This window comes from Micropterus salmoides, unplaced genomic scaffold (assembly GCF_014851395.1).
Source record: "Micropterus salmoides isolate LMB-PRFRI ecotype aquatic unplaced genomic scaffold, ASM1485139v1 Ms_hic_scaffold_4, whole genome shotgun sequence".
Taxonomy (NCBI): domain Eukaryota; kingdom Metazoa; phylum Chordata; class Actinopteri; order Centrarchiformes; family Centrarchidae; genus Micropterus; species Micropterus salmoides.
The window spans coordinates 31,443,044-31,586,727 of record NW_024043372.1 but is presented as its reverse complement, the minus strand read 5'-3'; the positions used below and the strand labels follow the sequence as shown (position 1 = coordinate 31,586,727).

General features: G+C 42.3%; 7 protein-coding genes and 1 long non-coding RNA gene across 18 annotated transcripts in view; 4 read left to right on the top strand and 4 right to left on the bottom strand.

The window, feature by feature from the left end:
- The window catches only part of sulf2a (sulfatase 2a), a 43,116-nt gene extending 42,836 nt beyond the window's left edge, over window positions 1-280 (bottom strand). The window contains exon 1 of the mRNA XM_038697953.1: window positions 1-280. This exon is cut by the window's left edge and continues 426 nt beyond it. The gene's annotated coding sequence lies outside the window, so the exon portion shown is untranslated.
- Window positions 281-25,832: 25,552 nt separating this feature from the next.
- On the bottom strand, window positions 25,833-26,990 carry LOC119886564. Its single transcript, XR_005441511.1, has 2 exons — window positions 26,799-26,990; window positions 25,833-26,235 (listed from the first exon to the last, which is right to left on the bottom strand). It is a non-coding gene; the product is annotated as an uncharacterized LOC119886564 (long non-coding RNA).
- Window positions 26,991-27,102: 112 nt separating this feature from the next.
- On the top strand, window positions 27,103-28,379 carry id1 (inhibitor of DNA binding 1, HLH protein). Its single transcript, XM_038697381.1, has 2 exons — window positions 27,103-27,594; window positions 27,791-28,379. The coding sequence occupies exons 1-2, from the start codon at window positions 27,232-27,234 to the stop codon at window positions 27,824-27,826; spliced, it is 399 nt and encodes a 132-aa protein (XP_038553309.1). The 5' UTR covers window positions 27,103-27,231; the 3' UTR covers window positions 27,827-28,379.
- Window positions 28,380-30,638: 2,259 nt separating this feature from the next.
- Window positions 30,639-72,910, bottom strand: LOC119885757 (nuclear receptor coactivator 3-like). 4 transcript variants are annotated; one of them, XM_038695976.1, is made up of 24 exons: window positions 72,768-72,909; window positions 51,015-51,082; window positions 50,361-50,454; window positions 48,698-48,802; window positions 48,320-48,480; window positions 46,379-46,479; window positions 45,956-46,130; window positions 45,595-45,774; window positions 45,269-45,355; window positions 44,661-44,804; window positions 40,101-40,248; window positions 39,410-39,999; window positions 38,311-39,281; window positions 38,093-38,216; window positions 37,678-37,917; window positions 37,240-37,452; window positions 36,978-37,095; window positions 36,649-36,820; window positions 34,078-34,422; window positions 33,567-33,917; window positions 33,220-33,460; window positions 32,935-33,127; window positions 32,535-32,757; window positions 30,639-32,394 (listed from the first exon to the last, which is right to left on the bottom strand). In XM_038695976.1, the coding sequence occupies exons 4-24, from the start codon at window positions 48,781-48,783 to the stop codon at window positions 32,383-32,385; spliced, it is 4,875 nt and encodes a 1,624-aa protein (XP_038551904.1). In that variant the 5' UTR covers window positions 48,784-48,802; window positions 50,361-50,454; window positions 51,015-51,082; window positions 72,768-72,909; the 3' UTR covers window positions 30,639-32,382. The 4 variants fall into 4 exon arrangements, with proteins under 4 accessions (XP_038551904.1, XP_038551905.1, XP_038551906.1 ...); XM_038695977.1 differs by lacking the exon at window positions 50,361-50,454 and having other exon boundaries at window positions 33,229-33,460; window positions 72,768-72,910; XM_038695978.1 differs by lacking the exon at window positions 50,361-50,454 and having other exon boundaries at window positions 37,708-37,917; window positions 72,768-72,910.
- A 4,482-nt stretch (window positions 72,911-77,392) lies between these two features.
- zmynd8 (zinc finger, MYND-type containing 8) lies at window positions 77,393-93,313 on the top strand. Of its 7 annotated transcripts, XM_038696726.1 has the most exons (22): window positions 77,433-77,528; window positions 77,834-77,967; window positions 82,468-82,535; window positions 82,791-82,942; window positions 85,962-86,183; window positions 86,405-86,518; window positions 86,947-87,012; window positions 87,197-87,289; window positions 87,383-87,470; window positions 87,818-87,873; window positions 88,001-88,078; window positions 88,198-88,313; window positions 88,396-88,895; window positions 88,985-89,119; window positions 89,284-89,439; window positions 89,703-90,236; window positions 90,379-90,894; window positions 91,395-91,585; window positions 91,780-91,860; window positions 91,973-92,051; window positions 92,163-92,402; window positions 92,584-93,313. In XM_038696726.1, the coding sequence occupies exons 3-22, from the start codon at window positions 82,511-82,513 to the stop codon at window positions 92,754-92,756; spliced, it is 3,615 nt and encodes a 1,204-aa protein (XP_038552654.1). In that variant the 5' UTR covers window positions 77,433-77,528; window positions 77,834-77,967; window positions 82,468-82,510; the 3' UTR covers window positions 92,757-93,313. The 7 variants fall into 7 exon arrangements, with proteins under 7 accessions (XP_038552656.1, XP_038552652.1, XP_038552657.1 ...); XM_038696728.1 differs by lacking the exon at window positions 77,834-77,967 and having other exon boundaries at window positions 77,393-77,528; window positions 86,040-86,183; XM_038696724.1 differs by lacking the exon at window positions 77,834-77,967 and having other exon boundaries at window positions 77,393-77,528.
- A 376-nt stretch (window positions 93,314-93,689) lies between these two features.
- On the top strand, window positions 93,690-117,327 carry LOC119886170 (death-inducer obliterator 1-like). Its single transcript, XM_038696723.1, is given in 20 exon segments — window positions 93,690-93,821; window positions 95,322-95,416; window positions 97,758-97,875; window positions 98,161-99,241; window positions 99,497-99,917; window positions 100,485-100,850; window positions 105,338-105,557; window positions 108,492-109,047; window positions 109,160-109,319; window positions 109,481-109,597; window positions 109,738-109,899; window positions 110,242-110,404; window positions 110,516-110,975; window positions 111,242-111,389; window positions 111,511-111,600; window positions 111,705-111,900; window positions 113,269-114,653; window positions 114,655-114,858; window positions 114,860-115,888; window positions 115,890-117,327. Coding segments are annotated over 18 exon segments (7,695 nt in total). The 5' UTR covers window positions 93,690-93,821; window positions 95,322-95,416; window positions 97,758-97,793; the 3' UTR covers window positions 116,745-117,327.
- Window positions 117,328-117,603: 276 nt separating this feature from the next.
- Window positions 117,604-120,748, bottom strand: LOC119886173 (opioid growth factor receptor-like). Of its 2 annotated transcripts, none has more exons than XM_038696733.1 (8): window positions 120,338-120,748; window positions 120,016-120,078; window positions 119,857-119,895; window positions 119,694-119,748; window positions 119,392-119,470; window positions 119,243-119,309; window positions 119,012-119,160; window positions 117,604-118,909 (listed from the first exon to the last, which is right to left on the bottom strand). In XM_038696733.1, exons 1-8 carry the CDS (start codon window positions 120,677-120,679, stop codon window positions 118,609-118,611), a joined length of 1,095 nt encoding a protein of 364 aa, XP_038552661.1. In that variant the 5' UTR covers window positions 120,680-120,748; the 3' UTR covers window positions 117,604-118,608. The 2 variants fall into 2 exon arrangements, with proteins under 2 accessions (XP_038552661.1, XP_038552659.1); XM_038696731.1 differs by having other exon boundaries at window positions 120,016-120,081; window positions 120,338-120,747.
- A 3,308-nt stretch (window positions 120,749-124,056) lies between these two features.
- Window positions 124,057-131,269, top strand: LOC119886999 (potassium channel subfamily K member 15-like). Its single transcript, XM_038698022.1, has 2 exons — window positions 124,057-124,605; window positions 129,708-131,269. The coding sequence occupies exons 1-2, from the start codon at window positions 124,323-124,325 to the stop codon at window positions 130,658-130,660; spliced, it is 1,236 nt and encodes a 411-aa protein (XP_038553950.1). The 5' UTR covers window positions 124,057-124,322; the 3' UTR covers window positions 130,661-131,269.
- The last annotated feature ends 12,415 nt before the right edge of the window (window positions 131,270-143,684 follow it).

Here is a 143,684-nt window from a genome sequence, read left to right as displayed (position 1 = left end):
AAGGAACTATAACAGCAACCCTCTAAATAGCTGCAATAATTAACGTTTATGACACCTGGGCTTTTCCTGCTATGACTCAATTCAGTCCATATTTGTTGCAAGATATCTGACAGAAATGTTGAATAATACACTGATAAATCTATTAGGTTTAATTGCCAATTTGAAACACAAGAGGGCGCCATCAGCTTTCTGTCATTTTCACAAGCAGTGCAAGTCCAAGAAGAGATGTTTGGGCTCTAGTTTCAGGTGGTAGGTCAGAGAAAATATGTCAATGTATTTGTCGTGGGAAAAAGCATTTGTGAATAATAAAAGCTTATTTGTGCATAGTTTACTCTGCGGTTCATTTATGTGCTTGAGGTGTGTGGGCTAATCTATCAGAATAACGTTCAACGAACAATATATCCCCTATTATGTTATATGGTGTTTTGTATATATATTTATATTTTTTTATTAAAACATATATACAAAACACCATATAACAACATTTTCAAAAAGGAATATATATATATATATATATATATATATATATATATATATATATATATATGGTAGAGGAAACGAGCTTGAGGATGACACATAGGCTACCACCCCGCAAGGGTTGAGATTTAAAATAAAATATATATATACACATACACACATACTACATACGTATTAGTTATAGACTGGCTTTAAACAGAATTACTGGATGTTGCATCAATGGAGAGTGAATTGGCGGGTCCCTTTATAATATGTATTGATCAGATATAACTGAATTGACCCTAAGAGTGGGTGAGAAATCCCAGCTCAAGAAGATTAGTATCATAAACACCCTCCATCTATCCATTACAGCTGTGGTAGGTGTAAATGAGACATGACAGCAGCATCTGACATCCATTGCTCTAGAGGCCAGTGTGTGTGTGTGTGTGTGTGTGTGTGTGTGTGTGTCGAGGGGGTTGGGGATTGGGGGGTTTGCTTGGATTACATAAACTCATCCAAGAGCTACGGGAGAGCAGGGGAGAGTGGAGTGCAGTAATAACATGTGGATCACTTCTCTCTGAGTCAACATCAAGGTTCTGTGTTTATTTTTTCATTATTTCCCAAAGGCACTCAGCTCCTGGAAGAGAGGCCTCATACACATGAACTGTGCGACTCATCCAACCTACAAGCTCGACCTTAACAGTACTATTTTTAGTCTTGAAAACGACAGTCACCATGAAGATCTAATGATGGCTTCACTCTTTGTGTTTGCGTGTTTTCTCGCGGTGATGGCAGAGTCTTTGCAGATGAAAGCCTACACCCAGGGAGAGGAGCCCATAATCTCTTTAAATATGGCTTTGAGAATTGTTGTTGTGATTACCAATAGAGCTGTTATTACAGGCATTACTGTGAGCTTGACAAGTATCACCTGGCGATGGTTTGGTTCACTGTCAAGGTGAGATAAGAGACAGCAAAAATAGCTGGCTGATAGATGATACATAAATAGATAGATGTATCATTTCAGTTCAGCTGTTGAACTGAGGGAACCAAAAGGAAGAAGAGACAAATCAAGAGAGAAAGAGAAAGATACAGTTGGAGAGAGAGGAAGTTGAGTGAAAGGTTAGGTGCCACCTGCAGACAGCGGACCATTCAGGACGTCATAACACAGCCATAAAAAAACCCTCTTACGGCAGTTTGTTACAAACCAGGTTAACACACTGGAGCAGTTTACAACAGGAGCTGATGCACAGTAAAGCACTTTACACAGTCTGTGACTGACTGCTTTGGCAGATACCCCCCCCAAACACACACACGTGGACAGAGACTCACGCAGATTTTGGAACAATGATCTTTATTGTCATATGATGCTGTTTTGTGAGTGCTATAATAACATGTCTTCACTGTCACAAAGACTGTTCTGGTCTGGTTATACCTGACAGGGTGTGACTGCTGAACCGACTCTTTGATTTTCAACTAACTCCCACATTCAATCCCAAGACAGCCTTTGATAAATGGTATTCAGTTATTTCTTTCTAACCCCACTTTGTGGTAAATCCATCTGTCAAAACAGAATTTAGTACAACTTTTCCATCGGATGTAGAACTGTGGCCATAAAAATACTGTAACTTGGATTTGAATTGTTTATATTTCAGTATATTTCTGGAACTTAAAGATACAGAATATAATGGGATGTAACATCAAAGCAACGCTATGTATTTTTTGCTGAATAGCAGTCATTGCTGCAGAGAGTAGTTAGGATAATGGAAAATTGAATTTCTTTAGTTGAATTTTTCAGTTGATTTTAAGATCAAGAGCAAATTGAATGGGACCATAAACAGGAAATGGCATTCTTAATCATTAGTTTAGTATACAGTACGAAGTATATACTGATTGAGAATGTAGTATGCAGTACATTAGAATGCGATTCCAAACACAGACTTCTGGGGGCTCAGGGAAAGAGAAATTGACGTGCCTGTGCAGCGGGCGGCAATATTCAGAGGCAAACCACAGAGTAAATTGTTTTTTAAATGGTGAGCAACTTTGATTGGAATGATTTGATGCCATCTCTGAGTCCAGCACCCAGTTCTCTTAATGCATCTATTGAAATAACAAACATGTCTCCTGCTGAGATATGGAGTGTTTTAATCTTGTTTAGCTTTTATGATAATGAGCTATTTAAATTTGTGATGTGATGCAATTTAGTGTGAGAATTAAGTCGTAAAGTGAGTGAGCGAGCTCATTCATGACAAATGTAAACAAATGTACGTGAAGTTTGCTAACATCAGCTAACATTGGCCACCATAAGCTCCTGGTCATACGAGAACAAGTGAGGCCGTAGCAGTAAAACCCACCCATGTATTAAAATTAGCAAGGAAAATAATTGCTTATGAATTTAACTTTGTATTTCATCAAGTTTCTCACTTTAAGGGTGGCCTTCAGGGGAGTGATGGGAACATTAGGATTCATCACTATTTGTTGATTTTATGAAACTAAGGCTGTGTGATTGCTTTTCCTCGCACCTTGCGCCACACTTTACAACTTTAGCACCACGTTATCAGCAGTCAGATCATATACACAACACTTCTCACCTACTGCAGCAGTCTGATTGTTTTTCTACATACCTGACGCCATCGCTAGGCACAATTTATTTTAAGCCTGAATAACACGTTAAGCCTGTGTTTGCTTGACTCTCTGAGCACGGCTAATACCAATCTGGGTGCACCACTGCTGCTGCAGCCTCTCCCAGTGGGGCGTTGGACAAGCCTGTGTTGACAGTGGTGTTGCCCTAGTAAGCCTGATGATTCACACACAATGTTGTGCCAATCTGCGGGTCTCAACACTCACCCGTGGTGCACATGCCTAGCCAGCCAGCCGCTGGCCTATTGTGCAATACCATTTTTTTAAACTCTGGAGACTCAATAACACTCTCTCTCTTAGAAGCACACACATTTATTGTGCAATATATGGGTCTCGCTAGGACAATATGATTCAGCTCTTAGTCTTGAAATAACAAAATCCATTTAGCCGCCTCTCAGTGAGATTTACAGTAAATCGCTTGGCATGAAGGTCTATTTGTGGCTGTCAATGGAGAAAAAATAGGTATGTCAACAGTGTGTTGACCATTGCTGTATTGTTTCGAAAGGTCAAAAAATGCATTTATGATTTTCCACTGAATAAAGTTTTTATAGCTTTTGTCAGTGACCAAAGGGAGGTATTTTAAGACGTCGCTGGAGACCACTTTTTGTTCTCACGTCAGCCAGGCACTTTTGCTGGCGCTTGAGGAGAACTTTTGAGCTGTGGGGAAGACCTGTTGCCTTCGACCTTTGAGCATATGTGACACTCCAGCCCTGCGGCCTCAGCCACAGGTGAGAGCCGTGCCGACGGTTTGCACCTGTAATCTGAAGAGTTGAGATCACTTGGGACTACTTGTTCTCTTTGACTTTCACAAAAAAAAACTCCCTCTCTCTGTTGTATCTAGTGTCTTTCTCCCTTTTCCCACCCCCAGTATCTGTCCTGTGACAGAAAACAAGGGTGGGAACCGGAGCTGTTCCAGGTGGTGAGAGGATGTGCAAGGTTCAACTACAGAATGAAACGTGAGAGTGAGAGAAGCCCGTTCAGATACACCAGGAACACTGTTTGTTCTAATTGCTTCCAGAGAAGGCAAACAGCAACCAGTACGATCCAGATGTCTTTCTATACTTCTTCCTTTCTTTCTAAAATGAATATTACCTTGTTTTACCCAAGTAGCTGGATAATTTGTTCCATTTGAGTGGAAGCAGGCAGGCGACAGTCAGGCGCACAGCCTCACAAGTTCAGGCCTTGTTGGAAGGGTATCATGTAGCTGCCTTTTATGACCTGTTTAACACCAGAGAGTTGAACACAGCCATTTATTCCGCAGTGTATGAGACGGTGTAAACGTGATAGGGTGAACACGGCAGTAAAAAAAAAGAAAAAAAGCTCATGTTCATTTTTGCTAGAGGAAATCAGGCAACATGGAAAGAAAGAGAGGTCCCTGTTTGTCTGTAGTAAATTACACTGACGCCGGCCTCTCTGGATCCACAGACTGAAGTTATTTCTGAAACAACTTTCCACTGTTTAAAAGGGAGACACTATTGTGATTGTGCTCCTATGCCAAGGGGAAACCCTGATGCATACTGTTTACTGGAGGAGCAGTTATACAATTTGAAACAGCCACTGGCAGCACAATATATCATTTGCATAACAGTTCAAGTCTCAGCTAGAAAGTAGAAGTTCTGCCTCCCAAGACCCGCCGGCCTACCAAAACACATTTTTCTTATGAAATCGGGAGCTTCATCCATCATGTCGATGCAATGAGAGATAACACATGTGTCTATGTTTACACATTATGGGCTGCCATGCAAAGCTAATGGGTGCTCCCATATGTGATGTATAGGTTGGAGGAAAGCTAAGAAAAAGAAAAGCGAGAGAGGAGCCATAAGTGGTAGAAATGAATGGCAAGAGAAGATGTGTGTGTGGAGGTAAGGGAAGGAGGATAAAGAGCAAGAATGTCAGATCGGACAGAAGTCTTCATCTTTTACAAGGTCTTCAGCAGAACAAGGAACATTTGTCCTGACAGCACCTAACAGGAGCCACCATTAACACAAGGCTGTGTGTGAGAGAGCGAGCAGGTATCATGTTTATCACACTGCTGTTTATTATATGTATGTCAGAGCCAATATGTTTATATGACCGTTCTTTGGCTCCAGAGCATGATCCTCTATTCAATCCTTGAATGATCACTGCAGTGTCCCCCAGTGAACACTTAGGCTCCAGTTTTCAGAGGGAGAGGAATAACAATCCCCTCTATGATGTCTTCCACATGCGCTCCATGATGCGTACATGTTTTTTCTATTTCTACTATTCTGTCCTTCATCGGATGTGTTGGAGGTCGGGCAAGAAGGAGAGAGAAGAGAAAAAGAGACAAGGGCGGAGAAAAGTGAGTGGGAGAGAGGAAAAAGTGAGTGCTGAAGCTTAAATTTCAATTGAGCCCCGGCAGCTACACAAACAGTGGATGATGGTGGGGGGGACACAGCAGCTGAGGCAGAGGGATGGATAGATGGATGTGGAGAGGGAAGAAGGGAGGGAGTGAGGCGCTCGGCAGAGCCACTCAGTCTAGACTCCAGATGTGCAGGCAGCAGCAGTGTGGCTGTTTTGGCCCCCACCAGGCTGCTCTGGGAGTATCCCCAGCACATGTCCCCACACCGCCTGTAAATCAGCCCAGCCAGGCCTCAGGCAACACCGCAGCCACAAAACCCCTCCGCCTGGACCCCCAAAACGGGCCGGCCAGCGACAGACGGACGCCGATGAGCCCACTGTGCCGCGTTAAGCCTGTAATAGTCCCCCTCACTGCTTATATGAGATAGAATGGGCTCCAGGTTTTAAGAGTTACCACCCATTTCCATGTACACCTTTTTTTGACTCTTGTTTTTTTTGTTTGTGTTTGCATGCATGTATAGGTGTTCCTCCAAATGCAGAGGATGCCCACGAGGCTACAGCTGCCTACAGATCAGAGCGGAATTCAGCTTGGTGTCATAAACACTGCCGTCTCTCCTCATTTAGCTCCACCACAGCTCGTCTGCTGCTCTGCTCCCTAGTCTCACTGGCACCAGGGCATTCCTTCAATAGCATGCTGCTTCCCATACTTCTCTTCCATTCCAACATCCACAGAGCACATTCACACAATTACAGATTCCTGCTGGATGTGTGTGTGTGTGTGTGTGTGTGTGTGTGTGTGTGTGTGTGTGTGTGTGTCCTTTCCCATCAGTGCTCAACGCATAATTAGATGTTGGACTGGGAGGCCTGGCCCATATATAGTAAGCAATGCAGACCACAAACATGCACTTAAAACCAGATTTCTTATTGTACTCCATCAGACCAGAGTAAGCTATTTTAAGGGGGGGGGGGAGTCTTTCAGTTGGTCACTGGGCGGCGTTTAACACATCCAAGTCCACGCGAGCAGAAAGAGCACTGGAGGAGGAGGCCTGTGTGTGTTTCCAAACAAATCCTGTGCTATTGTGCAGAGTGTTAAAGTCAACGCTTCACTCAGCTGTTCAAACAGGTAGCGTGGAAACATTGGAGCTGTGTTTAAGTTGATCAGCCTGCAGACACACTCTGAACAAACAGGTGAGCACAGAGGGGAAAATGTGGAGGCCAGTGTGTGTGTGTATGTGTGTCTGTTTGTTTGTGTGTGTGTGTGTGTGTGTGTGTGTACACTGGGCCATGACTGCGGCCCTGGTGAAAAGCGGCTGCTTCCTCTTCTGTCACACGTTGTGTGAACAGGTGAGCAAGCCACCATTTTTAGTCCAACCAGGAGACACAAACACAGCAAATGAAACACACAAATACACCTATTCACACACACTCACTCACGCACACAAATCCCAGATGATCTCCTGAGCAGCCTGCTCATTGTGAGATTCCAGTAGCAGCAGCACTCACGCAGCCTCCTTCTACGTCCATATGTGAGTGTGTGTCTGTGTGTGCACAATATGGTTGTTCAAACACCCTGAAAGTGTTGTTCCTTGTTGTAGGGATTCAGAGGGGACCTTTCCCAGCATCAGGGCCACAGACCCTGCATGGGACACTGCAGGAAAAAACAGCTGACAGCCTCTGGAATGCCCCTGGACATATGAGGTTAACTGGGCTTTAACCTCTGCACCGTGGGAGGGGAGCGCTGCTAAAACACAGCGCAGACCTGACTAGACTGTCATCAGAAGCTTACATTAGACAATGAAGTGTATAAGACTATAGACAATATGAGTGCTGTGATGTTTAATGGTCAGTTTAGTTATAACCTACAATGTGCCTTGACCTGAAGAAACAGACAGAGATGAACGAGGGTGGGGTGTTTATGAATTACTAGGAGTGTTGTGTGATTAATTGACAAAAAATAATGTCATTTTAAGTAATCAAGAAGATTGTTCACAGATTGCAGCTTGTATAATAAGAGAATGCTGCTTTTCCCTGTTTACATAACTTTAAACTCAATATCTTTGGTGTCTGGACTCTTAGTCAGACTAAGGAAGTAAAGACGTCATAGGCTCGGGGAAAGTATGACAACCAATGGTTTCCAACCTTTTTTGTCTTCATTTGCATTGAATTGAAGGTCAATATTATTTGGCCTTTGGGTCATTTTTTCCAAGTTTGCATTGAGAAGCTGAATGTTTCAAAAATGCCTCTTACTTTTAGTTATTTCAACCATTTAGTCGATAAATGGTTCAAGTGGCTTAGAGTAAAACAGATGAAACATTTATTTTTCATTTATCCACTTTTAACTAACAATTTAAACTTTTTATCGTTACCTCTATTTATTACTTTTATTTATTAAGTTACTTACTAAATTACTAATTATTTTAACCATTTATCTAATACGTTTAACTATTCAAATGCTTTTAGCATTTTAACCATTTATTCATAACTTTAAGCTAACTATTTAATCATTTATCCAACGTTTTAAGCTATCTGGTTTAACTGTTTATCCATTACTTCTAGCTAACAGTTTAGACTGCTCTGCTCACTTGCTAACTGATGCACTGACACACTCTCAATTGCAGCACATGGTGTTTAGGTGTAATAGGTGGCTCATTATGTGGATTTCTTTTTTTTATGAAACGAGCAATTTCAACATTTGTTGACCTATACTCCAAATTCCATACCTTGGCAACTACAGAAATAATTAATAATAACTGACAGATTAATTGATAATGAAAGTTTAGCATGTAGCAACACCCATATTTCAGCTAAAATGTGATTTTGTTTTTGGAATTTACTTTTTACGTTTTGGGAAACCTTTGGAGAGAAACCAAAAGGCACAGACAGCAACTGAGAGGATTACACAGGACTCGCTTAACATCCTCAACACTCTTTTGTACCACAAGAGGGCCACCTTCACCATCTAAGATCCTCCTGGGGTCCACAACAGATAGGAGCTTGTGTGTCTATGTGTGGATTTGCGTGAGTGTCTGTTAGCATGCATGCATGAGCAATCCTGGGGGGGGCTTACAGGAGACAAGGCAGTCAGTCAGAAGGCCCTGGGTTCTCCCAGTTAATTAGTAACAGGGCTAGGCCACAAACAGGCCAGCCGCAACCGCCTGGCCAGCAGTCATCATGTGAAACGGCTGGAGGGGAGAACGTCTCCCTGACGTTGCAGATAGAGCCGTTCAAAGAGCTTATCTGAGGCTGTCTGGCCTTGCCTTATCTGATCTGACCCCAGCTCATACGCCTCCTGTTACACTATGTTTCATCTGGTGCAGAGTGTGGAATTGGTTCCTGTGTGTGTGGGTTTGTGCATTCGAAGGCCTTTGTGTGTGTGTGTGTGTGTGTGTGTGTGTGTGTGTGTGTGTGTGTATTGGAATCTGGTCATACTGTTAAATGCTTGGATTGGATGTCAACCAGGCCAGTGTGAGGTCAACATCAGTTGTAACACAGTAAAGAAAAGTGGGGGTAGGGAAGGCGATTGCATATCAAATCAGCCACAGGTAATGTTACTGTTGTATGAAGCAATCTGAAATCATTTAAGCATACATTTGTGCTGTGATTTATGAAGTGCTTTATGGGAAAGTTACTCAGCGAGCTCTGTGGCCTGACCTGGATACGTTCAGGAGTGTGTTTTTGTTTAAGAGTGTTAAAGCCACAGCTCAACCAGAACAACTTCCATAAACCAAGAGTTAACAGAAATAAGTCAGTTATTGTTATATGCAGAGAATAATCAGTAATCTGTACAGAATTACATTCTTGAAACAGCCCTCTGAGCTTTGCATGAGTGTGTAGTCATCGTGCAGGTGATCATTTATTTTCCATTATATGCTAATAAGCAGTGTTGCGTCTTTCAAATGAGCCACTGCACAGTAATTACATACCCACTCTAAGCTTTTCTCTCCTGGCACCGGCTGGCTGTGGGCAGGGACGAACAATTCAGACACAATTTAGCTACAATGCTGCAGTAATTGTTGTTGCCCACTGTCTCCCCGAGGGGTGACCCCTCACTTCCCGAAACACAAACACATGCAGATACAGATGCACATACTCACACACATTAACACACGATGTTGACACAGCTTCAGCAGGGACACCCCCTTTTACACCATGACACCCCCCTCTCCCCCTCCTCCTCCTCCCTTTTGCCTTCTTGATCCCTCATCCCACCATCCCTCCCTGCGCACACACACACACACACACACACACACACACACACACACACACACACACACACACACACACACTGCTGTTTGGTGGAGATCAGAAGCCCAGCTCAGAGGCCCCACACCTGGGCATGTTTGCGGAGGAAGCGGGCCCTGGGCGGGCTGCGCTCCATGCGCCTGTCGACTGGCTCCACCAAGTCTGGCCAGCTGTGCTCCTGGCCTGGCCTCGCGCTGTGGGGGCTGTGCAGCTGGGAAAGGCATGTTTCCCAAAAGAGGAGAAAAAAAAGACAGGGAGGGGAGGAGGGAAGGAGGACACAGAGAAGAGAAAAAGAGAGAAAAGGGGCTTTAGGTTATTTCGAGCTCATTACACATTCATCCCTGAGCTCTCCTAAAGCATCTCCTTTCATATGAAAAAAACATTCTGGGCTAAGCTGGTTAATACCTTGGAAAGGCTTGAATTCTTTATTAATTTTTTTCATGAATTTATCAAGCACGTTTTGAAGCATAAAATAAAAGTCTTGCATAGTAGATAATTCAATTGTAGCTCTTTTGTTGTGACAACAGTATTAGCACATTTGTTGACACATTTGTTGTTCCAGCTTGAAATATGGCCTATATTTGGAATTCTTTGCTCTTTTGGGCCAGTTTATATTCAATCAGAAAATGCCCATATTTTCTCATATGCAGTGTCAAAGTAACTATAAACAAATGAACTATTCACTGAAGTGGGATTAAATAACATAAAATGTTTGATTCGTGTTGAATTTGAACATTGGATATTGTTATTTGGCAGATGCTCTATTGTGATGAAATGGTCCATGGATACAATGCACAGATGCAAAACTTTCACCGGTTTAAAGAGGCTACAACCAAACTGTTGCAGCATTTGCAGTAGCTCAGGAAGTGGAGGACGTGTGGAGAGGCCCCAGTGTTCTCCTGTCACTCAGCACCCAAGGGAACAGCCAGCCAGGCCGAGCCAGGCGGACCAGGGCCAGAGCACGGCAGAGCTGGGGATCCCGTCGGAACATGCCCACAGCATGAGGACTGGGCAGGAGCCACTGCTCAGCCTTCCCTCCCTCAAAATCTCAATCCGTGAGGATGAGTACCAAAAACTATTGCCTTCATTATGATGGGTTGAGAATGAGATCACCACTGCTGTTATTGTTGTTTTCTAAGGAAAGTGACACTGGCAGAGGTTGCAACGAAACACTGCTATCTCTCCAAGGCACCTACGTCGCTCGTCTGTTTTTTGCTCTGTCTGCATAGCTCAGATTCTGGACACCTTGATACTATCTGTGTAGTTGTTCATTGAGGTAATATAAACCTTAAGCAGCCGTACACTTCAATAGCTATCCCTTAGGCTTGTTTGACTACAGATTGAGTGTTCAGGTGAAACAACACTAGTTATCCAGTCCAACTATTTATTGCCCCTGCCAGTTCGTTCCCCTCAGAGAACCTCAAACATATGAGAGTAGCCGTGCAAACAGAGGAGCAATACACTAAACCCATTTGTCCATCGCACTAAGCATAGAGCCTGCTGACACACAACGTGTTCTCTCTGTGAGGAGCCCATGTGTTAGCCACATCCCTCAAAGAAGGCTCACACAGTTTGGCCTCTGTGCTGGGGTACACTGAGGTGGCATACTGGCTCTCAGTGGCCTGTCGCCTGTCTTTGGATTAGATTGGCCGGCACCCCAGGATCTTAACCCTCTATCCCCAGGCCTGACCCTGGACCTGCCACCCTGCTGTCACCAGTGGCCCAGGTGGCCAGATGGACACACAGAGAGGAAGTGGAATGAGGTGAACATATGCTGCTGAAAAAGAGGTGGGTGTGTTTGCAATTGTTGGAAATTCATTTGTTCCTATTTTGGCAACAAACACTATGTGAGAGATAACAATGTCCCAGCATAAAATAACATTTATGGGTGATGTGTTGCAGGATTGGATACACCAGGAGCTTAGACAGAAAGGCGTCTAAAATCAAATTATATTCTCTCTTACACCTCCTACACACTCTTTCAGCCTATTTCCTCTCTATGGCTGCCTCTTTCTCTCTGTATGCCTGTGCTTGCTCACCCACTAAGGCCTCCTCCTTGTAGGCTGTCTATGGTCTGTCCTGCCTGAACCATCACAGGATCCCATTCTCAGGGTTGGCGTACCGACTCGAGCCAGTCTCTGCTCGCTACCAGGGCCCACACACCCACACCCACTACATTCCTTCACTCGCAGCCAGAGGGGAGGGTGGATGAGGTGAACATCAGTCCTAATGGATGGGACAGCCTGGCACGATATTGTAGGATATTTTCTCCAGCTCAGCAGGTATAAACTGCTGCTTGTGCTTCGGTCTGATATCATTAGGTTGTATGATATCTGTTAGACTCATTTTCCTGTGATGCTGTCCATCATAAGTCTGCCTTTTCAGAAGATGATCCGTCTCTGGGGGGACGAGATTCGCTTTGCTTCATATCAAAATAAACCTGCAGCTTAACAGAATAAATGGAAAAACAGTACAGAGGAGAAAGAAGACCTCTGGAGACACAGAAAGAGAGAAAAATCCTGACAAAAGCAGAAAGAGAGGATTATCTCCCCAGCTGTCTGTGCATCAGGAAGTCTCTCCCAGAGAGTCAGCTCTGACCGGCCTGATCACAGAGGCAGCACAGGAAGTCCCACAAAAAGAAAAGGAAGTGAGCACCAGCTCCAGGAAGTGAATTTTTGCAGCTTCGGCTCCACGAAGTCTGGACCCTAAAGGGAGGGAGAGGGGAGGAGGAAGGGAGGTAGCCCAGCTGAGCACCAGAGTGTGAGAGTGGAGGAAAAGAGAGGGAAAGAAGCAGAGAGAGAGGGAGAGACCAATTTGGGCGTAGTGACGGCAGTGACAGCTGTCTCCGTGCCGCCAGCTGTGTGTCATTTAGTGAGCGCTTATAAAAATGAGCCTGGCACAAGGGAGTGATGTTGCTGATGCTGTGGCGCCAGGCGCTCCGCTTCAAATGACATTGGGTGCCACCACCGACTTCCTCTCAACCTACACACAGACACACACACGTACGCACCCAAATGAAAGAGCACAAAAAGCTCAATTCAGCACAAGTAAATGCAGGCCTGTGTTTGTGAGAGGCATATTTATCTTCAATCCGTCTTCTGCAATCTCCTACAATAGAAAACTGAAATGTGTTTCCATAGAGCATCTAATTACACAATACTGTGATTCAACAGTATCAGAGCAAACACAGAGTGCGTCAGGACAAACAGATTAGTGGCTCCGGTGGCAACATCCCCACCACGTCCCACTCACACACACCTGTGCTCACACATTTTCTGACTAAGCCCAGCGTTTTGCATGTAAATAGAGTGTGTTGCTGTGCTGAGGAGGTGCTAACGTCCTCTGTGTTGCACCTGGGCCGACTGCTCATCTGCATAAAGAGAGGGGGAGTGCAGGAGAGCTGCAAGGACAGAGAGAGAAAGAGGGGGAACATCAGAGGTGTTAATGGGTTAAAAACTGGTAATTGGTGGGTGCTTAGTCGACTATTGTCATCATGAAGCCCGAGGGACAACAGATGAAGGCTCATTTGGATTTCTTAGAGTTCACATGTCACTTTAAGCGGTGATGCATATTGTCTCATATCAGTTTCTGTCCTCTAGACATTTGTTCCAGTATGTTTTGTCTTCATGCCAACTCTGTCTTTTTTTGTATCACTAACTACACGTTTTTGTTACTACTTGTGTATTGTGCATGTAGTACATGTTTTGTGCTTTGCAATGCCTGTATGGTTTTCTAGTTTTTAGGTTTCTTCTCTTCTTCTATGTATACTATACAATCTGTTTTTGAACTACCATTTGCTGCTCTGATACTTTATTTTTCCTGCACAGAATGAATTAAGTTTATCTTCTCTTATCTCACAACTCATTTCCACTGTAGCATTAAATTGTTTAAAAGGTTGCAGACTGCTCCTTTAAAATCGTGAATTCCCTCTGGGTACCATGTACATATATTTTCAGCATACCATATTTTTACATCCATGTCATAAACACACAGTCATAAAATGCCAGCCATCCTTGAAACCACATCTCAAAATGTGCCCTATGAGGTCTCTCCAAAGTTCTACGAACCACTTTCGCACAGAAAATTGAATCACTGTAATAAGAAGGAACAGTTTGACATTGCACAAACACGGATAAGTTGAAGTCATCATGTCTTGACACAGCCAGTGGCACATTTACAGTGTCTTTGTGTCCTTTGTCGCCTTTACCTCCCATCCCGTTCATTCTTCCTTGATGAATGATAAAGCAGAAAACCATATGTTCTTCTTTTGCTATCAAAGGCTATCAGGGCCTTACTACAGTATCTACCAGGGCCCCTTCAAGGTCAGACTGCAGTTCATCCAAAAACCCTTCAGGCTCACAACCGCTTTTCAGATGGGGCTCTGGCGTCTTGGAGTCCACACAGGACACACAGTCATAACATTTGGACTGGAGTCTTCCAACAGACATAATTCATCACAGCTTTAAAAGCAAAAGCTGATAATATTCAAAATGACTGCTGTCATCATACTCAAGAGAGTGAGTACTCTGGCGCAGGGCCAGCCAACTCACTGCTCTATATTTGGTCATTCCACTGGCTTACAATGACTTCACCAATGCAATTTCAGCCCGGGCCCATGTGTTGTTTCAGTCTCATTTTCAGTAAACCCTGTGATCACCTTGCCTTTGCGTTCTGCAGGCCTTTCACTGGGAGCACAAAGAGAGAGAGGGGCATTAGTCCACAAGAAAAGCCCAGCTTTGGCTTCTTAAAGAAAGCAGAGGTTTAGCTCTTTCACTTCCACTGCATTGTTATGCTAAGGTCCAGCTTGGGAATAAGAGTGAACCATTAGCATCTGAAGAAGAGCCAACATCTGAGGGAAACATGTCTTTAAGGCCCTAAAGAAAGGAATCCATGCTGTCTCTCCCTCTCATTTTCTCATTCTCTAACTCATTCATTTGTTCCTCAACTCAACGCTCATTCTTCACCATTCGAAGGCCCATTCTCTTTTCTTTCAGGTTCTTCTGCTGGCTCTTTGGCGCGAAGAGGGATACGAGTTTTATATGTGTGTGTAGGTGGTTGAATTAGGAACTGAAATGCTCCATGACACAATAAATATAGCTCTTAACTGATATATATATCAAACAGGTTGTTTTCATCAAATTACATTAAAGTCACCATCCACCTAACTGATGTAACCAAGAGAATGTGAGTTTACCCAAAGATGTTACTTAAGGTTTACAGAAAGTAATCTTATATGACATCATATATCTAGGGCTGGGTATTATTTGAAATTTTCAGTATATAAGTTTTGATACAGACACCAACACCATACAGACACCTTAATATCAGGAATCCAAACATGTGTTGCTATAGAATCCATGCAGTCCAAGCAATGCCAAAAAAGTATTGAGGTTCAGTACCCAGACATTATTCCCAGTGAGCAATCAATTCAATTCAAATTCAATTCAGATTAGCTTTATTGGCATGAATGTGTAATAACAATACTGCCAAAGCATCATACAAACTACATAAGAACAATCAACCCCTTTTTCACACTTGGAAGCCACAATGATGCCATGTTGAATTATTCAGGTAACGTGATTGTTCAAGATGGATTAGATTGAGGTAATGCGAGACTTGGCATCTGCAAGGCTCGATTTTGTCAAAGCTTTGTGTCATTTTATGGTAATATATCAGTATTTGCTACAATTATTGTTTGCCTGCAACATTGGTAAACATTTTACTATCTTTCCTGTAAATCAGTGGTGGTTGGTGTCCAAAAAGTTTTGTGTCATTTTTTGCCTTTTTATTATTTCTTATTTCACTAAGACTGGTCACAGAGAATGTATAAGGATAACAAGGTGAGATTAATCATATTATAGGCTTCACCATCACCACTATTACCTTACTAATAACATGATAATGTCACACAGTTCAGTGTTTATAAACCACCCCAATTAATCTTCTCTTGCTTTAATCAAATGTGGGGGGAATATGGGGTCTGTAACCCAGTTGTTTGACATGATCGTTTTGAGTTTAAGCTGTGTTGCCAGGAGTACAGCTTAACCTTAATTACGGCAGTTTTGAGTGTTGGAAGGGAGGTGGTCACAGGAACCACAGTTGATTCTATGTTAAATATTTTTCAAACCAAAAGCAGCAGTGTTCTTTTTTCAATGTTCTCCTAAGTACTCAAAAGGTCATAATGTTCTTTGATACAATGTTTTTTTTCTGAGGAATACATTCAGAGTCACCAGAAGAACAGCACTGCGTTCCAGGGATGAACACATCCAACCTTTCCTCTTCCAATACCGATACCAATACCAATATCTAATGTTTCAACTCAAGATAAGGCCAATACAGAGTACTGACCCGATACCTTATGCTCTCTTTTTCTACATAACCTCAGTGCAAGGAACTGATTTCTCCTTAAGGTAACACGAGTCCAGAGATTGCTATGGCAACACAAAACTGAGTTAAAGGCCGGCTGTGACTGAATGAACGTAATTGATAGTAGAAACACAGAGATCTATAATGATATATTTATATTTATTTATTTTATTTTAATTTTTAATATATTTTAATTTTTCTAACACAAACACACACACACACTTTAATTACTTTACGCTTTAATTACTTGTTTAATGAAATGTATGGTGTTGATTGTTCTTATGTAGTTTGTATGATGCTTTGGCAATATTGTTGTTACACATTCATGCCAATAAAGCTAATTTGAATTGAAATTGAATTGAATTGAATAAATGACACTGACAAAGAAACTGTGTTTAATTTGGAACGGTCATGTCATACTCAGTACTAGATCAGTTGAATATAGTTGGTGTGTCGTGGCCGATAACAAACTGGTGCATCGGATCGATACCTCCCTATTGCAATCAGATGTGTTCAAACAACAATTTATTAGCCTCTTGCCTCTTGAATAAAAAATGTTGGAGAGTTGCTTATCCCATATTACACTTATTTTCTGCATTGATGTGCATTACCATAAAATGACACAAAGCTTTGACAAAATCGAGCCTTGCAGATGCCAAGTCTTGCGTTACCTCAATCTAATCCATCCTGCACAATCACGTTACCTGGATAATTCAACATGGCATCATTGTGGCTTCCAAGTGTGAAAGCGGCTTTAGTTTCCTCACTGCTGTGAGCTTGGGCTTGTTGTAAACAGAGCAGTCTGAACGTTGGCTGCGTTGCTCCTACAGAGCTGGAGCCGGTCAGAGGGGCAGCTGTGCGATAAATCACAGCCCCAACACACACACACGTCATCCTGGGTGTGATCCCACCCTAGGGTCACAACTGCACAAGGAGTGGATCAATCCTAGAAAGAGAGAGAGAAAGTTATACTGTAAAGCTAAACACACACTGTAGGGCAAATAGCATGTACCGAAACATAGAAATGCTGAGTCACTTGAGTCCTGTGGACTGTTACGCTCCCAGCTGGCTGTTGACAGCGAAGGGAGAAGTGATTAGCTGAGTGATAATAATAACACCATCACCAGCAGCACTGTGAAGCCTACTGTCTGATAAACACATGACTCGGATAGGGCTTTTTGGTCACTAAATACAACTAAATACTCAGTGAAGCACAGAGCCTTTCGGGGAAGAGAAGAATGACTAAGTCGTACACCTGCCTCTCTGTCAGGGCAACACCGTCAGCACACTGACAGGAGGGTAGGGAGTGAGAGGGTTGCATGAAAAAAAGGAATTTCCAAGGACAGGGAAGATGTTGTGAAATCATTTTGCGCATGTGGCCTGCACAGCTGCAGAGGGAGTGAATCGCTCCATGTGTAAGAGCATGAATCACCAGTAAAGTTCCTCAGAAGTCAGATCACACTTTTCATCTCTCTCTCTCTAATTCCTTCTCTACCTCTCTCTCCCTCTCACACACTCCTCCCCCCCCCCCCCCCCCCCCCCTGTTTTGCTCTCTTCTGTTTTCCATACCTCGCCTTCTTTATCACAGGTGCAAGCAGTGAACTAAACTGACTAGATTATCCACATATGCTGTATATGATCACACCCCAATCGCACGCACACACACACACACACACACACACACACACACACACACACACACACACACACACACACACAAACTCCTGTAATGACAATGAACAATGCCGGAGCCATCCAAAGTCTCTTCATCAGCATGAGATCATGTGGCACATATAACACACATCGCTCATACACTTCCTCCTCCTCCTTCAACCCCCGCTGCACTATAACGCAGGTGGCTGGCTGCAGCAGCCGGAGCAGCATTCTTGCTCTGTTGTTAAGTGACATCTCCTCTGTAGAAGTGTCCTCATCCTCATCCAGGAAAATCAGATGACTCACAAGGTTATTTCAGATGGAGCTCATTGGCATTTTAATCTCACTGTTAATCGATCTGGAATGCTCATGGGGGGCTGCTTGGGACCACCTACAGCATATTGTTGCAGATTTATCATAGAAAGTAATGAAAGGAAATTTTAGTGTGAACTGTTTGGCTGCTACAGCTCACAAAAGGCATAGTGACAACGTCATTTAAAATGGAAATATTAATTCCATTAGTGGATTTGCTATCGGGGACAAAATAAATCAGTATTAATCTTTCTCTTGAATTTGCACCATTGACTAATAACAAGCCATATGGCCTCTAAGGGAATGGAGTGCCAGAGAGTCCAAAGTAGAAGAAGATTTCATAGATAATAGCTGTGTTGCACCATCAACTTTTACTTAGCTGTCCTCTGTCAGAGTATAAGCTGCTTCACAAAAAAATGAATGGTTTGCAAACAGTTAGTACAAAAACATCTTCTGAATAACATTTGTCAACTTATTGTTCCATTATTAGCAACCAAGCAAACTTCCCCCCCCCAGTAACCCTTACTGCATAAAATGATTTACAAGCCTTAGATCAAAATGTGAGCAGTGAATAGCACAATACAGGGGGGAAATGGTTAGTCTCTAAAATCCTCAGTGAGAAACGGTATGGTGGAAGCTGATTAGACGCATCCTCATGAAATGGCGAGGCAGCCGACATCTTTATCTGTCAAAGCTTTGGCTCTGATGCTAAATTGACAGCTTTAGAATGTGGCTTTAATGCTAATTCGATGGTTAAATCCACCCAGAATCGGGCTAGCTGTAGTGCCCTGTAGGGCAACGGTGTTATCCAGGGTCCCTAAGGGCTGTCCAGTGTTGTTCTGTGTGGTCCAGCCCCCCCTAGGAGAAGGCTGGGGCTGGGGGGCTCTGGGCCTCTGCCTCCCTCTCCTCCTTGTCCTCCTTTGATATCAGGAGTGCTGGAATGGAGGAGTAGCACTAGAAGGGGGGCGGGGAAGGGTGCTGGGTCTCCCTAGTTGCCAAGTGAACGCCATATGGGCAGCTCACTGGTGTTACAAGGGGCCCGAGGCAGTTCCCAGAATTCACATGATAATGAAGCCCGGGGCCATTCAGAGTGCTGGCCTAAAGCTGGGCCTAAGAGCTTTTGATAGCCCCCAGCAGCCTGTAGTCCTGCCCACCCCGGGCCCAGCCAGCTTTCCTGCCAGGCCCAAACCACCTGTTTGATTTTCCCAGGGCCCTGCCACAGTGGAGGGAGAGGAGAGAAAGAGGGAGCAGGGAGGAGGAGGGGAGGGGCAGCAAAGGAATGTCTCCCTCTTATTTTGTCACTGAGTGTGTACTTCCCATTCACTTCCTCTTTATAATCCTACAGCCCTCCCCTCACGTGCACGCACACATACACGAACACAGGCGTGCACGCGAACACGTGCACCCGAGTATAACCTAGATGCACATACCCACACACCCCTGCTGACCCGCACACAGGCTCTTTCCCCTTTTGTTAGACCCCCTGAAACAATCCCAGGGAGAAGAATGAAGTTTAAAAGTAGGGCACCTTCTGCTGCATCGAAGTTTCACACAAGCAGATTCCTGGAAGTGGGCCCTGGGTGAAAAGCAGGGCGCTTGTCTTAGCTGCGTGTCTGTCAATTCTACATGGGAACCAGGGGAGGATCTTCTCTGGGCAGCAGAGGGGACTGGGGCATTGCCAGTAGAAGGACCTGGGGGGCTGGATGAGAGGGTGATGGAGACTGGGGTGGATGAGGGGACACCCGGGCGTAAGAGGAGGGAAGGGAGGGGACAGGGGATGGGAATGGCGTTTGTGGCACTTCAAGGGGGTCAATGTATGTTTACAAAAAGGGCACATTCCTTTATCGTGAGAATGGCTGGTCGATGCATAGCAATAACACTGGGAAAGGCAGGGCAGATGGCCACAGGCCTCCCTGACTGCAGCCATAGCACATGAAAACAAATGTTCAAGCTTGTTGTTTGTCAAACAGTCTGAGTGGTAAGGTAAAATAAATTTTAGGTCGGTTTGATTTAGCTATGGGGCTTCTTTGCATATAAAATGCAGAATGAATGAGTTCTCTGACAAGATTCTGTGGCAGAATATTTCCTGTTGAGAAATCATGTGATGTGAACACAGTAGCAAAACACACACAGGATGAACAGGTGTGCAGGTGTGACGCTGTGTATTCTGCGGCCACTTCTAGTTCCCAGTGTAAAGGCGGGGCAGCGTTCCTACAGTTTAACCTGAAATGCTACCTTGCTGGGGGCTAAACACCTGTGCCGCACTCACTGGGTTCCAGAAAAAAGGCATGTGTGTGTGTGTGTGTATGTGTGTGTGTGTGTGTGTGTGTGTGTGTGTGTGTGTGTGTGTGTTTGGGGGGGTGGGGGGTACATCCGAGCTGCCTGTGTTTACCCACAACCCTTACCTAACAGGGGTCTCTGGTTACTGTAGTTCCCTGGCAGAGCTGTTCTTTTAACATTACTCAGGTCAGGTGTACAGGGGACATCTGTATAGAAAACATAACAATAACTCTACTGTATCCCTATTGACTGTGACGAGAATACAAACACCTACACCTGTTGCACCTGCCCTGCCTTCTGTAGCGCATTATGAATAGATAGCCAGATTCCCACACCCAAGTAAATGAACTTCCTCTTGCTGTTGGGCCCTTTATACAGCGCTGATAAATAGAAACAACAAACAGAAGGGGGAACTTGAGCAGGCTCAGATCACAGCTGAGCCAGCAGACTGTTAAGGTAGGACTTTAGTGTCAAGAGCATCAGGAGAGAGAAACAAAAACTCCCCGAGGCCCAAATAACTTGATTATACCCGCTCCACAATCAAAACAAAAGTGGCAGGCCCAATCTGTTCACTGTCAATGGCGGCTCTCATTTGTCAAGCTCATCCAAGAGGTTGGTTCTCAGGCGACTCGCACAATGCCCAGTGACAAACAGGAGGGCTCTCCTTTTAGCCCTGCCTGCCACCGGGAAGCCCATCTGAAGTATTAATCTTTGGGTGGAAGAGTGGAGGAGAGGGCTCAGCCTGGCCCAGCCATTGTCCCCAGGCCTGGGCCCTCTGAATGGGGCTTTGTCAGCTCCCCAGCTGCCACTGTCCATGCTCCATCTTTGGGCTTTGGCTCCCATGTCCCCTGGCCGTGCTGACTGGACGCCTCTGTGCAGCTGTGGGGATGTGCGGGTTTGTGTGTGTGTGTGTGTGTGTGTGTGTGTGTGTGTGTGTGTGGGTGGATGGAGAGAGAGGTTAGATGACAGACCATTTGTTTCATACACACACACAGACACACACAAAAATGTGGCTTTACATAGGGTCTTGCTCGTCATTTCAAAGTGGTACATTCATTTGCAATTGAATCTTGAAAACTGTCTTAAATATGTTAGTTCAGTTTCTTAGAACTTTATTGGAGAAATATATTTGTAATGTATGTAATGTATTGTAAAAACATGTCTTGTATGTTTTGGTTTTATTATATTTGATTTGATAAAATCACAGCGATACTGTTGTTGATGATGCTTCACCTTCTTCTGTTGATGATTTAATTTCCCATTCTAGATTAGTCACCTAAAAATCTTAAAGAATTTGTACAGTATATATTGACGGTGGACATAGAGTAAAGACAACACTGGAGCTAATCTGATTGTTTCCCAGAAACAGTTATTTGTTTGTTCTCCATCTGCCTCCTACAGCAGGGGGCAGCTGGCCAGCAGCAATCAGGCCTGTCCCCCATAGGCATCTTCTGGCTACCAGCTGGGAACAGCTGGTCCCCCCTTCTGCTACCAGTGGATCTGGGCCCTGCTGGAAATCCTGGAAAGGAGAAGGCCTCATAGGATCTGAGAAATAGGCCGCATTCACACACAGACAGGTTCTGCTAATGAAGAGGCCTCATTAGGCTACATTTACAGTTTCTATAGAGGTGAATCTATTGTTCGGTCCAAGAGGGGAGCAATAGCCATGGGGCTCCTCAGAACAATGGCACACCTCATCAGGTTGTATTGCCAGTTTCACTGTGGCCTCAGCGGATAGTCAGATTTAACTCACCTGACCCCGTTTGAGATGTCAGCAGCAAACTGTTGCTAAAGTGAAATTAATAGAGGGAGGGGAGAGGTGGGATTGTGAAATTGTTGCTGCTGATGGTGGGGGGTGATGACCAGTGGACGGAAAAGGGTCTCGGGCATTATTAGATTTGCAACAAGCCGTAACACTGTCACCCATTGTGTATCCCTCCACCCCTGCCCTCCCCCAAGCCCCTAACTGTAGAAACCATTAGCCCCCCCCCCCCGTCCTTCGTCCTCCTCACCCAGCCCCACCCCAGCACCCCCTACACCCCCAACTAAAGCTCTCTCTCCAGGCAATTGCCACTGGAGTGGAAAGTATTCCAGAGCACAATGCCTATGCTCTCAATGGGTGCTTTAGCATGCCACCAGTGCGCTGTCACCAGCAGATGGGGAGCTAATTAGAAGCCATTAAAGGGCTTTGATAGTGTGTGTGGGAACCAGGCGGAGGGAGATGGCCACAGGGGTGTAAAGGAGGGTGAGCTTCAGCACACACATACACATGTACACAAGAGATAGAAAGAGATAGAGAGAGACCAAGCTGTCCCTGCGAGTCCTAATGGGCCAAGGACGTAGAGCAGAAGACATCTGTGGGGCTTCAAGGATCTCTGCGAGGCTTCTCCGCACACCAACTATCAGATGGAGATAGTGCTCCTGTAACCCGCCCCTGGCTCTCAGGGGAGGGCATCCATCCACCCACCCAGTCTGCTGCATGCACACAGGAAAAACACCCAACAGGCGGCGAGGCTCCAGCCGGTCTGCACTGCTGATGACACATCTCTGAACCAGGACTCCCACAGGAAGTGACTCCCAACCACGGGTCCTCAGTCATTACAGAGGCTGGGCTGCCCAGGGAGGTGCCAGGCCACGCCGGGACACACCAGGAATCCAGGCAGAAACATACACAACACACACCCACAGATCTCTCACATTCATCACAAACGTCCTCCACTTGTACCTGTCACCGATGAACCCTGAGTGCCACCTGTCAATCATCACTCAACTGATTTGACGTGGTGTGGTAAAAGTTGAAAAATCTGACACCACACTCACCCCTCCCAGTCCCATATGAGCCTCTCCACACACCTGCACACAGGTGTGATCATTATCAAGCAAACAGGAAGAGCGAGACTGGGAACTGGAAACTAATCCCACAGCTGCGAGGAGATGGCCTGTGTGTGTGTGTGTGTGTGTGTGTGTGAGACTAGCTAATAAATGTTGAAAACTTGCATGTGGGGCTCTCCTTTCATAATCAAATTCCTGCACATTTCTTTTCAACAGCGTATCTCAATAATCATGCTGAAGTCAAATCCTCTGTCCAAGAAACCATTTCTTCTCCTCTGCCATAATTGTGGTTTGGTCACTTTCATGTTTCAGGAAGTAGTACACACACTACTTATTGTCCCTGTAGCAATAATAACAGCAGCACCAGTGCAAAAGCATTGCTGGAATGTCCTATTTCCTCTAAATGAATTCCCGCACCAACCTTTCCCCTTGTGGCTTCCTGTAGTGTGCTTTTGTTGTAGCGATAAAGAGGGCGTATTAGCTAATATGTTTCCCCTGCACCAAATGGAACAATTTATCCTGAAAAACGGTACTTGGAAACGGTTTGTGTGACGGCACCAATATAGCCAAGATACACAATGTCCTGGGGGGGGGGGGGGGGGGGGGGGAGCAAGAGTTGCCTTTCTGCTGTTTGATGGATGTAGGATGTTGCAACAGCACTGACACAAACAGTAGCCTGTCGTAGAACTAAAATACAAAGTGATAATCGGCTCACATGTAAAGAGTCCACTGGGAAATGAATTCTGTGTCAGCGATGGAGGAGGGAAGGGAAGCTGGGAGAGGGCACTGCCATTCTGTCAGTTAAAATCAGGAGCTAATATGTTTCACTTTTCTTTCCCTCTGTCTCCTCTCTCTCCTCTCGCCTTGATGTGCTGTAAACAGGCTAAAAAGGGCCCAGCTGTGTGGAGTTATTGTTGGTGTCAGTAGGAAGTGCTGATAGCTTTTGCAGCTGAACAAAAGCTGGATGAGGGGAGTGGAGGGGCGCTCCAGACACTGTGGCTCCAGCCTAGATTCTCTCCCACAATCCCTGCACCGCACTCCCATTGTTCTGCCCACCCGGCCCTCCCTCCGCCCTGTCAGCTGCGACCTAGGACAGAGGGCAAAAAAAAGAAAAGGAAAAAAAGAAAGTTTTAAAAAAGTTTTTACAGGCTACTGCAACAGCTAGAAGAAACAGTCCTGGTGGTAGTTAACTTTGTTACAAGACAGCAAAGCGATACTGACGTTATCTTTGGTCTGGTATAACATCTGTGCAGATATAAGCAGTGGTTCTTTAAATAGCATTTATAATAAAATCTGAACAGAACAAGCTGGTTTTAATTCCTTCAAGACGGTGCAAATGTATTTAAAACATGATGGAAAAACTGGGCATTGCACAGCTAAAGTGCACTTGTTAGCTTACATATTCAGATTTTCCATCGAGAATACATTATCTGCTTACAAAATGCATTGTAATAGACCGAACTACTCCTCAGTATACAAGATAGGACCAGTTAATTTTACATTGGCTAGCTACAATATTAAAATACATTGTATGAATCATGTGCCTCTTACTATCCACGACTCCGATGCACAGATGAGAAATGTGAATTTTTGGGTGTGACTCTTTTGCATGATTTGAACTGGAGCTCTAATACGACTAAATTGCTAAGAAAGCGAGACAGCGGCTCTTCTTTTTACGTAGGCTTCGAGAGTTTACTCAAAACACTAAGATTCTTTTGAACTTTTATTATTGTGTAATTGAGAGTGTCCTAACTAGCTGTATTACTGTATGGTTTGGTAATCTCACCTTGAAAGAGAAGAAGTCTTTGAACAAAGTGGTTCGCTCAGCCAGCAGGATCATTGGCTGTACTTTGCCGCTCCTGGAGGTTACATATAAAGCTAGACTTTTGAATCGAGCTTTAAAACTGCTAATGATGCTTTAGGCCATCCTGCAGGGGCCTTCTTTGAGATGCTTCCCTCAGGGAGAAGGTATCGCTCTGTCAAATGTTCTACCGATCGCCATTTCGACAGTTTTTCCCCCCAAGCTGTGATCACTTTAAATTAGGCACTTTATATCTTATGGATGGATTTTATTGAATAGTGTTTTATTACTGAGTTTTCTGTGGCAATTGCTTGTCTGTTTTATGTTATGTCTTTTATGTTTTTTATGTGGTGACATTGCACTTTCAGCTTCTTGCATATTCTTTTCCAATGTGGTTTTATACTGCAAATGGCTAATAAAGTGAATCTGAATCTGAATCTATTACAAGTACTAGTTCAGTAATAATGCAATACTATACAATAATATGACATGGGTTATTCTCTTGCTTACTTTATCTTTTGATATATTAAATACATTTTACTTCTTCTTAAGTAAGCTTTTGAATGCAGGAAATTCCGGCTACTTGTAATGGAGTATAGCATCTGAATAGTTCTTCCACTATTGGTATGCTATAACGCATTGGATGTTACTATAGTGGTTGCTGGATATAATAGTGGAAAATAGTAAAAACAAAAACAAAATAATTTAAATGTAGTAGCCTAGTGATCATAAAGATGAAGTAAAACCAGTTTTACGGAGATGCATTGGTAGGCTACTGTTTTCTTGTTGTTATTCCTTAAAAAATGTAGTTTACCTTTATATAGGCTAACCTAAATTAGTGCTGTTGACACATGATGCAGCCTGCACTTTTGGGAATAATAAACTGCCATCACTGACTAAATGGTAAACTGAAAATAAAACAAAACGCCTGAAATCGAGTTTTTAATCAAGTTTTATAGTAACCAGGGGACCATACAGTAGTCAGAGAGGGCTGTGTGGGGGAATGCAGCGGTTAGTTTGTGTTAAAATGCGGTAACAACATAATGCCGAGCCCTCCTCCTCCTCTGACAGAGGCGGCTCTGCAGGTGCGCTGGGCGGTAATCTCATCCCGCTGCTTTAAGGTGATAAATGAACGACAAAGGCTCCGGAGCCAGTTTGTTCTCAGGGTCCCGCGCGCCACGCAGGTGAATGGCGGAGTGCGGAGTTCGAGCTCTCTTGTTTGACGTCTCCATGGAGACCGCCCGAGCGGCGCCAGGCTGACAGGCGTCAAGGCTCGGATGAATGGGTGACGTCACCGCGCTGGCGCCTGCCAGTCTGCTCGGGCTTGTTTGGACAATCTGGGGGGAAGATTCAGAACAGAGCGATGCGATCTGAGTGTGCACACAAGGCTGAGCACACACTGCAGAAACATGTGAAGGAATCCGTGAAGCCGCTGCTCACACTGGGCTCCCTTCAGCACACAGCAGCAGGGAAAAGAAAAGTGCAGTTTGTGAACATAAAGGAAGCTTTGAGGTTAAAAAGCAGAGATTTTGTCCAGGGTGTGGGAATGACTGCAGCAGCATGTTTTCAACAATCTGCCCTGAAATGGAAATGTTATTAAAATAATTATAATTGAACAAACCGCTAATCTCTTTTGTGACCGCATTCCACAAATTTACAAGAAAAAACTACTGGAAACAAACTTCATCACCCTGAGCTAATTAGAGTCGCCAAAAAGTGAATCTTTTCCCAAGATTGTTTGGCCACTCATCAATTGTCTATCTTTGCTGTGCTATTGTCATCCACATCTGCAGTGCCATCAACAATTGCGAGAGGCAAATCTAGGGCACTGTGGTAGCCTAATTATCATTAGCCATTCATCCCATTCATCCTGTCCCATCCCACACACATTCTCACATACCCAGGCATTCAACACCCCTTGACTGTCCCCAGGCAATCCACACCTGCAGAGTCCCCAAGCCATGGACAGCTGGATTCCCACATATTACCCATAAAAGACACACATTTGTTTCCATTTGTAACGCCATCCCTCAAACAGATTGTAAATCCCGATAACCAGGCGAGCGCAGCCATTGGCTGAGAGCGCCGTTGTGGACCGACCCGTTAATACAAACTCAGACGTCTCATTGGATTACTGTCTTCAAACAGCACCACTTTGTCACGCCCCCGGCTCCTGCTCCGCTATAAATCCGAGGAGGTTTGCCCATGTGGATGTTGCAAACTGTCAACATTGCCTTGCCAGCATATTTTTTTTAAGGCGGAGAAGCCTCATTGCTCAACTAACCTTTTTTCGCTCGTCAACTTTGGAAACTACACCTCCTACACGAATCAAGATGAAAGTTGTCGGATCTACCTGCGCCCTGAAGAGCAAGGTCGGCGGCGAGGACATGGTGCGATGCCTGTCCGACCAGAGCCTGACTATCTCTAAGTGCAAGATCCCGCTGCTGGACGAGCAAATGTCAGCCTTTCTCCATGACATGAACAGCTGCTACAGCAAGCTGAAGGAGCTTGTGCCCACCCTGCCCACCAACAAGAAGGCCAGCAAAGTGGAGATCCTGCAGCACGTCATCGACTACATATGGGACCTACAGGTCGAGCTGGACGAGCCGGAGAAGAGCCGCCAGCTCTCCGCCAGCAGTGTTCCCCGCACGCCGCTGACCACCCTGAACGCCGAGCTCGCCAGCATCGCAGTGGAGGTAAATATCTATTCACATACAGGCTACTGCAGAATACAGCTGAGAATAGCACAGTGTCCTATAGAGATGAATGCACCACCGTAACAAATGTTAGAATGCGTGCGTAAAGTGCCATGTCTGTGCGTAAAAGCTACTTTTGCTTTATAACCACGCAAAGCAGGTTTACTAATCAACCTTCTCTTCTCTTTCCCCGCAGAATGGATGCTCAGATGACAGGATTATGTGTCGCTAAGAGCTCGTGGAGCATCGCACCATCACCCCACAGAGCACCGCGTAGAACGAGCAAGGCTACCTGATGTGATTTCTCGAGCACGTCAATAAAAACAACAACCTTGAACTGAGTAGGGACGTTTCAAACTCCCAATACTAGAAAAATAACGTTGTGTGGACATCCTCCGGCAGCGAGGATCTCGGTCACTCAAGGCTCTCGATTCATCAGAGGGCCCTGAGAGAAGAAGAAGAAGAAGAAGAAGAAGAAGAAGACCGGTGGTGTCCAGATATAGACTGGGTTAGCCGGGGGACCAAGACAAGTTCAGTGCAACTAGCATCGCTTGTTGCTTGTAGAGTTTCTAAAGAAAGCTAATGTTTCTGTTACGCTCTTTGTATCTTGTGTAAATCATATAGAGAATCCAACATTTTGTAAAAGAAAAAAATACATTTCTCAGATTCCTGAGTGACAAACTGTATTGTATATTACAATGCCAAATTATGTGAAGATATTGTTTTCTTACAATGTACCTTATTGGTGTTTTTATTAAAACAAGACCATTATTTTTGAACAAGAATTCTTCTGGGTCATTGTGTGTGTGTGTGTGTGTGTGAGAGAGAGAGAGAGAGACAAAATGACATAAGTTACTGAATATCATATAATATACATGGGGTTTTAAGTGTTTCATTAGAAATATTTTAACTATAGTTGTGAAACTTGACACTTATTTAGGGCTGTTAGAGCCTTATTCTCATTGTGATCTGAATAGCTTATCTCCTACTGGAGGAGTCTCACTAAGTAGTGTTACACCTACAAGAAGTTGTCAAGTCATTCAGGTAACATAAGACCAAAGCTGGTGGTCAACATAATGGCTCATAGCCAGTTAAATTGGTAATTTGCCTCTCAATGGGTCATTACGGCATCACATTACAAGAGGAAGTCTCATGTCGAAAGATCTTGACAAATCGAGGCTCTGAAGGCTTTGAATCGAGTTAAAATTAAATAAAATCATCAGTTATGACAAATGATCCACCCCCAAGAGGATTTAAGATTCTACCTGTATTTAACAAATTACTGACAAAAATAAAGTGATGTAAGACGGTTTATTTGGAGAGAGAGAACAAAAGAAGAAGAAAAAGGGTTGTTTCACTCCATAAAACATCCATTTAAATGTGGTGTTTCAATATGTTATCGTGTAAATCAGCAGTTTTCGTCTCCTCGGGCACTGCAGGGGTTAAACTGGCTTTGGCGAGGCGATTCGTTATAAGATTTATTCTGTCTCCCTGGTGCAATGTTTTTCCCATTTCCCTGCGGTGCGATGCACACAGCTGCAGCCCCGGCGTGGCCAGTGTGTGATTGTGTTTGTGTGATAGCTTTGTGCCAAGGGCAGGGGAGGGCGGCGGGGCCCAGACTGAGCGGCGCCTCGGCACACCTGGGGAAGTTCAGGTTAAATAGCTCCACATTCCTCAACACACAGCTGATTGAAACATTAACAAACAGTAATCCACGGGCCAGGCCGCAGATGGGCCGGGAACCACGCCAACACTCAGAGAGAGAGAGTTGCTCTCGGGTAGAGATTCCCACAGTACAGTCGTATGTTTTAAGTTTGCTATTAATATAGAAACTTCTTTTTTCTTTTTCCTCTCTCTCGCTTTTTTTTGCTGCTTGAGCTGTTAGAGAAGTGTGCCTATGAGCAGAACTAAATTGTTTAACATTTATAACTCTTGTAATGTTTTCCTTCATGCTGAAAAATCATATCGTATAGCTGAATATCTAATCACTTTTAATTATCTTTATGGCATGTACAAATCCTCCTTATATAATCTGGAAGAGCTGTTGAGAAAATGAAGAGCAGGCTATTGTGGTCTCCATAATAAGTCTGCACTCCATATTTTATTACCATTAAATCCAATTAGGCTGTGTGTAGAATGTTTTTTTTATTTGCTTCATTCTTAATTATTATCATTATTTTAATCCCTCAATCTATAAACATGAATCATGTCCCTTCATTCAACTCTCTAGTAGTTAGCGCCCTCTTGCGAGCATGAAATGAATTGCAGCCTTTTGCATGGTAAAAAGCATATATATGCTCCGCTTGTGGAAATTGTTACTTTAGAAGACAACAGCGCCCCCTTCAGGTAACAGCGTCATGCCAAACATCTGTCAAATATGTATTTTCCTGCTTTTTTCAGCATTAAATTAAAAAAGTGTTACACACACACACTGTCCTTTAGTACAATTTGTGGGTATTCTCATATAATGCTACGTTGTACTTCTACTCAACTCCCCATTTTACATGGAAATTTTGTACTCCACTATGTGGCACTAATCAATTAAACTACCCTGCAGTACACACACAATAGTTAGTCCTAACTCTGCCATCTAAATTAAAAAGCTGCTTACACAAATCAGCAATAATAAACTGATAATACAATCTATAATTTTTGTTTATAGATTACTAAATCAGTCAATATATTTGTAAGTTTAATACAACTTTTTTACTATTACTTACAAACAAATGTGTGTATTTCTAACACTATATCATTTTCCTTAAATGATCTGAATGCTTATTCCACCGCTGTCTGTACTTGTTTGGAGTATAGTGCATCATGCTGTATGGGCTTTAGAATAGCTGAAAATATCCAGTTTTCTTCATTGCTATAACAGATTATTACATCTAAAATGAGAATGGATTAATGAGTTTCTTCCATTAAGCTGACATTTTTATCAATGCAATATACTGGCTGATACTTGGGTTTACTGGAGTCAGACTGCGTAAACTGCATGGATGCATCACTACTCATAACCAGAAGATAATCAGAGAACCAGAGTCATGAGTGTTTAAATAGAAATTTGTATTTACATCAATATCAACATCAACAGAAAAAAAATCTGTAATATACATCCTGTAAAATGACAGCTTATTTTAGCTCTAAACAAAGAAAAACAAACCCAACGATATCTTGCCTCTTTCTGCACTTCCTTCAAACTCTACAAAGTTCCTTTTTCCTGAAGTAACAAAATCTGTACATAAAATGAAGCTGTTTCCTGAAAAATAGAAGAGATATTGATATGTCTTAGAGTGGATGTCATTCCATTGGGATTTCTCTTTCACAGCAAAACATGCTTCATTTATTTTTTCCAGATGTAAAAACTTTCTGCTGTGGGGTTGAGAGTTTCCAGTCCTCTTCACACTGCACTGGTAGCTTCCCACTGTTGAACCACTTAACCCCATGCCCTTTATGCTTACAGTACATAACCATCATATGCTTTTACAGATCCATGTGTACCCATTTACCATTTAACACATATCATAAAATATGTACACCAGAACTCAGAACTATACAGAGATGTGGAAAAATATCTTTGGATTGCGCATGTTGAAAAGGTAGATTCAGCAAGTTGAGAATAACAGTCAAAAGAAGACAGTGTGAATAAAAATACACTTGACAGACAGAGCTGGTGGGAGAGGGAAAACATTGCCAGGGGCTTGTTGGTAGACTGAGGAGCGTGTGTTCCTGTCTTCACTGTACTGCAGACAAAACCCACACAGATCACCTCACACAGAACTCAACAAAATCATTTTATGTAATTGACTGTCCTGATAGAATTCAACCTTCTAATAAAACCTCTGACAGTGTGAAAGCTCACACCTCCAACTCATCAGATAATCATCAGAAGTAAAAGTGCCTCGCTAAAACATGAAATACATGACTTTTTGGAAAATTAAAATAATACAGCATTCAGAAAAGGACAAACAAGAAGGGAAGGAAAACCAAAACACGCCTGCAGTATTTGCAAAGGCATGAGAAAAGCACATCAACCAAATCAGTATTGACCTATGGGACACAAAAATACAACCAGGTCTCATACTTTGTGCAATAATGGGTCTTTAAAAAGCATGTCTGATATATTTTGGAGAATATTTACAGTTCATATTCACAGAGGACATTTGAAACATCTAATACTGCAGTACCATGTGTTTGCTTATAACAGGGGTTATATGATGCTCAGTTACAGTCTAAAGCATAGAGGCAAGAGTTATTGCTCCGATCTGCATAACATAGTAAACTGTGTGCTCATAGCTTCCAATGACTTTAAGAATGAGGCGCATCCAAAGGATAAGAAAGAAAAAAAGAAACCCATTGTTGTGAAGGCATTGAATCTCTAGTAAGGCTGAAAGGATGACGAAATATTGCATCAATCTTTACTCCACACAGAAGCCTCCAGGTAAAGTGCAGCCACTGCCAGTTGTACCGTAGTCCCGTTCTGCAGCCTGGCCGTGACACTGAATACTGTGCGACAGCTCCAGGTTGTTCACGTGAAAACACACTGATATTTTGTGTTTGTGCATCACCTTACTAGGGTTACAGTATGAAATGCTTCAGTTTGGGATGAAGCCTAGCACACGTTTGTCCAAGTAGCCCCACTTCCTCCAGGATGAGCAGTGTGTTGTGCTGAGTCTCCTGTGTCACATTTTATGCTGGAGAACTCCTATGTGTGTGTTTGTGTAGGTCCAGCTCTTTTCAGGGCTAAGACCACTCTGAAAGGCTCCAGATTCTGCTTTCAGTCGCATGTCTTCAGCAATACTTCTGCAGAGACAGAAAAACAGTAAGATGTGCAAACCCTCCAAGGGTTTTAAAAAAAAAACAACATGCGTCTATGCTTTCAACTGTGTTTAAAAACATCAGATGAGCCTCAAGTAAGGCCATTGTGTCAAAGTGCTAGCTACCTGATCAGGTCCCATTGGCATTCTACCCATTCCCATGGGTTTCATGCCCATTTGGCTCTGCATCTGGCCCTGCATCTGGTTCTGCCTCTGTCCTGGTATTTGGCCCATCTGCCCTGCACCAGACCCGCTCACTGGCCCGGGTCCACCCATAGAGTTGTTCATCATCATGGGTCCAAACTGGCCCTGGTTACCCTGCTGGGGGAACTGTTGCTGGGGATATGAGCTGAAAAACCAGAACAATAAAAGAAGTTTGTTATTTACCTCTGTAACTTCATATCACACAAGTATAACGACATTTGGTTAGGGTGCTATAAGGGTGATAATTAAACTATAAACCTTCACTTTAATTACTAATGACTCTAAATATTTTTGCTCAAGCAAGTCTGATGCTACTACATACTTGTTGCGTGGCATGCCCCCCTGTGGCCAGCCTTTCATGTCTCCAGATGGGTAAATGGGCCCTCCCTGCGGATTGCCCTGCATCCCTGGCATCATGGTGTTCTGAGAAGGACCTCCTATTCGTCCTTGTATCATGTTTCCTGGTGGGCTGCTACCTGGAGCCATGAATGACGGGTCCCCCTGCTGGTTCATCCCTGCAAATACAACAACATCAAGAGAACCGTTTTGAGTGAAACTTTGAGCTCCATACCAGCTCCTCCTGGATCTTCGTCTCATTTTAACTCACCATAGTTACCTCCATAGTTGAAACCCTGCTGTCCAGGCTGGTTAATGGGGGTGGCTCCCATGGGGCTGTCCATACCTCCTGGTGCAGTGACATTTGGAGGAGGGCTGAAACCTCGAGCTGCCCCTTGCCCCTGCTGCTGTTGCTGCTGCTGCATCAGCATCATCATCCGCTGCCTCCTGATCTGCATGGTCATCATCTCCCTGCTGCGCTGAGCCATCATCTGCGCGTTCAGGAAACCAGGCTGCAGACAAAAATCAATACTTTGACTTTAATTCTACAAATGGGTTTATTGAAAAGTGTCAAGCAAATGCACACCACATGAGACGTAAGAAAGGCTGATTACATACCTGACCACCCATGCCTCCGGGCTGCATGCCAGGCTGCATGCCGGGCTGCATGCCAGGTTGCATGCCAGGCTGCATGCCGGGCTGCATGCCGGGCTGCATTCCTGGTTGCATTCCTGGTTGCATTCCTGGTTGCATGCCAGGCTGCATGCCAGGTTGCATGCCAGGCTGCATTCCTGGTTGCATTCCTGGTTGCATGCCGGGCTGCATGCCGGGCTGCATTCCTGGTTGCATGCCGGGCTGCATGCCGGGCTGCATGCCAGGCTGCATGCCAGGCTGCATGCCTGGATGCATGCCAGGGTTTCCTCCAGGGGTATGCTCCATCTTTATGCCTTGCCGGGTCTGGTTCATAAACTGCAAGATGAGACAAGATTAAGACAGCTGTCACTAATAACATAGCAAGAAGGCCCAAATTCTCCTAAGACACAAGCTGACCTGCTGCATTTTTAACATGACAATATGCAAAGTCACCTTTAGTTAAACATTATTTGTGTGTGCATGTCTGTGTGATCACCTGCTGTCCTTGCAGTCTCTGCTGTAGCTGCAGTCGGAGAGGTTTGGTTGCAGTCATCATGCGAGGTCGCATCATGTTTGCTCGGGGGTTGCCCATGCCTGCCATTCCAGGGAATCCACCTGTCTGGCCCATTTGATTCATCATGGGGTTGAAGCCTCCAGGGGACTGGCCTTGCATTGTGTTGCCACTATAACCGGGCTGCATGCCCATGGAGGGGGGCCCTGGGTAGCCTTGGTTATACATGGGTTTTTGGTCTATGGAGTCTGGTACTGAGAAAGGCTCTGATGGCGGGCACTGACCCTGGCCTTGATCCTGGCCCTGCTGGTTGCCTTCAGGACCCTTGGTCTGGGGTACAGAGGAGTTACATGTCATGTAAACTTAACTGCAATATCAGCACAAAGCTCTAAGATTTAATTGTCTAATAGCAGAGAGGAGAATAATACATTCATACAGTGATCTTGGACCACTCTGTGAGCCTCTGAACACATTTTGCTTTTCCTAAACCTCTTTGACTCAACATTCACTTAAATTGAGTGAGAGACAAGTGGTCCACTTATAAAAATATCTATAATATCTAATGCACAGCTATGCTTTTTTAGTATTTAAATTTTGCTTTGAACTTGTTAACATGTATTCAGACTTTATATTAAAATATACACTTCATTCAATAATCGCTTTAGAACTTGAAATTAAACTCATTTACACCTGGCATCGGACTGCAATCGGACAGTGCTTGACCACATAACCGTATTAAGTGTAAATCCATCAATACATTGAGGACGGATTGTGATCTGATCAGCTGACCACCTCCGGAGGTGGTCAGGGATACAGTGTGACCGCACTGAACACAAGAGTTAATGTAATTACGTTGTCATTCCACATACAACAACTATGTGGGTGTAAACACCTACCAGTTGCAGTCTTCACAAATAAAATCAAAACTCTGATGACGCAGACAGGCAGTGTGCCCGTACAGTGTTACGCTTAAATGGAGCCGATCTTTGAACGTGCTCAGATTTTTGGTGAACTGAATGCCGGGTATATACAGGAATCCTGAAGTAAAATTCAATACCTTTTTAAGACCTTTTCAAGACTTTTTCAACATATTTTAAGACTGCAGCGCCACTTTGAGCTGTAACCGATTAAATCAGCCACAAACCTTTAAAAGGGACATTTTGGAGTTTTTAAAAGGCATTTAAATATATGTATAACATATTAATTGCCTATATGTCATCAGGTTGTAACGCCACCTAGAAATTGAGGCATTCACCAACTTTCTCAGTTGCCAATAACAGCCTGAATGGGCCAACTGTGTTCTATGTGAAGGACCGGTCAGATTTCCTGCGAAAAGCCACTGTCTTACATAGGCTATGACGTTTATGTACGCAACATCTCAGCAAATCATGTGAAACACAGTGTCATTTTGTGTTTTAGTTGGTTTAAACTAGATAATGTGAGCTTGCCTGCAATGATATGTGTGATACCTTTCATTGACCACTTGATGAAAACAACAAAAGTTTGGGGTTGTTTTTTATTCATTAACTTTGTGCAAGAAAAATGCTCTAGGCTACATGATAGTCTCCAACCTTGATTTTGGGCAGGCTACTAACTCGTTAATAATCATACCCATTTATGCAGAACATTGAGTTCAACATTTATAAAGTTTGTTGCAACACATCAAAGTTTAAAATCCCTCTCCTTCCAGGCTGTGATCTGATCTGTACAGAAAAACTGACGAAAAGTTGAATGCGTTTCAATAAAAGGCACAAATTTAGCTAAATTGCCAGCTAACGTTAGCCAAACCCGCACACTCCTTGAATTTTCCCTGCTGTCTTACCGATTCAGCTGCTGGTGGCGCATCTCGCTCTAGTTTTTCAGGAACGGGGGTGTTAAAGTGGCAACAGAGTGACCGGCCCACCGGGTTAATCCCGTTACTCCTGATCGCCACTCTGACTATGTTTTGGACAATTAGCATTGAGTGTCCGGCGGGGTGGGAGATTACTGTCGGTTGTACTCGTAAATCATTTTCCGGTTCGCACGGATCTAGTTTTTGGAGCGTTTAAGAGTGAAATAGGCACACGGTAGATCCCTGCACCTAACGTTACAGAAACGAATCGCACAGTCGCTACTCTGAACTCTGAACTTCAGTTTCATTTTCACTTTACGCTTGAGCTTTTACACCTGCATTCTGAAGAGAGAGGAAAACGAAACACAGAGAGGGTTTAGAAATTATTGTACAGGCTATAGCTACAGATCATTTTTTGGACCTGTGCAAACAAGAAGAGGATGTGACATTAGGTTGTCTGAGCTGGAAAGAGCGATCGGATCTCAATGTGGACACTGGTGTTGCATATTAATACCAGGTCTAAATGTAATCAGGTTATAATCATATGTAGATATAATCTGCTTATGAGACGCATTTTATTGCAAGGTGTAAAAGGGGTCTTAAGTTTAGAAGAAGTGAAATTAATTTGGGGCCCATGCCCCATTGGTGCCAACACCTGTAATGTATTTTCTGTTAACAAAATGAGGGTATGCAATACATAAAGTGTACTGTAGTGTGTCCTGTACCTGGCCTACAATTTCAGGGATGCCAAGGGCTCGGTCTATCTCCTGCAAAGCAATGACATCAGCTGTATTGAGCAGAGAGTCCAGCTGGTCCAGAAGTGCCCGTTCTTCACTTGGACCCTCGCTGTTGGCCAGGGGCCCCAGCAGCTCATCCAGGGGGTGCCCAAACTGGTCCCTAACACGAGAAATGATATGGGTAATGTTAAGTCACTTTATGAAAAGGAGACGGCAATCACAGAAACTATTAATGACAGCTTCTAAATTCACCTCGAGGCCTACTAAGTTGGAAAAACGTCAGAGGCATAGGGTTGGGACCAGTGCAAAAGGTTTACCTCTTTGTGTTACTCTTTGGTCTGTCCATTCCCATGGCAGACTCGGTCCAGGAGGGGGACTGCGGTGGGGGCCCATGTCCACCAAACCGGCTCATACCCAAATTGGCTTCATTGGTACCTGCAGAGGTGATAATGGGTAATGTATGATCAACACAGAGTGCTGAGAGAAACAATTAAATTATCCACCAGTTAAGTAACCCAGCTTAGACAAAACATTCACTAGTTCCAGCTTCACACACGACAACAGAGACATGTGACATACCCATATCCATGAGTTGCTGCTGCAGCATAGACCTGGTGTGTCCGGGTACACTGTTGGAGCGATTGATCATGGGTCCTCCCATTGGACCAGATCGACCCATGCCAACGTGTCCTGGTCCGGCCACAGGGCTGCCACTAGACCTTGGCATTCCCCAGTCCCCTTGTCCTGAAATCTGAGGGCGCTGGGGCATTCCCATTCCTCTGCCCATACCTCCTGAACAACACAAAGACCATGCACATTGGGTGTTTCATCAGTACGCTTAGCTTGAATACTGGACCCTAAGCTTACATACTTTCAAAGAAAATGGATTTAGCTAAAAAATCAAAAAGAAGGCAGCATTGACAAAACAAACCCCTGTGCTATCTACTCTGTGGAACCTAGGTCTTCATAGGAAGCCAGGCTGTCTAGTGCATGCTAAGGAATAAGTGTTTAGGTTACTTGTTGGATTGCCCCTTGGTGGACACACACCCATGCCTCCTGGAAAGCCATTGGGAACGGCCCCTGGTCGGATCGGAGCATCTACGTTCTCCTGTTTGATCAATGTGGGACAGGGGACGTTCCTTCTCCCAGCCAGCCCGCCTCCTACAGCTCCCTCTCCACCCATGTGCTTGGCATCCACAGACAAGGCTCTTTGATAGGCACCACGCTGACCTGGAGGCATCGGGCCTCTCTCTCCATCTGAAACACACACAAGACCAAAGTTACGTTACATCTTCACACATTTAGATTCTAAGATCAAGACTGCCACTGACGAGGGAGCATCCAGTGTGATAACTCATGCCAGACTTTATAAAGCATCCAGTGTTCAGTGTTAGATTTGATCACATGACCCTTCCAAATTAGACTGACTTACCATGTAAACTGTCAGGCATATTTCCCTGTTTGTTTCCCACTTCTTTCCCTGCTCTGGAGTCTGGTTCAGGGTAGAAACCAGAGTTGTTCCTTGGGACACCGAGAATGGTCTCCAGGGTCTCCGTCTGAACCATTGAGAGACAAGAATGATTAAAAACAATGTTCTACTGGCTATTTCAATCTACATCTAACAAACTGTTATTTGGGAAAAAGTCTTACCTCATCAGATGGCTCCAACTTGACCTTTCCATCTACACAGTGAGGGTCAGAGCTGGTGACCCCTGCACCCTGAGCTCCTCTTCCCTCCAGCTCCTCCAGCTTTGGCTTGATATCACCACCTTCTTTAGAGTCGTCCTTATTGAGGAGGTAATGAAGGAGGGCATGGGGCTTCTCCTTCTTAGGGCTGTGCTGCTCCTGCTTAGATTCTGATCCCCTAACCCCTCCAGGGGCCGCAGGCCCAGGCTCCGGTGCCCCTGGATCCATGCCGCTCTTCCCAGTGGCCTCGGCAGTGATGCGAGCCACCTCGTCAGGAGTGTTCCCATTCTGCAGGAGCTTGTGGAGGATCTTGTGCTTCTCCTGCAGTGACTGACTTGTTAAATGTCCTGTGCCACCAGAGGAGGACACAGCACCGTGATTCCCGCCCGTAGAGGAGGACACACCAGTTGAGGACGAGGGGCTGGTGACGCCGGCTGTTCCGTCTTTAGCCTCATGTGGGGAGCCAGAGCTTGGTGTGTGATTAGGTGGCACCAGCTCATCTGTAGGAGAGGTGAGGAGCTGCAGAAGCTTCTTGTGGGACTTGCTGTCAGGAACACGTCGGCTGGATTCTCCCCCTGCCTCTCTGCTGGCCTGACTGTCTGGCTTGTCAGGGAGGCCCTCACTGGTGGGGGTGTGTGGGTGCTGCTGAGACTGCTGCTCTCCTCCAGCCACGAGTGAGCTGCCTGGGCTCTTGGAGTCAGAGTAGGCTGGAAGGCCTGGTTTACAGGATCCCCCTGCTGCCTGGTTGGTAGAGTTGATGCTAGGGGAGCTGTCAGGCTTGTGAGGGGGAGGAGAGGTGAGGGGGGAGGGCATCGGATTGCCTACTCCCTCACTAATGGCTTGGAGGGCATTCAAGGAGCTGCTGGAGAAGGTCGTGCCTCCTCCTCCACCTCCAGAGTTACCAGGGTGACTGGAGCTCATGGGAGAGTTCATACCTGCAAATGACACAACCAGGTGACACAAAGGTCATCAATCTATAAAGTTAAGAACACATGTGTCAGATTAACCTGTTTTAAAAGTTACTTATAGTTGTAGAGAGTTCTAAAAAAAGTTTAACTCATACCTCCGGGAGAGAAGGGGCTGGTACCCATCTTGGGGCTTCCTCGGACTCTGGGTGAACCCATGACGTTGTGGGGGGGGCCATTAATCCCTGGACTGGCCTGGGGGGGACTGGTCATTCCCATCCCGTACCCTCCACCCCCATGGAACTGACCCATCTGCTGATGTTGGTGCTGCTGCATGGTATGGTGGCCCATCTGATTCATGGGCCCCATTTGGTTCATTGAGTTCATGGGAGAGTTCATTGGATGCATGGGATTCATTTGACTCATGTTGTTCATCTGATGCATGGGAGTCATTTGATTCATCTGATGCACGGAATTCATTTGATGCACGGGATTCATTTGATTCATCTGATGCACGGGATTCATCTGATTAATTGGATTCATCTGGTTCATGGGATTCATGCGGTTGCCCCCAGTGTATGGAGGCACTCCTCTTTGTGACATGCTGCCCTGTTCAGCCATGCCGTAGCCCCTGTTCATGCCCATGCCACCTCCCGGGCCCATGTTCATCTGCTGGTTGGGATTGTTCCCACCCATGTTTTGAGGCCTCATGCCTCCACTCTGGTTTCCACGATAACCATTCTGCTCCCTGCAGGGGAACACAGTTAAGCACACACACAACACAGTGAGACAATCAGCCAATTTAGGAAATATAAATCTTGATAGTTGAAACAGGTAAAGCTTTTGCACCTTTGTAGCAAGTGTGTGGAGAGGAAAGAGTGTGGTTCATTGGTGTTGGGATTCCTGCAGAGGTCACTCCTGGTCTGGGCTGTGACTGGGGTGCCATCAGAGAGCGAGAAGCGGTAGAGTGGGGTCTCCGCATGGCCATTATGGAAAGCTGGAGCAGAAAAATTGATAATTAAATCCCTGCCAAAATGTCTGGCAACACGACACAGCATGAACATACTAACAACATAAACAGAAAGAGCTGCTGCAGGGACTTAATTACATATGTATGCACGCTGTTATGTAGTGTTAATGGCCAGAGCCTGGAGCCTCTGATGCAGTTACGAAACAGATTTTCTTACCCACACAACACAAGGGCATGGTTAGAGGTATTGCTCAACTTGATGACATGATGAAAGTTACAACTGCAATAACGTGTTATGGGTCTCTCACGGTCTACTTTTCCATCCTAGCCTAAGCATGGGCCAGATTCCGAATTCAAGGTATCCCGCGGAGAAAGACAGTACTGCAGACAGGTGTGTGTGTGTGTGTGTGTGAGTGAGAGAGAGAGACACACTTATGCTTTCTCTCCTTACGTGTATATGTGCATCAGTAATGAAATAACAATAAGTGATTTTATAGAGTTATATCATATTATTCTTAGCAGCAGTAGTAGTATATGTTGTTCCGTAAAAATAGAATATATTGTGTTCAATGAAAAAAAAGTTGATGTTTTTTTCCCAGACATTTAAAAATAACACATTTTAGAGCTGTAAACACAATACTGCGATACGTGATATTTTTGCTTAAGGTTATCATACCGTGAAAATCTCACACTGGCCCATGCATATTCTAGACATTTTTTTTATTATTCCCCTTTTTGAAAACTGAAGGTTAAGTCTTTGATGTGCTGATTCTTAATCCACACATTTACAGTGAGGAAAATAAGTATTTGAACACCCTGCTATTTTGCAAGTTCTCCCACTTAGAAATCATGGAGGGGTCTGAAATTGTCATCGTAGGTGCATGTCCACTGTGAGAGACATAATCTAAAAAAAATCCAGAAATCACAATGTATGATTTTTTAACTATTTATTTGTATGATACAGCTGCAAATAAGTATTTGAACACCTGTCTATCAGCTAGAATTCTGACTCTCAAAGACCTGTTAGTCTGCCTTCAAAATGTCCACCTCCACTCCATTTATTATCCTAAATTAGATGCACCTGTTTGAGGTCGTTAGCTGCATAAAGATACCTGTCCACCCCATACAATCAGTAAGAATCCAACTACTAACATGGCCAAGAAGAAAGAGCTGTCCAAAGACACTAGAGACAAAATTGTACACCTCCACAAGGCTGGAAAGGGCTACGGGGAAATTGCCAAGCAGCTTGGTGAAAAAAGGTCCACTGTTGGAGCAATCATTAGAAAATGGAAGAAGCTAAACATGACTGTCAATCTCCCTCGGACTGGGGCTCCATGCAAGATCTCACCTCGTGGGGTCTCAGTTATCCTAAGAAAGGTGAGGCTGGGACCACCGTTTCCAAGGTTACTGTTGGTAATACACTAAGACGTCATGGTTTGAAATCATGCATGGCACGGAAGGTTCCCCTGCTGTTCCCCTACCGTCTTAAGTTTGCCAATGACCATTTGGATGATCCAGAGGAGTCATGGGAGAAAGTCATGTGGTCAGATGAGACCAAAATAGAACTTTTTGGTCATAATTCCACTAATCGTGTTTGGAGGAAGAAGAATGACGAGTACCATCCCAAAACACCATCCCTACTGTGAAGCATGGGGGTGGTAGCATCATGCTTTGGGGGTGTGTTTCTGCACATGGGACAGGGCGACTGCACTGTATTAAGGAGAGGATGACCGGGGCCATGTATTGCGAGATTTTGGGGAACAACCTCCTTCCCTCAGTTAGAGCATTGAAGATGGGTCGAGGCCGGGTCTTCCAACATGACAATGACCCGAAGCACACAGCCAGGATAACCAAGGAGTGGCTCTGTAAGAAGCATATCAAGGTTCTGGCGTGGCCTAGCCAGTCTCCAGACCTAAACCCATTAGAGAATCTTTGGAGGGAGCTCAAACTCCGTGTTTCTCAGTGACAGCCCAGAAACCTGACTGATCTAGAGAAGATCTGTGTGGAGGAGTGGGCCAAAATCCCTCCTGCAGTGTGTGCAAACCTGGTGAAAAACTACAGGAAACGTTTGACCTCTGTAATTGCAAACAAAGGCTACTGTACCAAATATTAACATTGATTTTCTCAGGTGTTCAAATACTTATTTGCAGCTGTATCATACAAATAAATAGTTAAAAAATCATACATTGTGATTTCTGGATTTTTTTTTTTAGATTATGTCTCTCACAGTGGACATGCACCTACGATGACAATTTCAGACCCCTCCATGATTTCTAGGTGGGAGAACTTGCAAAATAGCAGGGTGTTCAAATATTTATTTTCCTCACTGTATTTCAATGAATCAGTCACTAGCACTGGTAACAAATAAAACTACCATGCTGCAACTGCTCTGCAATTAAAAGCCCTCCAGTGTTGACTGTCTAAAAGCTTTTGATGTGAAGCTGATTGAGTTAACAGCAATTACAGCTGTGATAGTTTTGGCAAAGAATGCCTGACCAGAGGATGTTGTGTGTTAGATGAACAGCACCACCACAGAAACTGCTTTGGTTCAGCCCGGCCCCCAAACAGGACAATGAATACTGTGGGTCAGCCCAGTTATCATTCACTCTTACTGTGGACAGGAGCAGGTACCCCTGCATGGTCATCTTCTGTTAAACCCAATAAAGCCAAGAGAGTTATTCATTGTGTCTTACATATTAGCCATGTCTCCTGTTGTACTGGAGATTACACATTCATTGTTTGAGCCTGGTATGTATCTAGCATCGGCTGTGCTCCATATACCAAACGTTTTTATGTGGTTGACTTGCAATCTGGCACATTTCTTGAATACTTTTGTGATTGCTCCTTTCTTAAGTTGTCTATGAAGATTCTCAGTCATCCAGGTCATAGTTATCCAACGAAGGTTAAAATGAAGGGCAACTGGACTTGGTTGAAGCTACTGGAAGACGTTTCGTCCCTTATCCAAAGGACTTCTTCAGTTCTGACTGACTGGCAGAGAAACTCAGCTATTTAACCTCAGTGGGGTCGTTATCTCGGGTCATCGATACCGCTGGTTCGTTAGTGTTCCTTGTTGCTGTGACGACAGTCGTTACAGTCGTTGAGACTACCTGTGGCCAAGACTGAACGACCATCGTTGGTATCCTCACCGGAGGCCAATAGGTTACGTTTGTTGAGTTTCTGGGAAGTGATGAAAGGACAGCATTGTAAGTGGGGGATAAGTGGTGGCGTAGACCCCCTCCCCTGTTCAATGACGGCTTCTCAACCCTGGTGTAGATGGCTTCCTTGACACCTCTTTCAAACCATCCATCTTCTCTGTCTAAAATGTGCACCTGGTGGTCCTCAAACGAGTGTCCTCTGTCCTTCAGATGTAAGTAGACAGCAGAGTCTTGACCTGAGGAGTTGGCCCTGTGTTGAGCCATGCGTTTGTGTAGTGGTTGTTTAGTCTCCCCAATATACAGGTCTGTGCATTCCTCACTGCATTGGACCGCATACACTAGATTGCTTTTCTTGTGTTTGGGTGTGCGTTCTTTGGGGTGTACCAGCATCTGTCTTAGTGTGTTCTTGGGTTTAAAAAACACAGGGATGTTATGTTTGTTAAAAATCCTCCTGAGTTTCTCTGATACTCCAGACACATATGGAATCACAATGTTGTTGCGTTTGACCTTCTTTTCCTCCTCCCCTGTAGTTTTGTTCTTCTTGGATCTTGTGGCTGTTTTCACAAAGGTCCATTTAGGGTATCCACAGGCTGTAAGTGCCCCCTTCAGGTGGTTCTGTTCCTTCTCTCTGGCTTGCGCGCTTGTTGGTATGTTTTCTGCTCTGTGGTGCAGTGTTCTCATGACCCCTAGCTTGTGCTCCAGTGGGTGGTGTGAGGAACACTAACGAACCAGCGGTATCGATGACCCGAGATAACGACCCCACTGAGGTTAAATAGCTGAGTTTCTCTGCCAGTCAGTCAGAACTGAAGAAGTCCTTTGGATAAGGGACGAAACGTCTTCCAGTAGCTTCAACCAAGTCCAGTTGCCCTTCATTTTAACCTTCGTTGGCTCCTTTCTTAACAATGCTCAAACCTGCCCTTCTGATGCCCATAATTGATCATGCCTTTGTCAATGTCTGACCGTGCTCAAATTCTAGGTAATCCATTCACCTGTAAAACGAGTGTGAAAATAAAGTTGCTATTGTATGCACCTGCTAATGGCGTTTGTAATGTTAATGTCATACTAATGAAATTTTTGGTGGTGGTGACTGAGTGATGGTGAAAATCGAGGTTACCCACTGTGACCCATCCACCATTGTGTCCCTGAGCAAGACACTTAACCCCTCGTTGCTCCAGAGGCGTGTGACCTCTGACATGTATAGCAATTGTAAGTCGCTTTGGATAAAAGCGTCAGCTAAATGAATAAATGTAAATGTAGATGGTAGGGAGGTGCAGAACTATATACCATCTTGATAGTGGCGTTTGTAGGACCACGGTTGTCCCTCACTTCGATGGAGGAACATCTGCATGCAGCGCCTCACCAGGTCCTCCCAGCCTGGACGCATAGTGGTATGAAGAGAGCTTTGCTGTTCAATTTCAATTAGTTTACCTGCAAAAGAAGATGCACCAATGGAATTACACAAAGGATAATGGCTAGTGGTGGTAAAGGATTCTATTTAAGATTCAAGTAAGATGGTGTGCCTAACAAAAACATTTCCACAGGTCATGCCACATGTATACAAAATGAATACACTTGGGGAAAGTACTTGCATCTATTAGATATAGATGACAGCAGCACATCCAGGTACTACGCTCCTGTGTCACGTCCCCTCTAATTTGACTGGTGGTAAATCCAAATTCCAAGGTCTTTGCCAATTTAATAGCATAAAATGAGAATACTGTATTGCTTTTTAGCTATTAGGACCTCAAACCCTATGGCGGGTTAGGCAAACAATTATGTTTGTCGTAATAGATCAACAATAGATATGGTCTGCCTCTGTCAAAGCGGATGACCCTGACACATCTTACTGATTCTCCAGGTAATGTATTTCTGACATCACAGTGGAAACTTACCAGACAGTTCATGGCGCGTGCTAAACCTCTCTGTCCTCTCTACTGCAATGATGCGTCGTGCCACACAGATCATACAGGACTGTAAATCTGAGTAAAGACACAACACAATGTTAAGTCCTCATGTGACGATGCTGGAGGAGAAACTGGACATTTAAAATCTTATAAATCTGTTATTAGCAACATAGGCACAAATTGACCAATAAATGCAGAAGGCACAGCTATACACTACATCCTCTGCATGAATAAATGTACATGTTAATGGTTGTCACATATTAAATTGTTGTATTTAATTATTTAATCTGAAAAAAAAATTAAATGACTTTTACCGTCTCCCTCCTCCATCATGGCCCGGGGCTGAGTGAGGGCAAAACACTGCATGTTCTCATAGCGTTGGGCCCCGGACCTCTCTTCTGACAACCCATGACCAAAGTTCACCAGCATACGACAGTTGAAGGTGTGGCTCTTCTGCCGGGGTGCCTCTCCACCCCACGATGCCCCATTTGGTGCTATGAAGAGAAATAGGCAACAGGTGAACAGATGATGATGACTCTGTGTGTTTGTGGAAAAGCATTCAGATGTTCAGTCATTTATACAAGTGTGAGTAAGTGACCACATTTGAATGTACACTTAGATATGAGCTTTAGGATCTTTAATACTTTAATACCCCCACACAAACCCATGTCTCACCATTTGACTTAGGCAGATTCTTGTGAAACTCCTCTCTGTCCTCATCATGGATGATGTTGTACACACTGGTGTTGATCAGCTCCTCCTGCTTGTACTGCAGGTACTGCGTCACGTTGTCTGACACAAATACTATGCTGCCCTCTCGGTTAACTACAAACAGAAAGCCATCCAAGGCCTGAGAACAACCACAAAAATGAAGAGTTAAATAGGGGGAAGACTTATTAATGCAAATACAATTATATTTACGCGCGCGCACACACACACACACACACACCCACACCACCTTATCTGGTTACTGTTTTGCCCCATCTAGAAACCACATGAGACATTTCATCAACTTAAAAGTGAGCAACGAAAGGAAACCACTGGTCCAGCATATGAACAGGAGCTAATTGGTGTTGAGTCTTTTGCCCCAAAGCTGACCTGTAGGAGCAGCGGCCCCAGATGGTCCTTGTCAATGACTCCTTGACCAGTGGAGGATACATCCGCCTTCTGGACATCGTCATCACTGCAAGAGTTCTTTCCTGAGGACAGACAAAACAGATAACACACCTGATGGAGAGAATTGTCATTTTACAACAGCTATCTATTGCTGCGTTTCCATTGCATGGTATGGCTCAGCTCGACTCAATTTGCTCTTTTTTGTTTTTCCATTGTGGATAGTACCAGGTACTTTGTTTGGTTTCACCTTGGTTCCAAGTGAGCTGAGCTGATACTAAAAGGTGGCATGAAAACACTGCAGACTACTGACTGGTCCGATGGAATCACTAAAGTTTTAGTCACTAAAATTGTCCCTCACACAACACAGGACATCCTGCACAAACCTGCCATTTTTTAATAGCCATGCTACCATCAATAGTGACTGCTTATTCACTTAACCTAGATTTTTAAAAATGAAAGCCCAAACCATACCGTGGTCAATTGACAAAGAGCAGACATATCAAGTACACCGTGCCTGTTATAAGAGTGGCACAGCTACTTTTTGTGTGCACCGCAGGTGTGTGATTGAGCGACTGCGACAGAGAGACAGTAAAAAGTGAAAGTGAATGCAAGCAGAGCAGAGGAAAATAAGGTTAGCGGTGAAGTCGTCAGTTTAGCAGTAAATGTACAGTGTGTGTTATGGGTAGTAGTAGAGTGAAGTTGAGCCGTACCACGCAGTGGAAACACGTCATTTGTCTTTGGATCTTTTATTTGGTACTTTATATTACAGATCATTTCCATGGTGTAACTCAACAAGAAAAGCTGCTCTTCAGAAGGCAAAACTTGGTGCCAGTGACCTTAACTTTGAAAAGTGCACATGGCCTGCATGTTTTTGGCCACAGTATAAAGGATTAAACTGTTTGTCATGATTTCATTGCAACTATTCCGTGATTTCCAGTTGGCTGCAAGAGCTCTTCACTTACACAATGAAATAAAAATACTTTTTCTGGCCAGCAGGTGGCAGCATGAGTCATGGATGAATGGTTAGCATGCCATTCTATTTTTAAAATCACCATGTGTCTAAGGCTTTGTTAGATACCACTCTATATAGCAGGGTCATCTGTGGCGCTAAGCAAGACGACAAATAATGTTACACTGGCTTTAATTACATTTCCAACCAAATTAGCTATAAAAGCAAACATAGCTGAAAGAGCAGTGATTGACATAAACAAGGAGACACCTCAGAGCAAAGATGCGAAAACAAGGGGAGGGAAAAGGTGTGTTAAACGGACAACAGACAGAAAAAAGAAGGGGGAAAAAAAAGAAAGGCCCTCCATCATATCCGTCCTGTAACTATGGCAACCTGGCAGCATAACACCTGGGCCAGCAGTAGCCAGCTGTGACCCTCTGGGTAGATTCCAGCGTGATTGCTCTCTCTCTTCCTTACCCACTTAACCTCACAGATCTAATCTCAACCGAGCTAAGACAGGTGGAAGAAAATATCCTCCTTTGTGTATCCAATCATGTAAAATCTGCAAAATGATTGGAAAATGGCCTAGGGAAAGAAGCGACTCACTATAAGGTCTGATTTCTGAGTCACCGGTGTCTCCCACCAGTCTCCCAGAGAGAAGCAGCGTTTGGCACTAACAGATACACTCTGTCGCTGACAGCCTTGAGCCATGACCACCAAGGATTGCTCTCAATTACTGGTGTCCATTTACCCCGAGCAATACTGGCTGTCAATCTGAAGCAGTCTGGCCCTGAACCAAATACACCACTTCATCACTAGCATCATCTGTCCTGCAGTAGGGTACTTGACAAGATTCAGCCTAACTTAATTCACTGTTTACTCCCCAAAAGCAATACAGAAAAATATGATATGTTTTGTATGTGGCTTTGTGCATGGCCAGGAGTGCATGGCTGTAATTTGAACTGTGGAGGTACCTTGCTCTTTGATTTGTCTGATCTGCCTCACAGTCTCCTTGAGGATGGCACATTTGTCAGGCTTGACGTTGAAACTGTCGATGTTGGAGAGGTTGGCAGAGATGAGCTCAGCCAGCTCCTCGATGTACTTGCTCTCCTGTTCCCTTCTACGCTTGTCACACCTGCCAGGGCGCCAAGGGGATTAGACATGTTGCCATGACAACCTCACTTCCCCATGCCACGTCCGTATGCAGGCCATACGGCCGATGCTTCAGATATAGGAGGACTGAAGCGACCTCATGCACTTGCTGACATTCACATCAAAAACAGCAGCAGACAAAGTGGAGTGATATGTGATTGACACTTAACAACAACGACAACAGAAGTTACAGCACCTACCCTAAGCCCGGTGTGTCACAGGTGGACAGTTTACGTTTGCGGTTGGAGCACAGTGGCTCCAACGTGTTGTCTCCTACGCCACTCATCTTCAGCGCACATCAGCACCTGAAAGCACACACATCATATATATATGTATACACACAGATCCAGGAGGTGCGACATGATCAGAAGAAATGAACTCAGTGTGGCTTTATACATTCATATCTGTGTGGTACAATCTAATCAAAGGATAAGTGTGGATTGGAAAGTGCCCTCAGCTGTCATTCTTTGCAAAGTCCACTCAGAAATGACACCAAATTCAGGCAAACCTTAAAAGATTAGTGTCAAGTTATGAAGTAAAAAAATATCAACAAAATCCCCAAGCTATTGAGGTTATTAATGAAGTGACTTCCATGGGAAGAGTAGATTGTAGAATCCTACAGATTTATGAGGGTGGACTATCCAGTTAGTAGAGCAGCCTTGGTTCTTGCTTAGTACTTGATGGAAATGAAATCTCATCTATTCCACTGCGAGAAGCGACTGATGATGAAGTAGTGATTTGGAGCCTCGGGGGAGATGGGTCATCTTGCGTTCAGCCAGCCTGCCCGCTAGAATGATCCCACTCTGCTTGCAGCAGCAACACACGGACACACTGCATATACAAACCATTTCCAGTGCACTTACATGTTCAGGCATGTCACAGCACAGTTTGTAAGAGAGATGAGTGCTAGTAGCTACTGTCCCAGCAAGGCACATATTCACCGTGCTGCCTTTTTGTCTAACTGCCTGGGACTGCTCGACCAAGACGTACACACTGCTTAGGCTTGTGTAGCCTGGAAGCAGTCCAGGCGAGGCTCCACAGCGTATTTCAGGGACTAGCAAGAATTATCCCTCTTCCGCATTCTCTTTACTCTGCATTCTCCATACTAGGCTACATCCGTTCTTCTAACTAACTGCTGCTTCCCCCGATACCATCCTAAGACAACCCCTCCCTTCTCTCTCTCCCTCCCTCCCTGGGTGTAGCATTTCTGGACTGGGGACCCTGCCCTTGTTTTCTTGCTCTGGCATTACCCTGTGTTTGACCCCCCCAGAGTTCGCATTAGAGGAAACCTCTGTAGCCAGCCTCTAAGGTCATTGCGCCTTCCTATTCCCACCCAAAGACACACACACAAAGCTGTAGCGTGCAGCTGTACAACCAGATTGTTCTACTAAAACCCTATTCTGGGCTTTGTGTCTGCATGTGTGAATATACGCACACACACACACACACACACACACACACACACACACACACACACACACACACACACACACACACACACACACACACACACACACACACACACACACACACACACACACACACACACACGAGTGCTCTTAAACACAGAGTGAGCTCATTCCAGAGTGGAAAAGTATAGAACGGATGGGAGCCATTATGCAACTCCTGCTCTGCTAGTGCAGGCTTGGACATGCAGCCCAGTCACCCACTGCCACTACTACTTCTAGAAGAGCACAAAGTCTCAGACACGCACTCTGCGCCATAAATCTGCATCGCATGCTGCTTGTCGGTCTATCTTTCACCACCCCTCTCTAAAACTGCCTGTCCTGCTCCGGCTGTGACTCTCACTGCCCTCCCTTCTCTCTCTCTTCCTTCCTTCCTGCTTTCTGTCCTAAGGCTCACCTCTGCAGCAGTGGAGACAGATGACATCAGCCCTCAGTCAGCCTCACATCCTGAAACGGACAAACAGCAGAGCTGGGGGCTGCTGGGGGTCTTTCTGAAAGCAGGGAATGCATGTGTGCGGTACAGTTTCTACTCTGGTCATGGGGAAGTAATGCTGAAAACCTGAGAAAATGTAAACAGGCTTCAACACGGAAAAGCAACTTTCTCTTTGTTACACACTTCACCAAAACAACTATGATCTCATGGGATTTCTGCATGGCACACTTTTTGTGTTCACAATTTAATGTTTCAGTGGTTCACTCATATTGACATTTTGTCTTTCTAAAATTTTTAATGACTAAATATGAAAACAACAGTGCTAGAGCAAAGTGAAAGACGTTGAGCAGCAGCCCACCAAAAAACCGCAGATGAGTCTTAACAGGCCTGGCAGTATGCCACTGACCTGAATCAGAGCTTCATTTGACGATGTGAAACTTGCTCAGGGACAAGATGAGATATGTTGCACAAACAGTCAGGTACACAAGCGGCAGCTGCCAATATGAGCAACATCTCATAGTTAAAAATAAAACGATCTTAATCATTAATGGATTGTCCACCTGGGGTGTGTGTAGGAGTGTGAGAGTGTGTGTTTTTATACATAACCAACATGCTCACCTTGACCAGTACAAACCCCAGTCAAGCTCCATCCAGGTTCTAGTGTCGCCTCAATGTCTCAACATCTCCTGAAATTTAGAAAGAGAAAATAAAAAGGTCATGAACTGTGATGGTTTCTGAATGTCTGGATGGCTCCTGCTTCCTATGAAAATGGCACAAGCTCTTTATATGTTTTGCTTTCACAGAAATTCATGGGAAAAACTGATTTCTAAAATTGCACAGGAAGCCACAGCAGATAGCATCCTGTTTGCGTCCTCCCCTCAGCCCGTTCCACTGCGTCATCACTTCCCTTTCCTGGAAATGTGGCGACTCATCCACCCTATTTACATATTCTGTTCATCAGGTTGGTTCCCTGTCGCCCTGGTTCCTATTCACACCTTGTATGATTGCTGCTGGCCATCAGAGGCTTTCCAAAGCTTAGCTAACTCAGCATTAAGAGAACAAGACAAGTGTGCAAATGACTCCATTCTCAAAAAGGTCAGAAAATTCCTGCACAAATAAACCAAACGCTGTTTGGTCAGAGACGTTCCCTCACTGTGCAGTAGTGTTTTATTTCTTACTATGTCATTATTAACCTTTCTTTCCTACCATTTAAAAAAAAAATACAATGCTTATACTACCTTGAGAAACACTGGTCAGACACAACACAAGTGCTAGCAACCATTCTGTCAAAGCTTTCATAACCTTCAGTACTTAACAGTCCTGTTCATAATCACAATAAAGAAGTCCCTCTGGGGTTTTGTGTTTTCTCATCAGAGCAACTGGATAATTGTCTCTCCCTTGAGCTGGTCACCAACATCTGTGTGTACAGCTTTTCCATTTCAAAATAGCAGAAACAATTTTACACTCTGATAATAAATTTTGCTGATGGTTTGGGTTTTTTCTAGCCACATTTTCATATCGATGGACCTGCCACAGGGTCCTAATACAAAAACTGGGAGGGCCTGGTCCTCAATGCTTGGGTACAAACTTCTCCCAAATCCACTGACCTTTAGCACCATCATCCTACTGCCGCAGATAAGCCTGTCAGATGTTCTTTCCTTCGTGAAAACTAATAATCACACTGCTCTAAACACAAATGCTTTATAATACAGCTACATTAATGTGTGACTTTAAGAACAAAATAGTGTTCTCTAAGGAAATGCTAAATAAAATTACAAAAAAAACCAACAACAACAACAACAACTTGGATTTGATCAATATTTCAACTCTGAACAGGAAAAATAAGTTATATCATGATGCCCCCATTTAGTTGTTGTCTTGTTAGATATAAGTCTAACTCACAACAATCATAGCCACACACAGTTTGTGTGTGCGTGTGATCCTTCACCACAGACCACTGATCATATCAGTCCTAAATGCCGAGCTGCTACTGAGCTAATGCTGCAGCTGAATAATTTAACAAAGAAAGAGAGAAAAGCGTTCCCTCTCTGTCAACTGTCCGAACATGGTTTATTAATTCTAAGTCGATTCTTGCTAACACCAAAACAATTCACTACAAACAATTTCAAACCAAGAGTGAAAAAGCAACGTGGGAACATTTTTTAGCATCTTTTTCATCATTACTGTTGTTAAACTTTGTTAATGCCTGTGGGTTTTTTTGGTCCTTGTTTACTGACACAGGTACAAACACACGCCACACATGCATGTTGGTTTACGCGTAATACAAATCAGAAGATATAAGCACTTGTATGAATATGATCCGCAGGAGGGGAAGGAGGAGTCAAAGCAGACTGAGTAGAATATAGAAGGGGAGGAAAAGGGGGAACTGGGAGGGGAGGGAGAAGAGACACTGCACTGACCGCAACTTGTTTTGTTTTAAAATAAAGACATCTGCACCGAATCTGAAGACTTTTTGTAAAATGAAAACTTTAATTCTATTTCAATGTGGTTCCAAGAAAAACAAAAGAGTAAGACTGCAAAGCAACAACTTATTAAAGCTACAGTGAAATGGTTCACATAGTTAAGTGCAAAACCGAAAGGTGCAGATGTGGGTAATGCTGACTGCTGTTGAGTAGAAAAATTATTGGGCTAAGAAATAAAGTTATGGGGTGTTGATGCTAGTCAGGTCTGTACCCAAAGTTTTATGGTCTCAATCACTACTTTCAAGTCTTCTACGAAAGGTAAATTCTGAGTTGTAAATGTATAAAATGTGCGTTTGTCCGTGAGTTCGGGTTGTAATTTTATAGTGATGAGTTACACACCTGATCCCGGAGGTGCCAAGCAAAGGTATTTCTAATCCGATTACTCGATGAATCGATTCAATGATCTGTAGAATACTCGATGACTAAAATAATCGTTAACTGCAGCCCTACTTGCAATAGATCATCCAATGTCCTTTAAATTAAATGTAATGTATAGGGTGTCCCTGAATGATTATATTAAAAAATTTAGACGTGATAATGGCAATATTCTGACTTGTTGACGTAATGACGTCACACACACAGCAACAACACATTTGGCTGAAAGCTAAAGTAACATTGCTAGCGGCTCCAAGGTGTAGTGGTTAGTTCCAAACAGGGCAGAGACTTCAGTACTGTGATGGTTTGTTTACAAAAGATCAGATGTACAGAAAACCATGGTAATATTTAATAACTACAAGAAGACTAAAAACAAAATGGTGCAATACAGCAAAACCGCCAAACCACCACCCAAATCAATTTCCCCCACTCAAGCAAAAGCACCCTTTTGAGTACGAGGAGAACTCAACAGTTATTGTGATTTCTAAACCATAAATAAGTTTTAGCATTTTGTCATATTGTCAAAAATATCAAGAATAACTAACATAGACTCAATATTGACATTAAAATATTGCATATTTTTTGAGGTTGGCATTGTGCACTCAAAACACCACTGTTATGAAGTGAATAAGATATATATAAGATATTTTGAATTATTTATTTATTTTAACCCAGTCCTGCCCAGCAGCTTGGTAAGCAGCAGGGTTCCTTTTTTCACCTCCGTCCCGGAACGGTCACAAAAAGCAATCTGAACCGTCTTGAAGTTAATGTAAAGCATCCCAAAATTTACTTTGTTATTATCCTCTATAGTTGTTAGTGACAATATAAATGTTGATAAACTGATAAAATAAATCATACTTATTTTGTTCGAATAAAACAAAAAGATTTAAAAACAAAACAGAAAAGTTATCTTTTGGGGCACTTTTTTACCTCTATGATAAATTATTTAATTTTTATTCAGTTATAAACTCCTGGACTTTAATAGCGCCTGTGTTTCAGCAGGTTTTCTGCTCATGTTTAAAATGTTCTACACATTCAGAATCTCTCCCACATATCTGTGTTCTCTGACATGTCAAGAAAAGACTAACATCAATATTCATAATATTTTTTAAAGGTCTACCTCACCTATAGTCTGCTGTGCGCCCCTTCGGACTGTACTGAATGAGACAAGTGCACTGCACTTCATCGGAGCTACAAACCGAAACTAATACTTGTGATCAGGAAATCTCAGCACAAATCCACGTTAACTTCTACAGCTCTGATAAAGTGCAGCTCAAAGTCCCAAACAGAGCCAGAATGTGCTTCAGGTTTTAGATGTTTATAATGCAGAACTCTACCAGCGAGTCTGCTGACTGCGTCTCAGCGCGCGGGAGCTGGGGGGGGTATGCAGTAGAAGCTGGATACCGTGTAGTGGCAGACAGAAGTTTTAATATACTTCTTTATTATTTATTTAATTCTGTATTTATTTGTGAGATATTTCTGAATTTGACACATGAAAATTGACCGTGCTTCTTTTAAATGAGCACTGACTGAGCTTTGACAGTGAAATGCTTGTTCAGCTGGTCCGATGGGACAGACAATTCTCCTGAACTATAAACCACATTGACTAAGGGGTTTTGCCTCCTTCATCCAAACTTCCCACCAACATCCCACTACTCATGTACTAATTTTGTGTTAGAAAACAAGCAATCATAACAGACATATTATCTTACAAGGATACAGCGTTGCATGCCTCTCGTATCAACCATGACTTCACTTGTACTTTAGTAAGAGTAAATTAAGGGAGCGTAGGGAGTAGGGTGCCACTCAATGTAATTTGTTTTTCAACATTTTCCATGTGCCACCCCCTCATTCTGTTCCTTTTATGATGCATAATACCTGTGAAAAGTTTCATTCAGATATAATAATATTTACTGGTAGCTCAAAAATTTCTCTACCAAAATAAATCAATCCTTGAGTAAGAATTGTTATCATTTAACTGTTATTTTTCATATTCTAATCTGTGTTATTATTTTGTTTAAATACTATGTAATCAGAATGATATTTTTGGGTTAGCACTGTAGCAGCTGTGGTCAGTAGTATAGTTAACTCAGGGTCGCGAGGGGGCTGGATCCAATCCCAGCTGTCATTGGGCTAACCCTGGACAAATTGCTAGTTCATCACAGGGCTAACTCATAGAGACAAACAATTCACACCTAAGGGCAATTAAGAGTCACCAATAAACCTATGCATATCTTTGGAAGGTGAGAGGGAGCAAGAGAACATGAAGAGAACCTACACAGACACAGGGAGAACATACAAACTCTGCAAAGAAAGGCCTGGGCCTCGATCCACGGACCTTCTTGCTGTGAGGCGAAAGTGCTAACCACTACCACCACCATGCTGCTTCTGTGTATCATGTTATACTTAATTATTCTCATTTTTAGCACCACCTACCAGTTATTTTCTGGTACAGTAAAGAAGTTCACTTCAAGATAGGTCACGTAACGAGATGGCCTCTTCTGCAGCTGTTGCTTTTATTTCTTGGAGTGCAGCGTTCAGGCTCCCAGAGCTTGGTGATCTACAGTCTGAACATTTCCCTGTTTTGCCCCCAATTCCAAGTCATATATGGTAAATGGTCTGTATTTGTATAGTGCTTTTCTAGACTTTTGGACCACTCAAAGTGCTTTACACTACACCATATTCACCCACCTATGAGCAGAGACCGAACTGCTCATCAGAACAATTAACTAATTCACACACTTTACATTTATTCATTTAGCTGACGCTTTTATCCAAAGCGACTGACAATTGTTATACAAGTCAGAGGTTGCACGCCTCTGGAGCAACTAGGGGTTAAGGTCTTGCTCAGGGACACAATGGTGGATGGGAGTGGGGAGTTGAACCCAGGTCTCTTACATCAAAGGCCTGTGTCTTATCCACTGCACCACCACTACACTTTCAAACTGATGGCACAGCCACCAGGAGCAATTTGTGGTTCCTAACCTTCCGGTTAGTGGACGTCCGCTGACTTATGCCACTTCAACACCCTAATTAAGGTCTATCTGGTTTGCATGTGGATGTGTTTTGTCCTCTTCATAGAAATCTGCGGTTACTCTGTGGGCTGAAAACACATGTAGATGTTGCTAAAGCTGCAATGCAGTCATTCTATGGACACCTATAGATACTTATTAACTTATGAAGTAACTGTTAGCAGCCATTTGTCTTTGTCTTTTTAAGGATTTTTGCATTATTCTAACTTGTGATATTAAAGTTAATATTACATGATAAAATCGGAAAATGTTGAATATTGTAAAACTTTGTCAGTGTTGAGCTAACAGTAAATATTATTAAAATACATCCACATTTTGTCAACTTTGTTTTTGTCACATTATTAACACATTTGGGGAGTGGGAAGATAAAAATTAGAAACTTTATTTTTGAGTGGCACCCTAGTAGGGAGCATCTCCAATGACATTTTTGTGTTCTCTCAGAGAGCGATTCTGCAGCCTCAGCAATAATAATTGTGCCAGGCAACAAATCTTAGCTAGCTAAACTAGCTGACTTGTTCTGCTAAAAAGCATGTGAAGCATTTTTTGAAGACTGTTATGCTTAGTGGATGGCTATGATGACTATGGGGTATTTTTGCAGTCAGATTGAAACAACCCTGTGCTTTTCAAATGATAACAATAGTCACTGAATTTACTGTGTTTGAAGGGACTATATGAGGAAATGAGCGATTAATGTTGTTTCCCCCGCATCACTACCAGGTATAAGCAAGAGATCAAATCACCCTTGTGGATCTCTAAACAAAAATGCCCATTCTCTTACAGATACAATGCTGTTGAGATTACCTGCGTAAACTTGGTACTAAATGACATTTTTCTGCACTCTGCAGTATCAAAGCATTTCAGTTAGATCATAAAAAAACAGGCCAGAAGTGCAGCAGTGTCAGTCAGGACCAGAATAGAGAAGAGGACATTCCTGCTCAGCCTGAAATAAAGCATGCAATCTGAGATCCCTGAGACAATGAGTGGCAGGCCCAACAATAAACATTGACCCACCCAAAACAAAGATCAGACAGAGTAGGACACACACACACACACACACACACACACACACACAATTTAGGACCCCCAAAACACAGCCAAAGCACATGTGGCTAAACGGTCTTTATTATAATTGTGTGAAAGAGAAGGGGTTTGAGGGTATGGAAAATAATGAAAAAAGTAGTTAGCAGTAAGCTTCTTTGTTTTCAAAATCATGGCATTGAGCTACTAGAAGCATTTAGCATCATTACTTCACTGCACTCAAACACAGGCACACACACAAGGTAATAAAGCAACAAAAAGGTGTCCACTTAGGTTTAGGACATCAAGAGCAAAAGGAAACAAAAAGGACAGAATTACTTCCCGTTTTTCTTCAAAGAACTTAAGTGCAATTGGAGCTCACACCAAACCGATCCTCAATGTCTTATTCAAGAACAAATCCTGGTGATTCTGAACTCGTGTTTTGCTGAACCCAAATGTCGACCCTTCAGACTTCTGACTTGTGAACTGGTGGCTAACAGAACAGATAGGGACCCTTTTACACCACACATGTACAAAGAAAAAATTAAAAAACCATTTGGAGATCTAGACCCTGCAAGCTAAGCAGACTTCTGTAATGTGACCTACAGTTCTCTGTCCATGCTAAAGGTTGGGCTGCCTTTATTACTGGTTTGATGTGTAACAGGCTGAGGAATGCGTTGTCTATTAGAACCCACTACTAAATAAAATACTGTCCACAACAACGAGTAGTTAACGAGGATCACCTTGTGGAGCCTGTTAACGCCAAATGAATCCTGCACTGAACTTCATATTACTAAATTGATCTAAATAAATCACAACCATTTCACGATGGATTTATGAGTCTGTGGCGTACTGGAACCTGTAATATTATGCTCCCATTTAGCCTTGGAAGTAGGTTAGCAAGCTGTCAGGCCATAACAAAAAGGTAAATAAACATAGTTTTGTGCTGAGAAATCAAATAGTCACAACAAGTAGGACCCTGTGAAATCGGCTTAAATGTTTTCCAGACTGCATTTTATTTTTTCCCCAAACGCCATGTTTTCTGCTTTAAATTTGCTGAATTCTGTTCTCTTACAATCGTAAGCACATTTTGTCATCACAGAGTGTGTAATCACTATCAATGAATTTGCTGTATCCTGCAAAGAGAAATTTTCAAATGTATGTGCAATTATTTATGGAGACAATTCACAACAAATGTATTGCAACAGCAGGATAATAAAATACTATAATACTATTTATAAGAGGGGATGTTTCACAATGAATGCAATACATGTACTGTGTATTGTCCAACTAAATAGGCTTTCGCATGGGCAACGGAAAGCTTTAGACTTAAGTGCTGTGATAAAAAAAATCTTACAATGCTAGGGGAAGCCCAGATTTTTATAGACAGCATCCATATTGCAGATTCCATGATATTTTTGCAGTACAACAGTTGATTCCATTTTCATTATCAAATGTGCGATTCGGATTGTGTTTTCCGCATCACGGACATCATAGGCCCCCAAACAACTTGGTTAGCTGCACAGTCTAACGTTAGCAGCTTAATTTAGAGCAGGTCAACAAACTGTTGAATCTGTTCCTTGCAGCTTTACGAAAAAAGCTTTAGCAAAGGGTCAACAGCAAATTTTCCGTGAGCCCCCTTATGGTGAGATAGGTGACACATATGCATGATTCAATGGTATTGTGCCCTTCTGACCCTCAGCAAGGCAAAATAAGTGTTTCTTCCATCCATATCAGTAAATAAAAGCATGAAGCCCTGAAAATGTGACCACATAAAACACTTTCAAATGTCTGACTGCTGAGTGCGAGTAAAATATGTTTCTTTTTAGATAGTTAATTAATGCTGCATTGTAGATGAATAGACAATGAAATCAGATTATAAAACTAGCTTTACATTTTGAATCAAAAGTTAACTGAGGAAAGGATCCTTGCCATAGCACACCCACAGTGTTTGACATTTGGGAACTTTCAATGCTGTGCACTCCATGCTGGAACCAATAATTTTGTTACCCTTGCTATTTGGCAGGAAAAACAAGGGAGCATAGACGACATTACTGTTCTTGCTTCACATAATTTAGAATCAAATTTCACAATTCTTTGTAACTATCTATCATCTTGAAATTTTGGGGGATTCCCCCTTAATTTCAAGGGAAGATAACTTCCAGAAGCAAACATTTTTAATAGAGCTGAATGCACCCTTGTTGTTGGTGAATATTGCTTATTAGCTGTTTTCCTGCCAACATTATACGCAATTTTAATGAAACATGGGTTAGTGGGACTAAACTGGAACCAGAGGGGTTTGATGGCCAGATGGAGAGTGCCGCCACACAATGAGATTCAGGGATGGGGAGGACATATGTCAAGCATGTGTGTACAAGTGTTGATTTTGAAAATGTGAAGCTGTAAATTGTCCAGAAAAGGCCTCCATTTAGATGCTGAGGCAGTTTTGAAATTCTAGCAAGGCTGTAAAAAAAAAACCAGACTAAAAACACAGGCTATGTGTCTGCGTTTGTCTGTAGTGTGTCTGGTAGAAGATCAAGATATGTCTATCTCTATTCATCTGCATACTTTTAATGTGGAAGTCTGAGCTGTGAATTGACACATACAAAACAGCTACCAAGCCTAATTTGTTTAATTTCTGTTTGACCAAATTAATTCACTTAGACAGTCAACAGGCGTGACTGATTTTGAGTTAATATTAAAGTGCACAAGGAGCAGTTCACCGTGGAATAAAGCACACCTTTGAAAACTACAGTAGTGACGCAAATATGAGAGAAGGAAGGGAGGTGGAGTTGGGAAAGCAGCCCACCCTCACAGAAGCTTATTGGAGTTTGTGAAGCATTTCAGAAAGGCAATAGTAAGAAGCATTAAGGCATCCGGCAAGAGGGACTGACCAATTAAGGCCTAACATATGTGACAAACATACATGTGTAAAAGGTCAGCTATGTTGTTCACATTTAAACAGTTTCCAAATCTATGTCAGACACAAACGTGATGAAAAATAAATGTGAGGGAATTATCAATAAATCAAACCCTGCTTAGCCCATCTGTGACTCATTTACACTGCAAAACAACATTCTGTTGACATAAATTATATTAGAGGTTTTCTCATAAGACAAATTCATAAGGGCACAAAAACAAACAAAAAAAAAAACAGTAATGTATAAAAACACTGGACAGCTATTTGTCCTAGTGGTAGGTTTCCTCAAACTTGTAGTGTACATGATGTCCATAGGTGAATGGTTGAGGGAGAGAAGGTGGTTCAAAGCAGAGAGAAACTGCCTTCATAAGATTGCTTTTCTCCTAGAAAAAACATCCCCCACCCGTGTCCAGCACACACAGAGCTCAGACAGACTGTGTGTGCATCTCCCCATTTTTCTCACACAAACTGCAACGTGTAGAAAAACCAGAGAAAATAAATGAAGGTGGAAACAAAGAGATGGCAGATTCCACTGTGTGTGTGTGTGTGTGTGTGTCACACATGCATCTCCAATAACTATCCATCATTATTACGAACAAAGAGGATAAAAGGAACAGGAAAGGACCCGCGCGGTCACAGATTTGACCAGCTAAGTCATTGCATAGCACCACTGTTACACTGTGTCTCAAACAACCCCTCCATTTTCAATAAGCTTGACATGTTTACGGCGAGGTGATGAGTATGAGGACACGGCATCTTCCAGAGGAGACCGCAGCAACAATATGTAGACAGTTACGCAAGGCTAATATTATGGAAATTAGTTCATTAATCAATGGCTAAACAGCCTTTTATCTGGAGAGCCAGAGAACCAGGGCCTGTCAGCCTTCATGCTGCCCTGTCTGATAACACACACATCTTTACTAGCAACTGATGCAGATGCAGTGAGAGGAGAAATCTCACATAGCCTCAGATAGAAGATATGTCAACCATTGTAATTACATTTTTTTTTTTAAATGACCTCATGTTTATATACAAATATGCATATGAAAGACTGTGCTTGGTTTTAGCTTTGTTTTTTTAGAAGCAGTGTGTATGATTGTGTACACGTTTCAACTGTGCCACTCAGTAAAAAAGCAGATATTCATTTTCAGACCGCAGCGCCGACGATTTTCTCTCTTCCCTTCCTCCCTCCCTCTTGCTCCTGTGTCTTTCTCTCCTCCCTCCCTGTGCTCCTGCCTCCTCCTCCCCCTCTCCCCACCGTCCCCGTTGGATTGGTGGAGTAAACACAGGAAGAGAGCGGGCTCTGTTCCACCACGCCAGAGCTGGGCGTTCCTGCAGAGCTCCTGCGCCGGGGGTCAAAAGTTTACTGTGGTTTTCATTTCACCTTTCCTCAGCCAATCACAGCGCCACACTACAGCGCCTGAACTCTGACCCCGGCAAAGAATTCTACTCAAAAGATGGTCTGACGCCAGTAACATAACTGCACCCCCTCCCATCTCCGATTTTTCCCCTTACTACTTCTTTTCCTTTCTTTCAACTGGCTAGTTTCATGTGTTGACAGAGCCTAGGTGAAAAAGATTCCAGAAATGTGACAGAGAGCAGTGGCAGAACTGGGATTTTTAATCATCACAGCCATATTTTATTAGAAAACTATCAATACCTGCTTTCTTTTATTTCCCAAGGAACAGCTAGTCATAGAAAAATAAAAAATAAACGACAAAACGTAAATGAACGACCCAAAGAGCTCACGACAATCACGAGGACCATTTTAGCCCGCTTTGTTTCAATCCCAGTGCCATAAACCCCACAGAATTATGGATTATAAAAACACAGAACATAAACCTAATCCCTGTGCACTTGATAAGGTCCAATACTCTACTACCAGTTTCCCTTCTTTGAGTTCCTTCATCTACAGCGCTTTTCAGAGCCTGCCAAACATTCTGCCTACCACATGCCGCTCAGTTCCAGGTTAACACTATTAAAAGTGTGTTTAAATGACTTATGAGGACAGGAGGGATACAGGGGTCACAAGGACCAAGTGCTGAAAGACATCCAGAAAAGGCAAATGGAGGCTTGTGTCACAACACTCTCTGTTTATGAATCGAAGCAGAGTTGCTCCGTCTCACTGGACACAACCACATTCGCACACATGCTGAACGTTAATCCTGTGGGTTTGTTTTTGTCTTGGTGACACTGCACTCTGTTCCCATCTGCTGAGTGATTAAGCCTGCCCTGCTAATCAAGTCCCTCGCACTGTAAGGGAGCGGGCAAAGGACGGCACACGCCGATCGAGCTGACACAGGCTGGTATCCGCTTAAAACGGCATTCTTAGCTTCCCCAAGAAAAAAAAAAAGAAAAAAAGAACAAAAAGTAAAAAGGTTCAGGGTCAGTGTTCCTGTAGAACCACATGTTGCTCCAAATGAAATCAAATTTGATGGGTTTAGAAAGGCTTTTAAACTGTCAAACCAAAAGTATGAATACATGAAAATATACCACAGTCTGTTAATTTTCTGATGTCTTAATGGAACAGCCTATAAAGGTGGAGGACTCAACTTCTGCCAGATCAAAAATCCTCCATCATAGACCAACACTTTTGTTACAGAATTTTGTCAAACTGGTCTTGGGACCCCACATAGACGCAAAATAATTGCTAAACGGCTCCAGTATGGGGCCTGTTACAATCCTAGTAACTGTAGCTCTTCTATGGTCTTATTTAATTTAGAAAAAGGCAGAAGAACTGGTCCCTGTCAGACACATCCAACACCAAGTATAAAACAGTAACGTGTTATTGTGTAGTGTAAATGTTATTTGTAGCATTGCTGTGAAACTGTGGACACATTTTCCCTAGAGTATCTGTAGTAAAATTACACCACATAATGTCATTAAACTGAATCCACTGGATCAAAATATTTACACAATCACATCTGCAGTACAAGGAAAATACAGTATCCTATATCTTACAGGACGTCACAACACAAAACCAAGGTGAAATTCTTACGACAGTCTTCCCAGAATGTGCTGTAGATCATCATGCAAGCTCATGTGTGAAGTTCACCATGATAATGGACCGTTGAATGTGTACAGGCTTTAGTAAGAAATTTGCATGGCAGCTTATACAGCAATACACTATGTAGGCTATACTGCTAAACTAGTAATGACAACTAGATCCAAATATAACACTAACCTTGCATCCTGTACTGACCCTCTTGTTACACTACTTGTTATTACTCCATTTGCTTGTCTATGAAAGGAAATTTATTGAAGCTTACAAAACCATGTGGGTTGACTTCATCCACATTGTGACAATACACACTTTGAACTGTCACACTGTGTTTTTGGCCCCCATAACTATCAAAGCTGCCATTTCGACTTTCGACTCATAAATTGCTCTAAGTAATGTTTAGCTTTCATCCAATTTCAGGGGTGGCCACATGGAACAGGGCAGTATCAGCATAGTGTAGACTGTTACATAGGGTGTTAGGCATTGTCTCATTTTTTGAGATCCTGATTGTACTCTGATTGTACTGGTTGTTACTGAATCTCAGTTTTGATTCGAGCCCCTTCACAAGTCACCGCTCTATGACATCATAAGATAAGATAACATAAGAAAAACTTCATTTGTCCCACAGTGGGGAAATTGCGGTTTGCAACAGCAAAGACAAGAGCAGAGATAGATAAGTGTACAAAGTAGCATAAACAAGTGTCAGACAAGAAAGTACGATTCTTACAGTAAATAAAAAAACAAAAAAACAAAGTTACTGTACATTAAATAAGACTAAAGGACTATGCCTTATACAGTACAGTCTCCTGCGGCATAAATAAATACTGGTAGTATAAAAGTGTTGTAGAAGGGCAATGCACATAAGTCAGATATAGCAAACTGTATTATACAATAATTGTACATGAATTAGTAAAATTGCACTTATGATAATTGCACAAGCGCAGTCAGTTTAGCCAGGACCCTTCTGTCTCCCACCTCCCTCACTGAGTCCAGAGGACAGCCCAGGACAGAGCTAGATTTCTTGATCACCTTGTCCAACTTTTTTCTGTCCCTCTCAGTGATGCTGCTGCTCCAGCAGACCACAGTGTCTTCATCCACTTTCTCCTTGCTCATCTTACCCTTCATGGCTAAAGTGAAAGGAGTTTCTGTACTAGAAGGGTGTCTGTGGGGACTCGTTTGTAAGAAAAATATACAGTGGGTACGGAAAGTATTCAGACCCCTTTAAATTTTTCACTCTTTGTTTCATTGCAGCCATTTTCCAAAAATCAAAAAAGTTCATTTTATTTCTCAGTAATGTACACTCAGCACCCCATCTTGACAGAAAAAAACAGAAATGTAGAAATTTTTGCAAATTTATTAAAAAAGAAAAACTGAAATATCACATGGTCATAAGTATTCAGACCCTTTGCCGTGACACTCATATTTAACTCAGGTGCTGTCTATTTCTTCTGATCATCCTTGAGATGGTTCTACACCTTCATTTGAGTCCAGCTGTGTTTGATTATACTGATTGGACTTGATTAGGAAAGCCACACACCTGTCTATATAAGACCTTACAGCTCACAGTGCATGTCAGAGCAAATGAGAATCATGAGGTCAAAGGAACTGCCTGAAGAGCTCAGAGACAGAATTGTGGCAAGGCACAGATCTGGCCAAGGTTACAAAAAAATTTCTGCTGCACTTAAGGTTCCTAAGAGCACAGTGGCCTCCATAATCCTCAAATGGAAGACGTTTGGGACGACCAGAACCCTTCCTAGAGCTGGCCGTCCGGCCAAACTGAGCTATCGGGGGAGAAGAGCCTTGGTGAGAGAGGTAAAGGAGAACCCAAAGGTCACTGTGGCTGAGCTCCAGAGATGCAGTCGGGAGATGGGAGAAAGTTGTAGTAAGTCAACCATCACTGCAGCAATCCACCAGTCGGGGCTTTATGGCAGAGTGGCCCGACGGAAGCCTCTCCTCAGTGCAAGACACATGAAAGCCGCATGGAGTTTGCTAAAAAACACCTGAAGGACTCCAAGATGGTGATAAATAAGATCCTCTGGTCTGATGAGACCAGATAGAACTTTTTGGCCTTAATTCTAAGCGGTATGTGTGGAGAAAACCAGGCACTGCTCATCACCTGTCCAATACAGTCTCAACAGTGAAGCATGGTGGTGGCAGCATCATGCTGTGGGGGTGTTTTTCAGCTGCAGGGACAGGACGACTGGTTGCAATCGAGGGAAAGATGAATGCGGCCAAGTACAGGGATATCCTGGACGAAAACCTTTTCCAGAGTGCTCTGGACCTCAGACTGGGCCGAAGGTTTACCTTCCAACAAGACAATGACCCTAAGCACACCGCTAAAATAACGAAGGAGTGGCTTCACAACAACTCCGTGGCTGTTCTTGAATGGCCCAACCAGAGCCCTGACTTAAACCCAATTGAGCATCTCTGGAGAGACCTGAAAATGGCTGTCCACCAACGTTTACCATCCAACCTGACAGAACTGGAGAGGATCTGCAAGGAGGAATGGCAGAGGATACCCAAATCCAGATGTGAAAAACTTGTTGCATCTTCCCAAAACGACTCATGGCTGTATTAGATCAAAAGGGTGCTTCTACTAAATACTGAGCAAAGGGTCTGAATACTTATGACCATGTGATATTTCAGTTTTTCTTTTTTAATAAATTTGCAAAAATTTCTACATTTCTGTTTTTTTCTGTCAAGATGGGGTGCTGAGTGTACATTACTGAGAAATAAAATGAACTTTTTTGATTTTTGGAAAATGGCTGCAATGAAACAAAGAGTGAAAAATTTAAAGGGGTCTGAATACTTTCCGTACCCACTGTATATTGGAATAATTTGTAGTAGAGGTGTGATGATAGACTTGGCGCCCCATACGATACACAATATTGAGTTCATGAAAACGAGATAAGACGATATTTTAACACCATTTTTAAAAGTTGCTAAATTTTGCCTGATGAAGGTCTAGCACAGAAACGTTGTGTTAATACATATATTTCTTTTGCAAGTTAGACAGCGCACGGGAGTTTTCTTTGACCTACCTGTCCCCCTTCGACACACCTGCCTCTCACTATAGAGGTGCAAAGTAATTCATTGTTCTGAACACTATTTTTAAGAAATCTTCAATGACGAAATACACGACTGGAAAAATAGCCTTTAATTCGACTGACATTCACAAAATGCAAAACAATGCAAGTGCATTTTGAAATGTGGCTTATGGTGCCAGCTGTGTAGATTTCAAACATCAGCAGTTTCACAAAAATAGATGGCAGATCGAGAATGTGCTAAAACGTTAAATCAAGAGATAGATGGTGTGTGTTGGTCACGGGTGTGTCGCTTTGAACATTACGTCGTGGCAGTGGCTATGACGACCAGCTACATTGAAGAGGTACTATCTGCAATGGAAAACGGAGGACGGTGGACGAAAAGCGAAAAGTTGATTAGAGTCCATTCGAGCTGGAACCAGTGGTGGAAAAGGGCTAAACATAATGCTTGCGTCTTGTCACTCTGTCACCGTTTATTGTTTCCACCGGGTACCAAAATGCTGCCACACAAACGATTTAGAAGTGGCTTCAATGCTTTCACCTCGAAGAAATATCGTTACATTTTAATTAGGGTTGGGCGAATATGGCCAAAAATTATACCACGATAAATTAATTTCATATCATTACATATCAATAATTATCACAATAAATGTCAAATCATTATTTCTTTCCAGTTTAAAGGCTGATTTATGCTCCTGAGTGAAAGCTGAAGAAACCAGATTGTTAATTGTGTTTTTAAATGTTTCTTTATGGTCAGAACGTGACAAACACTTGATGCCAAACAGCGGATCACTTCACAAATCTGAAGTAGAACATTCAAAACATTTGTGATAAAATCCCATTTCAAAAAAATATATTTCAATTCCTTTTCCTCAACAAAATAAATATGTTAATAGAAAAATAAAGTCCTAATTTGTTTGTGATTTAAATTAATTAAATCAAATATTTATAGACAATATATTGAACATTTGTTATACTGTTATTGAGGAAATTTTATTGCGATGATTATCGTTATTGTTTTATTGCCCAGCCCTATTTTCAATATCGCAAGATCACTTTTTTTAAACCTGAGCCTGAGACCTTGCTAGTGTTATTGTTAGCTGTATTTGGGCCGTCACAGTAGCTAGTTACGGCAACACATTGAATACTGTGCATTCCTTATTCCAATATGACGAAGTAAATGCTTCGTCATATTGGAGGCGCTTCATTCCTTATACGAAATATCCTTACTGGAAGTGTTATGCTGTGTCATTGTGCTTTTTAGTGAAACTAAGCCGTTTGAACATTTGCTGCAGTCCCCCATGGTCCAGAAATGTAAACAGAAATACTCCCTTTTTCGAAGCTTCGTTGACAAACTGCGTAACAAATGACGTGATGTTAGGTCCGCTTAGCAGGTCCTGGCAGGTAAGTGCAACTTTTATGGACTGTAAAATACTCACTGCATTAAATCAAGAGCGCGACTGAAAATAGAATCTAGAATCGAAATGCACGTGTCTTATCGAATCAACAGGTCTTAGAAATTTGGTACCAATTCCAAACCGGAACCGGTTCTTGATTCCCAACCCTACTGTTACAGTGGTGTTAACTGAACAGGGACCTTTACTTTGCCTATTTTAATCATACTGCAGTCATATATAGTCACTTGTTCCAGCATGTCAATAGTGTTTTTTTTGTATATAAATTAGTGCAAGCTTGATGCACTATGGCAATGTCAGGAGGCAAGTGTTGGCTCTGCTATTCTGGGGACAACTGTAAGCTCCAGAGCAGCAACCTTTGGATTGGAGTGTTGCCTTAACGACAAGCCACATACACAGGGGTGCCGTCACCAGGCAGAGTGAAGCGCAGTTTCCACTTTATCCAGAAAGAAGTGGGGAAAATCCCTCAAATTAAGAAATGAGTGTTGTTGAAAAAGTGATATTAATAAATTATGTGACACAAGCCCTGCCAATGTTGACATGCTGTAGTAAGACTGGTGCCTTTAACGATGGCATGGAAGTCTGTCATTCACAAACTGACTTCTTTGAACTCAAGGCTGCAATAAAGTAGAAATCACACTAGTGGAAAATAAAAATGCTCTTTAGCACAGTGCTGTGAGCAAATGTCTACCCACTCACAACTTAGTTTTAAATTAAAATGAGCTTTTAAATTGCACGTGTACTTGAAGACACTCTGTGCCCTAAGAGTCCCTGCTTGCATGGTCACATACGTGCACATATCTTCTTACAACTTGCAACTGCTGCGCCATGCCAGCCACAGCTGCCTGTCAGTCCAGACAGACCCAGAAACCTCACCACGCTGCCACATAAGTCCAACATCAAACTGTTTCATCTTGGAAAGGTGAGATAAAGAGGAACACATGGTAAACAAAAGGAAATAAATGCAACTGGCCATTTGATACTGTTGAATTACAGGGGATGGAAAACTGAGAGCAGCAAGTGTGAACTTGGGTGGACAGAGAACCTACAAACATTGCAGCGGTCGAGGCCAAAGCACCTTGTTGTTTTGGCTGCAAACTAACTATATGGTCTTTGGATACACACCCTTTTAAATTCTTGTGTATTCGATGGAGGCAGAGTATGCATGGGACAAGAAAATTGGAGACAGGGAGAAGATGGAGCGTGTCCATGTAGCAGTTGAGAAGTTCATCCAGAAATGACAGTGTGTCTTTTCTCTTCCCCTCTTTACCAGCCTCTCTTTCTCTTTATACTGAATAACAGACAGAAGAGAGAGCATCTGGTAGTAGTTACCTCACAAACCATGCTTTTTTTTCACCCTTGCTGTCTCTCCCCCAAAGCATTTTTATAAAAGGGGGCCCTAAACAAAACACAAACAAGGTCTTGCTAACATTTTACAATGGTAACAAAACTAGGCCAGGGAGCTACCCTCCCACTGGCTTGTTCAGGTGAACCCATTTTATGTGCATTCTTCAGCTGGGAAAGCGAAAGTTAAAGGGGGAGTTGAAGTTAAAGAGGAAGGGCAAGGAGGGGGGAGGGGGACAAAGCTTTTGGCACCCCCTTCCCTAATAAACTCTTGCCTGCATCCAATCAACGAGGTCTACAGCGATTGAACTGTTCCAAATCCTTGCTTGTTATAAACTGGAACTGGGTGCAATGATTGCTTCAGGCTGCCCGTTTGGCTTGCAGAAGTGTGCATGGCTCACATATGGCTCAGTTAGCCCAACACTTGGGTATTACCTCAGAGTTGAAGAAAAGGGGACCGAAGGGATGAATGAGATGTGACTTCAAACAGAGTCAGAGTGCAAACTGCGCCGCTTGACTTGGGACTCAGTGGGCTGGCTGGCTGGCTTCCTCTTAATAGTGGATAAAAATCTGGTTTCAGCAGCTCGCATCTCATATTCTCACTCTCACTTGTTTGTGGCAAAGTAGCTGTAAATATTTTAGCAGCGGAAACACAACTGTCTTGTTGAGCAGAGTATTCTATATTTAGCTCTACAGAGGTAGGCAGAAAAAGCAAACCTACCTGTTGTGTACTACCACACCAGTGTGAGGTATTTACACTTTAACAAAACACAAATCCAGATCACAGTCACCGCATGAGTGACCTTGATATATGGGGACTAAACAGGTTGTTTTACACTGCTTGAGGTGAACACTGGAAACTTTTGTATTCTTAAACTTTGGTTGGAAAAACAGACTCCAATGAGTCAAGTCCGAGTCAAGTCCAAAGTTGCAGAGTAAAGCTTCAGAGAATCCTGTACAACTGTTGAATACTCTGACTTGACATGATAACAGGACAAAGTAATTCCCATCAACAGTAAAAAAAAAAAAAAAAAAAAAAAACCCACAACAAAACCCACTGCTAACCCACACATTTATTCCATCTTAAATTGAACACATACCACAAGGCCGATTGGCAGTTAATCTAAACGAAACGTATTATCTGTGTCCCTCGGTCTCTCTTAAGGCACACAGACTGACGAAACACTAAAAAAAAAAAAGCCATCTATTCAGATATCAGTGACGGAAAAATGCAGCTCGACAAAGACAGCTAACAAAAAGTGACTATGCCACACGAAAGTGGCAAGCGTTCCATTTATTTTTCCTCCCTTTCACTGTTCCAGCCAGTTGAGCCAGGGAAAGCAGATCCAAATTTTTAAACAACTTCATTGAGAACATGAGTTTTAATTCAGCATAACTGTGATTCTATGTTCATCTACAATTACACATACATATAGTGCTTACAATACAGTGGGCTGGAACCGAAATCAATACACAGACTCAGAAATGAAATCCAAGCATTACCAAATCCTACTCAGTAGCTACAGATGTCACAGCCAAATCTGCCAAGTTTCCCAAATGTATTAGTTTACCAAGTCTGTTTGGTAACTATCTCACACAAAATATTTTACATTTTCACATTGTTTATTAGGATGCCAAAATATTCAGCATCAAAAGTAACCTATGATTATTAACTAAATATCAGCAATGTCACTAAATCTACACTGATTTGATTATCAATGAGGCGATCTGATGTAACCACAGAATCTGCCACCACAGAGAGTCTTCTCCCAGTCCCATGAGAAAAAGTGATAAGTTAATGAATTATTGAGAGCACAGGGGCCAGCAGACAAAGAGCGAAAGCCATGCACCCCAGTCACTTCTTCACCCCATCTGCAGTCAAAGAATCCCCCCAAAGATTGATTCATTGTTAACGCAGCCTGACACCCTGTGTGACGGGAGAAAGAAAGTGGTAGATAAAGGGACAGAGGATGGGGGACAGGGGGCTCCTCTCGCTAAGAATATGAGCAGAAGCACTTCATTGGACAGGTTCCCACAGTGGTCATTCTACCACTTACAAATATACCACATACGCGGGCTTGACTAATGGCATTCCATCAGACTCAAAATAAAGACAAGTTAGCTCATCTGACGGCTGAAGACCAGCCAGCAGCACCATTCCCACTTGTTCATTCCCAGCTACACACCATTTAAATGCCTACATCATTGACATATCGCAGCCTATTTCATGAGTGACCTGCATGAAATCATATAAGCAGGAACATTCATGCGACAACCTAGTGGCTAGACCACGTAGCAATACGACAGACATACCTAGATCATTTCAGAAACTCTCACGTGGAAATAAGCATTGAGCTGTAAATACCTGCAAGTACTGGCAGGGATGGCCCCAGGCGAAGAGAGCGACAGCACACCTAGACCTCAACCGTTTCAGTGGAATGACTAACTTACCACCCTATTGTCTGCCTACACATGAGCACGCTCTCCAAGAATGTCCTCTTACCACCTCAGAAACTGAGTGCTCAGCATACACCTTGTCAAGCACAGAGAGCTAACCTGGACTCTACCTGAACCCTGGGAGTTTTCATCCTCCCCTGCACCGATACACATTCATCTCCCTCTGCCACTCTGTCTCCCACGCACACATGCACCTAAATATGATTTATCCACAGTGAAAACAACATTTATCATTGTGTGACGGGCCATTATACCAACCATTACAATCTCGGATACATAATCTACTACAACCATGCAAATAAATAACAGATGCTTCTCCAGGGCAGCCACGCTGAGCTGGTCAGTTCAAGTTCGGCAGTCAGCAGTGGGGGACAGTGATGCACTGGTAAACACAAGGTGGTCTATCATGACCTGCAGCTGGTTAACATCACACATTTAAAAACCAACAAGAAAAGACGTATTTTCTAAGAAGGAGAAATGTGTGTTTTTTCTAATTACAGAACGTCAGATAAATTGTCTTCTTGCTATCTGTTAGACGGTGTTGCGTTTAGTGAGTCAAGGCAAAGGCAGGGAAACTATTCCACAAACAAAATGCAGGCAACGTTACACCGTTTTCAAGTGTTTACCCTCGACTAAGTTACATTCATGACCGAGGCCAGAAAACCGTAACAAATGAGCAATAAACAATTTTGTTTCCCAAGACAACTACTAAAGGTGTAACTAACGTTAGCTGTAAACACAGACAATTCCTTAAGCCCCATTTGTACTGAAACTGTAAAGCAAGTCAGACGGTCTGGTAAAAAAAAAAAATTAAAAAAATTACGTTGATGCCCAAAGCTATTCAGCTGTGCTGTGGACAATGAACACAGCCCAGTTGCGCTACAAAGTTAAAATTAACGTTTTGAAACACAAACGAGTTCACTCATAAGCAGTTTGGAGTATAAACAGCTAGGCTACTGCGAATTACAGAGCCTGTATCTCGTAAACTTTGTAGCTAGCGGGTTAATGGAAACACCAACAAACAGCCCGATAAGAACAGCACACTACCAAACCATGCTTAACGTAAATTATTATCTTTTTTACAGTTCTGGAGCCAATAATAACATAACAAATAGACAGTGGTGAGGTGGTTCATTGTATCACGGTAGCTTAAAAACCACAGCCTGCTCGGAAGCGGAGCAACACTGTCTGCCTCAGTGACCATTTTTTGCGTTCAAACACACACTAGCATTAGTTCAAAACTTGGCTATAACCGAATCATTAACTAATTCCAGAAAACTCACCGGCTTCGACGCTTTCATTGAGTACAGCAGTTTCTTTTTCGCCTCTACAAACTCTCCGCCATCTTCGGCAGGACCGTGTTTGTTTAAATGCGAAACACTCCCAGAGCGGAGGGAGCCAGCTTGTAGCAGAGCGACAGGACTTCTGGGTAATGTAGTTGCTTTCGTCTTCCAGCCGCATCAAACAGTATGACACGTTCTGCAAATGAACTACACGTACACCAATACCCATAGGTGATATGAGCAGCAGTCACTGATATTATTAGAAGAGATTTAAAAATGTATTTATAGGCTGGCAGAAAAGCAGCTTTATGCAAATGATTTATTATACCCAGAGAGTATTACAATCATATGTTAATCACTGCACCTACAATTACAAAAAATCACAAAATGCAGCCTAAAGAAAGATTGTTTATAAAATTCAACAGAACACAAGTGGACATTTGGAATTAATTTAAAGGAAACATGTACACAATGTATGGTGGCTGTAATGAAACTAAAGTGTAAAAGTGTAAAAAGATGGACATTTTTCCAGTGTTGTTTCTCTGGGACTTTACAAATGTCCAAGCAATTTGACAGGATTTGACATGGCATCAGTTATAAATTGATTGCCACTCACATGTATTGCCAACATGTGCAGCCTGCTACCTCACAGACTCACGGTCCAGTGACAGTTATATCAATTGGAGTGAGTGTGGAGCCACTATGGCCCCAGAATGGACACAAATGAGGGAAGAAACTGTCTCCAAGGTGATCTCTCGGGCACAGTATAGTTTTGAATTTTTACTACCGAGGAGGCAGTGAGGGCCAAAGAAGGAGGGAGTGTTAAAAGCTTGGTAATTAGCTCATTACGTCCTTTTTCCTGTGTGAACATAATTCTAAACTTTGAGGTGGAAAAAATGAAAGGGTGCGAATACAGGGTGGAAATATCCACACAGTTTATTTAAAGCACAGCTGCCCAGAAGGCATTGAAGTTCATTGCCACTGTCACAGCATATATGTTATGCTACCAATTCACGAAATGTACTAATTTGACATAGAGTACTCCCTAAAGTGTTACACAACTGATAAATAAGGATAATAAGTAATTCACACAATCCTTCACAATAATGATGCAAAACGTGATTACACACAGAACAATCCAGTCTGTGCAGATTGTTTGCTAATGTTAGAGAATTTTTAATGGTCTGTGACATGATGAAATCACCTAAAGTAAAAAGCCTTGTCCATTTATGCTGGGTGTGTTTTTAGTCTGTTTGTATGTCTGCCTGCGTCAGAGAGCTTCAATTACATTCCATGGAGACCCAAAGAGGGGCCCAGTGGCCCTCTGTTTGTCCCCCTTCCCCCACAAAACATGGCAAACTGACCTCCCCCTCAGTGAGTGTGAGACACTTTATCCCATCCCCCCTTCCCCACTCGGCCTCTCTATTTTGAAAGGACAGGAGATAACAGTTTGAAAGGACAGGAGATAGCCCCATAATCATTAATGTATTCAGATTGGTTTACCTGCAGCTAACAGCATGCCTTTCTTTGCTCCAAACTTGTTCCCATCCCCCAACTTTTCACATGCAGCACATGCAGCACATGCAGCACATGCAGATGTAATAAAGCACATGAAACATGTCGCAAATCACCTATCAGCAATAAGATATGTTATAACTAAACAAGGTGACAATAAAGAGACGGAGAGGACCAGTTTTTGAGATTTAATTTCCAAGCTGCTTATAAAATCCAATAGATATTTAATGGCATGGTTAAGCTGTGTGCATTCCATGATGTTTGTCATATAGATTGCCTTATCAATTGCTCGTGTAATTTGAATTGTGTTTTTTATACAAAGCACAGGAAAATATACTTGTTTATTTAATAGGAAAATCACAAAATGTCGCAGTGAGTAAATAAACATTTTGCTTCATGGCTTTCTGCAGGTCAACTTTAGTCCTTTTTCAATGGCAGTTCATTTATGTCAAGGCTTTTTGTGAAGAGAAATACAAATAATGATACTATACTAGTTCTAGAGCATACACACTGAGAAGTAATAAAAAAAAAAATGAAAGAAGACTCCTCAAACCATGTTGTTACATATTACATGTATTATACTTGAATGCCTGAATCCAAGGAAGACTATGAATTGGCCTGAGCAGTGAAAGTCTAGCTCGGGCGCCATCTTGGGGACCGCAGGGCTTGTTACTACTGGCTACCTGGAAAACTCACTGGTCATCGTCGAGAGAGACTGACAAAGGTATGTTTTTATGTTGGGTATCTCCAGAGTAGTAATATTTTTATCGTTTAAACATTTCATGAGCCGAGTTATCCCTGTTTGTTGTCTTGGGCAGATGCTCATGGCCCATAAGTTAACTTAAACTAAACTTAGCTAATTAACATTAATTATAACTGTTAACTTACAATTCAATTATGCAAATATTAGCATTAAAGTGGACTCATGTGAAAACCTTCCCACTTCCATAAAATGACCTTAGCTGAAAGTAGGATACGCAACGCTATTTCCATATATATTTTGTCTCAAGTAACACACATCTTTTTAGGTGATAACATTACTTCAATTTCACATTAACGTTACTTAACTAACGTTATCAGCCTAGAGACAATAACACAAGATTTCCCCCTAGAGACGTTATATGCCTTAACGTCAATGCACCATCTGTATTTAGCAGTTTATTTGTTTGGTTTAATATTTACTACTTAACAGGTAGCTGCTGAAACTTTTAGCACTGCAGTTATTAAATGAGCCGTGAGTGAACACATGTTGACTACTATTACACTGATGTAGGCCTCGTCCCATCATTATTCACCCCACATTATATACTCAAATGCTTTATCATGGCTGTTGGCCTCTTTGGACCTTATATTCAAGTCTGTGCTTTGGACAAAGGTTGTCAAATGTACTCCTTAGTTAACTTCATTTTTATTTGGCGGTTCTTCTCATGAATACTATTATGAAGCACTCTGGTCAGTGTGTACTGTCTTATAAAGTTTTTCCACAAGAGGTCGCAGCTGTCTGTCTTCATATCTAGGGGGAGTGACCACAGTAAAGTGAATGGTGCAGCCAAATCTTATAAATTACAAATAGCAGAGAGCAGAGATCATAGAGCAATTAACAGTATTGCCAGTACCCACCAATGAATTCCATCATGTATCTTATACATACAGAGAGGCAGTCATTTATTTCCCTCCTAAAACAAACAAACCCAATACAGGCCTATCTTGGATAAGCTGGAGGCCTCCTGCTACAACAAAATGATTTATGTCTGCCTAAAATGGTGGAGGTCCTATTCTGCAGTTGAATCGCTTACTGTTCACTAAGTGACCAATTACATTTTGGTATTGCACACTGATCAGTGCATACGCCTTCACAATATAAGCCAGGAGACAATCTTCTGGAGAAAAGTAGTTACCCAAGTAGTTACCGTAATTCTCTAGGCTAATTTGTAGTAGCTTCAATTCATGTCTTTGATGAGCACTTCTCGGATTTACATTTAAAATAGTGTTACAATGCAATTTGCTAGTTTTTTCCACAAAGTTATGTTCAATCAATTTTAAACATTCAATCTTTAAAATTTCATGAATGATAAAGTTATGGTTATAAAGTTTGAATAATGTGTTTATCTTTAGTTTACTCCCTCAGCCATTCAGAAAACATGTCTTTTTTAGCGAGACACTATATCCCTCCCTGCTGCTAGCTGTCTCTATGTGCAAAGCCCTCTGGTTCATACAGTATGTGTGGGAGCTGCACACATTGCATATGTGCATAATGCAAAACGTGTAACTAAAGTCGCAAACTATGACACTGTATAGGCAAAAAACTGACTTATGTCTGTCAAACAGAGACAGGACTTTTTGTTGAACAGCTAATTTTGAGTGAAAATAAAATTCAGATTAGGCAAGAAAGAAATTGCAAATATTAAAGTTGTGCTGACATTTGCTAACATGACACGTCCTCCTCAAATACATTTGAAATACATTTTCAAAGCAAAGTTCTAAGCTGTCCTAATATGTTTTTAATAACAATATCATATGCTCATTGAATCTTGCTCCATGGTGGAATGGTATAACAGAAAGTCATAGTTTTTCTAAAATGTATAATCTTGGCAAATCGAGAACAAATTGCGATCACACCAATTGGTGTCGGGCAAATCACACATCACTGAAATTGGTCTGCATTATTGTCTTTAAACCTCTTCAGATCAGACCAACTGTGTGTATTTCATTTAGTGCCTGTTTACTCATTGCTTTTATTTATTTAGCAGTTTGAAGATGGCTGGTTTAACTTGAGGGAGGGAACTAGTGAGACAAGTTCCTCCTTAAGAAAACAGCCACAGGCCTGTTCTCTATGCTCACATCTGCGGGCTACACTTCACAGCTACACCAGAGACCTACTTTAAAGCAGGTTTACAAGGCACCAACAGCTGTATGCAGTCTTCTTGGTAGCTGGCACACCTAGGTGTGCAGCGGCTGATTATTTTGATCTGGGCCTAGCTCCTCTTGCTCTGAGTACTGCGTTTCAGCTTGCCTGTGCTAAACAAAAGACAAGCAGCCAGGAAGTGCACCAGCCAATCAGCAGCTGCCTTACATTTTGTCAGCATGCGCGGCCAGTCTCAGCGGGCCTTATATCAGAGCAGTGAGTCGGACAGCTTGGAGAGCCGTGCCTGTGCTCTGAGCAGGGTGAGGGCTGACAAGGCTATCCTCCATGTTTTAATAAGCATTGACATATCACACAGAGTTTTTAGCCATGCATCCACAGAGGTAAGCCTAATTTTCATTCTTTCACATATACTACTCTGTTGATAAGGCACCAGCCACTGGGTGTGATCTGTGCCTGAGTAATAATACAGGTTTGCTGAGAGACTGGGGGAGGGGGAAGAGTGTTTGTCACCCCACAGCATAGAAGTGGAGCTTGGAAGGAGAGCATAGCATGGTATAGTACAACTGATTGCCTCTGCTAACTGGGTGGCTGTCTGGACACATACAACAGGGGGCCACAGGTCAAGTGTAAGGTCATTTTATATTCATAGTATACTAACTGAGAAAACCTGCTTTCTTTTGTCAAGATCAAAAGAGGACTGGGTTTTTGTGGCTGCCCCTGGCCTATGCTGTCAAGATGGCAGGCCTGGTGAGGGATCCACGCAGGATGGGAGAGACAGGGAACAGTGCAGAGGGGAGTCCCCAGAGGAATTAACAGATGGTAAACTGACAGCACAGCAAGTTTAATTTAGGCCTTAAACTGTCATGAGAGCAAGGCAGGAGGGCACTGCTGTTAATTGTTTGCCAGACTAACACGGCAATGAAGAACAGACTGCATCTTGTCTAATTTTTCAACACCTTTCCCAAAACCCAGTTCACCTCACCACAATGCCCTTTTACCTGGTGAATTAAAAAAACATGCTTTTAACAGGCCTAATCCCGTAAGCTGCTCACCAGAATACCAATTATCTACAGACTAAATATGCCATAGAAGCTTATTTATCACAGGGTTGTAGGAATTGCCTGAGCCTAATGGTGTGCACTGCCTCCCAGTGTTGTTCTCTGCTGCCGAGTGTCAGCCATTTTAGAGAGCTTCCCCTTTCTGTCCCTCTGCTCCAAGCACACTGAGTATTTGGATGTAAGAGAGAAGGAAAGGAGAAGGAAAGGACTTCCTCTGAAAAGGCTCTGCATACAACCTCATCTCATCCAGAGAGGCTTTAAAACCTTTTTGAAGTCGACCAGGTTAGATTGAATTCTGTTTATATAAAATTATGTTGCTGATTGCATGAATCAGGTTACTAATTCATTTTAGTGAATGACTGTATCTGTTTCTGCCAGTTTATCAATATTGTTACATTTTTAGTCTTGAACATTTGACATATTCCAGGTGGAATGTAGAGATATCTGTTTTGTCATTATTAGTGGATGACGTCTGACAAAAGGCTCTGTTTTAAATATAACCAGGGGAACTGTGGCCTGGATATAATGGCGCACATAATGTTGCTTGACCAGGGTTCAGGAGCGGTCTGCATTGACTGAAACAGCAAATCCCCCCTCAGTGTTTTGTGAATGGTGCTTGGTAATTCGTCTAATCCCTTCATTCCACTATGGTGTGAGGATTGGTGTAGGCACATTTAAATCTGCATTACACCGACACACAGCCTTTTTACTTTGGTGTCTGTGTTTAAAATATCCACCTGTTGACCTTCTCAGAACTGTGTAGATGATGTAGTTGGCTTTGACATTTTGACCTGGATGCATTTCTGTTTTGAAGGATGGTTTACGGTCGTGTTGCACTACCAATGTGTGTTAGCTGTGTGCATTGTTTGTACAGGGTTTGAAGTTTCTCAGTTGATTAAATGAAATGCATATATTTGGACTTCCACAGAAAGATGGGGAAATGTATCTCTTTGCTCTCAGTTGTTGTTCTGTTCTACCCCCCCCCCCCCCCACCAGCCTACTGTTGCTCACACTCAAATCTCCAGGCAGATATTGATTATGAGAAAGTGTATTCTGAAGAAGCTCTGGACAGAGGGAGGGAGGGAGGGGGTTATGCCGTCTGCTTTCTGGGAGGCCTGTGACATTTTCAGTCCTGTCTTTGTGTCCAGTGTTAGGGCCCATGCTGCATATCAGCATGCTGGGGCACATAATAAGCTGCATGTGGTCTTTTACAGCAGATTTGACTGGTGCCGTGTGTACGTGCTGTGTGTGCGGTGCGCACAGTGGTCAGGGGGAGAGAGAGAGAGAGGGAGGGAGAGAGAGAGAGTGTGTTCAAAATGGATGCCATACACATACACTAGCTGAGAGCACGACGAGGGAGAGAATCTGATCCTATCCCTGTCAAGCCCGTAGAGCTGCATCTTACATGTCTGATAAAAGGCATGCAGCCAGTATGTGTCTGTACTAGGTTTAAAGGGAGCGAGGGACTTGGTTTTCGGGAGGTTTTTAAGCAACAGCAAGGAGCAGTCCTCTCTGCATTGCAGCACTGTGGCTGAGGAGAGCGGGGAGAAGAGAGCCCGTTTGGCACACAGAGCTGAGCATCCAATCAGGCACCTCCGTGTGGTGCTCAAGCCAATCGGCAGCCTGCAGCCGAGGTTAAAGATTGACAATTGCAGGAGAGAGCAGCAGGGAGAGAAGGCCTTCTGGGAAACCTGGACCCATCTTTTCCCTCATCCCCAACGTCCTCAATAATTGAAAAAGATTAAACAATAGGCTGAAGAATCTGTATATGAGAGAGGAAAAAGGTATGCTGTTGATTTCCTACATTGAAGCATGGATGTTGTGGCAATGGTGGGTGTGGAAAGGGTTGTTTCAGTGGGTTACAATAGTCTGTATCGTGTGCTTTGTGGGCTTTGATTTAAAAATGTTTTTTTTTTTTTAACAGGATGGGCAGCATTGATTTTCTTCCTTGTGCCTGTCCCTGTCTTTCTCTTTGTCTCTTGTTGCTGTATTTCCTGCCCTGGACAGGACAGGATGTTGCTGGGGTAGATTGTCTGAGGCTGTCCAGACAGGTTAGATGAGGAGGCCAGTAAAGCCATTTCACTGCACTCCTGTCTGTCTCTGCAGATGTGCTGTGTTCCTGGCTGTCATTTCATCCTTCTTTAGTGATGATGGAGGAGGAGGAGGAGGAGGAGGAGGAGGAGGGGAGGGGAGTGGGGGGAGGGGGGTAGTGAAGAAGATTGTTGAAATGGAGGCAGTATTTTTGTTTTTATTGAATTCATGTCTATTTTTCACACAACACATTCAAATTGTGCAGTGCAAGTGAAATAAAAATAGGCAAGATTAAAGCCATCTGAACAGTGAGGCCGGTGCATCTGCTGTGGCGTCAGAGAAAATGGCAACAATAATAGGATCGACAACAGGACACCTGCAAACCAAGGTGAACTGATACTGTGGAAAAACCTGTTGGGCAGATTTTGAATAGAAGGTGGTTCACAGCAAATTGTGGCTTCCTTTTCAAGGACATGTTTCTCAACAGACCTCGGGCTGTAATTATGCAATCCATAATGATGTGCTGCTTGTTATTAGGATACTTGATCAATGAATATTACATGGTTGTTTAAAAGCAGCATAGAAGTCTATTTAGATGGTTTTCACTTGTTGGATGTCAGGAGGTTTAGACGCTGCGGATTCTTCTGCTCTGTGTTTTCATGTTTACTATTTATAGACCTGTGGTCAGTGGAGAAAGGTGTTTGCTATTTATAATTGGAGAGCGGCCCTACACATTGAGCTGCCTTTGCACTGATAATGGCTAACTTTTGCTTAAATTCAGTTAGAGATATTTTTAACATCTAGAAAATGTCTGTCTGAGTCACCAAATTGTGGTCCAATTCTACTTTAGAGCTGAACATTGCTACGTTGTCAGTATTTTCAGTAATGATGGGTCTTGAAAGTTGCAGTTAACTTTTGTTTTGAAGTCTATACAGTAGTCATTGACCAATTAATCAGTAAGGCAATTCATGGGGCCAATATCTGTCATTTTGAGATAATTTTCCATTTTGAGAGACCCAGAGAGGCGGGGCAAGCTGGTGTGTTTACCTGAGGTGTAAGGCCTCTTGTGTGTCTGTGTGTGGAGAAAAGAATTCCGAGGAAGGTGCGAAGAATATTTAAAATTTATAATGATGATCTTCGTGGTGATTAAATCCTGCTTTCACATGGCAGTATTATGTGAAAAAGTTAGATTTTCTTTTGCCGGGGGGGTTACAATCACGATGCCTGCTCATGTTGTGATGTCTGTCAGCCATTGCTGATGTATGATGGCATCATCTATCGGCCCAATAACCTGTATCGGTCAACCGCTACGTCACACCTATATTACAGATGATGTCGGGCATTGGGTCATTTTGTAGACTATTTCCAGTGGCCCATTTGAGTGTGATGCAGTGTAGTTAGTTACAATAATTTATTTTGTAATACATCTTCATGTGTTTTATTAAAATCATGTAACCTTCAACAGAGTAGAAAACTGCAAACAGTGATTGGGGAATCTGAGTGTACAAGTCATTATTCAACATTTGAAACGCTTTTTAGTGTAGCACTTAGCACTTAGGTAGAAGTAGTGTTTTAAAGATGGGGTTTAATATTAATCTTTACAGAAAAATTTATGATACATCTGTTCCTAACTGACGACCCCAAATCTAACCAGAATTATATTAATGTCAGGAGAGACAGAGCCTGTTGGCAAAATTGACCTTACTTGTTTAGAATAACTCCATTGTAGTAAGATGAGGGTAGGGGAGCCTGGTATTTAATAACAGACTTCTGCAGGAATTCTGCAGAACTTTGAAGTATGAACTAAATTTGACCATTTACATTGTCACTAATGAATCATACATTTGCTTCTGAACCAATCGGTTGTGTTTGGTGATATAAAATGCTCAGATTTGATCTCAGATGAAGAAACTTGGTACTATTTGTGACTTTTATACTGGGTGAATGGGCAGCACAAACCTTGTAAAGTACTTTGGTTAAAAGCGCTATATAAATGGAGCCATCTAGCATTTTTAGCATTTAGAGAGCTGACAGGAAATGAGGGTCTGACATCTTAAAACCCTTGGCCACCAGGATTCCCTAACTGTAGTGTACCTCTGGAAAAACAACAACAATTTCAAATGTTATAACGTAATGATAATAGCAAAGTAATATGTAATAATATGTGAAATCTTCAGCTGTAGGTTATGTTTGACTGGCAAACTTTTCACAGTACTCTTTTCTGCATCAGTGTGGCAGAGGAAGAGGGTAAAACTGAGATTATAGCAGAAGGAATGGAGATCTCAACACGGTCCAAAGGTAAGAACATACTATACAAGTTTGTCTTTGGATAGGTTGACAAAGCGCTATTTCTATACCTATTTCTGTACATGTATGCAGTGATGTGTACAGTGGTTTTATTTGGTTTTACAGTAGATATATTAACTTTATATATCTTCACTGTGTGAGTACAGGAAAACTGGTATCTGTACTGTCATTTGAGGTATTTTTTTCCTGCTTTAAGGAGGCCGTGTGCCCTTCCTGGTGTCTATAATCTGTGACCTTTGTCTAAAGTTTCAGACACAGGGTCAACAGAGCGGATGACCCAAAAACGAAAGATGCCGAGTCCCTCTCACTCATCCAATGGTCACTCCTCTGCCGAAACCTCCCCCTGCCCAATGAAAAAGAAGAAGAAACCAGGTGCTGTTAGTGGCAGCAAAGACCAGGTAACAATCACCAAATAATAAGATTAAACCTGCATTTGCTCTTAAGATGATTTGATTGATTGTCTTGACTTTCAGATTTCGACAACAACTTTAAAAAAAATGTTTTAATCATCTAGAGGTCAAACGTGAAAAATGAAAACACAATTGTCTTAAAGGGTCAAAACATACACTGCTCAAAAAATTAAGGGAACACTTAATCATCTACAGTATAACGTCAAGTCAATTTAACCAGAAATCTGTCAAAGTGATAGCAGGTGTACTGGAGAGGAAACAGCAAGACAAGCCCCAAAAGGTGAATGGTTTTGTAGATGGCGGCCACAGACAGTAGCTCTGTCCTTATCCTTCCTGACTGACTATTTTCTAGTTTTGCATTTTGCTAGTGTCCTTGTCACTACTGGTAGCATGAGGAGGTACCCGCAGCCTATTCAGGTTGCACAGGTAGTCCAGATCCTCCAGGATGGCACATCCATATGAGCCGTTGCAAGAAGGTTTGCTGTGTCTCCCAGCACAGTCTCAAGAGCACGGAGGAGATACCAGGAGACGGGCTGTTACACCAGGAGAGCTGGACAGAGCTGTAGAAGGGCGTCATCCCAGCAGCAGGACCGGTATCTGCTCCTTTGTGCAAGGAGTAACAGGAGGAGCACTGCCAGAACCCCACAGAATGACCTCCAGCGGGCTACTGGTGTGCATGTTTCTGACCAAACTGTTAGAAACAGACTCCATGAGGGTGGCATGAGGGCCCGACGTCCTTTAGTTGGATCTGTGCTCACAGTCCAGCACCGCGCAGCTCAATAGGATTCGCCAGAGAACACCAGAATAGGCAGGTCCACCATTGGCACCCCGTTCTCTTCACAGATGAGAGCAGGTTCACACTGGGAACATGTGATAGACATGAAAGAGTCTGGAGACGCTGTGGTGAACATGGCTGCCTTCACCATCATCCAGCAGACCAGGAGGCATATCCTTGGATATGGATAACCTCCACATGCTAGTCAATGGTAAACTGACTGCTGTTAGGTACCTGGATGAAATCCTCTGAGCCACAGTTAGCCCTGACGCTGGTGCAGTGGATCCTGGGTTCCTCCTGGTGCAGGACAGTGCTCAGCCTCATCTGGCCAGAGTGTGTAGGCAGTTCCTGATGACGAAGGCATTGATGCAATTGACTGGCCCTCATGTTCCCTAGACCTGAATCCAATTTAGAACCTCTGGGACGTTATGAATCGGTGCATCCGACGCTGCCAAGTAGTGCCACAGACTGTCCAGGAGCTCACTAATGCCCTGATCCTGGTCTAGGAGGAGATCCCCAGGACACCATCCGCCATGTCATCAGGAGCATGTGTGGGCCAAACACACTACTGAGTCAGATTTCTGAATCCAGCCTTTAGTCGGTAGGTGATTTTGGTTTCCATTGACCAAATTTTGTCAATTTTGTTTTGTTTAATTTTTATTCTCAAAGAATTGTACAATGTACAGTAAAAAGTTTGATCTTTGAACTACTTTGTTACTAAGGTTTACCTTAATTTTTTTGAGCAGTGTATTTTGCCTCTTACCTACTAGTTCCTGAAGGTCTGAGATATTTGCCACTGAGACTACTGCTGCCACCCTAAAATGTGGAACTTTGCTCAATGCATCTAAAAAGATTAAATTAGATGTTCATAATGATTATTCAACACTGATGGGCACTCGAACGTGTACTTTTTTTGTGACAACAACATTTATATTCATTACTATGAAATATTTAATGATTATTTGTTGTTATCCATGGGTTAATTTAACTGCAGATGAATTGCTCCAAATGGACATTTGGTTTCACATTTACAAATATTTATATATTTATTTTTGTTGAGTGAGATTAATTATTAATATTCAAACCTTTTGCATATCAGACAAAACATCAGTAACACAAATACCTAGTGAAAAGCTCAAGAAAACACTTTCAGCTCTGTATTTTAACTTTTTTTTTACTCACTAAACTTTTTTGCTGTAGTGTGTACTGGATATTAGTGAGACAGATGTATTTCTTTCCTTTTTGCAGACATTTAAGCTCGATCTGTTCTATTCTTTTAGTTCACACATCTGCAAGATTATGGCTGTTTTGTACGGATGTTTTCATGTACCTGAAACTATTCGCACTTTGATACATGTGGTTTAATTCTAGCTAGTCTCTTGTAATCATTCCCGATTTCATCGGGGACTGAAAATTTTTATAGTATTTCAGTATATCATGAGTTACCCAGTGATTTCCACCTCTCGTCTGTTCTATTGAGATCTAATTATTTAAGTATTTCAGGAACAGTGTGTCATGCACTATAGCTTATAGCATGTCACTGTATTATACAGTGTTATTTTTAGGAATGTTTGCCATATGGATATACACTTTTATATAATTGTTGTAAATATTTGGATACACCGGATAATAGCAATTTAATTAATATTCTGATCTGAAATGGCCCTTCCATTGCTTTATACTCTACTGGAGTACTGAGCTCTGAGTTGTGATAAAATGCTATCTGTGCACTTAAAATTAACAAATGCTTTTTTGAATACCACTGTTGTAGTAAAATTCTATGTAATCTGAGAAAATCATATGATCATTTGTGGCTTATGATATAGCTTTTGTTTTTGCATGCTTTGCTGCCTTTGTGCTTAAAGCACTCCATAGATGCACAGTAGGTAAATGACAGCTAGTACCTCACACTTGGCACATTAAGTTGACTTTTGTAAATGATTAGTAGCTCCGCTGTAACTGTCAGAGGTTTTGCTGGTTTAATCAAGGCTGTCCACACTGTTTAGCCTTTCGCACATATGTGATAGTTGTGTTCTAAAACACAGACTCAAATCAAAGAACTGAGCAAGTCCAAAATTATCCAAACCTATTTTATTTTGGGGTTATTTCTATCACAATGAAAACATGTGCAGTTTGTGTGTAACACTTTTGCCTTTTTTCTGCTTTGCTTCTTTAATCTCTGGCCTGATTTTGACCTTTCTCAACTTTGTGTTTCTTTTGCCTGCATTCCAGTCAGAACTAAGACATGGTCCCTTTTACTATGTGAAGCAGCCAGCACTCACCACAGACCCTGTTGATGTTGTACCGCAGGACGGCAGGAATGACTTCTACTGCTGGCTGTGCCACCGCGAGGGCCAGGTGCTCTGCTGTGAGCTCTGCCCCAGGGTGTACCACGCCAAGTGCCTCAAACTACCAGCCGAGCCCGAGGGCGACTGGTTCTGTCCGGAGTGTGAGGTACTCACCCAGGAATGCGTATAGTGTATGGGTGTTGTAAACCATATTTCAAAGCCTGTAATCAAAATCTGTCGTAATATTTGTTTAATTATGGAGGACCTGTGAGTACGTTTGGACGTAAGTGATAAAAACATGTTGAGCCTACACTAGTTCTGTGCAATAATGGGATAAGAACAAAGTCTGTTCTGGTCTTAAATGATTTTCCTCTTGATGTCTTCCAGAAAATAACAGTTGCTGAGTGTATAGAGACTCAGAGCAAAGCCATGATGATGCTAACTATAGACCAGCTGTCTTACCTACTGAAGTTTGCTCTTCAGAAGATGAAACAGCCAGGTGTAAGTATTCTGGTCCCTCTGTCTTTCTAGGGAATTCATGCTATCTTTACTGATATTGTGTTGAGGCAGACACTCTAATTACAGATGGGGTACTCTGTGTGTTTTAATTTCACTTGGATATTGGCATGTGCTCTTTTCTGCCCAGTCTTAATTCTCAAATTGCTTATGCAAACAAAAGACACGCTTTTTTCTGGTCATCGTATTCCCATCAGTCGTGCCAGATGTTAAGATCTGCACCCTGAAGTACTACCTGTTCACATATCAGTGCAGCATGATATATTATTGATTTGCATGTGCAAATGATTTCTAATGACAGAACTAACAATCATAGTCATTGTACTATAATGGGCCTGTCATGGCTGGAAACCATGAAGGTAAACCTGCTAGCTGGTGGTGAGGATACAGCTGCCCCTCTCACTCTCTTTCAGGATCATCCCCGCTTGTCATCTCGCACCCCCCATGCAGCTTCCACGCAGAGAAAGACTTTTAATTGGGTAATCAATTACACCACTAACAAGACCCCATCATGATTTCTTCCTCCACTGGTTTTCCTCCTTTTGTTTGAAGCGGCTTTTAGAGTTTTCAGTACTAGCATGGTGGTAGCATGTTCATGTGCGGTAGAAGGTTGTGCAGTCATGCCTGAGAGTTTGTTTCTTTTCTGTCTACTCAATTTTATAGACGGAACCCTTCCAGAAACCTGTTTCTCTTGAACAGCATCCAGATTATGCAGAGTACATTTTTCACCCTATGGATCTTTGCACACTTGAGAAGGTAAACCACAAGCTGTCACATAATTCCTTTTCGATAATATGAATGTAGAAAAAAGTTTTCAGTCGGGCACCATCTTTTCTCTTTGCACTGCAGAATATTAAAAAGAAAATGTATGGCTGCACAGAGGCCTTCTTGGCAGATGCAAAATGGATTTTGCACAACTGTATTATATACAATGGAGGTATGTTTTATTGTGTTGAATCATATTTAAGAATAATTCAGCAGGACTGGGTGACACAGATTGAGTCATTGTCATGAAACAGTCTGACATTCAATGCAATCAACTGTTCAATCCACTGTTGAGTGTCAGATGTCAGTAACTTATTGGTTATTTTTAATGACAGTTAAATGACAGGTAATAAATTTACAGAAGTTTGTAAGACAATAACATGCTGCCATCATTACAATACACCTCCACTGAATGATGATAAACAATAAAATTGATTCGTCACCAGTTACCAACAATTATCATCATCATGTCTAGTGTGTATTTAAATTGTTTAACATAAATGTATGTCCTTGTTTCAGGCAATCACAAACTCACGGCGACTGCTAAAGTGATTGTAAAAATCTGTGAACATGAGGTGGGTATGTGTTTTGTGTCAGAAAAGATTTTCATATTCAAACTGAATTTTGATCCATTGGTTGATCTAAAACACAGCTGATACTTCACTGTGTTTTGTTTTTTTGTTTTGATTTTTTTTATTGCAGATGAACGAGATTGAAGTTTGTCCTGAGTGCTATCTGTCTGCTTGCCAAAAGAGAGACAACTGGTTTTGTGAGCCTTGTGTAAGCTAGCTGAGTAACTTGAAGTTTCTGTTGATGATTCCACCAAATTGTTTACCCATTCAAACAGAGATCGCTGGAATACAACCACTTAGTTCCAGTGTTTTACTTTATTTCTGCAGAGTAACCCACACCCTCTAGTGTGGGCCAAACTGAAAGGATTTCCATTCTGGCCTGCTAAAGCTCTGCGGGACAAAGATGGACAGGTGGATGCTCGCTTTTTTGGTCAGCATGACAGGTATCAGCCCTTTGTGCTTTACTTACTTGGACTATGAGGTACATTTCAAGATTTGTTTATGATGTGAATCTTTATCCTTCAGGGCTTGGGTTCCTTTAAACAATTGCTACCTCATGTCCAAAGAGATTCCATTCTCCGTGAAGAAGACCAAAAGCATCTTCAACAGTGCCATGCAAGAGATGGAGGTCTACGTGGAAAACATGAGGAAGAAGTTTGGAGTCTTTAACTATGCCCCCTTCAGGACACCCTACACTCCTGACAACAACTTCCAGATGCTGCTGGATCCCTCCAACCCCTCGTCCACCCCGATCAAACCTGAGAAACAGGAGAAGATCAAGCTGAGCTTTGATATGACGGCATCACCGAAGATCCCTTTGGCCAGGACCATGCTGATTGGGGCTGGGGTGGGAGGAGGCACAGCAGGCCGGCGACTCCCCCTAAGTGAAATGCCTCGCTCCCCCATGAGCACCAACTCCTCTGCCCATACAGGTTCGGACGGGGAACAAGAGACAGCGGACAAGTCCCAGGCAAAAGCACCAAACAGCCAGTACAGTACGGGAGAAGAGTCCATGGACTGCACAGGTATTTCATCAGGTGCATTTTAGTGTAAGAACAAGTATTTTGTGTCTAATGGGAGGAAACTTCATTTAACAGTAAAAATGTCTGAACAGCATCACCTGCCCATCCTCGACCTGGTCCTGCAGGGAGTTCCTTGGACAGCCCTAAACCATTCCACTCTCAAGCTCCTGGCAACCCCAAGCAGGAAAAGCCACAACCTACAGGAAGCATTCTGAACCTCAATCTAGGTGAATATTTTATGCCAATTGTGTAATATGCATCAAAGTGATCAATATTGTCAAATCTCCATGAGCAAATACAGATCACCATTGGATATGATTCTGCTAGATATAACATCTTTCTCTTGTGCAAATATTGCTGTTTGGAATTATTTTACGCTCTATTCTTACAGATCGGAGTAAAGCAGAAATGGACCTGAAGGAGCTTAGCGAAACAGTTCAGCAGAAACAAGGAGCCACACCAGTCCTCACCTCTCCAAAAAGACAGATCAAGAGCCGTTTCCAGCTGAACTTGGACAAAACCATTGAGAGTTGTAAGGCACAGCTTGGTAAGTAGATGTCCCATAGGAAAAAAAAACAAAACAATTTCTGAAGTATTTCTGTTGTTGATAGCTGGCAGAATAGTTGGCAGAATCATTGCCCGAATGGAAAACTTTTTGGGGATGTGACTTTGAAGAAGATGTAGTGTTGTGGTGAGGTGCTGAAGAGCAATGATCTAGTCACCAGCTAACCTGGGCTTGCTCCTCTGTAGTTGTACCCTGTAACATATTGAATAGCAGTGTGACATCCCTCCTGCTGCTTTGTTTTACAGGCATAGATGAGATCTCTGTTGATGTGTATAAAGGTGTAGAACACAGTGACTCAGAAGACTCTGATAAATCTGACTCCAGTGACAGCGAGTATGCAAGTGATGAGGAGCAAAAGACCAAGGATGGTCAGGACGCAGCACCCAATGATGAGGCCCAGAAGGAGCTTACCAAAAGTAAAGTCAAAGACCAACCTTCCCCGAGCCAAGATAAAGAGGGTAAAGCGGATACGCACTTGGTTTCCGAGTCTGCAGCAGGCGACACCACTGCAACAGTGTCAGATGCTCCAACTAAAGAGAAAATAAACAAAGATTTAGAAAAAGAGAGCTCAGAGACAACCAAAGCACCTTCAGCATCACCTGGTCCCAGAGAGAAGGCTCAGGTGAAAGAAGAAGCAAAGCAGCCTGTGCCAGTGGAGGACTCTGACTCAGAGAGAGAGCTGGTTATTGACCTCGGAGAGGAACAGGGAGGCAAGGACAGGAGGAGGAGCAGGAAAGACAACACCACTGTTAAAGAGTCATCTGCTGGTAAACCTGAAGGTGAGACTTTTTTCTGCTTATCTCTCAAGAAATAATTAAACACACACTGAATGTAATGTCCATTTTTAGTGTTTGTGACATCAAACATCAGCAATTTTGTCTAGGTGAAACTGGTAAATAATGTAGGTGCTTTCCCTTGTAGGCAAAGCCCTGACCCTCTCGACGCTCCAATCTCAAAACAGTACAGCTCCTTCCACACCCTCCAGTGTTTCCACGCAGTCCCCCATGGCCATTCCTGTCACCATGGTGTCCTTCACTACTCCCTCTCCCGCAACCATAAGCCTTACAACCGTGCCCAGTGCCACTGCAACACCCCCCTCTTCCTCCTCCTCAGCTTCCACCACACCAGCTTTGAAGAAACAGCGCCCTCTGCTGCCCAGAGAGACAGTGCCAGTGGTGCAGAGAGCAGTGGTGTGGAATCCCACTGCCAAATTTCAGACCTCGTCTCAGAAGTGGCACATGCAGAAGGTGCAGCGTCAGCAACAGAACCAGCAGCCTGTGGCAACCACGCAGACGCAGGCGTCGTCTCCCAGGCAAGGCCAGGCTCAAGCGCTGACCCAGACACAGGCCACTGGGAATGGCTCAACGGTGGTATCCTCATCTTCAGCACAGCAGTCTTCACAAAGCACACGCTATCAGACCAGACAGGCTGTTAAAGGTAGATAACAATACAGTATTCATATTCATGACATGACATATGGCTTGTCACAGTGTGTGGGCCAGTACACAGTGTATGACAATTCCTTCATGTAATTGTGATTAGAAAATGTAGTATCAAATGTTTACTATCTATGGTATCTATTTGTTAGGGGGGTGGGGGTGAACTGGAGAAAAATATGGAGGGGAACTAAGTTGAATTAACATGATTTATGTAGGGATGTAAAAAAAAACAAGAGCTTGCTGATGCTATTGTGCTGACCTGTAATTTATTTTATTTCAGTCTAATTTTCAGTCCTTTTTTATTAGTTGCTCCTCTAATATTGTTTAGGATTTATAAGAATGAAATTATTAAGCGTGGTGGAGTGACAAAAGATCTTGAAAACCACTGCGCTACACCAACAAATGTGCTTGCTAAATATTTATTTATTCTATACATATCAGTTTGTCCATTATAATGTTTCTGATTAATAGTGTTTGTTTTTTGTTTTTTTATTCTAGCTGTCCAACAAAAAGACACTCCACTCAGCACATCCACGTCAGCTGTGACCCTGGTATCTAGTAGTCCAGCTTCTGTTGCCATGATGGCAGCATCAAGTTTAGGCACTACATCTTCTCCAGTGGCAGCGGACCTGTATATTCCCACTGCCTCAGCGGATGTGGCTGCAGACATTGCCAAGTACACAAATAAAGTTAGTATGTTTTTTACTTACATTTGCATTTTAAGGGAGTTGAACCCAAGGTCTCTCACACCAAAGGCATGTGTCTTATCCACTGCGTCATCACCACCCAAGACACAGGACGAGATTGGTGTTGATCTGATCCATCCATAAAACATTTTCTTCTTGACCGAGACATCACAATATCATGGTCCACTGTTTTTCAGATAATGGATGCAATCAAAGGTACAATGACTGAAATCTACAATGATCTTTCTAAGAGTACTTCAGGGAATACAATAGCAGAGGTAGGTGTTTTCTCTTGGACCTTTTTAGAGACTAGATACTATTCAGATCATAATAGAGGCTTTGCATGTGACGCAGTACTTACCCTAATATACCCATGGTTTTTTAATTCAGATAAGACGACTGAGAATTGAAATAGAAAAATTACAGTGGCTGCATCAACAAGAGTTGTCAGAGATGAAGCATAATCTTGGTGAGAACTTCAAAATCAGATCAACAAAATACTGTGCATGCAGTCTTCTTTTTCCAAAACTGTGTAATAAGTTTTACTTGTGTTTCACCATGTTTGCGCACTTCAATGTAGAGCTGACAATGGCAGAGATGAGGCAAAGTCTGGAACAGGAGAGAGAAAGGTTGGTGACTGAGGTGAAGAAACAGATGGAGCTGGAGAAGCAGCAAGCAGTTGATGAAACAAAGAAGAAACAGTGGTGTGCTAACTGCCGGAAAGAGGCCATCTTCTACTGCTGCTGGAACACCAGTTACTGTGATTATCCCTGTCAGCAAGCCCACTGGCCAGAACACATGAAGTCCTGCACTCAGTCAGGTATCAGCACGTCAGCATTCTTTTCACACAAACAAGGATTTTTGTGTTGCTTTCTTATGGCAGCTCTTAACCTTGTTTGGAAGTCTCCAGTCCTTTGGTTGCTTTCATAATCACCAGCCACGTTTCTACTGACATGTTTGTGGATGTAATGTATTTTCCCCCACTTTTGTTCTGTTTGTAGCCACAGCTCCACAGCAAGAACCTGAGGCTGAGTCGACAGCGGACCTCCCAAACAAAGCTTTAGGGCAGACTAGCAGTGGCCCAAATTCTCTCAGAGACACGCCGGCCTCTGCACCATCAGATAAAGACTGTGACATGGAGAAGAGCACTGAGGTTGCTGTCACTTTGTCCTAACTGAACTTGCCATACTTGAAAATGTAAATGTATAGATTGTTGTTGGTTTTTTTTCACAACAAGAATATGTCTATGTAAATTGTGCTGTACAAGCAGCTGCTATTGGGAGCTATCTAAATTCATTTTATTTATATATTTTTGTTTGCCTTTCAGGGCTCACATACTGCCCACAGTGCACAGGGGTCTTAGAAATATTTTAAATGTGGAAACAAGACTGACAGCTGATAGTTAGTAACCACTACAGGGGGACGTTTAAGAAATGTATCCTACATATTCATGCACTCCTTTGCAGTCTATAGAGAACTGTCAGTATGAAGATCTTAAGAGCATGCATGAGTGTCACAAAACATACGCATAGTTTAAAGGACAACAGTTAAACAGTTTAAGACTGCAAAAATATAACCCATGTTAATGGACCACCCCAGCTTTAGATTAGAGGACTGTAGACAGAAATGTCTGTAAATTATTATTTTTTATTTTATGTTAATTTATTTGTTATTCTAATGTTGCCTGCTGTATACTGCAAAGAAAATAACAAATACAAACATTTTAAACAAGCTGTTTCTATGGTTACACTGTGGTCTAATTAGTTATGAAGCAGTCTGCAATCAATTAGAATAGTTTCAACCATAGGTTGAGTAGGTAAATAGGTTTCGTTTTAAAGAATTTCTGAAACTCAAATTCAGATACCGGTAATTCAAGAGTTTATTATTTTTAATAATCAGTTTATTGGCTGTTAAATGTGACCAAAATTCTGGCAAATTCCCATTTACCTCAAGGTTGTCTCAATAAAATTAAAAATCAAACTTTTCAGTATGTAAATCTTCATATTTGGCATTTAAAAATGCTACAAGGCTTTTTATTTAAACATTTTTACAAGCCAAACAAACAAACCCAGCATGATATCCTCCTGGCCAGTGGGGACGCTGTAGACACATTGAACGTGTTGTGTAAACCGTCAGCCATCTGCCGCAGTCAGTTAGCTCCATGTTAGCTCCAGCGGGAATGGAAAATGGAGGACTGACCGGAGAGCGAGGGCATATCATCGGTATTTCTAGCGTTTAGGTGGGTAGAATGCAACAATTAAATTTTATGCTACGGTTAGTTTAGTGTTTTTGTGGGATGCGTCAGTGTGTCATTATTTTGTCCTCCTGCAGGGGTTGTCCTATTAAAGGTATCCGAGGTATTGTTGAATGTGATGCGCTTGACGTTAGCTTAACGTTAACTAGTGTACACAGCCATTACGTTACGCTTACAAATTTGACTGGTCAGTCACATTGGTTATTTAGATATGACTATTGCCACAGAATGAATATCTGTCATTGTTCGGGATTCGGTAGTTATGTGTTTTAGTTTTGAGGGTTACCTAAATTCCTGAAATCTACAGGTTTGTCGTTAGCGTGTCCGTGCTCGTGGTGGCTAGCCTTAGCCAGACTTGCTAGGTACAAGCACACGTTCTGCAATGGTCAGTTCATCAAGACGAAACGATAACGTTGAACGACGAGCGCCGGAACATGCAAAAGCATCGCCAAGTGTGACCCGTCCAATAATTGAACGCAATTTGTGCGAATGGTTGACGTTAGCTAACGATAACTTGGATCGTTCGCTTTGCGGCCATCATTGGCGGTATCGGCGGGGCAGGAGGTACGTGTACGTCTGTTGTCGTAACTTAGTTTGTTGTCCGATTTCTCCAATGTTGTCTGGGTTGTCTTAAAAAAAATTACAGGTCACGCATGACAACTTGCATATGATAACGATGCATGGTTGGAATAGGGATTTAACGTTAATAGTTGCTAAGTTGTATTATGCGCACAAAGGCCCCGTGCAGCTTCCCTCTTTCGTGTCAACAAATAACGGGCCCTCAGCATGTCTGTTAGAATCATAACTGTTAACATCTCCCACCGTTGAATCTGTACATATCAGAAAGTTGATTTCCCCGCTTTGGTTGAATGCGTTATTAACGTTATGCGTTAAATTCTCAAATCCTCGTCCCGGGCCCCTCCCACCTTTCATAGCAACAGCCTAACAGATTCACGTGGCACGGTGTCGTGACCGCAGACACGCTTTTGGTTGGTTTTTATCCTCCGTCTTGACGGTGCTATATGTAACACTCACCAATGCCTCCAATTTAAAACCAGATATACGTATTATGGATCATTTAGGACATAATTTTATACAAACTTATTAAACTTTTGAACTATTTCTAACCGTTTATTACTGTAAATTGTCAACAAATTGCAAACCGTTCCTTCTTGTGTTTTGTACAGCCAGCAGTTGTCCCACTCATATTTGTTTTGTTTTTTTTATCCATTTGCAGTTACTTTGAATAACAATGCAAAATCATCAATGGGTCATATTAAATAATTTAGTCGGAACTCACTTTGTTTGATGTATTATGTGTTCATGTGATCATATACAGATCAAACATGAGTTAAGCAGTTGGGAAGTGGTAAATATCTGGAGAATGAATGAATGATTTGTTGTTCCCCGTTGTTGTTGCATCTTAGCCTTTCTGTGCAGTGCAGAGTACTTTGACCCTAACTTGTGTTTTCCTCTTTCTGGCAGATCCTTTAACCTCGTACCAAGACCGATGATTACTGCTGTGAAGCCTTTGTTTTGTTTGAAGGAGCACTGACTCTGTTACTCATCACTGCTGAACTGTAGGTACATCTTTGGTTTTCATTATGTACTCTTAAATCAAAGAATAGCCCTGGAGAATATTGTGTGAAGTACAGTTTCCTTAATTTTCATTTGCAGTAATACTTAACGAGAATTCACAGGTCATGATCAACATCAAGAATTTCTAAATTGTGTTGAGCCAAAATAAACTTGGTTTAAGTCTTGTGAATGCCAGAATAAATGATGTAAACGGCAAAGACAAGTTAAATGTAAACTTAAATTATAAAATTTCACAAACGTTTCCCCCCCAGTAATATACAACCTTAAATTGCAGCGTAGAGGGTGAGCATTGGGATGGACTATGAGATTGTGTTTGGCCCGTGGGTGTAACGGTCGTCTTATAGAGGCATGTGTTCACTCGTATTTAGGCTTCACTCGTTAAAAAACTTGGTAGCCTATTACATTATAAGTCACGGACACGTGGATATTTCACAAGCACAGACCAGGGAAAGCAACTGTGAACACACTGTGCAGATGTTGGTTTTGGTTTGCTGCCGTGATAATGGATTGGGGGTGGAAAACTCCAGAAAAAAGACGAGTTCTGTGTCTTTTGTGCGACTTTATAAAACAAAGCCTACGGCTGATGGAGAAAGTCAGGGAAGCAGGGAGAGAGCTATAGAGAGACCTGGCAAGCAGGTGTGTTTGCAGTGAGAGACCAGAGGTGTGTCTGAGTGTGGGGAGAAGAGAAGTCCGAGGCAGGTGCAAAGCAGGTATATTTAAAAATAATAATGTTAGTGGGGATTAAAATATGTGAAACCTAGTTACGTGACTATTCACAGAAGAGGACATAGTTATTCCCCCTAAGTAGCAAGAATGCTACACTCAGAATATCATTATGCATTCATGTGGAAAATACTGCTGTTTAAAATAAAGGTTTTGTGCTGTCAAATGCACAGACCCTGCACACATTTTTATAGCCTGTGGAAGCCTAAATATCTAAATATTTTTGCAAACCTGATCACTGACAGAATATCCTTCAAAGTCCTTGTAATTTTGATTCGGCTGACAGATGTAAAGTAGGTCTTAGTGGGATGAGGCACACATTTGCTTTGAGGTTTACTGGCTTCTGATATACTCACACAAGTGTAGCATTTTGGGAGTTTTAAATCTGCTTTGCAGCTGCTGCTGGTCTCTCCTCCAACATTGACTCAAATGATTCCATTTTCATTAGCATTAAATCTTTATCAACAACAGCAAGACTTGAATCTTCTCCATACTTACTGTTGTGGCAGTGTCACACATATATAGATGCCTGTGCGTCACTTTGTGACATCACTGTTGGTGTATAGTCTATATATTTTGGTTTTACAGGCACATACTGGATTGGATTGTTGTTGCATAGCCTAGTTGCATGCAAAAATGATGTGTAAAACAGTCGTTGCTTTTTCATACGCCAGTGGACTACGTTTGTTTAGTCTTGGCAGGTGTTTAGATTATAGTGGGCTGAAAGAACCTTTTAAGTTCCTTGAAAAGTAGTTCCTGGTACTTTGTAATTTATGCCCACACGTCATTGACCATGAAGCCCTCTACCTTCGTAACATTGTGATTTAAAATTAAGAAATGCTCAAATGTGCAAAAAATTGAAAAAGGCCTAGTAATTAATATCCACCACATACGTGTATGTGTGGAGAGAGAGAAAAATGGAAATTTGTGAGTTTAAAAAGTCAGACAATGATATTTGTCAATAGTATTTATATATTATAAACACCTGTCTTAATACATATAATTTTAGATTTGCTTTATTAAGATTGTGATAGAGATACATATTAAGTGGGAGATTTTACAGTTAAAATCAACTTGTCAATGCTCTCTGGTGGACAAGCTATGTAATGGAGACACAGTTTCTAAATTAGCTCTCTGTTAGTTTGACATTTCTGTACTGCAATTTCTTGCTACTTATTGGCCAGCATATACATTGACAGCACATCAGCCTTAGCTAATATTTGCCGATAAATCAGCCACACCAGTTAGCAATTACTGACGAGGACGTCGTATGCATCAGTGTTGGTTTCAAGGTATGTGTCTGTCTCCTTTGTGTTGCTTCACTCCCCTTTCACAGCAGCCATGATGAGGTTGTTTAGCTACTCCGTGATAGTAGTGGTATCATGGGAAAAAGTGACGTCATTGCATCCCTTCAGTAGAGCTTCAATTCAAAGAGATTTGTTGAATTAGTACTTTATGGTGCAAATACACTTTGTAACTATCAAGATCCTACCAATGCCTAAAGAAAACAAGCATGGCAGCCCTCAGTACCCTCAGAATTGGTCATTTTTATGAACTGAAAAGAGTGACTCATAGCTGGTCTCTTGTGCTCTTCTGTAGACATTCATTTGAAAGTAGTGATTGACTCCATCGTCTATGGAGGAGAATGTGAGCCCTGCGCTCTCTCTAGCTCCTGAGCCAGGGCAGAGCCAGGACCGTATGGATAGCTGCTCTCAAGGTACCTTTGATGAGCTTCTTTTCCCTCACAATAAGGGGTTGGGAACATTGTAGTAATACTGGGCACAATTGTGCTATCAGGTTCTATGATCTTTGAGTGGTTTTAATTTTGGGTGAAAATGTAGGGTAAATAGGGATCTCATCCAAGTCAAGCATCATTGAATTTGTTTAGATTCATATGTATGCTTGATCACAATACAATCAGTAGTTGTTTTTTTGGCTATATTGTTTACAATTGCATGCCGTTATTGTTTGTCCATAGCCACCTTTGATTGTCTGTTTACAGGTTTTGGAGAAGGGGATAGTGAGCAAAAGGAACAGTTTCAAACAGAAAGTGAGAATGTGGCCAAAAAGACCATAAAGGAATCAGAAAAATATTCCAAGGCCAGCAGTGAAGTAAAGAAGACTTGGGGTTTCAGACGGTCCACTGTAGCAAAGCGAGAGATGCCAGTGGAGGCAGCAACCGAGAGCCCTGAAAACCGCTGTCCTGTGCGTCGCAGTGGCAGGCAGTCTAAGCGTACTGACAAACTTGAGGAATTCCTCTTGACTGCTAAAAGAGGTTCAAGAAAGAGTGCCCCCCCCAGTCTGGAAAGCGGAGATCCTCCTTCTCAAACCCCAACTGATGCGGAGACTGCGTCAGAGGCCAGCTTTGATGGAAATGCCGAGTCCAAGGCTGTGGAGGACAAGGTAGAGTCCCCAGAGAGGAGGACAAGGAGTGGCATGAGAAAGCAGACCCAAAGGAAAACTCAAGGTGGTAGACAGACCCGAGGAGGCGGTGGAGTGACAGTCAAAGATGAGGGAAGCTCTGAGAATGAGGAGGACAGCAGAGATGCTGCCAAGAAGGACCAGTTACCAGATGAAGATGGGGACAAAAAAGATGAAAAGAGCTGTCCCAGTCCTGAAGATGTAGAGAGCACTAACACAGTACAGCCTCAGCCAGAGCAGGACTTTGAGAAGAAAGAAGCTGCCGATGAGAAGAACGAACATGGAGATCAAAATGACAAAGTGGAAACAGAGAGGGAGACCGATAAAGACACTGACGAGGATGGTGCAGACAAGCCCGCAGCAATGTTGGTAAAACGTGGACCACTAAGAACTTACATCAATAAAAAGAAGGTAGCCAATAAGAACACTACCCCTGTTAAAGCTCCCGCCAACAAGAGCACAGCTCCTGTCAAGAGGGAGACCAAGCCTAAGGCTACCCAAGCTTCTGGAAACACACGCAAGCCCCAGACACAGGAGGACAACGATGACGAGAATGAGGATGACTCTTCAACGTCTTCGTCTTCATCATCCATTGACTCTGACGATGGAGGTTATGACCCCAATGCACTTTACTGCATCTGTCGCCAGAAACACAACAAGAGGTATTTTTAAATCAATAATTGTGGTGATTACATGAAAGTGTTTAAAGTACAAGGTACATTTTAACTAATTAAAACTATTACCATTTGAACTATTACCGTTTGCTCTTCATTGCACTGCATGTTTTCATTTTATGTCCCCTCCTTGTTATCAGGCGACCACTGTCTGATTCCATGTTATACTCAAAAGTATGAGGAAACCAAGACGGGGTTTTTATTGAGCATTACTTGACACAATTAATGTTCTGTGTTCACCAGGTTTATGATCTGCTGTGACCGCTGCGAGGAGTGGTTCCACGGTGACTGTGTGGGCATCACCGAGGCACGAGGGCGCCTGATGGAGAGAAATGGGGAAGACTACATCTGCCCCAATTGCACCGCTAAGAAAAACCAGGTGGTCAGACCTGCCACATCTATCCTCTCTACCCAGGCCAAACCTGATGGTGCTCGTCCAACTTCCTCGCTTGCTGTTTCTGCTGTGACCTCTTCTACAAGTGCTGAGAAAACTAATGCCAGTGGAGTAGATGGCAGTCTGTCAGCTGTTCAGGCTGTGGTAGCAACTCCGTCCTCTGTGTCTGCTGGAACTGAAGAGAGGGCAACAGAGGACATGGGCATCAAAGGCAGGATAGAGAAAGCTACGAATCCAACTGGGAAAAAGAAGATCAAGATATTTCAGCCGGTAGGTTATAACTGATCTCAACTAAAAACCTTTGAAATACTGTCCAGCTATTAAATCCCTGTCTGACTTGCTGCCTGTGGTTATGTAGTCCAGTTCATCATTTTGCATGTCAGGTGTTGTTCCGATGATTTTAATTTCAAAGTTACTATGGTTGTACTATGTCGATGTCACGGTAAACTATTTAATGCTATTAGCAGCTTATGCTTGAACTTAATTGAATTCAGTGTCACTACAGTAACTGTCAAATGTGTGGGTGAAATGTAAATTTTAATTATGAATCCCCTAATCTGTGATTAGAGTACAGTACCCCATGACTCTCACTTTATCTGTGCATATGGCTCTAGATTTTAAAACTCTCTGGACAAACAGATGGTTAAAGGCATGATGGTAGCATTGGGCAGCCTGCTATAGCTTGAAATTGAAAACTGTTTTGTTTAAAAAAAAAATCACTATTGCTATCTGTAAAATGAGTAGTAAATTGAGAAAGCTGGTATTTTGAAAGCACTAGGTTAAAATGGCAATGCTGGTCATTAGCTGTTAACTTTATTGTGTGCCTACTCGGAGCAGACTCTACAGCAGCCTGCCGTACCAAAAGCAGACCAAAAATCGGTACCAACTGTGGAAAAGAAGGCGGCACCCGCAGAGCAGAAAGCGCTGCCAGAAACGGAGCCGAAAGTGGCGTCAAACGTGGAGGTGAAAACAACACCAACAGCAGAGGTGCCAGAGGAGAAGGCCCAGCAGAAGGCTGAGGATTCTTCCCTTCCCAAATGCATCGGGCCTGGCTGTGAGAACAACGCCCAGCCAGACTCTGTGTACTGTGGCAACGACTGCATCCTGAGACATGCTGCTGTGACCATGAAGTCCATCACTGATGTCAAGGAGCCCAAGCCGAAGGAGAAACCCAAGTCTCAGAAAAGCAAGTCTACACCAAAGGTAACTCGGACCACTTAAAATGACGTCCTTGGCCTGGCAAAACTGTTCATGCCTTTCACCTATTTAGAAAAGCAGAACACACTTTCTTTGAAGTAGTGTGTGTGCATGACTGTGTGTAATCTGTGTCATAGACGGGTAGATACAGTGGAAACTTCTTTATAGAGAATACTTTTACAGTGATTAACTGCTTAAGATGGGTCAAAAAGCTTGGCACAGTACTGTTTGCATAATTTGCTTACAGTAATCAAATAGTCAGCTTATAGTATTCATTTTGGGTCTTTGTGGAAAAAATCTGAATATTTTATGAATATAATATGAATTTTAAACTCTACCAGTTCAGCATTGTTGGTCTACAGTTTATTCTCAGGCCTGTTAAACATTTTAAAATGCACTGAAACCACTGCAAAGCTCTGGCTTATCTGTACTATTAACGCTACTGTATTTGAAACAGCACATCATTAATCTAGGTCTATTTATTACAGCTTTATTATAATTTGAACCACAGTGAGCTATATTTTCTGAACAGTGATGTATAGGGTATTTGAGTTATACACAGTACATTAATTCATTTGTACAGTAATTTGAAGTGTTTTGAAATAGCTTGATAGATGTCAGGTAAATCTGCAGGAGAAAAAAAAATTGTTATAATGAACATCAGCTTAAAGTGATCAATTTGACCTGGACAGAAGCGATCACGATGAGGTTTCCACTGTATTAGACTTTTGATCACATCACATTTGACAAATAATTTCATAAATGCGTTTTGTTTGCTGAATGTTTTGTTTATTGTTAGTGTTGCTGGGCATAGAATCCTGGAGTTTGGTGTGTCCATTGAAGACAAGTATTTTTCTGAGTGGCTTTAATTAAAATCTGATTATTTTTATATATATATATATATATATATATATATGCATAAATAGCTGCATTGGTTTGACTTGGATGAAAATGGTGTTTCACTGCTGATTTGCTTTACAAAACTCACATTTATGTGTATGCAACAATTATTACCTAATGAATAAGTCATATTTAGGATAAAAATAAAAATCCAATTTTTAGGATGGTCAAGTTTCCTTGCTGTGGCTGCACTCTCTGCATTTAAATAATGTCACAAGAAAGTCAAATCTTGGCCTGATTTTAAATGGTTTAGGGAGCTTTGTTGTTGCTCTAAAGTACTACTTGTGATTGGAATTACTTAACAAATGGTAACTGGATACTTTCTGATGTCAGAATGTGTTTGATTAAGTGCACATTTAAAGAAACAAATTTAGGTGGAATTTGGTCTTAATAAAGGATGGTAACCAGCAGCGGAGCAGGTAAAGTTCAATGGATCAGAACAAAATGAGTGTCCTGTCTACTGTACTGTCAGCTCATGTGGACAATGGAGTCATGATTCCCACTGGATTGTTAAATGGACAAAAGCACTGCATGCTGAATAAAGTTGTCAAGTAATGTGGTTAGGCACTAAGAATTACTTTGCTTTACAAGCTAATATATGTGATAAAATGGTATGTTGCACCCCAAAAAGGCTACTGATGTTCTCCGGCCCTATGTGGTGGCTTTATGAAGTGAAAATAGTTTTCTAGATGCATTTTCCCAGTGTACCATAAAGATCCCACATTACATTGATTTTCAAGGTCATACTTTCATATTAGGTGTGTACTAGAAAAATTTAATGTGCTTTAATATTTCATCACTGCCTCGCCCCTTTAGGAGACTAGCAGTGGGTCCTGAGTCTATTCACTCCAATAGGAGAAGTGAATGTGAGCACTGACTATGACAAATACCTTTGTCCCATAGTCACCTAAGTAAATATTGAACCCATTTTTCACAAGCTACATATCTCCTGAACATTCTGACACTAAAGTGGCATTTTTCAGCTGAAAATTAACTCCTGTGTCAGCAGCACGCTTTCACTCTCAATCTGGCAACACACACAGAGACTAGAGTGTCACTCACAGCACACTTTTTCTGTTTCACTAAATTAAATTGATTTTAATTGTTAAAATTTTTTAAAAATTTACAGGTATGTAAATGCACATGACAACATTGATTGCGATTTAAATTAATCGTGCAGCTCTAGTTATCATTTTTATGTAAATTCTGTTATGTTAAGTGTATCTAACAATAACATTATATGCATGTGCCACCCAAATGCTTTCATCCATCCACACGACGTTCACAACACCTCCAAACGAAATGCGAAAGAGGCGACCACGCCCACTTTGAATACAGGAATTGTATACCATTTTATACTATTGGCGCAGCTTGTAATGCGTCATCTTTTGTTATATATGTGGGGGTGTGTGTGTGTGTGTGTGTGTAGATATATAGATAGATACACTGAATAAAATTATAAACACTTTTGTTTTTACCCCCATTCATCATGAGCTGAACTCAGATCTAAGACTTTCTCAATGTACACAAAAGGCCTATTTGTCTCAAAAAATTTTCACAAATCTGTCAATCTGTGTTAGTGAGCACTTCTCCTTTGCCGAGATAATCCATCCACCTCACAGGTGAGGCATATCAAGATGCTGATCAGACAGCATGGGTATTGCACAGGTGTGCCTTAGGCTGGCCGCAATAAAAGGCCACTCGAAAATGTGCAGTTTCACTGTACTGGGGGTTTGTGCAGAAATTCTTTGGTTATGCAAACCGATTGTTGCAGCAGCTGTCTGGGTGGTTGGTCTCTTCTTGGAGATGCTGTGGATGTTGTGGAGGTCCTGGGCTGGTGTGGTTACACGTGGTTACACGTGGTCTGTGGTTGTGAGGCTGGTTGGATATACTGCCAAATTCTCTGAAACGCTTTTGGAGACTGCTTATGGTAGAGAAATGCACATTCAATTCACGGGCAACAGCTCTGGTGGACATTCCTGCTGTCAGCATGCCAATTGCACACTCCCTCAAAACTTTAGACATCTGGGACATTGTCCTGTGTGATGGAACTGCATTTTTGAGTGGCCTTTTATTGTGGCCAGCCTAAGGCACACCTGTGCAATACCCATGCTGTCTGATCCGCATCTTGATATGTCTAACCTGTGAGGTGGATGGATTATCTTGGCAAAGGAGAAGTGCTCACTAACTCAGATTTTGACAGATTTGTGAACAATATTTGAGAGGAATAGGCCTTTTGTGTACATTGAGAAAGTCTTAGATCTTTGAGTTCAGCTCATGATGAAACAAGTCTTTATTATTTTGTTCTATCTATATCTTTCTTTCTATCTCTATCTATCCATCTATCTATATATTTATTTAATGGATACTTTAGCAACAGGTAAAGCTATCTGTCCATCAGAGAACTCTATAAATCAGAGTTGAGGCAAAGCAGAGGGGGGAAAAAACAGAAATCCTCAAAAGTGCTCTCTCCGAGATTAAACAAGCTCTAGCTCACTGACTGCATGACCACTTGGTATTGCTTAGGACGTCTGTGCAGAAGTTAACAGGACACGTTGAACTACATTATACCTGAGAAACTGTCCTAAAGCTGAGAAAAACTTGCGACGTCATCACAATGTAAAGTTTATTGGCTGAGTAGGAACTGATGGGCAGGGCCTACAGGAGAAACACTACTATGTATGTTCGGTGAGCTGCGTAAACCTGGAAGCTAGTAACCTTTTTGCTATATGTGCCAGGTGAGCAATTATCATTGGGCTGAAGAGGTGCCATCATTGGGTCCAGTATCCAGATGTTACTATACATCTATGGTCTGGGTGGGCATGCTGGGGGCACGGCTGAGAGCGGTGACTGAATCTTTTATTCGCCCACTTTAGCCTGTTAACCTAATTTTTACCTAACCGGAGTCAACAGTCCAACTCTTGTTAAATGCTCCACTTCTCACAAGTAACTGGCTATGTGTTACACACCCGCCTATTTCATGTGCATTCATAACTAAATTCAAAAACCTTTTTTTGTCATTAATTTGAAAACTTAAATTGACTTTGAACCTTCAGAGTAAACAAGGATGCAACGTGCAATGCATGCATTGAGATCTTTTATTATTTCAAGTGATATATACTTTCAGGGAAACAATGTTTATAGGGTTTCAACATAAAGGACCAAAGCCTGTAAATATTGAACTAGCTTAGTAATACGGAGTCCTCTTTTGTAGAACTTTGCGAGCTTAGACCATTAAAATATATATATACACATTTTTAGTAAGTATGTCCAAGTGTACAGAAGCACAGATACTACATCCGGAGAATTGTAAGACTGCCAGTCTGGAGCCTAGGGTATGCAGAAATCCTATTAATTACTTTTAAATTGTATTGTGCATGCTATGTGTACAGCAGTTAGAAGGGACATACAAGGAGAGCAGCCAAGGGCAGATTTTTCTGGCATTTGGCACTCCTTTAATAGAAGGAATGTATTTGTAAAAACCAACATAGCTCAAGTAAAACACTTCGTATATTATCTGTAATGTTAATCAAACGATGCTTGTTGAATGCTGTTACTAAAAGCCTGAACATGTGTTTCTTCCCATCACCCAGAGGAGTGGCGCTGGTGGAAAGAAGACGCAGAAGAAGACCTGGGAGGAGTCGGACAGCGAGGAAGATCACAGTCCTGAATCAGATGAGGACGACGAAGATGAGCATGCTGAGGAACACCCGCCCCCGCCTGCCACTGCATCCTGGTCCAGCGACCATAATTACATTGCAGTAACACCAGAAAAGACTACACCCATATCACCAACAGTGTTAAACAAAAAGTGTATGTATCTCTTTGAAGGTCTTGGGCTGTTGTTGAAACCACATTGTCATTTTTCAATTATAAATGTGGTTCCTGTCTTGCTAACATAATTTAGAAACAACATACACGTACATTTGGGGAAGAACAGGAGTGCTCTGGAGATGAACTTTAAAAAGCAAAATGTTGTGATTTTGATCATGTAATGGTTTTGTTACTCAATGACATGTTGGCAGCTATGGAAAAGGTAAGTGTCATTTGTGGCTTTGGGTAAGTATTCAATAATCCAGATTGTATTTATTCTGAAAGGGGCACTCCACAGTTTGTAGTCATCAGGATAATTTTATCAGTCATGGTGGGGTATTGTGAACACAATTGTATAATGTCTTCTGTGGCTCTGGAAGAGTTTTGTCTGTCTGAGAAGTCTGAGAAACTGATTCTGATAATGTCACCAGGGGTATCTAAGCTCGGGCTTGGAGAATTTAAATTCTTTGCAGATGTCCTGTGTCACAAACTAAAGGCAGGAAGATGAAAGATGTAGGCAGGGAGCGTTCAACAGATTGTGCCTGTGTATTATGGGAAATGTAGGAACCATTTATATTTTTTTAGTTTTTGGATCTTGACCCTTTCTATGGAGCTAAAAGTCAGGATACCTTGGCCTCTGCAGCATCAATTTGGACAATTTACTTTTTTTAATATGACACTCGGTCCCTCAACTTTTTGGAAGTGCAATACTAAATCGCTGGAGTTACACCTTTCAAATACCTCATACTTAAAATGCAGGGCTGCAGATAAAAACTTATAATGGAACGTGGAAGAGCTAAATGGAGAGCAATAATCTCAAACTCAGCTTTCAGCATATTATGCTGCTTTCCCGTGAGATGTATGGATGTGATGAATAGACTGGTGCTTGTGTGTTTGATTTCAAAATACCCGCATGAGTCACTTTACTTCCTGGGTTCATCACCTCAGCTGTTGGACCCATAACAAAGGTCCTCCCCTCTCTTTCTCCAGCAGGTAGGTGTCTGAGAAGTCCCCCATCTTAATGTGGACCGATGAAGCTAACATAGCTCATATTGAGCTGATAATATCAGCTGTTTGTGTTGTCTACCTTTTACTTTTGTGGGTTGACAGGCTCACTATTTTTTTTTTTTCCAAAGGTTTTGATTCATATTGAATATGATGCATTACTACCCGTGGGAAACTGGCTTTAAAATAAAAGGTGTTATAACAGATCATAGGATGCCTCGATTGATTATGTGAGCAGTGTTGGCTTCCTGTAGGATTTCCTGACCAGGTCAGCTCAAACAAGCATTTACAGCTGTTAAATCTACACACACTGTGGAGACGTGATGCTCAAGAGCCCCCAGATGGTGAACAGCTGGAAAGAAAGAACGAACCTCTGCCACAGAGACCAGACCACCTGGAGATACTGCAGTGAAGTTGAGAATGGCCACAGCAGAAGATGGAAGCGGAAGACCAGGGCTGAGTGCACAGATACAGAAGAGGGAGAGCTACGCTTGAAATTTTTCCACACACATTTTGCACCTGATGAGATCTGATACATATAAAGGGGAACGTTTGTTGCAATGAAATGTGGACATTTCAGATTCTTTCACCTCTCCCTTTATAAAAGGTCACTGAAGGCACTAGTAGGATCTGAATTGATGAGATGGCAAGGGTTAATTTTAAGTAAATGCATCGTCAGGAGCTCTGTATGACCACTGATTGCGATTTACAGGAGGACATTATGGCTTATTGATTTGCATTTTCATAGCCCATATTTACATGAGTGATATTCTGATTGGTCTGACAACCTATTTTCATATGATAGTTGACTTTGGTTGCTTTGTGTGTCAATACTGTTGCTCTTCTTAAAATTGTGGTTTATACGCTTTAGTAGGTGTAGATGTGTTTAAGTGAGGTTAATGCTTATAATAAAGCAGTTTTAACACAACTTGGACAATAATAGATGACGCACTAGCAAGAGGACAGTTTGAAGAACAATTCGGTGTGTGGATTGTTATGTAAGTCTTGGCACAAATTGGTTGATATAATACTTTTATATATTTTTAAGTGAATGCTGTTTAAGAAATGTAATGTGTACTTATATCATTTATTTAAATAACAGATCTATTACGTAGAGTTGGGTCTGGTTACTTTTGAGGTCAGCTCATGGCCTTATCAGGTGGTGATGGTGTTAGTGGGTAGGGTTTGTAGCTGAGCTCATATGAATAAATGTTTTAAATGTGCAGTTTAAGAATGAGTTGTGAAAGTTATTTTCAATGATTTCCAATGCACGCAGTGTAATGGAGCATTTATGCTTTAGTGGGCAGTGAAATATGTGGGCTAAACATATCTGAATGAGTGGTTGATGCTTGTCTCACATTTAAATGAGAGAACCTGGCAATTGCAGTCCTTTGTGTTCAGTAAGTTTACAGTTTGCATAAGCCTTGTGCATCAGTTCTTTTTCTCCTGTACGGATATATGGGTACAGAGAATCAAGTTCTCGTATACTTCTATTGGAAGACCATCGCCACCAGATAAATGTTTGGGACAAAAATGCTTCTTCCTCGAATGGACCTGCATAAACAGCGATACAATGTATCTGCCATCCACTGCTGCAAATAAAGAAGGGCTTTTATAACTGCCCCGTTGTCAATTTTGTGTTTATTTCAGTATGTTTAATGTAATGCAATCAATTGTGTGATTTAATCACACAAATAATGCGAATGCAATTTATTTTTCTGGATCAATTGAGGGAGGGCCTCCTCATAGGTTTTACTGCTTTGTTCCTTGTTGGGTTTTTTTTTCCCCGGCTGTGACATTATGTAAAAACAATTTTTGTCAGCATTATAGACCTAAAATCCTGATTATCTGAAGGGGTTGTTAAATACTGTCACACTGCAGGTAGTATCTGCTGATTTTAAAATGTTTGACCTTGTTCTCTGTCTCCAGCACCACCCAAAGATGAGAAGCAGAGTGAGAAGGAACAGAAAGAGAAGGAACCGTCCTCGGCTCCTGAGAAACCCTCCCCAGCATCCACAACACCAGTCAGAGGAAACAAGAAGTCCCCGACCACTAAAGCAGCTAAGGTTTCCCCAAAGGGCAAGAAGCCTTCCTTTCAGACTGTCAGTTCAAAGGCGTCCAAGAAACCTGTGACGCCCCCAAGTAAAGCTGCAGCGAAGTCCAAGAAACCAGGTCCATCGCCCGTCCATACCCCGTCTCCCTTTCCTCCTGGTCCCATCCACGTCACAGGAGCACTGAGAGTCACCAAGTCCAACTTTACCATTCCTAAAAAGCAGCCACAACAAAAGGATCCTCCATCCCATAGTCACTCGTCCTCTTCCTCCAGAGTCCCATCATCTCCAGTTTCTTCAGCTCCCTCCAGCCATTCATCTTCCAGACCTCCACATCCAGCCACGTCAGCGCCCCCTGTTTCCCCCATGCCGCCGCCCAACAACCAGATGAGACAGAACATCCGCCGCTCGCTGACAGACATCCTCTATAAGAGGTAAGCGTTTGGTTCAGAATTCTTTTGCTGTTTCTATAATACTTCGAGTAAATTTTTAGCTTAACATCTTTAAACAACAAACACCAATATTTGTTGTGTTCCTTACCACCAGGGTGAGTGACAGTGATGATCTGAAAATGACCGAGAGTGAGGTGGGAAGGCTGGCTGTTGCCATTGAAAAGGAAATGTTCAATATCTGCCTTAGCACTGACAGCAAGTACAAGAACAAATACAGGTCCCTCATGTTTAACCTGAAAGATCCCAAAAACAAGGTGAGTCAAAGTAAACATGCATGAACTTATATTTTCAGCTGAGCACACATTTTATGTTTGCAGAGTTTGGTGTGTACAGCCTGACAAGCTTTGTTTTTGTGAACTTACTTGATTTCCCCGATGGCAAAATGTTAAAATACTGTGCGGTATGTTTGTTTCAGGGCTTGTTCTACAGGGTGGTGGGTGGTGAGGTTAGTCCCTTCAGACTGGTGAGACTCAGTGCTGAAGAGTTGCTTTCCAAAGAGATATCTGAGTGGAGGAAACCCGATGCTCCTGAGGTAAATGTTACTTCCCTTCAACTGTACACCAAGCACAGGTCATCTTGCGATTTAAAAAGCTCCCTGTTGAGATATTTAATTAAGCTAGCTATTCTTCAGGATGCATAAAATTGGTACATTGTATATGGTTGTTTCTGCAGGCCCAGTGTTCCAGTGGAAGGGTTCATTCGGGGCAGTCCAAACTAGGCAACAGGCATGACTCTGGCTCACATAGCATGGATATAGACGATGCTCCACCAACATCTGATGCGGATGTATGTATCTCTGCCACCACTTCATCTGCTCGCATGGCTTCTGCTGCAGTAAGTGGTGGCATACTGTCTTTCTCTAGCTTTCACACTTTTCACCTTTTGCATGTGGTCCTTAGTACACAAACTGTTAGACAAATCTGCCAATGGAAAGACAGTAGCAAATATATTGCAGGTCAGTTACCTTTCCAGCTGTCCTATTCTTCAATGCAATTTCTTCTACTTTCTTTCTGAAGCTTTGTTTTTCTTTGTCTTTGTTAGGCATCAAACCTATATGCAAAAAAATACAGTGGTGGTGTTCATAATAATCCAGAAATGTGGGTGCTGTGTGTATGATTATCATCTGTTGCAGTTCACCAAAGACTTGACAGAGATCCTCTTTTTCTGTGTCCACAGGACCAAGATGAGTCTAACTCCACTCCTTCAGCTTTGGCTCAGACCTCTGCTGCGGAGGGAAACGGTGGCAGCAGCATGCCAGACATTTTCAGTGCGATGCTGAAAGACACCACCGCTGAACACAGGACTCATCTGTTTGACCTTAACTGTAAGATCTGCACAAGTAAGTGAGAGGCAGACATTAAGTGTCGGGATAATATTCATCCAGTGAATTACACGTGATTTTTTATACAACAGATAACCTTATTATAGCGTTTTAAATCTTGCCCTCTAGGTCAGAAGACAGAAGATGAGCCTGCAGCTAAAAAAGCCAAACTGACAAAGAAGCCTGAAACTAAGCCGCCCAGACAAGAGCTGCATTCGTCCAGGTCAGGGGATGTCTCTCCTACAGCTTACCAGAACCAAGACCCTTTAGCCTACCAACATCCGATCCCATCATCTTACCAGTCTAACGTGGAGCCAGCTGTCCCAGAATCACAGGCGCAGCTTTATCAGGAGGCACCTCCAGCCCCCGTCAACCCCGCCGTGTCCTCTGTCAGCATCACCCGCAGAGACCCACGCATGGCCAGGCACAGCTCCAGTGTGACTGTCACCTACACTGCTCCAGAAAAGCCCGTCAACACAGAACTTCTCCCAGCTCCTGTTAGCGCTCCAGTAGAGGTTGGACCCAAGGCACCACTGCCAATGCCCCCAGCTCCACCACCTTCATTAGCTGTGTCCAAACCAGTAAAAAGGTGCTCAACCTCACCATGGTTTTATAAATTATATTTTTTCAGAATTGCTGGGTTTTGTGGAACGCTAATATTTGTAAGCAACATATTTTGTATATTGTGTGCTAGAATTGCATGAGAATTTACAGTATATATGAAATTCTATTTTTAAACAGGATTGTTGTTGCTACAGTGTATTATGGGAAACGCTCTGTGCGCGATAAACAGGCTTGAGAATTGGGTTTTGGCTTTTCTCTAAAAGTAAGTTTTTTGGTGGGGGGGTTTTACAGTACACCCGAGCCTCCTCTTGAGGGCGAGACAGCAATCTTCCTCCATGGTCAAGAGAAGATTTGGAAAGGATTGATCAACATGCAGTCGGTGGCTAAGTTTGTGACCAAGGCATATCTGGTGTCAGGATCCTTTGAACATCTGAAGGAGGTCAGCAATTTTGCCTGGTTATTGGGCTGGTTCTTCATTTCAAACTTAATCATTGTTGAATGCAAAACCTTTGGTCATACATGTAAGCAAAAGCGTCATACTTGCTGTCAATGTTGTGCAGGATTTGCCAGACACAATTCATGTTGGAGGACGGATATCTCCAAACACAGTGTGGGACTATGTCGGGAAACTGAAAACCTCGCTCTCCAAGGTTAGTTCGGGGGCAAAATGTATTTGCATGAAGGTGCCTAACATCTTTACTTAAAGGCCTTGCATCTCTTACATACTGGTTTTTGGCTTTCTCTATGTTTGCAGGAACTGTGCCTGATCCGTTTCCAGCCAGCCACAGAGGAAGAGGAGGTGGCATATGTCTCTCTCTTCTCTTACTTTAGCAGCAGGAAACGATTTGGTGTGGTGGCCAACAACAACCGACGCATCAAAGACCTCTATCTCATCCCTCTGGGCTCAAAGGACCCATTACCCTCCAAACTCTTACCGTTTGATGGGCCAGGTAAGCACTTACAGGGATACACAAATATACCTTTTTGGTGTCATGAGTGTAATTGTATTTATTTAATGTTTATGGTTGTAAATTGAGTTTTCTTCGTACATGTGGTGAGTACATTCTGTGTCGCCTTTGCTTTTGGACTCCGGGTAAAATGAGAGCTTGTTTTGATTCATGGTTTTGTCCTGTAGGGGGCACTCACACTCCTTGTTGAGTCTCCCCTGGAAAACACCTCTGTGCATTTAACAGCTGCTGTGTTCTCTGCTGTGTATCTGACTTTGTATCACATTTCTAATAAAGGAAGTTGCATCGCAGGTTGGTGCCATTTGAGTCCAGTCTCAGCCTGTTTCTTAAGACTTGGCTTGTACATACACATAATTCAGCAACTGTGTCATCTACAAATAGCCATGAGGGAAAGTTGTCAATTAATTTTATGCCACGCTGGTGTTTATATGGTAACTTGCTGCACCGCTGGAATACACCAAAAACTTACTTTACTTGTTCTCCTAAAATGAAGAATCAGAACTTCTATATAAACTTTTCAACCAGTAATGTAAAACACTGTTAACAGTATCTACATGGCTATTGCTGCAGTGGTAAGAAAAATAGTTGTCCATCTTCAGCAGTTGATCTACTCCTGCATATTGAACACTGGATTCGTGAGGTTTATTAATTGAGTAGAAAAATAAAAGCACACATCTTCAATTTGTGACCAGGCTGATAAAGATCCAAAAATTAAATTTCACTATTTATGCACTTGACTATGGATTAACCAGAATAACATTATAGTTTACCATATGTTGCAGTATTTAGTGCAGTTGTGTTTTGGCACTTTACAGGTGCAGTTTAGTGAGTCAGTGAATGATTTCGTGTTTTTACTTCACTTACATTTGTTTTTTGGTTTTCTCTACACATCACTCCTATCACCGTCACAAACCTAATGATAACAAACAAGAAGTTTCTCTGCAGCTGGTGCTCATTTACTAATGTCAGCACGTATTTTGCTTTTGTTTTTAACTTCAACAAGTTTAATGACTACTGACTTATTGCTGTAGACAAAGAAACTGGCACAGTCATATTACTACCATCGTCATTTGTCTTATACAAGGATTCACTCTGGAGTTGAGAAACTTTGGTTTTATATCCGATCAAGCCTTTTAGGCTACTAGGTATTTGTCTTTGTATCGTGGAAAGTGTTTCGAGGCACTCGTTTCACTTTTTTGTATCTATTGCATATGTCAGAAATGCTTAATCGAACCTTTTGTTTGAGCAGTTTTATAGAAAGAATAGCAGTCTTTTTTGTGAAATTGTATCTGTTAGTTCACATGCAGTTCACAAGCTTTTTTTCAAAGATTATTGTTTTCTGTCTTGCAGGGCTCGAACCAGCTCGTCCCAATCTCCTCTTGGGGCTGCTGATCTGCCAGAAGGACAAAAAGCGAGCTGGTGCTCCATTAGAAACTGAGGAAAAACGGTCCAAGATTCAAACAAAGGATGCCGATGACACTGGCCTTCCAAAGCCAGCTCCTTCAGTCAGAGCAGAACGAAGCTCACGACAGAGTCTTGAAATCCCCTTCAGCACAACACCTCCAGGGTCACCTCCAACCAGCTCCTCTGAGACCACAAGCAGCACTGTGACGACCTCCTCAGTACTTTCCTTTTTGTCATCTGTGAAAGCTCCAGCTACATCCACTACCACTGGCAAGGACTCCCCATCTTCCTCCAGCTCTATTGCTTCCTCTGCAGCAAATGCCACTCCTCTTCAGACCATCCTCAACACTCTTTTTGGGAAGAAAAAGCATGACTCGGAAGACCCCATTGTGCAGCAGTTTGCACAGATTTCTAAAGAGAATCCGGTTGAGGAGGACGAAGATGACCGACCGTATGATCCAGAGGAGGAATATGACCCCAGTAGGGGCTACAATGTGCCTAAGAAGCCTGTTAAGGTAGTAAGCAAACCTGAAATCTCAAAGCAGCCTGAGTTGGTTACAAATGAAGGTGATGATGTGGCTTATGACCCAGAGGATGACTCCATTTTTGACGATGTGAAATCTCTAGTACCAGGGCAAGCTAAGGCTGCAGCTGAATCTGTAACTAATCCACAAACGATCTTGGAGAGCCTTAAACAGATTGGGGATCAGACATTCCAGAGACGGGGAGAACATCAATTGTCATCCACAGGGACACCCTGTGGTTCAATGACACTTCCAGACACACTCCTAACTGAACCTACCAAATCCCTTTTGGCAAATACTCAGCTACTGCAGCTTGGCAAAAAGGTTGAGGAACTAGTGAAGTCTTCATCAGTTGCTCCCTTGATCAACCAGAGGAGAGATCCCAGACAGAGCAGGGACCCACGCCAGGCTGCACCCGGCAGGAAATCGACCGATGAACCTGAGGAGAAAGAGGAGGCATATGCTCTGTTGGGGGATTCCACTCCTTCCTCAGAACTTGTGGTTCAAGAGACTCACCAGTCCAATGTAGCTGAACTCCCGGACTCCTCGCACGAGCCTGAGACATCACTGCCTCAAGAGGAAGAGAAAAGCGAGACGCTGCCATTCATGGAGTCGGACAAGGCCGAAGTGTCAATTCCATTATTAGGGGAAGAGGTGGAACCTGATATTGAGGTCAACTACATGGATGAGAAAGAGGTTAAAACTGAGGAAGATGAGCCAATCAAGGTGGAAACAGAGATGGACAGGTACAGTATTTGGCCAAATGCTGCCAGTATATTAAAAGCTGGTGAGGACTCTGAGTATGAGGGAGAATAGCCAAGATACACCAACCGCAAGTTATTATAATGAGCCTGCAAACACCTCCATAATAACTTCAACAATCCCAGTACTAACTCAGAGCACAACAATGGTTGATACTCAATCCCATCACATGCCACATCATCACATGTCAGCATCAGGCTTCGACAGCGAGTACAGACCTCCAGCTGACATCCCCCCACTATCCAATTTCCCCCCCATCCCATTCAATGCAGGGACAAAATCTGATAATGAGGCCTCCGCCTATGTCTATGCCACCACCCATGCAGGGTCTTCCTCCAATGTCAGGCCCCCCTCCTATGCAGGGACTCCCTCCACCCATCCATGTTCCTCCCCCTGTACATGGTCCTCCCTCCATGCAGGGTGACAGCAGCCAGCAATATGGTCCACCACCGGCTGCATACCCTCCCTATCAGAACCAGTGGCCAGGTACCCAGCCACCGCAGCAGCAGCAGCAACTGCAGCAGCCTCCTCCTGGACCACTTCCTCAGAATATCATGCCACCCAGAGGACCACCACCACCATTCCCTCCAGCGGCCCAGAGAGGCCCTGCTCCTCAAATGTTTGATCCCTCCATTCCCCCTCAGCACATTGGACAGCAAGGCCTCCCTCCAGGGCTTCCCCCACGCCCTGCTTTTGATACACAGAACAGTTTACCTCCACCAAGATACACTGGTCCTCCACCGCAATTTAATTTCCCTGCAAACAGAGTCCCTCCTCCACCTTTCTCGGGGCCTCCTCCCAGTCACTTTGATAACAGACTCCCTCCTCTGCCCCACTTCCAAGGCCCCAGGGGTCCCCCGCCATCTCAGTATGGTGACCACGGGGCTCAATCCCCAATGATAGACCAAACTCGGTGTCCTACAGACCAGTATAACAAAGACAATTCAAACTCTTACAAGCTAAATGTGGACCAGAATCCAAACCCTCACCATGTTTTTAATGTTTTTAAAGACAATCAGGCTACCCCGCCAGGTCCAGCATTTCGGGGACCTCCACCTAACCAGTATGAGGACAGAAGAGGGCCACCTTCCAGTGGTGAGATGAGCGGACAGCACTTCAATCCACATAACCAGTATGGGAGCTCCAGACCACACTCCTCACCGCCACATAGAGGATCTTTTGATGAGCCCAGAGGTCCTCCCCCTCACGAGAACAGACCCCATCCTTCTCAGCGTTTTGGAGGTTCAGAGCGGTACCGCCTTGATAGGCACTCTGATGAAAGCTAGATCTCTTCGCCATAGTGGGCCACTACTGCCAACTCCTCCAGAGGCTCCCATAGGTCCTCCAAGTCGCATGGGAGCCCACAGTCCAGACCTGCACTGGCGCCGCCACTCTCCTGAAATGAGGAGGAGGAGCAGCACCAACCGAGAGGACTCAGAACCGCGTGGCGGAGATCGCTTCAGTCGCTTCGAAGGAGGGCACAGAGAACCTGCTCCTGGTCCCTCACAACCCTCTGAAGAGAGACCGAAGGAAATGTCTGAAGACCGGCGGAGGGAAAGAGAGCGGGAAGTCCCACACGGTGGCAGACCGTCATGGGACAGGGGCCAGGGCAAGCGGTGGAGCAGAGAGCAAGAGTGGGATAGAGGTAAAGAAAGGGACCGCGATCGGGAGCGTAGCCGAGAAAGAGACCGCAGCAGAGGGGGGGAGGGCGAGAGGCAAGGGGGAAAGACGGAGGGAGAGAGACACAGGGATCAAGACACGGATAAGAGGAGAGACCGGGAGAGAGACAGGGAAAGAGACAGACCAAGGGATTCTGACAGAAGGGACTATGACCGGGACAGAGGGAGAAACCGTGACAGAGAGCGCGAACGCGACCGTGAACGAGAGCGAGACAAGAGACGGGACAGATCCCGAAGCAGGGAACGCGACAGAGACCGTGGGAAAGACCGGGGCAGGGACAGAGACAGGGAGAGGGAGAGAGATAGGGACAAAGACAAAGACAGGGACAAAGACAAAGACAGGGATCGTAGGGACAGGAGTAGAAGCAGAGAAAAAAGAGAGGAGAAAAAGGACAGTAAGCATGATACACCCAAGGAGAATGACAAAACAGCACAAAATGACAAGAAAATGTCCTAGTCTCTGTTTGTCAACACTACATTATGGTTTTGAAAGACGCTTCAATCTTTCACCAGTTGAAATCATCACTGTAAATGTAGATGAGCAGTATTTTGTTAAATTTCCACAGTTGTGTTCCTACTAGAAAAAAAGTTTGACAATGTTTGTATTCTTTTCGTCACTTAAAGGTTTCTAAGTTTGTTTTATCACATTCGGATAAAAACCTGGCCATCTAAGTTGCTTGTGTACAAGATGTATTAATTAGGCTACTGAGTCCTATTACATGGATCTTTCTCCTGTTTTTTAAGAGAACAATGATGTAACTGATTAACACACCATTTGAAATATGTAAATATGAATGTATTTGTGTATATACTGATGTTTTTAATCATACTTTTCTAAGTAGAGAAAATAAAAGCCATATATCTGAGATGGATAATGTGAACGCTGGCAACACTGTTTACACACAGATGTGTGTTTATATGTCCAATAGCTTTGAACTTAAGGCTCCAACTATCTACAGTATAGACCCCATCAATGGCTGTTAATGAAATGTCCTGATTTTGTTTCAGCTCAACCAATTAAACCCGTTTGATGATCAGTGTGTTGGTCTCTGCTGTTGTAAATACAGTTTTTTTTGTGTGTGTAAATTATAAATTAAAAAGTCAGTAAGTAAATTAAAGTCTTGGTCCCAAAGTAAAGTGAAACTACTATTTGACATTATTCTCGCCATAATCCGTACAAAACTGTTATGTGAATGTAATCAGATTGATGTGCATAATCACCGTAATAGGAATAAATGCATTTAGATTTAAAACAGGATGTGCACATGGTGAATACGATAATAGTAATATATACTTAATATTTTAGACAATGAAAATTAGGAACAGTTTCTGCTTTATTAACCACAGCCAAACAGCAATTCTTAAAGTTCTTAATTTGTCCTACTTACCCACACCTTAAGCACTTAAATTACAATTGCACATTTTCTGGTAAAAACATATTTGTCCCGTTCAGAATACTGCACATTTTTGTCAAGTGAAAGAATAAAAATAAAACCTGGAAACTGGAAACCAAACTAATACTAAAGAGAAAAAAAAGCATTTTCAAAAAATGATTCCGTGTGTGACGTACAGTAAACCACTGCATGAACTACTGGGGAATATTCACTGATGCTCTGTAAAGATCATGTGTAGGCTACTATCTGGAGTATCTGCCTCTGCATAACCAGATAACTCATCACTCTGTCTTTGCTGCTTCTACCTGCTGTGATGTTTCTCTTCAGGGCTGGATATTTTATCTGCATTCATTTGGCAGACTCGCATGATATGTACAGTACTGTGCAAACGTTTTAGTCAGGCAGTGTGGAAAAGTGCTATAAAGTAAGAATGCTTTCAAAAATAGACATGTTAATAGATTAGATTTATCAATTAACAAAATGCAAAATGAGTGAACAGAAGAAAAATGAAATCAATATTTTGTGACCACCACTACATAACACTGTTACCAGACATACTACATACTAATAATGCTTAGCAGGTGCTGTACTGTATGTACAATAGAAATGTAGAATAGAAACAAAATAAAGTATACCCAAACCAGACAGCATATGGTGGATTTTTGAGTGTGCCTTCGATAACATTACTACATTACATTGCAGGTGGTCATGAAACGGCTCCAAAAATTATTGGAAAACAAAATAATAATATTGGAAAAACATTTTGATATCTATTGGTGAAGTTTAATTGGCAGTGACATTCCAAAGTCACAGTTTGATTGACAACCAACATCACACATTGTGATTTTCTGTTACTGAATTCACAACAAGTATAGAATTTGTTTGTCTCGTCTTTGGCTTCATCCTCATTGTCCAGACTAAAATACTCTATTCTGTCCTGCTACTGGCAGCCTTTGACCACATCATCTGAATTTTCTTTGGGCACCATACAAACTCATCTTTATGGTCATAGTTCAAATAGGCAAACTTGATGAGACGCCTGCGTTCTTTCTTATCGAGGACAGCAAACACAAAGTAGTTGAGAACACTGTCCTTGACATTTGGGAGTTCCCCTTTGACGAGTGTCTCCTCCAGGAAGAATTGGACCAGGGGGGCTTGGTAGTGACTGTACCCCAGGGTTCCCTGGCACTTCAGGATGCGGGTGATGCGCAGGCTGTTATGAGTGTGACTGTCATTGACACAGTGAAAAAGGCAAAAAAGAAAGAAGGATTACTTAGAGGGTTCGGTTACTTTTAGTGAACAATATGTTTGATTAAAAAACAGACATCACCTGTTAAGGTTGTTGAATCTGTCTCTCCAGTTACGTGCTCTTTGGACTTTTCCTGTTCTCTCATCGCACAACTCTATACCATAGAAGTCCAACATGAGCTGGTAGGACTTCAACAGATTTCCCTTTGCAGTGCTGTTTTGAAGAAAACCCTGAAGCAAAGGCAGAACTTCTGTTAGAATATGTGAAGCACCTTTTTTGAAATGTTAACTTTGCAGCATTTAGCAGCTGTACCTCAACTTCTTCTTTTGTCAATGGACTGGCCTCACTGTTCATCCCTGGTTCTTTCAGTGGGAATAACCTTTGAGAGAAAATGTTATCACAATTTGTAAAAACAGGAAATGAACATTTGACATTACACCTGTAATTATAGAATAGCTTACCACTGAATATAGGTGTGTACATACTCCAGTTCTTCATACCTTCCATGCCATTCATTGTGGAAAATGTGGATGTAGACACCTGGTGGTTGAATGACATATTTATGCCACACAAAATGAATATTTTTTCTTACTTTGCCAGTCATTGCTGTTCTATAGTGAAACCCAGAACCCCTGTTTTATTCCTTTAGGACTCTAAAAATGTTTTTTTTTTCTCATGCAGTGACACTTATTTTATAAATTAAATTGCAATATTGATCTTATTTCTATCCATGGACATTCACACAGTGTGCCTGTAGGCCTACCGTCAGGTTTAGAGGCCGTCTTTCCGAGGTAGAAATTCAAATTAGGCATATCATCCTACTTGACAGAAGAGAATTGCATTTAGACATTACATTGTTTTAATATTAAGTAATAACCACGTCACATAATAAATCATCTCAACACGCTATCATTGTGTGTACTTACATTTACTGGCCCTATCCAGCGATCTGGTCTGGTCTGGGACTGTGGGGAGATTTAGAACAGTGTGTGCATGGTTTAAATGGTTGAACTTGGGACAGTGTATGTTTGTGGTGTGCAGGATGTGCACATCTGTGCATGTGTGTGTGTGTGTGTGTAACTTACAGGGTAGTTATGCCTGTAATTCTGCATGTCTTTTGCAGCATTTTCAAATCTGCTGAACTTGATCTTCTGGTACACAGAAAATAAAAGATCAGAGGCATTTAGTGATTGTAGAGGGCCTAAAAACAAACAATCGAGTCAATTTTGACAATTAAGTTACCCTGACCAAAAAAGTGTTTAAAATATTACAACTGAGATTATAATATAATACAGTCACTATAAAATTAACAAAAGGCACACCTAAAATCTAAATCTTTGCGTCATTCCAATGCAGGCCTAAAGTGAAACCAGCTTTAGGCCTGCAGCAGGCCTTGGGTTTACTCACATATCTGGACGCTGCTGGTCGCCTCCTGTTGTTGAATGTGTACCCCGAATCCTCCTCAGTCTCCCAGGTTGAATCGTAGCCACAGAACAACTCATCTGTCGACTTAACACGATACTCCTCGCTGTCAAAGTCATCATCCTCTTCGTCACGCAACCTACCTCCTGGAGGCTCGCCACCTTCAGGGTCAACTCGGCCTCTGCGACCCATTAAGAATCTGAACACTTTCACTAAAAGTGAACATCTTTCCCGTAACTTTTGACAAATCCAGCGCAATATGGAACGCGGTATGTGCCAAAACCCCTCGAAATCAGGCCAACATCGGCAATAGATAAACCAGGACATCGTAGGCTACGCACAACACAACACGATACAGCACTGACAGTCCTAGTCTGCGGTCACTGTAGCCCATATGAAGTGTTTCACTTTCACTTTCACTTTCTCTGAAGTTGTCGTTCCAGTCTTTACAGGGAACAGAAACTTAAACCAACACCCATAAGACGTCAGCTGGTCCATGTTGCTGAAATATGATCTGAGAGAAAGTTTCTATGGTTATGGTGTTATGGCTTAAGTGAAACAAACAGAAACACTCATGGGTTAAGTTTGAAAGATTGATGATGACCCCTTCTCCATTTGGGCTGGTCTGGTGGGCTAATAGTTCAGCGTGAAAACTGTTACATTATCCATTCAGTCCCCAGATAGGTAATCATCATTTCAAGATTATCAACAATATCAAAATAATAAATCAGTTTACCATTAAAATAGTTTTTTGTCAAGACATTTTTTTAAAGTAAAAAAAAAATCCTTTGCTTTGTTTTTGCCCAACTCCTTTGTTACCCTAAAATGTGGGCCACAAAGCAGAGGTAGACATTCAGAGGGAAAAACTGTAGCCAAAACATGGACAGGTTTTTATTTTTAACTCTGTGATCTTGTAGGGTAACATAGGGTAAGACGACCCCCCACGGTAATTCTAACAAAAAACAAAACAAATGTCAAAAACAATTTTCCTCAACATGCTGCCCCTAGTCTTACTGAACTAAAAATATACTGTTTCATCACAATTTTTTTTTTATTATTTGATCAAAGCCATTTTGACCTAAGTCGATTGTTAATTTTTTTGTCATTTAAAATAAGGTATAGTTTTTGTATTGTGTGCAATTTGTATATTTATATTAAGGTGAGCCTTAGAGAAAGATTTTTATAGTTTTTGGATGAAGTAGTAAAGTGCTAGATTAGTATGTTTGGGGTAAAACTTACATTTGATTAAATTAAAATAAATTTGTCAACTGTAGGTATTTATTTGACTTTATATTTTTTTACTTTATATTATGTTAAGCAGGGCAAAGATACAAAAAAACTATAAAACATTATTTTATGTGTCATCAAATAGACATTGAGTCTTTCAAAACACAAAGACTGTTGGCAGCTGAGATTTACTTTGAGAAAACAGTGACCCATATGATAAAAAAAACACCTTTTTTTTCTGTTGCTGCAGTCATCCTCACACCAGATGCCTCAACCACAATGAGGAACCCTCTCCCTGACGGTACCGCTGTAGAGGAATTAAATACCACGTCCCTGCCCTTTTGGCTAATAAGGCTCAAAGGGCTGTTCACTCAAGCTGCAAAGTTCAAACCTGTGTCACAGAGGGAAACAGGTTGATGACTTGTCACCAAAGAGACATTTGCCTGCAAGTTCATATAAAGTTTATTTTTTTATTAAATGGGTTTTTAAAATGTGCTGTTGTACTATATGCCTACCACAACGACTGTCTTTGTCTCCACTGCCATCCCCTGCTGTTATCAGTGTAAAGATAGCATCATGTTTGCAATATATTTCCCCCTCCTCATTTTCTACTGGGGAGTGCACTTGGACATATGAGTGTCCCGCCTGGAGCCAGTGAACATCCTGCTCTTAATGTCTTCCTGTGGAAGATAAGGGGATGCATGAACCGGACGGCACAGAGATATGAGATGAGTACATCAGATAATGCACCATTATTACTATGACTGGAGAGTTGTTAAACCACATGATCCCTTATTCAAAAACGTATGTCACTTGTCTTTGATTGCACAATATACTGCTGAAGTGATGTGCCCATTTGTGACTTTGGAAACTTCTTCTGTGGGGTATTTGTTTTGTACATACGAAGTGAAATTTACAAAAGGAATTGAATAATACTGATGTAAGCACTGTGTGCGTTCATTGAGCAGACTCCGGCGAGACTATTATCTCTCAGGGACTCCTTTCACAAGGAGATAATTGCTCGCACTGCCAGTGGAGAAAATCAAGACTTGTCTGCATGGTACACTGTTAACATCTGCTCTGCAATAGATTCATTTGTGCTTACTAAAGCGGTATAAGGTCCTGTACTCTGGAAGATAAAAACACAGTGTAGAGATAACCATATGTTCTCTATGGAATGGAGGCAATAAATGTGGATTTTAATGACAGATCGCAGGCTCTTTATGGCCTGGTTTAGTGCATGAATAGGCCCCACAAATTGGAATGCCCTCCTGAAATAGATGGGAACTTCATGCAGGATATGAAACTGAAATAACTTGCAGCATGGAGCTATAGCAGTTAGCCTATTTTCTGGTTGCTATGCTGTGAACCCAATTAGCATGACACTGAGGAAAGGCCCAGCAGAAGCCACTGAAAACTTCAGCGAGGCTCCATGAGCCAGGCCTCTGTGTAGTTACACTAATACACGCAAATCATCTCTCTCTCACTCACTCTGTGCTGGACTTAGTTAATGACGGAGGCTTGCTGGATCACTCGGTGACTAAGTGTGCTTGATAAAGGTCAAGGCTGCCACCAGCTAATGATTCATCGCTCAGAGTGATACTTTAGCCGAGCATATTGTGAATACTCCGCACATGAACGCTTCACGGGGCAAAATAATCAAGAGAGTAGAGGCTGGAAAGGGCAGCTGTTTCCGCTGTGCTTCTCTGTGGCAGCAACAGACACAACACACAGGCTCTCTGTGACATACTATGCCAAACCTCTCCAAACACAGGATCAGTGATTAACAGTTAGCAGAGTCAGTCTAACAAAGTTTGCAGTTTGCTGTGGCAAATCCAGCCTGCAGTGATTATCATTTTTCCCTTCTTTATTGATTTTTGTAAAACTCTCCATGAATTCAGAAATACTGACGATCCTTGTGTTGTGATGACCAAGACAGAATACCAAAAGTGTAATATCAAGGATATCCAAGATCCTTTTAGATGCACATGCAAGCACGCACGCACACACACACGCACGCACACACACACACACACACACACACGCAATATGAACTGCATTATACTTGTTGATTTAGTTATCTAGATTTACATTAAAAAATACTCTGGTTTGAATAATTTCTGATATGTTTTTTTTTCTAACAAAACCAAAAAAGTTAAATTACCTAGGCTATAGGTTAGGGTCAGTTGTACTCCTCCCACGTTTGAAAAAAACTGAATCTTTGAATATGCAAACATTGTTCATTTTAAAAGTTTGACTCAAGATGTCTCCTACTCTAATGAAAAGTCCATTCGCAGTGTCTGTGCACTGGAAGTTTCATATCATACTACACTGAACATTGATTGATTTCCAAACAACTTGTGATGTCACATCACCCTGCTCCTGCATGCATGTGTGGAGGGGGAACTTTGATGAATTGACATTTGTAGACAGAGCACAGGTGTGAGTAAGTGCACCTGTAAAAAAAATCTATTTAAAGATTGATACTTTTAAAGCACAGTCAATGAGGCCACGTGAGCACTTGTAAGTAGCCTAGTGTCCTGTGGGAAGTCAAAGTGCTGCCAGCTGCTGAGCTTCGGTGCCAAAACACAACCTATTCAGGCCTATATGCTGTAATCCTAGCAGGCCTCAACTCATCAACTCGCTGCAGATGAATGGTGTCCATGGTGGGCTCCAGTGTCCCCTGTGCGTCTGTCCCTCTGAGCAGCAGCGCCCTCCCTCCGCGCGCACTCCGTAGTTGAGGATGAAGACGAAGAACATCAGGACCCTCTCCCTCATTCTCTCCATAGTTTTCTACCTGCTCATTGGAGCCGCCGTCTTTGACGCACTGGAGTCGGACAGTGAGAGTTCAAAGAAAAGGGCGCTGGAGCAGAAGCTGAACGAGCTGAAGAAAAAGTACGGCTTCGCCGAGGATGACTACAGGGAGATTGAGAGGGTGGTCCTTCAGTCGGAGCCGCACCGCGCCGGGAGGCAGTGGAAGTTCGCCGGCTCCTTTTATTTTGCCATCACTGTCATCACCACAATTGGCAAGTATAGCCTATGCTTTAAAGATTTCCCCGTACCTGCGTCTTATACCTGAAAGACACAGGGCGAGCAGCATGTCTGAATTACTGCATGTGAGTGTGTCTTTAGGCGCTCTTAACAGTTCAAAGTGGGAGTAGGACCTGAAGCTGCAGGAACCACTTTGGGACATTTTATAGGGATGGGGTGCCGTGTGAGGTAGGGGAGACCGGGTATGGTTGTAACATGGGGGAGTTTTAACAACACCAATTCCACTAAGATAAGATAGGAGTCATGTGATCATTTCACTATTTCCCTGCTTCCTCCCCGATCAGGCATGGTGGTTATCAAGTCTGGAAACAGGTACATTCAGAATATATAGAGAAAAAAAAATTTTTTTTGACCAGATTATATTAGATTGAAATGTAGTTTCTTAGGCAACATGTGATGCATTTGTTCCTTTCTAATTTCAAACCACTATGCTAATACAGCTAGCTAAACATTGGCTGACTGGGGTGGGTTGGGTTGTAACACATACAACTAGGGACTTTCTTGATTTTAATATTTTATAGAGTGCCCTTTGCAGTCTGGGCCCACCAAGCCTGCACTGCAGGGTTACCAGCATTCATTTGTCAGCACTGTGACCAGTGCTTCCCATTCACAAGTTGTTCACATGTTGGCGTGTGTATCGGCACACAATCTTTTCTGTACTCCGAGAGGGCAGAGAAGTGTACAGGCAGCTTGTGAGAAATTCTGGTGTGCAAGAAAAAGTAGTACGCCAAAAAGGAAAATATAGAAGTGCTTGTACTGGTGAGTACCGGACCATTTCAAACACTGACTTTGACTCTGATTAGGAATATACATCATTAACACACAGACACACACCTCTTTTTTTGTTAGACCTGAGGATGTACAGAGATGTTCTTTAATTTAGTACATTTTAGTAATATTTTTAAGTATACTGTTAAGTAAGTTTATTCTGTAGATACATTTTCATACACATACTGTACATGCATGCGAGTCATCAGACATAGTCTGTTACAGTGGGGGAGAAATATTGTTCTTTTTCTCCCCTACTGCAATACACATCGTTCGTGATTTTGCAAATGGGAACTGAAGTTTGCCATTGTCATTTAAGAGCTCCCACTGATTAGCACCTTGTAAACGATAATCGACAACGTAATGACTGGCAATGTGAAAAATAAAATTACTTAAAGGGACAGTCCACCAAAAATCTATCCATTGATGTAAAGCATTAGGCTATAGGTGGTAGTCTACAAGGATCCACAGTGGTTGTTATGAATTCTCATGTGACCAGATTTCACATTGGGTAGAAATGATTAAAACATTAAGAACCCTGTTTTAAATGATTAAACCTTTTTATTGCTTTTTCAGTATTTGCACATACATTACAAATTTTCAAACAATACACAGAATATTTAAAAAGACCATGCACATTGCTACTGACAGTTTGTAACACAGGCTGCTAAAATATTACAGCTCGTGTTATGTCCACTGAGCACAAACGATTACATGATGCACAGACAACAGGGATGGGACACATGAATACCATCTGTCATTGTGATCCTCTCTACCTATCACTTCCAAACAGGGACCCCAGATATTCCTGAATATATTTCACTCTTAAACTTTGTAGATAAGCTGCTCAAAAAGAAAACATCCGAGCCAGCTCCTCTCTCCATTCTTTGAAGCTGACTTTTTTTTTTTTTTACTTCTAGTGCCTCAGCACTAACCTAGTTCCCGTTATGAGGGCTAGTTTCCCACAAGAACACACTTGGCTCTGACACAGGTGAGCCTCCAGTGGTAGGATATGCTTCATACTGGACCCTCAATGAACTTATTATTATTACTACATTTGAGATGGGAGGCCCATTTCATGTAGGCCTTTTTAGCCATATTTAGATGAAAATATGGCTGGAACACATTGAGCATAGTCCTATTTTATGGAAAATGCACTTTACATTTTGGAAAATGCATCTCCCTGCCGTCAGTAAATTTAGTGCTAGTTCTGCAGGTACAATTTTAGTCTCATAATAGTGTTGGAGGAGTGCAGGCATTTTGAGAACATTCTTTAGACTTTTCTATACTTTTTTTCACTATGAAAACTGGATGGATAAAACTACAACCATTTTACAGCTACCTTTGAGCTCTTAAGAAGGTGACTGTTTGCTACTCACTTATTATGTTCTTATCTAGGTTTGTGTAATGTATGTAAATGTAATGAAGTTGATATGGGGAACTTGTTAGCAAACAGTTGCTTACACATCCAGCCGTTATGGTTTAACATTAGCATTCATTTGTTGTTGTGTTTCTGTCTACCAAGTACGTGCAGAGTCCTCTAATGCCAGGAATCCACTGACTGCACCACAGTTTTGATGCGTCCATAGCCCAACATCAAAGTCCACTGGAAGCGTCTCAGAAGCGTGTCAGCAGCAGAGTGTGCAGCCTGCCTCACATTATTTACTTGTTATTACTTGCTTCTACTACCTTCTTCACAGCTCTCTGTGACCCCGTTTCGTTCCGTCAACTTCAGGCTGCATTTCCCACAAGGAGCATTTCAGAGTCAGAGCATTTTGCCTGCCTGATTTTGCTGACATGTTTAGATTAGTTGATTTGGTAATAAGTTTGCTTTTTGTGCTTCTACTATGATTAAGTAGGCTACGTAGTTAAATGATTTCTTTTTGTGTCTGTTTTAACCGTGTTTATTGTTGTCGGGAGTCTCCACAGGGGTTTTTATTTTGAAAGTTGACCGGATTCTCTATGCCGTTCTGTGTTTGACTTCCTGCCTGTGCTGCTTGATGTGGCTTGCATCAAAAATAGACCTGCTACCTATTCACTGTGGAGCATCTGGTGGACTCATAAACATTGACTATAATGCCAGCGATTAGCACCGGCAACCGCGGCACTGCTGTAATGCGCCATAGCCGGAGTCAGTGGATTTTAGCCATCATGGTCTCCCTTTGAAACTCAACAATCACCAGCTGGGCTTGTGGTTTGAGGGGTCTGGAAGTACTAATAGAACTTGAGTTACATCCAGTTAACAGCTACTTCTATTTTGTACGCGCACCGCTCTCAGCTGGGCCCGACCCAACCTGATTTGAGCCCTGCCAGACCTAAAATTGCGACAGCAATCCCACGGCCGAGCCCCTAATGCCTGATGTTCTCAGCCAGGCTGCAACGACGCCAGCAGTGCTGGTGGCCATGAAGGGACATCTCAGTCTGCGCCAGATAAAGGTCCCCCCAGATGGTACAACAAGCACTGCCGTAGAGGACGCGATGCCCCTCGTGGTATGTGCCCTCAGGTCTGCTGGAGGAGCGTCATCCATTGCCTCACACTCCTGCGGATTACATCAAAGATCCAGTGAGCGAATTGCTGAACAGACAAAGGGGCTCATCAGATACAGAGTGTGCGGGCTCTCTTCCTCCCTGTTGGCACCATTACCTGCTCAGGTCTGAGTACAAACAGTGAAGGACAAATAATCACCAGCTGGATGTCTCGTCTGAAAGACCACACTGTTGTAGTGATGTTTTGGTAGCCATATTCCTTAGGAGCTGCAAGGCTGGTGGGGATAGTCCAGTGAGCCACAAAACACTCATTAGCTGTCAATGCAGATCTCAGGGGTTTCCCTCCCCATGAAGAAGTGATCACTATAGCAGGCTTAGGACGAGTCCAACTGGAGACCAGCCCCCCTGCCATAATTTTATCGTTGCCATTTTGAGTCTGGGCTGGGATTGCTGGTACCAGGCTAGCGTGGAGGGAGCTAACAGACTCAGAGAACTACAGCCGCCATTCATGCTCCTCTCTGGGCAACCCAGGCAGATAAAGCAGGACAGGTGGGGGCAGCAGGCGAGGCATAAGAGGCATAGAACTTGGAAAAAGACATGGAAAAAGACATTTTAAATTGACTGAAAAACTTTTTGCCCCTGATTGGGTGGTAAGTGCAACATTTTCACAAGGAATGAGACGGGGGGCCTCGTGAGGCTAAACCAAAAGCGAAGCCTGTTAGAGGGCGGAGCACATACAAAATAGAACTGCCTCTTTAACTGCTAACTGCTACACTATGTTCACCAACTAGTCATTAACTGTGCCTGCTTATGTTTGGTGCTGAGCAGTTAGTGTACAGTGGGTTTTTAGAGATTGGAGAAAACAGGCGCCTGCTTTGGCAGAAAATGACGCTATGAGAAAATATGCCTTTAATAGGCCCATTTAAACGATTTCATTTGGCACAGACATCAGAATGAAAATAAAACATGGAAACATGTATCAGTTTGTCAAACCTTTCAAATACCTGAATAAATGTGCAGTTCATTCATTCTTATTCCATGAGAGCCCGAGAAATATGACAGAATCAGGACCACATGACAACTTAGCTAATGAGCCATATGCTTTCCTTTGTTGTCTCTTTCTGCTTCATCCTTCAGATGTTCATGTATCCTGGCCAGTTTTTAAAGGCCCTACACACCCATGATCCAGCCACTCAGGTGTTTTCCCTTATTTTGCCTGATAAGCAGTTGTGGGTATGTGAACACAAATAGGACGTGATGAATAAATCAGTGTTGACCACAAAGATCATTTGCCATGCTTTTGCCACAATGAGCTGTTTTACAATATATAGATGCATGTAATTAAATAAAAATAGAAATATTGATACATGGAGGTTTAACCACAGAAATAGCTTCATATGGACATTACATTTATTCACTTAGCTGACGGTTTTATCTAAAGTGACTTACAATTGATAGATATGTCACAGGTCGCACGCCTCTGGAGCAACTAATGGTGTAGTGTCTTGCTCAGGGACACATTGGTGTCTCACAGTGGGGAATTGAACCCGGGTCTATCACACCAAAGCCATGTGTCTATACACTGCACCCTTACCACCTCATAGGCTAGTAAATCTAGGCTATTAAATCAGCTGGATAAAATGTGTTATGGTTTAAGCAGTGTTTGAGAAACAGACTTGAGACCTGACTTGGTTCTGCAGTGTTTGGTCTAAGCATTTTAGCCTTTCAGTGTGTTATCAGTAGTAATCTTAATAAGTGAATCCTTATAGACATTAAACAGTGCTTGACATTGTGTGACCGGCAATATACTGTGACTTTGTAGGTTATGGCCATGCCGCTCCACGCACTGATGCTGGGAAGACCTTCTGCATGTTTTACGCTGTCTTGGGCATTCCTCTGACGCTGGTCATGTTCCAGAGCCTGGGGGAGAGGATCAACACTTTTGTCCGCTACCTTCTGTGCAGAGCCAAGCAGGGCCTGGGCTTACGGAAGACCCAGGTGTCCATGGGGAACATGGTCCTAGTGGGTTTGCTCTCATGCATGAGCACCCTGTGCATCGGAGCTGCAGCCTTCTCGCACTTTGAGGACTGGACTTTCTTCAATGCCTATTACTACTGCTTTATCACACTCACCACCATTGGATTCGGAGATTTTGTGGCCCTGCAGAAGAAAGATGCTCTCCAGAAACGACCCCCCTATGTGGCATTTAGCTTCATGTACATTTTGGTTGGGCTGACAGTCATTGGGGCTTTTCTTAACCTGGTGGTCCTGAGGTTTCTCACTGTAAGCACTGAGGAGCCTGACATGAGGCCGGAGGCAGGGGGAGAGGAGCATGGAAGGCAGCCTAAGGACAAGCAGGGGGACATAGAGTTGTCGGAAGTAGAAACTGCTGATGCTGGATATAAAGTCAGCAAAGAAAGACACGGCAGCCTGTACAACCTAAGTCTTCCCATGGAGGGGGGCACCAGCTGTCTGAATCTCCTCTCCTCTCCCCTAGAGGAGCGCAGACTTGTTTTATCTGAGCACTCGAAGCCCAGCAGATTCAGGGTCTTGTTCTCCTGCATGTGCTGTGGCCTGGACATTTACAACAGCCCCTCTCCTCCTCACTGTGACCAGGCAGGCGGCCATAGTAACCCCGTCTTTTACAACTCCATCTCCTACAGGGTGGACCAAGCCTTGTGCAGCTCGTGCACTATGTCGTCACAGGCCTCCCCAAGCAGCGTAGCCCTCTGTTTGGGAAAGAACAAACTTCACACCAGGAGGAAGTCATTCTAACTCTCTGCACTTTTGACTTGTCTCAGTGGCCTTTGTTTTGGACTTTTTGTACACACCACAGAACAGGTAAAATGCAGCATTACTGGCTGTCAATTAAAATGCAACATGTTATAAGAATCCTTTAAAGTTTATAATGTATTTTTCTACAATCAATATTACTGCAAAAAAGGTACAAAAAATAAGAAACTAATGTTTTCCACTATTATTATCCCAATATACTGTATGTTATATAAAAGGTATCTACAGGAAGTGTGTGATCAACTAGCAGAAAACGCAACATGTGCCTCATTATCTGTGTTCATATTTTAGGTCTCAGACTTTCTGCAGTGTTGTCTCCTGTGACCTTCATTTATTTCCAGTCACTAATTATCAGTGTCTTCTATAAGCTACATACCCTCTGTCGCTTTGGCTGGTTCCCTAGGTAACGTTTCCATCCTCAGTGCAGTGGAAAAGTGGAGACGGACACGTACAGGGAGCACTGAGTGGTGACTGTCTGAAGACAGCATCCGGTCAAACTGGGAATCCCAGGCTGCGTCGTATGTGATGAATGAGTGTGTCAACAACAATGAATGAAATATGAGCTGTTGCACTAAAAAAATGGAAAATCTCCAAATGACTATTTAATTGCCTTCTTAATGTGTAGTTAGCTCCCAAATTTCTATTGTTCCACCAACCACGAGACAAAAGAAAAACATGCCTTTTTTTCACACTTTTTAAATGTTCTGTTTGTTTAACGTAGAAAATAAAGAATTTAATGTTAAGGGCCACTCTACCTATTTTACACAGAAAATGTTACTTTACATGTCACGAGGAGTACTACTCAGCATTTGAAAGCAGTTTTATAATGCAACAATAAATTGCATTACACAACTGGTAGTTTAGTGTTTAATCTGGCCCAGTACAGGTGCATCTTTGAAAATTTGAATATCATGGAAAAGTTCATCTTTTTCTGTAATTTAAGCCAATATATCATAGATCATATATTCTACATTCATTCCATATAAAGTGAAATATATCAGGCCTTTTTTAGTTTTAATCTTGATGTTTACAGATAATAGAAATCAAAAATCCATATCTCAAAATATTAGAATATTAGAAAAAAAGAATTTGTTATACAGAAATTGACCTTCTGAAAAGTTGAAAAGTTGTGAAAAGGTTGAATTTATTCACTCAGTACTTGCACAAATTACTACATCAATGTGGTGTGGCATGGAGACAATCAGCCTGTGGCTACTGAGGTGTTATGGAAGCTTATGTTGCTTTGATAGCGGCCTTTAGTTCGTCTGTATTGTTGGTCAGGTGTCTCTCACTTTTCTCTTGACAGTACACAATAGTTTCTCTATGGGGTTCAGGTCAGGCAAGTTAGCTTACCATTCATGCACAGTAACACCATGGTCAGCAAACCAGTACCTAGTGGTTCTGGTCCTGTGGGCAGGTGCCAAGTCCTGCTGGAAAAATAAAATCCGCATCTCCATAAAGCTTGTCAGCAGATAGAAGCATGAAGTGCTCTAAAATCACCTGGTACACGTTGCATTGACTCTGGACTTGAGAAAACACAGTGGATCAACACCAGCAGATGACATGGCATCCCAAATCATCACTGACTGTGGAAACTTCACACTGGACTTCAAGCAACTTGGATTCTGTGCCTGTCCACTATCCCCCCAGAAGCAAAATTAACTTTCATCTGGATTGAGGACCACTGAGCAACGGTCCAGTTATTTTTGGTGGTCATAGTTTAATCTCACATCTGTAAAACACATATCTTAACAGTCTTCTTCCTTGCAGTCTCACATTTATCTTTTTTTCTTCTAATTCTACTTTTACTCAGCAGGGTGACACAGTGTTGAGAGCAGCATATTTCAAATTCTTGACCTCAATTACAACAACCCTGCTGGGTTTTGTTGTAGCAATCAAAAATCATCAACCAATTTACACTTCACATTTGATGTGAAAAAAACAAACAGAAGCTCCAGGAGTGCGGCTCTGTAGCTAATTTCAAATCAGAAAAAAAGTTGACTGCCAGCTTCCAAAGACGGCTTCATTTGAATTAACAATTTTTAAAAATATCTTCCAATTAATGTTTCAGTAGTCTGTATCTGACCTGTACTCTGACCTCCTGGAGCTGTGAAGGGTCAACTTGAGGATCACTCAAGCTTTGCATTACATTATAGTATTAACAGGAGCCTCTAGTGGTAACCACAAGCAGTGACTTGCATTTAATTTGCCCCAGTTCTCATTCCTCACAGTAGGGGGCAACATTGGTCTACGAAAAAAGTCAGGATGACTTCTGTGAGGTCTGCAACACAGGCAGTTTTGTTTGCTGAAATCTTTGCATGTTAAACTTTTATTTTTCACTTTACAGAGCCTCAGGAATGACACTAATGTAGATACAGCTTATATAGTCACATTCTCTGTGTGTGTTAAACCACTCACAGCACAGGAGACAACACTTTGCCTTCAGAGAGCTTTACTACGGCGTGCCGTCAGCGTTTTATATGGAATTAAAGCATGACAGTAGGAATTTGTTTTCATCTGACAGCATGAGCTATGACACAGATTGCTTCTGCGGGAATACATGTTCGGGTACTTGATAAGTGAGCAGAAGCTTCTCAGTCAAGCGTACAGACATGTATCAGCTTCCAGCATTATCAACATTATCAGCAGGCTATTTGTGAAAGAGCAGAAAGGAAAGGTCTGAACAATGAGCTTCACTCCTGTATTTTGTGGGCGATGAAAGATGGTGTCTAATTTGCATAATTACCCCATTAAAATTGCAGATGGTGCTTCACTACATATTTATTCAAGTTATGATGCCTCAGATGTCTTCTCATGTCTGTGACTGTCACACACCAACATTATGAGCCTAAAAGTATAGAAAACGATCAATACACACCACTGATAATACTGCAACTGATAGTATAACATGAATTGGAAACGCAGAATGAAAAGCTTTAACTCTGACACAAAGACCTGTGTAGGATGATTTTCTGCTATTATATTGTCTCCTGCATGACATGTGGTGAAGAGCAGCACCAACGCTGAACTTTTTTCAAGCTTCTTGTGTGAGTATGAATCCATTTAGCAGTTCCCTATGAGGGTGAATATTATATTTTATGTTCCTATGATGGATGTTATTACAGAGTGTGACCTGCAGGTGGGGGTAAGTCGCTATTTGAAAAATTCAGAATGCAGAACACCTCATGCCAGTTTTCATGCACACACCCAAGCATGTTCGCTCATATTCAGATCTGTTCACTTTTATGAAAATGCCGTTAAATGGGTAGTCCAGTCATTTTGGTATATAAAAAAAGAAGAAAAATCTTCAGGCAGGTTCCTGAATAACCTCTGCTTAGGCTACTGAACATTATGCTCACGTCTGTTTGACAAAAAATGACCAAATCTATAAACATGTAATTCAAAATGTTAATACCCACACAACAATGCTTTAGTTCATTAAAATACAATAACCTCGCTGTTCATTGAAAACAGTGTTGAATTCCATAATCAAAACAATGCACACATACTTATCCTCTGCCATTCAGGGCTGGGAGAGTGGGTGAATAATGGATAATGTTGCTAGATATTTCCCTTTGTGAACAAACCCTGTTAAGTCATTACTGTCCCATGCTGAAGGGTCTTTCATGTGCAGTGGTATTGGTAGGGAATTCCAGATTAAATTGGAAACTGGCCATCGGTTCAAGCAGAGTGCAACTCTTCTCTTTCTAAAGGGTAACTAGCTTTATTATGGCAGAAATATGGGCAGGAGGTTCATAATAGAAGCTGCATACAAATAAAGTATTTATGAATGTATAAATAAACTAAACCAGTGTGGTTGCCATGTTTTGATTATGTTTTCCTGTGTACACTGCATTCACAGCCTTTTCAGGAGGAGCTCGGAGATTATGAGTAATTTTCTTGGAAGTGCATCAGAATGCAGAAGCGCATTCTCTGCGGCTCACAGTGAACACAAAGATTAAGGAACTAAAGACAAGTGTCTTATTTATTCAGATTGATTAAATAAGTAGAAATTAGGATTCAGTTGGAGAGCACTGAGAAAACAGACATTAACAGAAGTTCATTGGTGGGGTAATTGCTCATTAGTTCTCATTTCCAGCCAATTTGCTGCTTGTGTTGAACAGTGTGAAAAGGCTGTTTTCACTCTGTGGTTGTCTTCTCTAATCAGACTGTGTTTGACATAATGTGTCTCTTTGACATTTTGTGTCAAAAAGATCACCCTGCTTGATTAATTGCAGTATAAATGAAGTCTTAAAAGAAAGTTTGAATCACCCCTTCATCAACGGGCCTACAGCAGTGTCTCTCAATGTATGTCCTACTGCAAAGAAGCCAAGGTGTTTTTCACAGATATATTTGCCAAACGATTGTGAGTCGAATGAATAAAGCATGGCTTTACAGTGTCACCTGGTTGGTCGGTCCACCACTTTGGACCATACTGAATACATACTGAAATATCTCAGCATTGTGATGGTATTTTGTACAGACAGTCATGGTCTCCAGAGGATAAAACCTACTGACTTTGATTCATGACTCTGCTTCTAGAGCCAGAGAGAAATATCTATATATAACAAGTGGATGGATTGTTGTGACATTTGCTACAGATATTCAAGAATGACACGTAATAACTAAAATTTAAACTTAAATTTACCTCATTTGTCCATTAGCTTCAAAACTTCACCTTCAAAACTAACAACATTGTTAACCTCAGCTAGAATTTGTGTCTAGTGCTAATCAGTAAATGTTAGCATGCAAACTATGGATGGGGCTATGGACATATAGTCTAGTCTTACATATTGAGGAATTCAGTAAATAATAAAGCAGCACAAAAAAATGGTAGCCTATGAGGCAAATCATTCCCAATGATTCAGTCTGTTGTCTGAGGCAGAGGATGTAAAATGATCAAGGTTGGCTCTTATCCATTTCCTCCCCAGTTGTACCATTTAACGAGACAACAGCTTCTCTGAGCACACCGCTTCCTGTCTAAACAGTGGCTCAGAGATGGCGCGAGAGATGGGAGAAAGAGAGAGGGGAGGAGGTGGGGATGTGAAGTTCTTATTCTCCTTAGACAATATATCTGTGGCCATGAAGCAAGGCCGTGGCCAGTGGCAGATTAATGTCTGTGTGAAAGTGTCTTCATTGGGTGTGAGTGCTGCTCTGTTAGAGGACAGGTTTTTAAGAGGGAAGGTGTAAGAAGTGAGTTGGGACCAAGTCAGAAGCTTATCGTGGAAGTTAAGGTACACAAGAGCCTCGGCAATGTAAAACGACATAGATGCAGAGATTGAAGAGATCATCAATGGGAGATGAGGACATTTGTCTTTTCTGCAAAATCTCTGGCTAGTATTCTCTCAGTTTCGTACAGGTCACACTTATCTCCTGTCCAGCAGCGCCATATTTTTCTCATTATGTGCAGCTCTACATAGAACTTTCACAAATGTGTTTCCTCCTGTAAGTAAGACTGATATGGAAGTTGCTGTCGGGGCAGAATTTGAATGAGTGAGATAAGGCCTCACAATGGCCCTCAGTCGGGTTGGATAACAAATGCATCCTTTTTTTTTTTTTTTTAGGCGTACTGTGCGGGGAAGAGAGGAAAAGAGGACCCTCATAAAGAATAGTTCCATTTGGAAATATGAAACCCAATTTATTCATGGTCCTTCAGCGTGGGAACTGTAAAAGATTGACAGCAGAGTGATTTGCCACATCTGTTAATCTTCCTAAATGAGCAAGTAGTCAGATCTTTGCTACGGCCCCTGCACTAAATAATTCACAATACTGCACTTCAGTTTTATTCCATTTTCATCTTTTTTTTCTACCTGTCAACTGTCAGGAGCCCAAATCATTGCTACTGTATCATGAGGCACTGCTGCATTTTTTTCATATACAGCAATACTGATTAGCAACAGCCTTTAGGGAACAGGCAATAACAAAGAGAAACAATAAGAAAAGGCAACATCTTTTCAGCCATTTATGCCATCGTCCACATGATGGATTTCCCAGTGTGTTTATATGTTCCTCTATTAAGACCTTATTGAATCTCACAACCAATTAAAGTAACCATCTATCATCATCTATTCCACTGTAAATAGAGACATTTTGCGTGCACTGAGAAGATCATGGTGACCACAGCAGCATCTGAGAAATTCCAGTCTGGAAATGATTCCTTTTGAACAATCTACTGTTTATCGTACATTTTCCGCCTCGAACGCTCGATTTTGTCATTCTCAGATATAATGATTTTAATATTCCATTGACTGTGTCTTTGCTGGTCTGCTGAGCAGGAAGCAGACGTTTCCATCAGCAGCGCTGCGCCTGGCATTCATCATCAAAGGTCTGCCCAGGAAACAGACAGCTTTACACTCATCTGCATCTGCTTGGTATGCCAACTGGGTGAACATCCACATCATCCTACCCACACTTTTCTGATTAGCATATAATGCATCAATTACTTCACTTTCACTAAACAGAAAAGCTACCGCAAGCTTCGTTTCCAAGGCAACAATGAAGAGTGCTGGCGGCAGTAGTAAATTAGTTTGGCAGCGGAAGTTGGAATATGATGGCAAGAGCCAAATATGGGGCAACAATTGTTGTCCATCACAGTCGATCCTAACATATGGAATGTGATAAGGGAGCGTACTGAGGACAGATCCTTTTAACTAAACAAAAGAGGTGGGCACACACACACACACACACACACACACACACACACACACACACACAAAATAGTATTTCTCTCCTTGTGAAGACAATTCACTGACTATGGCTATTCCCTATCATTCTGGTAATCAGGTATGCAAACTGTCCTCACTAAAGGCCTAAAACTCAAACAGATTTTCACAAAACAGAATAGGATCATCTTGACATCCATCCGTTTTAACAGATGTGACTTTCAGATTGTTTTCAGTCTTTCAGCCCTGTCAGGTTTATGTGATTATTGTGTTATCGCTGACATCCCAACACGTTAAAATGTCAACACTACTGTTCACTGTGATGTTCTGTCAATTCTTGTGCAAAAATGATGAATTGAAAAGCCCGCATTTAGTGATTTAAGAGCGCAAATCATTCATTTATTAATTCAAGAACATCGATTATTTGTTTTTTTTTCTTCTTCCAACCGTACTGGCCAGTCTTTGAGTAACTTCCACTATATTGTTAGTTTTGTCCAACACGTTCACATAGTGGGATTTATCGTGGAGCTTTAGGTCTTCAGTCTTGCCTAATAATATTTGAATATACACCACTAAAAAGCACCGTATTGACTACCAATTGAAATGATTAGGGCCTTAAAGGGGGTCCTATATTAATACCTCATCTGGAGACCCTAATTTGTAGAGAGGCCAAAAGGGCTTATGTTGCTAAATCATTTTGTCCTACCACACGCTAACTGAGCCAGTTCTGGGCGGTTTCTGGGGCTCCAAATTAAGCATCCATGTTGTTGAGTGTTGTTTACTTAATGGGAACTTGAAGGTGACACAATGTACAGAGAGTGAGAAGAAAAGGGTTCAGCCTGGAACCACAGCTCATTATTGCCCCAGGGCCCACTAGTGGGTTTATCCAGCAATGTTTGTTCTATGTCCCTAACAAAACAAATTCAAAAATATTAATTTCAGCTTCATTTTCTGTTAATGTCATAATTCTGCACAACAAAATGCATAGAAAGACAGAATATGATGTGATTTATGAATAAAACAACAAAACCAGACAGCCCAGTCGATAGATATGGCATGACATATGAACTGCAAATCTACCGCTTGTTTTGTTGCATGATGCCTCAACTGCGTGACGCACAATGGCTGTGCACACCTCTTACTTGAGCATCAATCTTGTATCTTAAGTCTCTTGTTTTCTCTCCGCCCCAGAACCATGAGACATCTGAATTAAAGATGGGTCTGAGACACACCATCGCTCATCATCCCCAAACAGCTTCGCCACCTGCAGAGATCCTCTATCTCACTCCCTCTCTCTAACGAGAATGTGGACGAACACACGAGAAGAAAGTTGAGATCTTGTAAGTTCGGCTGAGGATGCTGACTGTGTTTTTAAAATGTGTGGGGAAGTGATAGACTTTGTTTTGTTTTGCATAGGGGAGAGCGGGGTGATTTGAGCCTGTGCGGAAGTTGAGCCGTAGACAAAACTGGTTACGTGAATACACATTTTTGATGAGTTAATCATTTTACTCACCCTGTGGTGGAGAGAGGCCCATGGAATAAGTGATAAGCACATTTAAGATCAAAAAACTGTTTTATGCCATTCAAAGTGAAGGAGTCCTGATTCTCGTGTCTGAACAATTACAGAGAGGTTTGAAAAAATCTTACACGTGTTAGTGCTTTAGGAAGTTACATTATCAGGCTGTACTTAGCCTGACTTTACCCTTGAACTGCTGTATGGCAGTTAAGAGTAAAGATGGGGTCATTTGAGCCAAAACACCTGGGGGAAGTTGAGACAGCTATTTTACTGTAATTTTACATTGCATTTTTATGCATCACTGAAATGATGTGACATTATGCATTTTAGACCAGAAACCATCATCTCTTGCTTCTATAAATGGAAGACAGACAGGCTTCAACTCCTCTTGTAAGTTTGGACAGAGTAGTGGGAAAGGTACAAAAATGGGAAGTCCATACATCAGGTGGCCTGGACATGCCGATCAACAGGATGACTTTAAAGCAATACACTGATATGAAACAACTAGGAGACATAGCTGCAATGTTTAACTATCTAAATGCAATTAAATGTTGAGAACTGGCATTCGAGCATTGATGTCACCGACCTCCACTTTTTTTGGAAAGCCATATTTTGAAAACAGTTTATTTTAGAATTGATTATCCCCAGGGATGTACCACATCCTAAAATATATGTACATATTTTAGTTGGAGAACTTACTGTCATGTCCTCACTTTAAAGACACACCAAGTAAAGATTGGATAAACTTATCCTGCTCTCCCCTAATAGGACCTAATAGGAATTGAATGCTTGTAGTAGACTTGTAGTCTGGTGGAGAAAGTCAGAGTTGGAATTAGAATCAGGTCTTGTTCAGCGGAAGTCAATGCCTGAACGTGAACGTGAATGTGAAAACAATAAAAATACCTTGATTGTAATGGGAAGATCCCCATTACATAATGACCCATTTGATACTCCACATAATTGGAATTCCAAACACACGCATAGCTGTTGTTCACCAGGTGGAAGACATTAATTGATAAAACATTTTACATTTTGAAACAACAAAGAAGTGACTAAAGAAATACAAGCAGACCGTGATTTCGGTTTTGTCTGTTTGTTCTGATGCTGTATTTGCAGCTGTTGTTATGGATTGCAGGTTTTAGACCCAGGAGCAGAACTCAGACACAGATTGTAGAAGATATAATAAAAGTCATTTATTGTAAAGGGTAGCGGAGAATGGTGGTTTGGCATAGCAGGCTGATAGAGGGCAGGCAAGTAAGTAGGTAACTGTGGTCCCGAAGCACAAGGAGAGACAGAATTTCTAACTAAAAAACTAGACAGACACAAGGAAGGCCTGAGAACAACTACCACGGTAGCTGACTGAACAATCTGGCAATGAATTATGAACCAAGGTAGATACTGCTGGGATGAGGAGCTGACGAGAGGCAGGTGTGCGTAATCAGCAGGTGACCGGGGGGAGCCAGGAGGGAGAGTGGGTCACGGCCACGCCCACAGCACACAAACACAGAGACAGACGCAACACAAAGGGGAGATCGGGGGAGGGAAGAACACAGGGAAAAAACTGGAATCTCAGCCGTGACAGCTTTCTGATTAGCTGCATAAAAGAGAGCTAAACATTGATTTGTTTTCAGAATTATAGAGATAAAACTAATATGTGGAAACAAATATCTATAAATCCATAATCACTTATATTTATAACATAAACATAAATTATTATAGATTTCTTGTGGAAATGTTTGAGATGATTTGACACCTATCCAACAATGAATGCTCAATTACTTGACATAGCTGTGTCATTTCATACCAAAATCCCATAACTTTAAAAATGTATAGTTTAAAGGTCACAGGACGGCAGTCCTGCAAGTGACAGATGATGGATTTTACAGTTAACATCGCTGGATGTTGAATTAACAAAATATCCCATGCAATACTGCACCAATCCCTTGTGCTAATCAGCTATGATTTCACACAGATGATCAGATTAAGTTGACAATTTTCACATATGGAGTGGATGCAAGTACTGGGCTGCTTGTAGTAGATACATGTGTGTTTTTCCAGTTTAGTTACAAACAGACAGAGGACTGCTGAAACAATGTGTGTCTTCCCGGCTATAATCCATATTTTTATCATAACAATGTGAAAAGCTGTGACAGTGAAAGATGTAGCACTTAGTGAGGAACCTTCAGAGATTTGTCACCTGAATCTGCAGCTCCTCTCGGTTTTATGGAACTTTATAGTGAGACTTTATAGTGAGACTCATTGTTTAACTGTCCGGACTGTGGTTCACTCTCACCGCAAGTAGGTCTGACAACGCTAACACAGAAACGGCACTTTGGTGACAGTAGTTTCATGAACACACTTTAGAAACAGTGCAAAACAGCTATAAGCAAATTCCCCCTATGAAGAACATTGAATAGATTTTCAAAATCTGAGCAAGAATGCTGTTTACTCCCAACTTTTACTGTGCATCCCCACCCCCATTTCCATCACTGCATATAACACATAGTAATGATATATTCAATTTAAACTGAAACTCCCCATTCTATCCAACACGGAAACAAGATGGGTCAACCTGCATATAGAGTGGCTTGCGTATTGGCAAGGAGACACAATTCTGAGAAAAAAAGGAAACATAAATGAAATAATTTGTCTATAGACAAGCATATCTCTCACATAGTAATCAAACATAGTGTGCTTCCACCTCACAGTTTTATAGAAGTGAGGAATTATTTTTCTGTCCTATCCAATATGGCATTCTTTTTTATGCAGCTGCTTTTCCAAATTCAGTCACCCAGTCCTGAAAAGTTAGCTCTCCCGGCATCTTCCAGTTGCTGAGAATGACCTGCCATCCAACAATAATAGCAGTCCAATACTTCAGTGCTTCTGGGGAGGCAGATAACACCTTCCAGTCTCCTAAATATAAAGCTTTGGACAGAATACAAACTGCATTTTTATGACATTATCATAGCATTGTTTTCAGGAGGCAAATGCTTTCAGAGAAAAAGCTCTAAAAACCCACACACTACTTGCTCAACACCAAATGGCAGATAGACCCAGAGACTAGCTGGTGAACTAGTGAAACATTTAGCAGCTAAAGAGGCAGATATTTCCCTCAGGAGCTGGTGGAGACAAAACTCTGAGCAGAAGAGAGAGAATATTGGACATTCATCAGGTGGCCAGAAACTCGTCTCCAAATGAAAGATAATGTTGCTCTGTAGCTGCAGGCTGTCCTGTTTGCTAACAACACTGGTGGACAGTAACTAAGTACATTTACTCAAGTACTGTACTTAAGTACTTGGTATTTGTACTTCACTATATTTTCTTTTCATGCCACTTTCTACTTCTACTCGACTACATCTCAGTGGGAAATATTGTACTTTTTACTTCACTACATTTATTTGACAACTTTAATTACTACTTACTTTACAAAGTTAGCTTTTAACACACAAAACATATAACAACATATAAAGACTAAACAATTTTAAAATAATAATAAACCTAGAGTCACTTTTCCCGGAAAAAAAACTATTTTCTCACCATTTTCAGAATTTTTATAAATCAAACAATTGATTAATGGAGAAAATAATCAGCAGATTTATCCATAATAAAAAAAATTATTAGTTGCAGTATGATACAAATGGTTTAAAATGAGCTCCACCTCAACAAATACAACAGTAAAATCATGCTTATACGATGAGTAATAATAATCTCATCATATAATATACTAGTATAACACTCACATGGGACATTTTATTATTTTTTTTAACCTTTATTTAACTAGGAAAGTCACATTGAGGTTAAAACCTCTTTTACAAGTGAGACCTAGTCAAGAGGTCAGATAGCAGGATCAAACAGATCCTCAATTCCATATTTTTCTGCACTGAGTACTTTTATTTAATACTTTAAGTACATACTTTTACTTAAGTAACATTGAATGCAGAATTTTTACTTGTAACAGAGTATTTTTACAGCGTGGTATTAGTACTTTTACTTAAGTAAAAGATCTGAATACTTCGTCCACCACTGGCTAACAAGTTCATCATACTTAAAAGGGGATCATACTATGTCATTGTTGTTTTGTTTGTGCAACATAGACTCTGCGCCTACAGGAGGATGATGGGGTGGAGATGCGGAAATGTGGAGTGTATTGTGTGTATCACATGTATTTCATTTATGACTTCCAGCAGTAGTAATGTAACATCAGCAGATGCACATCTCACAGTAACATGAAGTGGACAGAGAGGCGAAACATTATCACAAGAGAACAAGAAGCCGAGAACAGAGATCCTCCCCGTAAAGAGGAATTACACACTGAGGCAAAATAATCAAATAATTAATCTCTTGTTAGCTTGAGACCCAATTGTTTTGTGATGGCACTGTCTTGTGTCTGGCCAGTGAAAATGAAGTGAAAAGTAGGTTAAAGTTCAGAAACTGCCGCACTACATGAATTAATTGTTTGTTAGTATTGCAGGCATTTTAGATACATTTTATGTTATGAGACACTTTCACCTTCATATGTATTTTTTTCTGACATCAAAGAAAAAGATATAAAGAAAATAAGAAAATAAAGGAAATAAAAGAAAAGGCCACCTCAAACAGGTACACAGTGTGTGTAGGTAATAGCAAATGTGCAAATAAGTGGCACAAAGGTTTTGTTACTGAAGTTGCTGTGTGTGTATGTGTGTGAATATGTCACGCCTGCAGTCAACCTGGCTCAGTGGTGTTGTGTATCCCTCGGAGAGGTGATTAAACAAAGAGTACAGCGCCAGAGGTCTCTCTCTGTTGTAGTCCAGCAGAATACTTATGTCACTTCTCTACTTGATATCAA

What these genes read in the sequence shown, in the direction of transcription:
- id1 (XM_038697381.1), top strand. Translation starts at nt 27,232, where the DNA reads ATGAAAGTTGTCGGATCTACCTGCGCCCTGAAGAGCAAGGTCGGCGGC. An exon ending in TCGCCAGCATCGCAGTGGAG is followed by an intron (nt 27,595 to 27,790) that starts GTAAATATCTAT and finishes CTTTCCCCGCAG; the next exon opens with AATGGATGCTCAGATGACAG.
- LOC119886173 (XM_038696731.1), bottom strand. Translation starts at nt 120,679, where the DNA reads ATGTCCTGGTTTATCTATTGCCGATGTTGGCCTGATTTCGAGGGGTTT. An exon ending in ATTACAGGCATAACTACCCT is followed by an intron (nt 119,896 to 120,015) that starts GTAAGTTACACA and finishes ATCTCCCCACAG; the next exon opens with TCCCAGACCAGACCAGATCG. An exon ending in GCTGGATAGGGCCAGTAAAT is followed by an intron (nt 119,749 to 119,856) that starts GTAAGTACACAC and finishes TCTGTCAAGTAG; the next exon opens with GATGATATGCCTAATTTGAA.
- zmynd8 (XM_038696724.1), top strand. An exon ending in AGAAGATGAAACAGCCAGGT is followed by an intron (nt 86,519 to 86,946) that starts GTAAGTATTCTG and finishes ACTCTCTTTCAG; the next exon opens with GATCATCCCCGCTTGTCATC. An exon ending in TTTTTTGGTCAGCATGACAG is followed by an intron (nt 88,314 to 88,395) that starts GTATCAGCCCTT and finishes TTTATCCTTCAG; the next exon opens with GGCTTGGGTTCCTTTAAACA.
- LOC119885757 (XM_038695976.1), bottom strand. Translation starts at nt 48,783, where the DNA reads ATGAGTGGCGTAGGAGACAACACGTTGGAGCCACTGTGCTCCAACCGC. An exon ending in CACGCGCCATGAACTGTCTG is followed by an intron (nt 44,805 to 45,268) that starts GTAAGTTTCCAC and finishes CTTCTTTTGCAG; the next exon opens with GTAAACTAATTGAAATTGAA. An exon ending in CCGGAGGCATGGGTGGTCAG is followed by an intron (nt 33,461 to 33,566) that starts GTATGTAATCAG and finishes TTTTGTCTGCAG; the next exon opens with CCTGGTTTCCTGAACGCGCA.
- LOC119886999 (XM_038698022.1), top strand. Translation starts at nt 124,323, where the DNA reads ATGAAGACGAAGAACATCAGGACCCTCTCCCTCATTCTCTCCATAGTT. An exon ending in CACTGTCATCACCACAATTG is followed by an intron (nt 124,606 to 129,707) that starts GCAAGTATAGCC and finishes GTGACTTTGTAG; the next exon opens with GTTATGGCCATGCCGCTCCA.